General features: G+C 35.6%; 5 protein-coding genes across 9 annotated transcripts; all 5 read left to right on the top strand.

Moving 5' to 3' along the window:
• The first annotated feature begins 5,526 nt into the window (after positions 1-5,526).
• Positions 5,527-12,053, top strand: LOC136803752 (acid-sensing ion channel 3-like). Its single transcript, XM_067060475.1, has 6 exons — positions 5,527-6,480; positions 6,832-7,006; positions 8,494-8,544; positions 9,529-9,715; positions 11,044-11,135; positions 11,782-12,053. Exons 1-6 carry the CDS (start codon positions 5,593-5,595, stop codon positions 11,982-11,984), a joined length of 1,596 nt encoding a protein of 531 aa, XP_066916576.1. The 5' UTR covers positions 5,527-5,592; the 3' UTR covers positions 11,985-12,053.
• Positions 12,054-36,913: 24,860 nt separating this feature from the next.
• LOC136803750 (vitellogenin-2-like) lies at positions 36,914-54,618 on the top strand. Its single transcript, XM_067060473.1, has 18 exons — positions 36,914-37,015; positions 39,422-39,651; positions 39,894-40,166; positions 40,934-41,074; positions 41,834-42,062; positions 43,014-43,266; positions 43,700-43,871; positions 44,278-44,403; positions 44,832-45,262; positions 45,725-46,214; positions 46,606-46,796; positions 47,293-48,058; positions 49,324-49,440; positions 50,909-51,154; positions 51,474-51,671; positions 52,707-53,336; positions 53,594-53,930; positions 54,220-54,618. The coding sequence occupies exons 1-18, from the start codon at positions 36,979-36,981 to the stop codon at positions 54,444-54,446; spliced, it is 5,094 nt and encodes a 1,697-aa protein (XP_066916574.1). The 5' UTR covers positions 36,914-36,978; the 3' UTR covers positions 54,447-54,618.
• A 14,772-nt stretch (positions 54,619-69,390) lies between these two features.
• LOC136803749 (casein kinase I) lies at positions 69,391-74,632 on the top strand. The gene is made up of 8 exons (XM_067060472.1): positions 69,391-69,569; positions 69,964-70,070; positions 70,334-70,460; positions 70,675-70,773; positions 72,901-73,040; positions 73,502-73,580; positions 73,865-73,939; positions 74,346-74,632. The coding sequence occupies exons 1-8, from the start codon at positions 69,450-69,452 to the stop codon at positions 74,607-74,609; spliced, it is 1,011 nt and encodes a 336-aa protein (XP_066916573.1). The 5' UTR covers positions 69,391-69,449; the 3' UTR covers positions 74,610-74,632.
• Positions 74,633-85,043: 10,411 nt separating this feature from the next.
• LOC136803751 (protein SFI1 homolog) lies at positions 85,044-110,994 on the top strand. Of its 2 annotated transcripts, XM_067060474.1 has the most exons (30): positions 85,044-85,179; positions 86,051-86,122; positions 86,624-86,734; positions 89,697-89,791; positions 90,027-90,144; positions 92,144-92,246; positions 92,946-93,102; positions 93,604-93,765; positions 95,090-95,160; positions 95,524-95,616; positions 96,236-96,333; positions 96,686-96,802; positions 97,048-97,128; positions 97,423-97,504; positions 98,383-98,475; positions 98,700-98,785; positions 99,265-99,340; positions 99,564-99,659; positions 100,109-100,288; positions 100,787-100,883; positions 102,461-102,621; positions 103,076-103,150; positions 103,477-103,551; positions 104,000-104,119; positions 105,761-105,817; positions 106,309-106,465; positions 106,763-106,808; positions 108,341-108,611; positions 109,112-109,146; positions 110,930-110,994. In XM_067060474.1, coding segments are annotated over exons 1-30 (3,090 nt in total). In that variant the 5' UTR covers positions 85,044-85,075; the 3' UTR covers positions 110,931-110,994. The 2 variants fall into 2 exon arrangements, 1 of the variants encoding a protein (XP_066916575.1); XR_010846198.1 differs by lacking the exons at positions 106,763-106,808; positions 108,341-108,611; positions 109,112-109,146; positions 110,930-110,994 and having other exon boundaries at positions 103,482-103,551; positions 106,309-106,326.
• Positions 110,995-114,917: 3,923 nt separating this feature from the next.
• LOC136803748 (shootin-1-like) lies at positions 114,918-141,709 on the top strand. Of its 4 annotated transcripts, none has more exons than XM_067060467.1 (18): positions 114,918-115,167; positions 121,563-121,615; positions 121,797-121,857; positions 122,257-122,351; positions 123,951-124,065; positions 124,887-124,963; positions 125,720-125,801; positions 126,225-126,319; positions 126,773-126,919; positions 136,165-136,219; positions 136,980-137,078; positions 137,620-137,746; positions 138,150-138,205; positions 138,643-138,716; positions 139,420-139,491; positions 139,964-140,171; positions 140,473-140,526; positions 140,762-141,709. In XM_067060467.1, exons 1-18 carry the CDS (start codon positions 115,128-115,130, stop codon positions 140,905-140,907), a joined length of 1,656 nt encoding a protein of 551 aa, XP_066916568.1. In that variant the 5' UTR covers positions 114,918-115,127; the 3' UTR covers positions 140,908-141,709. The 4 variants fall into 4 exon arrangements, with proteins under 4 accessions (XP_066916568.1, XP_066916570.1, XP_066916572.1 ...); XM_067060469.1 differs by having other exon boundaries at positions 140,765-141,001; XM_067060471.1 differs by lacking the exon at positions 140,473-140,526 and having other exon boundaries at positions 140,765-141,001.
• Positions 141,710-144,179: the final 2,470 nt, after the last annotated feature.

Below are 144,179 nucleotides of genomic sequence, written 5' to 3'. Positions count from 1 at the left end.
CAAAAACATTTTCCATAAAAAGGGGTGGAAGAACTGGCCATCACGGCCGTCACGATTTATCGAATTTTTTGCACAGGCCTTATCTTGCCTTAGTTGGGTTAGATCATTACAAACTTTTAACTTTTTTGCAATTGTAATATGCCTGCGATTGTACATTACACACATTTTATATTTATTTCTCAATGGATATTTACGTTGTTTTTATCTCGGAGCTCTTTCTTTTTTCTACCTTTTTGACTTCTTTGTGGTTAGGTATTTGGCTATGCAAGGGTTAAGGTTTTCAACAATGTGGTTTTTGCTGCCACCGTTCATGGTGAATTTACATAATTTACATAGTTTTGAAATACCATGACTGGTAATTAAGAAGAAGAGAGATTTCAGTTTGGTGCGGTGATGTTGTGCACCTTAACTAACTAACGTTCCTGAGCTGGATACGGATTCCCACCCTTTCCAAAGGTTCTTTCCATTCAGTTCATAGTTAGCCGAGCCTGTAGGCCATGGACCCCTTTTAAACATTCAAAAGATTGATAAAATTCTTATTGTCCGTCTCCACAGGAAAACTAGCAAACTAGTTTGTTAGTTAATCATGTCAGAGAGTGGGAACATAAAGGCGACGGGCTTGCTAGAATAGGAGCTGCGTAGGAGAACGAGCACTAACTCATACGCTCACTTTTCCCGCGTGATACCGTTCCAGCCGACTGGCGTGCCAGGCAGTCTAAACCTACCGTGAAAAGCACAAGTCAAAATCATATATTGACGCTGTGCCGACGAATCGAGATGCTATTCATCGTGCAATCAACGAAGACAAAAGTAACCATGACGACCATCCAAGATCTTGGATGAAGTTCAAAGTTGATATTTTTATTCCCGTCGTTGAAAACACAACAAAAAATATCATCAATGCTTTTTAAAAAGAGTCAGTTATAGAGAATCATAACATAAAGTCTGTCCATTATTTCGATTCAATTAAAGTAACATTTCCATAATTAATAGTTTAGTAATTACTGTTATACATTTGGGGATCATGTAAAAGATTTCTTTCGAAAGAAACTCACTTCGATTACACTTGGAGGTTTCTGGGGAATTCGTAAATAGTAAACTGCATACTGATACAGTCTGCTAGACATTAATAAGGTAATATTTGCTCTTCATCTTTGATTTTTTCTACAGTGATTAGATTGACACATGCGCAATAAAATTTCTATTATTGGTCTTCAGAGGTTAGTATATTCTTTGAAAACTCAGGGTAGTCTAAACCATCCTACGGTACCCTGAAGCTGGAGGCCAAGTTTCCATCAGAGAAAATATTGATATTTATTCGAGCTGTGATACTCACACTCACGATACCTACGGTAAGAGTGAGAAAAGAACCATCACGTTTTGCGTTTTTTTAGGCTTGTTGACTTTGCATTGCACGCCTTAGAGTGCAACGACCACTCTCATTTTTGCTATGAGCATTCTTCAGTTTCAGGTCTTGTAACACCTCCCCATCTGTTATTAGTGATATGCTATCCCTTCAGGGAGTGTTTAGCCTACCATCAAACGTGACCAGTCATTCTCATTGCTTGAACCTTCTGACCACTATTATTACAGACTGTAAAGCACTTATTAAACCCTCATCTTTACCAATCATCACGCCGCGTTTAGCCAACAAGCCAAAGGTAGACAGGCGTCACCAGTAGTGTTTCAGTGACCCAGTGGCTTTACAAAGCCTAGACGGGTGACTTTGCTGACGCTATGAAATGAAAATAGTAAAATTTCACCTGATTTCGAGGTCTCGGAAATCTCACTGGGGTGAGAATCTTTACCTCGATTTCACCGGGGCACGGACATGGACAAGAAAAAAAATATTGTTAGTGCTGTAGGCGAAAGTCTAAAATATCTTCTATACTGAAATGATTTTATATTTTGTGTCTGTCACGCTAAAATGGTAGGCCAGTTGCGATTTCGTATGGTTGATTGATGGGGTTGATTCGAGTATGAAAGAGCAGGGATTCTGTGCAGTTTTGAGATAAAAAATCTTATTGTCTTTCGAAAAAGCAGTTGATGATACATGATACGTCGTGGTTTTGATTTCATGTTCAAGATTTTGTTTACTATCTATTATTGAGCGATTTCGAATTTAAGAAGGCGTGACCCTTTCTAGGGAGTAGTTACTAAAAACGAGTATTGAAAGTCAATGTCCAGGTAAAAAACAGAAGCCTTCTGCGTAAAAATTATTGTCCCGTAATTTAGGATATGTCGATGGTTGTTTTGAAATCAAAGTATTTATCATTTGGTCTTTTAAGGCGGGTCGTGTCCAACTCAAATTCGTAAAAGTAAAAAAAAAGCAAGATTATTTTCCACTTGTATACACTGATGATACATTTGACGTTCTGAATTTGACGTTTTACTGTTCGATGTGTTCCCGTTTACTACGATTAAAATGAAATTTAAATGCCTTCAGCAATCTTCCTAAAGAAACTCTTATAAATGACGCCGGTTTATCATTTACAAAGTCCATTTCTATGGTGAAGATTTCAAGTCCTATTCTCTCATTCCATTTGAAGCATAAAACGGTATTTACGAGAAATCTTCTCACTGCTCGATGTACTCCCGTCACACCAATTTTTATCATCCTAAGGACTTTTGATGCGCAAGCTAAACCGGTGTTTGCGACAACGGGGACCGTTTAACCAAATATCTACAGTTAGTTGAATTAGAAAGTTAAATTACGGTAAAATGCTGGAAGTCGGGAAAAAAATTAAGGAGGAAGTGAGAAAGTTTGAAAAATCAGCAATCGAGGAAGTCGAAAAATATTTTGATTAAGTTTCACTTTCTCGTTATTTCAAATGTCGTCAGATGAAGTCCATTCACATTCAGAGAAACCTTTTTCTATAATGAGGATAGAAAATTGAAAATCGATTTTGAATTCTAGTGGTAGTATAATAGAATTTTCCTCATTTTTGCCACCGCAGGAAGCCTAAAGCTTCCGAGGATGGCATTCATAGCTTCACGCATAAGGAAGTTGGGCAAACATCTCATAAATTTGCGCGCGTTTTTCAGTATTTTAGTTCCGGTTAAATGGTGTACCGGTAACATTCTTAGCTTGACTGTATTTCTATTGTTTTATCATCATTAAAAACACTTTTCCGGATTTGTTTTGATCTGATTACCCATTTTCAAAGAAGCTCTAAATGTCTTTTTTTATTACCTCAGGGAGTCGGATTAAGGGAAATTCCTTTTTTGTTGGGAAATTCCCTATTTAAACCACAAGTAGTTATTAACCGCTCTGAGCAACGGAAATTAGAAATTTTTATCCTTTCAAAAACTTGTCGTTTGAATATTACAGTAAAATGGCAGTTTAGTACAGTAGCGTTTAGCATGATATAAATAAACCATTATATACCATCCTTTTGGTAATAAAAGAGATGACAAAAATACAGATAAATAACTTTATATTATCTATTAGAAGATATCTCTGAGATATAGACACAAATTGCTAATATTTGTGAATAAATTTTGCTTCAGATGAGATGCCATTCTAACAGAAGTAACGGCTATCAGTAACATTTCTTTCCAAATTCAACAACTTATTCGATCGTTCTTCTGCGGTGGCACTTTAATGAAAATTATGGCTAGTTTAGTTTTTTATTAGTTGAGAAAATCAACTGGTAAGATTTTTGAGAAAACAAGAGAAAACTATTTATTCAGTTTCTTTTGTTTGAAAATTTATATATTTTTCTTCTTCGGTCGCGATCCTAAATTTTCGTTGTCAAGTCCCACGGTCCCACTAAAGATCGGGTAAAGTAGGGAAACTCCAACTTTTTGCTCCATGAAAGGTCGAAATTCGGTCAAATATGGTTAAGTTGGTCCCAACAAGATTTTTCCCACCAGAGACGAAGTTTTGCTCAAATTTCCCATCAGGCGGGCGGGGGTTCCACCGGGTCTGTGACACAGGATATTCCGCTATGATCCAAGTTGAATACGATGATCTTCTTTGACTTTCGTATATATCGTTCATTGGTTTAACGACACAATGCATCTATAATGATGTTTCTGATGATTTTTTCCTCTTTTTTACCTTCTTCTGGTTCTTGTGATTTTCCTTGTTTCTATGTTTTCATTATTTCTATGTTTTCCTTGTTTCTGTGTTTTCAGCTAAATAATTTATTTCTCTTTTTTCGGTCATAAATTATTCTACTTGCTGTGGTATATTCTTCTTGTATCATTTACTAAATTGCTTTTGATATGATTCACTTAGCGGCGGTCTTTTAGTTAAGCTATGGTTTTTGGTTAGCTCACCGTCCTTTTCCGAATATTTTCTTCGTTATCAGGGGTATTGTTCGCTTTATCATTTTACAAAAAGGTTTACAGTGAGTGGTACACATTTATTATAAGAACGTCCAAAATTTTCCAAGCCTTTGGATGTCCTTAACTTTTTACTGTTCTTGTTTTTACCATAATGTGAGTATTTCAAGAAATGATGTATTTCATAGTCCACAAAGTCTTACATGTTCTTAAGTGATTTTTAATATTTTTGAAATCGAAGCTATTGTGTTCGTGTAAAGTTTATTCTTATGAAAAACGTACAATTGTATGCTTCTGGTGTATCTAAACCGTGGTATATTTCGGACAGTTTTTATTCTGTTTTAACATTTTTAATCATTTTGTTGCATTATGAGAGGAAATGTTTGATTTTTGTTACCTGGCTCGAAATGTTGTTTTTATATCGTGAGCGTCGCAATACTTACACTGTGACGACTGACAAACAGCATTTCTATTCGGCGTGAATTTATCGAGAATAATAGTAAGAGCAGAATTTAGAAAATACTCAAAATTGGCGCCGTTTCAGGTTTTTAGACGATCTGGTGAAAGCTGAGGGGCGGGAGATTGACCGAATGACATAATCGAACCAGCCCCTTTGAACTAGGTGTTATCGGTGCGTCGTTTTCTCAGTTTGTGGTGGTTGAAGTTTACTAGAACATTTTTATAACGAACAGAGAACAAAGAACATAATGTAAGGTTTCGATGGCCAAAATGTTAGTTGGCCTCTAAAACACCCAATTTCTGCTTAGGAAAATGTAAAAAAATACTAAAAAATAGTGAAATTAAGAACACGTTAAGAACATTTTCAAGCTTTAAAAATTTTGGATCTTTTTTAACATTTATTTATTTATTTATTTATGTCGGGAAAATATCAAAAGGATTTTTTTTCTTAGGGTTGATATAAATGATTGATCAACTTTCACATTTTGAATATCCAATTCGATGCATTCAAAGTATCCGATAGTTAATTTGATGAATATTGTTTTGATCTCAAATGTATGACTATTCGAACAAATGAAACAGTTTGAAAATTTTTTGAATCCAAATGAGAAATCTGTATAATTGAAGAGTGTGTTATGTCAAAAATAGAAGAATCTAAAAAATTGTTTGTGTAACATTGTCATAACAGTTATTTTTTTCTATAAAATAATTTGATGGGGTATGAATGAAATAAATTTAAAAACTTTTTAGAAAAAATGCTTATGGAAATATCCAGTTTGAAATTACTTTGCCCTATAAAAAGATAATATTTTTTGTCAATGTGTAGAAACTACAAATCTGAAAATGACAAAAGATGATATTTGCAGTTGTGGTAACACCAAGCAGCCAACACAATCACCAGATCCTTTGTTAAAAACACAGAGTGAATTGGTTGAAGAATTTTATTCTGGTGTAACATTGCACGGATTTCGTTTCTTGTTTGAAGGAAGATGGATTCGAAGATTAATTTGGTTCATTATATGTTTTGCCGTCTTTGGGTTTTCGATATACTTGACTTACGGTCTATTCAGTGAATTTTTAGATCGTAAAACTTCAGTTGCGATCTCACGATCATACACTGAACAAGCTTTGGATTTCCCGTCAGTTTCAATATGTCCATTAAACGTTCAATCAAAAGCCAAAATGAAGAACTTATCTATTGATTACACAATAGATGAATTTATTATCATGAAAGATAAACTACTCTTTGGACATGATTTAAATCCAGAGCTAAATATTACCGTTGATCAGTTTGTCAACGATTTAGAAGCTGCTGGAGTGAACAATCTGCTTGATTTTATGAAAATGTATCAATTAGACTTTGATGAGATTGCTTCTACAGATGTATTAGCTGAATATCTTGTCGGCGGGTCGGTTTGTTCTATTTATGGTCAAGATTGTGAAGATTCAATGTTTACGGAGCGAATCTGGAGACATAAAAGGTGTTTACAATTCAATTCTTTTATGCCAGGCGGTGAACCTTTTACAGCTCGTAAAGAATCAGATTATTTCACAGGTTTTCAGTTAGAGCTAGATCTTGGTGGAACGGAATATTATCAATCTCCATCAGCGCATAATGGAGTGTTGTTGATTATTGAGAACTATGGCAATGTTGATGACTACGTTCCAATCAATGAAATCGTTACTGTCATGCCAGGGACACAGATGTATGTGAAATTAACTGAAAATGAGGTATGAATTAAATGCATTGAATTTTGTTCTTATCTTTAATATCAGCCCTGCTTTGTCGAATCCTGGAATGATTTGCGACTGTAGCATGAAGGTAGAGTATCCAGCTACGGTGCACAAGGTTGTTGGTTCGATCCCCAGCCGGGTCATACCAGCGATTCCCAAAATGATACTTGATGCCTCTCTGATTGATGCTCAGCAACTAGAGACTTATCGAGGGTAAGTGGAAAAATCCAGGGAAAAGAGTGGCGTCCTCACCTACCTTCGGCTAAATAGCTAGAGAAAAGGGAGCCTTCGGGTCGCCCTCGAATGCGTTTGCAAACTTACTTACTTACAATTTGAATAAACATTTAGATCACGATGTTGCCAAGTCCCTACGCAACTGATTGTCGAGAAGTTGATTTCAAATTTGTTGATCCAAAAACCAGATACACGCAAGGTATTTGTGTGATTGATTGCATCATTGCGCATGTGTATGAGAAATGCGGTTGTTTAGGCGAAGATTATCACAGAATCCTAAATATACCAGGTATGAATTATTATTATAGAATCACGCTCAGTCTCCGAACTTGATGATTTTAGATTCTAGACTGCACAAATATCTGAGATAAGTTTTGTTACGGGATGGATGCCTCAAAAGCCACGTGCGCTTATATATATTTTTTTATAAGCATATAAAAATCCGAAAACAGGCCCCAGAGATGCTTAGGTCGAAAAAAATGCTTCAGGGATGCTTATATCCTAATACCTAATACTGCTTATATGCTGCTATACTACTATAATACTGCTTATATCCATACTACAAAGTAGCTTATATGTACTTTCTTCATAGGCTCGAGGTAATGCTTAACATATGCGTAATTTTCCCCCATATCTGAGCCTAGATATGCTTACAAGTGCAATGCTTATAAAAAAACATGTATACCAGGAGTTCTTGGCGATATCTGGAGATGGGATTTATTGACTCCGTCAAGATTCATCAAGGAAGGCCATTTTTGTACAAAAGGCCGTAAAATTTGATTTTTATCAATTTTGTTCAGGGCGGGGGAGTTGAATAAAAATGATTTCCCAAGAACTAACTTTAACCAACCCTATTTTTATCAGGGGGGGTGTTTTCCACCAGGCTGCCACTCTTTCGCTAATAGCTCACTGAAAAAAAATTTTAACACTCTGAAAGTTTTCGACTTTTAATATAAAACTATTAGCAGCATGTATACCAAATTTTACTGTTATACACCGACCAGATCAGGCTTTATGACTTTTTTGTGCAGGCATATCATAAAATCCAGCTAAAACCCTGTAAAATCCCAAAATCTTAAATTTAGCATAACTTTTGATCTAGGCATCCAACCGACTTCAAATTTTGACAGGTTTTAGGTATCAATGATAAATTTTAAAAAATGTTTTAAAAATTTTCAAAAACTGCTGATGTCATCAAAAATGACGTCATTGTTTTTTGAAAAAATTTACTCATTTTCTGCATTGATTTTAAACCTTGATTTTATTAGTATGTTAAAAACCGGCAAATATGTTAAAGATATTCTTTTTGGCTTTTATAAATTTAAAACAGAATTGAAAAATCTCCAATCCTTCAACTATAATTGCTATTTTATTGAATGGTACTTTTTCATCGGTCAGCGATAATTGTTAAACTTTGTGATGACGTCATCACCTTTATGATGGCGTCATCAACCCAAATTTTTTTCTATCAACTCCTTTAATGGTAGAGAACATTTGTGCCAAATTTCAAGTCCATACCTTTTCTAGATCAAAAGTTATACAAGGCTGGTGGAAAACACCCCCCCTTGAGAATACAAAATCCGAAAAAGCCTGATAATAATAGGGTTAACCAAGCGAGCTGTAGAAAAGCTCTCTGGAAAAACAGTGAATAAAAACTACACATGGATGCGTTGTCCATATCTACACATTCTCTATATAGGCTAATTCCGCCAAGAAATGTAAAATGATGATGTTGTTAGTTTTAACTTTCATGTCATAACCTTTTCATTTTCTTAGGAGCCAAATTCTGCAAACTGGAAGAAGTTGCATGTTACAATGGAGAAAGAAGTATATCTTGTATTAATCTGGCTCTCATTACCAGACATTTTCCAGAAAGGTTTCCAGTCTAAAGTTTGATAACAAAGACTTTAATTATTTAATTAAATAATTGAAATAGGACTTTATCAATTTTCATATCCCTTGGTAAATTTACTCCTCGTCACAATACAAAGTATTTCTCTTCCTTAAATGGGAATACTACCATTTTATCCTCTTATCCAGGAGGGTACTACCCCCTTGCCGACCGACAGGGGTGCTCCGCTGAGGTTTCGAAAAATGGACCCTACGTGAGACTCGTTTTTTTCGAAAATTTTGCCGAAACTTGCGAAAAAATTGACCCTGATTGGAACTGAAATTCCAAAATTTTCGAGAGACTGATTTTTCTATTTTGGTATTTTTGCGACCCTACATGGGACTCGTGTGGAGGTTAAACCCATTTTGCTCTAGTACCCCCCCCCCGGGCCTCTGATACAGTACGCCCCTAGAAACAATACAGCGGAGTTTCTTTAACTAAGTTAGTTACGGAGATTTCGACTTAAGAGTAAACTTGTTTCTACGAGCTTGTTAAAACTGAAGGGGCCAGAAAACTTGTTCAAGTGAAAAAGATATTAGAGCAATAGAGATTTGAGTTATACTCTACTGCGAGCTCTTGGGGGGGGGGTACTTAGGCAAATGGAGGGTACAGTATGTGCAGCCCAAAATGGTACCTTTTTTGGATTTCCATAGTCCCGCTAAGGGTCGGAAAAATCAGAAAATCAAATTTCAGTCCCACTAAGGGTCGAAGAAAAAGGAAAATTTCAACTTGTTACCTCCGGAAAGATCAAAATTTGGTCAAAATTGGTCAAATTTACCCCGATAAGGGTCGTATAATTCACAAAATTTTGGGTCCTAGGGTCGAAAGTCGGGCGCCACCCCCCCCCCCCCGTCAGCTAGCAAGCCTAGTACCCCCTGTAGCTTCCCGAGTTAACAGTGAGAAAATTATTTTCTTTATAGAGGATGCACTTGATGGTGTTATTTTCAAAGAATGTTACAAATCATGCCCTAACGAGTGCACTAGAAAGTCATACACTGTTCAAAAATCATCCGTCAAAATTGGGACAACAGATGTCTATGAATATGTTCGACCGTTGGTAAAAGAATTCAAAAATCGAACGCTCAGGGAAATCGAAGATTATTTTCAGTAAATCCACTTTTCCATACAAAAACTTTAATTTGAAAATCTTTTAATCTCCCAGCTGGCACATAACGTATTTGTTTCAACGTTCATCTAAATCTTCAAAACGTCCATATAACGTTAGATGAACGTTGAAACAACGTTGTGTGCCAGCTGTGGCTTAATCTTTGTGACCCTACAACAGCAGTATAAATGGGTTTTTGCCCCTAGATTTACATTTGATTTCTGCCTAACTATCAAAGTTCTTATCCATTTGTTACTTAAAAAGATTTACACACCTAGTAATCATTTAGCGATGCGGCTGGCTTTAGAGAAACTGATAATTAATCTACAATGAAAAGAAGCATGCCAAGAAAATCTTCCACCAAAACTGTTTTTCATATATGAGAGACATATTTCTGGGCCTCTCGTAATCATTTATTTTCGATGCTATATTGCAGAAAGAAATTTCCTTATAATTTCATTACCAGTCTCTTCAAACATTGGACGCTTCCGGGGGGGGGGTACTTAGGCAAATGGAGGGTACGGTTTGTGCCGCCTTTAAGAATAACTTTTTTGGATTCCCAAAGTCCCAAAGTCCCGCTAAGGGTCGGAAAAATCAGAAAATCAAATTTCAGTCCCACTAAGGGTCGGAGAAATAGGAACATTTCAACTTTTTACCCCCAGAAAGATCAAAATTTGGTCAAATTGGTCCCAAAAGGGTAGTAAAATTCACCAATTTTTCCTTTGTTTTCTCCTTTTTAATCCCGGTAAGGCTCCAAGGGTCGAAAGTCGGGCGGCACCCCCTGTCAGCTCGCAACCCAATAACCCCCCCCCCCCCGGGGGACGCTTAAAGGTTTTGTTTTGAAATAAGAGTCATATCGTTTTCTTACTCATCAATTTAATTTACAAGCTTTTTCACATGGGATTGACACGAATGTGGAGCAAGATTGGTCAGACAGAGGAAGAGAAAAACATTTTTTTGCTTATATCAGCATATTAAAACAATATGCATACACTGTCCTGATAGAAAACAGTACCGAGTTTATTTATGTGTATTTTTTAGCGACGGAGACGGTAAGGTTCTAATTTGAGTAGATCCTGACCAGCCCAGCTGAGGACGACGGTAAATCAGCACTTTTACCGTCCTCGATTTTGCGGGGCGGAATTGCGGGTTTTTCCAAATCGCTTCAGTCACTCTACCGTCCTCAAAAGTGCAAATACATAAACTCGGTAGTGTCTGATATGAGACGGAAAAATAAAACCTTTAGCATGTTGCTGAGGGTTGATAGGTGTGTATAAACGTCCAGAACTTATCAATAATAAATAAATCTACAATAATTTGTGACTTTTAGAAATAACATTATGGGTATTCACATTTCGTTTTTTGACAACGTTGTCGTATCAGAAGAAATGTCACCAGCTGTTGAATGGACAAATCTTATTTGTAAGTACTGTACATCAATTGATTTGCCCAAAATTTTCTATACCCAAGGGGGGAGGCTGCACTCAAGGTAAACGGCCTACCGTTCGTGCGGCCCTTAAAAATCCTTTTTCCAAACCTCCCAACAAAGTGCACTGTAACGGTCAAAAAAAGCAAAGATGGAAAAATTGCACTCTAAAGGTGTAAAATTTGGAAAAATCTGACCATATTTTGCCTTAAAATCAAAAATTTACTCAAATTTGTCTAAATTTTCTCTGCATTATAAGGGTCTGACTTCAAAGGCCTAATTTTTGGCCGCACGTATTTTATTGGTTTGAGCTGATTCTCAGTCCTTATCAAAGAGAAACTCTTATAAAACACTTTCTATAATTCGAACAAAAAAGACTTTCTCGGTCGAGTTCGAATTAAAAAGAGCTTAAGGTTTAACTCATTTGTCAATGAATTTAAAGCCAGTAGAATGACTTCAGATAGAATTTAGTTAAGAGTGTTAAAATAGTCCGTATAGACTTCTAGTTTTCTACTCGATCTATATGGATTATGCTTTGATCAGCCCTTGAAATAACATGTAGTCAGGCAGCTATACCATTACGGTACCTACATTGTCTTGCCTATCTTCAATCATTTAAAATTAATTTTTCTCTGATTTTAGCGACCATGGGTGGAGCAATTGGGCTTGGTCTTGGATTCAGTTTTATTACCGGATTTGAATTTCTATTCTTCATTTTTGACCTCATCAAATTGGCATGGCAACGGCGTCAACAAGAACAAAAGATTGAACAAAAACCTGACCAAGGAAATGAAGAAAAAGAAAAAGTAAAACATGATGCTTTAATTATGAAGGCTTTGGTCTGATGTTTTGATATGTTTCGACACTTTCATCCTAACCAGCACAGAATACATCCCTGTGTCACAGACCCACTGGGACCTTAGCCCCAATTTGAAGATTTGGCAAAAATTTCGTCCCCAGTTTGAAAATACCCTAAAATTTCAGCCCCTCTGGGAAATTGACTTTAATTGTCTTTGAATGTTTAAAAATTGCTCTCCAAAACCAATCCTACTGATTTTTTAACCTTTGGACGATAAAATTTCTATCCACATTGGGATTTCAATAGGAATTTTTATCCCCACTGAGAAAAAAAGTCCCACTGGGGTTGTGAGACAGGGATGTCAGAATATCTTAACTGCCCCTATATTAAGATAGGGAAAGTCGGAATTTTTTCCCTTTTTTGGGTCTTTTTAAATTTAAGGGCACGAAAACCCTGGAAAGTCAAAGAACAGATTTATTATCGTTTTGGATCGGTTTTCGGTGGTGCAACCACAATTTTTTTCCCGTACATGGACGGGAGTATCATCGACGGTCGGGAATATCTTGGTTTTGTTGTTTGGAATTGCTTAGGTTAGGGTTGCTAGTAACGGCTTGTCACTGTGCCGGGTGCACACTCGGCGCCTTGGGCCCCGCAAGGTTGCTAGTAACGGCTCGAATTTCAGTCAGGTTAAAAGAGGGGCAATTTTACCCATGTTATAATAACATTACCCCTTCTTTTTTGTCATTCTATAAGTATTTCCTAATTTTGTGTTCCGCTGTGCGAGTGTGGCTCAACGGATAGCGCGCTGGGTTTCTGATCAGAAACTCTTTTTTTTTTTTTTTTGACAATAAGAAATTTTATTTCGAATAAACTATAAAATCAACAAAATTTACAGAGATATCCAAATCTTCCACATAACTATGAATGAATTCAATTAGTAAATTTATAAAATATATTTTATGACAAATACCCAATCGACTCACTGATTGTGATATCCTCAAAGTCTTTTGTTGTGATTTTGTTTTTCAAAGTTCTACTTCCTCTCAAGCAGAGAACGGTGGATCTTATAAGGGCAAGTCCTAGCTTTGTCCGCAACCAGTTGAGGGTGACAGACAGTAGTTCATCACGTTTGTCTGATAATAGGATTGCAAGAGCTTTTTTGAAATGACTGGCTTCCCTTCCATAACCTCCGTTAATGGTGGATATTAGAGGAGTAAACGATCCCTGGTCAACCTCGATGATCCTTCTGTTGTAATGGTGTTTCTTCTCTCTCGTTGGCTTCAAAAGCGCTTCTGAGGCTCTTCCTAGAGTACCGTTGAGCATAGGCGTTGAAAACCCGTATGTCAAAAAATGCTCGTTGGTCTCTAGACCAGAACCCCATTGCACTTATATCAGCCCTTGCTCCTGGTTCTTGGATCGTTCCTGATGGTAGTTCCTCTCCTGTGATGGCTTCGAGAGGGGGTTCGATCATGACATCTTTCTTTACGGTGCTGACTATATTGGCAATAGTATCACGTAACTTGTTGTGTCTCTGGTAGACGAATCCTCCTTTGGCACACGATAGGGCATGATCTACTGAGTATGGTTTTCCACAAGCGTAGTGTGTTGGAAGGTGCTTAAGTGGCCAGCGGTAACGAACAGAAATGGCGTCAAAAAATTCCCTTTTACTCAGATCTGAGTTTTCAGATTTTAAGGGGAGGGTGGTCAACCAATTCGATGCACCGTTAGCTTGAGCAAGTTCATTTGCTTTCAGTTCATCAGTGTTCATTCGTGATCGTAAATCCTCTACTTTCTGTTTATTCCGGACCTCTCTCTCTTTTGAAAGTTTTTACTTCATATTTTGTTCATTACTTTGGTTCAAATCTCTTCTTTGATCAATAATATTGTTTTTCAGGGTTTCACTTAAACGTTCAGAGTTTTGGTGTTCTAGTTTTACAATTTCTGATAGTATTGGAATACCTAGGCCTCCCATTTTTACTGGTAAGGCGAGCAGTTCTCTCTCCAACTCACTACAACGATGTCCTTCTGTGATGGCAGGAATAAACAAATCATCAATAACATTATCGACCGGACCTAGTAGGTCGGAAATGTCACTCATTACTCGGAGATGGTAGTTGAACTTGTGCACAAATCATCCAACGAACGCAGCATAGGCACATTGGGGTTGCGATTTAGCGATTTTACTTAGCTCCGAGATTTGATTCACCCAGCTGGAAACTTTGGTCTTAAAATATTCTGTTTTGGATTCCTCTGTCCCGTTTATTCCTCCTAAATATTTTCGACCAGCACTAGTAATTTTGATGTTAGTGCCTTGAAAAAGTTTTTTAGCCTCCTCAACTTGGTCCTCCTTTACAATAAGCCAGGATTTTGATGCTTTAGGAAAATATCCGAGACTGGGTCCAATTCTGTTGATTCTCGTTCCACCATTTTAACAGATTAATCAGTTTTCCTCCTCCGGCAAGGTCATCAGCAAAGGCAGCTTCTTTTACTTCTGCTGAAATAAGGTCCTCTTTTAGTAAATCAAGGAGAGGCATTAAACCAATGGCATAAGTTGGCATTGACATGGGGTCTCCCTGTGTAGTTCCTTCAGAGGATGAAAGTTCAGAGCCTCCCATTACAAAAAGTCTAGACTTACGTTGATAGCAATTTGAGACATAGGTGGATGATGCTGGGCATAATCGTTTGATGTTGTGTAGAAAAGCATTTCGGTTTAGGGTATTAAAGGCATTTGAAGCGTCTACAAGCAGTATGGCATCTGTACTTTGTTCGTTAAAGATCATGGCATGTACAGCTGCCTCACTCCCAGCCTGCTGGCCTGCACAAACTTGCAGCGAACCAGCAGCATTCATTATGTCTCCTTTAATCACATGAATTAGAGTCTTTCCAAAAATACGCCTTAGCACCTCTCCTATACCTATTGGTCTAACACCAGGGTTCTTGTCAAGGGGCACAAGTCTACAAGCAAGAAATGCTTCTTTGTCCCTTTCCTCCGAGTTTGGGTCTAAAGGCGTTTGACAAAGGATTTTCAACATGTTAGCCAGCGAAGTTCGAAGATCAGAACCCACGGTACCGTAATTCCTCGAGGCAAGGATTCTTCGCCAGCCATCAGCATCAAGGGCGGAGGGACCAGCAGATCCTCTTGTTTTGAGTGCAGCGGACAAGATTGCGGTGCCGCCAATCGATTCATATACGATGGGGTCAATATGAGCAGGTTTGCCAGTTAACAAAATGTCATTCTGTGCATCAGATCCTTCAGGGTGTAGCTCTTTGAGGGATCTGAGAGTGTCTTCATTTAAACCAAGAATACCACCATTAGGGGCTTGTTCAAGAACACGAAGAGCTGCTTTAATGTTGCCCCTAAGCATGTGCTTTGTAAACTCAGCTGTAGAGGATTTAGTCGACTGTCTTTGAAATTCATTTAGACGATTTTGAATTTCTCTTGCTTCATTTAACAGTTTTTCAAATTCTCCTTCTTGCCACCATTGTAGCCTTCTCATCAGAGTTAAAGAGTGTTATTTACTGGTTGATCTAGCATGTGGTTTCTGGAGTAGAAGGTTTGGCATACACATAAGCATTTTTATGGACACCTTTGAAAAGTTTGCCGAGTTTGTGTTCCAAAAATCAATCAATTTCATCATTTCCAGAATGAAAGTCTTTCCAGCTTTACCGGAAGGTAGAAGGAATAGATTTTTCCGAAAGAAAACAATGTCATTATAGCAAGTGTTCATAAAATCAAGGAGTTGGTCACAGGAGTGGGGACCCCATATGGGTTTAGGCGGTGGTGGGTGATTTGATGTAGCGTGGGTTGCTGCTGGTTGAGTCGGGTTTGCATTGGATATACAGGGAGGAGCGGTATTGAGAGCTGATTGGTGTGCAATTGATCTGTTGAGGAGTGCTTATCGGTTGGGTTGAGGTTGGGTGGGGAGTGGTGGCAGTTGAATTGGGTGATGATGGCGGTTTATCAGTAGTCGGTGAGGGTTTGTCTTTAAGATGGTGGTTTCTGTGATTGGTTCTACCTGACTTGGTGGTAAAAGTCCTGTCGCACATGTCGCAAGGGTAGCTTTCGGTTACTGGGGCTCTTTGTGATTGGCTGGGTTGTGTTAATGGTAAAATTTTCTCAGGATTATTGTCTAAAGATTTATTTGGATTGATACTGTTTTTGTTGGATCTGTGTTGAGTATGGAGGGTATTGAAGAAACTCTCTCCTTGATTCAAGCGTTTTTGGCAGAGGAGAGGGTCCTTGGTGGTTGGTATCAGAAGAGTGGTTGGTCTGTTGGCTGTCTCAAGCAGTGGTGGGGGTGGAGGAGAGTATCCGTAAGCTGCATTTGATGGGGTCTGCTGAACCATCTGTGTGGTGAGTTTTTTGTTGTTTGTGGCAAGCATTTTTTTTGATGAGCGGCTGAAGAAGTAGGAGGAAGCATGATTGATTCCAAAATCAACTTTTATTTCGTCTGACGATATGTTGTTTTTGTAATTCTTCTACAATCCGTGTTTATACTACACAGCTAACATCCGCCATAATTGATATCGGCTTAGTGGTGGGTTCGAACCCCGGTCGGGTCGATATTTCAAGGTTTAAGATACTCCCGCCCGTCGATGATACTCCTGACCATCAAGAAGAGATACTCCCGACCGTCGATGATACTCCCGACCGTCAAGATGAGAAATTTGCGGTGCAATCTGCACGTACTCGATATTCTCCAAAATGAAATAGGCTGTTGCTCTAATCGATTCAACCTTATTAATTTAATTTACCTTCGTTTAATTATTTTAATTGTAATTCATTGTTAATAATTTATGATAATTTGATAAAATTTTGTAATTTTTTTTGTTGAGATTTTTAGGATTCTATATTTAAGATAGCAACTCTTGTAAAGTCACACTGATTGGCTGACTTCACAAAATAGTGTAAAATTAAATCTAGTTACGATTTGGTTTATCTACATATTCATGTAAATATAATTCTTTACTATTTTATGTATGATTCAATTTGCTACCGGGGGGGGGGGGGCTTAACCCTTGCGTAATGGACGTCTAGCCCGAATCACTGTCATGTACTCTCTCAATCCATCTTTAAATCTCAGAAGAATCGTCTTCTTTTAAGATTCCCATTTCCGCACTAAGATTCATTTGCCACTTTTCTATCAAAAAGAGACCAGGAATCCGGGTAGTTATAAAGTGAGCTTCGGAAAGTTAGGTAGTTTTGTGGGAAAATACTAAGATTTTCCATACTTTTCCAAACAAATCCTTTCCAATCTCATGCCGGTTATCCCGGGAAAAACAGCGGAAAGAATCTTAGTGCGGAAATGGGAATCTAATACAAGACGACAATATTCATGATATAATCTGCTCAAACTTAACAGTTTTCCATCTCTAATCCTTTGAATAGTAATTTAGTTGTGAGGTTTCTGATAAAGTTCTTATAGTTTGTCGTCACAGGTTAAATTTCAAAGGAAAATTTGAATGATGTGCTCACAGTAGATATAGTGATTTTATACATTTCATTTTTTGACAATATACTTATTTTTATAAGAACAATATTATAAGAATTATGAGGCTCAAAATCGCCAAAAAATAAGAACAATTTAAAAACAATTCTGATCCTGAAATTACTCAAATTCAAGTAAAAATTAGGTATAAATGCCTTAAAACCTCAATTACACCTTATAAATAGAAACAGGATAAAAACAATTTGAGGCTTAAAGTAGCAAAAAAATAACAACAACCGAGCCTCAGAAAATTTTTACTGGTTCTTATAAAAAAAGTTTATGGTTGTGAATGGAGAATAACATCACCTGCCTCTTACACAAATCCCATTGGCTAATTTTGCTAACTACTTTGCCACTGCAACCAGCTTAAGGAATTAGAGAAAAAACTTCGTGACCTTCACGTGAATTACCTCTGTTTCGGTGATTATAACTACAATCAAAGTCATAATATTTAAGAAAAAAGGGAAATTCCCACGAAATCTTACAACCACAAACGATTTGGAAGCACTCTAAATTACGAGTTTTAACTTTGAGTTTTAACGCTAGACTTAAGACTGAGAATCTGAGGAGCTAAAAGTCCAAAGAATGGTCCAATAGGTCTCAGAATATAACCTGGAAGTCTATAAACCACTCCAGAATTGAAATATTCGAATAAATTTATCAATTTGCCCAAAAGCGGATTCTTCACCCGAACTTTAAATTGCTGAAAATGAAGAATTAACCAAAAATCCCAATATATTTTGACCGAGATTGTACTGTTAGCGTAGACGACGCTTTTTATTGTCCATTTTAAAGGTATAGTAAAGGCGGGAAATATATGCGCATATTTTGCAGCTATAACGGCGGTTAACGAAACTGTACACACTGCCACCACGCACTCCACCACTTCTCACTCCACCCCTAACTTCCGTTTTCACTCGCCTTCTAATTTATTTTCATTTTAATGACCTTGTTTAGACGATAGGATCGTTTATAATTAATGGGGAAAATGTGAATCTTATTTCAAATCGGGGGGTAAAATTTTTTTAATGAGTAGAAATTAAGATTCTATAGTTTTGTTTACAGCTCTGCTAAATCAAGATTAAATTAAATTTTTTCTAGGGAGTATTGAAAATGAAATTTCGTCTGTATAATAAAGGCTGAATTGAAACCAACTTTCGTTGAAAACTGTAAAGAGAAAGTAGAAAGTAGGTTTACAATAAATTAAGTTGAATTAATCAATAAAAAGTACTTTCAAACGTTTTCCGAAGCAGAAAAACGAATTATATAATAGGGACTAGTTATTTACCAGTCAAAATCTTCAGAAAAATCTGAAAAAAATGTCTAGAAATCTATGTCTAGAAAATGGAAAGCTGACGCCTGATCATAAAAATAGATTTTGAAGAGGATGTTTGAATTTAATCGTCACGAACGAAACTTTAGCTGTCACTCTATAGAAAAATGTTGACAAATTCACTCACATAGTAGTTGCTATCACTGCTGGCTGGCATTTAAAAAGGGTGAGCAAGTGGTATAGGCGTGTCTTCCTTAATGTAAGTACTGGGTGGACAGAAGAAGTCTGTCTCAATATATAAGCTGCGGCGGAGACAAGAAAGGCTGTTAATACACCTTTTTGACCGTAGCCGCTGGAATTTTTTGTCCATTTTACCACCCTAAAACCGTCCCAGTCTTTTTTCGCACCTATAGGCAATAGAAGAAAGTGTAAAGAAAAAGGATTGGATTGATTTTAGGGTGGTAAATTAAATAATAGAGTGGTACGCGCCTGACAGCACGACTACGGTCAAAAAGGTGTATTTAATTGCAATTCTTTCAAAAGTTTTGGCTTTTTTTGTCTCCCCTGCAGAATATATTGAAACAGACTTTTAAGAATGACGACAGATAGTTCCACCAAATGCAATTGTAAATGTCTCAAAAATAATCAGCATTTCTCGACACGTTCATTGACTCACCAACAACTTTTTGATGAGTTTTCTACAAGAGTAACTCTACATGGATTTCGATTTTTGTTTAATGGAAATGGCCTTCGTAGGATCGTTTGGTTTATTATTTGTACAGGAGTTTTTACATTTTCAATGTTCTTGTCGTATGGGCTTTTACAAGACTTTTTCAACCGTAAAATGAACACCGGCGTTACTCGAACATATACGGAGTCCGTTCTTGATTTCCCTACTGTTACTGTATGTCCTTTGAACACATTATCAAGCAATAAGCTACATAACCTGCCGTTGGACTATACTGTTGAGCATTTTCTTCAAGTCAAGAACGACTTAATTTTTAATAATGTCCCAAAGGACTCAAGACAAATATTAGCACAGGAGTTGCACGATGTTGGAATAGACTCCCTTTTCAGTCTTTATGACTTGTACCAACTCTCTTTCCACGAAATTACAAAAACTGATGTCTTAAAATCAATATTCGGTGATCAACCATGCTCCTTCTATAGAACGGAATGTAATTCCTCATGGTTTACGAAAAGACTCAATTGGGGGCACGATCTATGTTTCCAATTTAACGCGTACAGGCCTGGTAAAGAGTCTTTAAAAGCACCTCTCAGAGTTGAAGGCTATTTTAACCATGGCCTTGTATTATACGTTGATCTAGGAGCAGCAGATCAAACTCAAAATCTACACATAGTACCTGGGTTATTAGTGATAATCGAAAATTACGGGAACATGGATGATATGTTGATTTTGAATGAGAAAATATCCGTTGAACCTGGAAAATCAACGCATATAAAAGTAACTGAAAAGGAGTTCAAAATGCTGCCCAGCCCCTATAGCACTCATTGTGGGACCAGACCTTTAGAGTTTATTGATCCACAGATTAGATACACGCAGGGAATATGTGTGATTGATTGCATTATTGCTTATATTTTCGATGAATGTGGTTGCGTTGGGGAAGAATACAGCGCATTGGTAAGACCAGGTAAGGAATTTTTTTATTTCATATCCGATACTGTAGAAAAGCCCCAGCAATTTGCGTGATTGTAAAATTCCTTAGTGTGCTTTGCAAATCAAGATTTTGGCCTGATGCAAGATTAAAAGATTTAAGTATGATTAGCGCAATTTGGGCTATTTTTTCAATATCAAACATATCAAACATATCAAATTGAGTTCATTTTGGGCACTTTACTTTCCCGGGGTTTATGAATTAAGAATTTTTTTTATTCTTTATATTCTGATAATTGTATCATGCTCCTTAATCTTGTAGAAGACTCTTGAAGCATCTCTTAACCTTTGATACATATTCTTTTATGGGGTAAGCAGAATACAAAGCTCAATCAGTAAGAAAGCAATGTAAAAATTTTGTTCCTTTAGGTGTTTCAATGTGTAAACTTGAAGAAGAATTTTGCCATTTCAATACACAAGGTATCTGGTTTCATATTTTCCCATTTTCGATCTTTAAAAGAGTAAGTTCGAGAATGAAAGATCCTACTGTAAACCGGTAAAATTTTGCTTTTTCGTTCTCAAATATCTACTCAATTTTCAAAACACCCGCTTCTCACAGACTCGGTAGGATTTTTTCAACCATTTGGGATAAAAACGACGGACTGAAATTGGAAGGGGGTCGATTTTCCCATGTTTTTTATGGCTGGGAATTTCAATTCTTTTGTTTTCAAGTCGGAAAATTCATTGGGGATGGGAAAAATAGCATTACGTTTTGCAGTAAGGATCGGTTTATTTGATTATTTTCATTAGAGGCAAAAAATGAAGGATAACTTTCAACCAGGACGATAACATTTTGGCTAATTTTTCCAGTGGGAAGGGGTCCCAGTGGGTCTGTGAGAAGGGGGTGTTTCAAAAGTCAGACATCCAATATGCGTCGTTGCACAAACTTACAACTCATCTGAACCTACCTGTAAAAACAGCTCTTTAGATCTATGATGTACAGTCCTGTTACGACTGCAAAATATTCGCAAAAAATCCCAGGGTATAAAGAAATATAAATGTTGTCCTAAATAAAAAAAACTTGTAGAGCCTAGAGTAAAGAACGATAAACTCGGTATACATTCACTAGACAACTGGATAAGGCTATCACTGTGTCTCACTAACATTCTTCTGATTGGTAGTGTGAAGGTTTCGATCATACAGAATTGCACTGCAATGGACTGTGATCGAATCCCAAGCACTACCAGGTAGGTGATAGACTCTCTACCTTCACTCATAAAAAAAGCCTGTTATGACAATATAGACTTTGCTGAGTTATGTCCAGTACGCTGACATATTGGAAATGGACATCAAATGACATCCAAAAGAAACACTTATTGGAAATGGAGACTTAAGCAAGATCTACAGTATATCAAATTACAAGTATAAGGGAGATAATAAATGAAGAAGAACTGAAGTTCGTATAATGAATTCCACAAATGGAGTCCATTGGATTTGAAGAGTTGTCATTTGAGAACGATAAAAAGAGGTAGGATGCTTGGAAATGGGGATTTGGTGGAATTCCACAAATGGAGTCCATTGGATTTGAAGAGTTGTCATTTGAGAACGATAAAAAGAGGGTAGGATGCTTGGAAATGGGGATTTGGTGGAATTCCACAAATGGAGTCCATTGGATTTAAAGAGTTGTCATTTGAGAACGATAAAAAGAGGGTAGGATGCTTGGAAATGGGGATTTGGTGGAATTCCACAAATGGAGTCCATTGGATTTGAAGAGTTGTCATTTGAGAACGATAAAAAAGAGGGTAGGATGCTTGGAAATGGGGATTTGGTGGAATTCCACAAATGGAGTCCATTGGATTTGAAGAGTTGTCATTTGAGAACGATAAAAAGAGGGTAGGATGCTTGGAAATGGGGATTTGGTGGAATTCCACAAATGGAGTCCATTGGATTTGAAGAGTTGTCATTTGAGAACGATAAAAAGAGGGTAGGATGCTTGGAAATGGGGATTTGGTGGAATTCCACAAATGGAGTCCATTGGATTTGAAGAGTTGTCATTTGAGAACGATAAAAGAGGGTAGGATGCTTGGAAATGGGGATTTGGTGGAATTCCACAAATGGAGTCCATTGGATTTGAAGAGTTGTCATTTGAGAACGATAAAAAGAGGGTAGGATGCTTGGAAATGGGGATTTGGTGGAATTCCACAAATGGAGTCCATTGGATTTGAAGAGTTGTCATTTGAGAACGATAAAAAAGAGGGTAGGATGCTTGGAAATGGGGATTTGGTGGAATTCCACAAATGGAGTCCATTGGATTTGAAGAGTTGTCATTTGAGAACGATAAAAAGAGGGTAGGATGCTTGGAAATGGGGATTTGGTGGAATTCCACAAATGGAGTCCATTGGATTTGAAGAGTTGTCATTTGAGAACGATAAAAAAGAGGGTAGGATGCTTGGAAATGGGGATTTGGTGGAATTCCACAAATGGAGTCCATTGGATTTGAAGAGTTGTCATTTGAGAACGATAAAAAGAGGGTAGGATGCTTGGAAATGGGGATTTGGTGGAATTCCACAAATGGAGTCCATTGGATTTGAAGAGTTGTCATTTGAGAACGATAAAAAGAGGGTAGGATGCTTGGAAATGGGGATTTGGTGGAATTCCACAAATGGAGTCCATTGGATTTGAAGAGTTGTCATTTGAGAACGATAAAAAAGAGGGTAGGATGCTTGGAAATGGGGATTTGGTGGAATTCCACAAATGGAGTCCATTGGATTTGAAGAGTTGTCATTTGAGAACGATAAAAAAGAGGGTAGGATGCTTGGAAATGGGGATTTGGTGGAATTCCACAAATGGAGTCCATTGGATTTGAAGAGTTGTCATTTGAGAACGATAAAAAAGAGGGTAGGATGCTTGGAAATGGGGATTTGGTGGAATTCCACAAATGGAGTCCATTGGATTTGAAGAGTTGTCATTTGAGAACGATAAAAAGAGGGTAGGATGCTTGGAAATGGGGATTTGGTGGAATTCCACAAATGGAGTCCATTGGATTTGAAGAGTTGTCATTTGAGAACGATAAAAAAGAGGGTAGGATGCTTGGAAATGGGGATTTGGTGGAATTCCACAAATGGAGTCCATTGGATTTGAAGAGTTGTCATTTGAGAACGATAAAAAGAGGGTAGGATGCTTGGAAATGGGGATTTGGTGGAATTCCACAAATGGAGTCCATTGGATTTGAAGAGTTGTCATTTGAGAACGATAAAAAAGAGGGTAGGATGCTTGGAAATGGGGATTTGGTGGAATTCCACAAATGGAGTCCATTGGATTTGAAGAGTTGTCATTTGAGAACGATAAAAAGAGGGTAGGATGCTTGGAAATGGGGATTTGGTGGAATTCCACAAATGGAGTCCATTGGATTTGAAGAGTTGTCATTTGAGAACGATAAAAAGAGGGTAGGATGCTTGGAAATGGGGATTTGGTGGAATTCCACAAATGGAGTCCATTGGATTTGAAGAGTTGTCATTTGAGAACGATAAAAAAGAGGGTAGGATGCTTGGAAATGGGGATTTGGTGGAATTCCACAAATGGAGTCCATTGGATTTGAAGAGTTGTCATTTGAGAACGATAAAAAGAGGGTAGGATGCTTGGAAATGGGGATTTGGTGGAATTCCACAAATGGAGTCCATTGGATTTGAAGAGTTGTCATTTGAGAACGATAAAAAAGAGGGTAGGATGCTTGGAAATGGGGATTTGGTGGAATTCCACAAATGGAGTCCATTGGATTTGAAGAGTTGTCATTTGAGAACGATAAAAAAGAGGGTAGGATGCTTGGAAATGGGGATTTGGTGGAATTCCACAAATGGAGTCCATTGGATTTGAAGAGTTGTCATTTGAGAACGATAAAAAAGAGGGTAGGATGCTTGGAAATGGGGATTTGGTGGAATTCCACAAATGGAGTCCATTGGATTTGAAGAGTTGTCATTTGAGAACGATAAAAAGAGGGTAGGATGCTTGGAAATGGGGATTTGGTGGAATTCCACAAATGGAGTCCATTGGATTTGAAGAGTTGTCATTTGAGAACGATAAAAAAGAGGGTAGGATGCTTGGAAATGGGGATTTGGTGGAATTCCACAAATGGAGTCCATTGGATTTGAAGAGTTGTCATTTGAGAACGATAAAAAGAGGGTAGGATGCTTGGAAATGGGGATTTGGTGGAATTCCACAAATGGAGTCCATTGGATTTGAAGAGTTGTCATTTGAGAACGATAAAAAAGAGGGTGGAGGATGGCTTGGAAATGGGGATTTGGTGGAATTCCACAAATGGAGTCCATTGGATTTGAAGAGTTGTCATTTGAGAACGATAAAAAGAGGGTAGGATGCTTGGAAATGGGGATTTGGTGGAATTCCACAAATGGAGTCCATTGGATTTGAAGAGTTGTCATTTGAGAACGATAAAAAAGAGGGTAGGATGCTTGGAAATGGGGATTTGGTGGAATTCCACAAATGGAGTCCATTGGATTTGAAGAGTTGTCATTTGAGAACGATAAAAAGAGGGTAGGATGCTTGGAAATGGGGATTTGGTGGAATTCCACAAATGGAGTCCATTGGATTTGAAGAGTTGTCATTTGAGAACGATAAAAAAGAGGGTAGGATGCTTGGAAATGGGGATTTGGTGGAATTCCACAAATGGAGTCCATTGGATTTGAAGAGTTGTCATTTGAGAACGATAAAAAGAGGGTAGGATGCTTGGAAATGGGGATTTGGTGGAATTCCACAAATGGAGTCCATTGGATTTGAAGAGTTGTCATTTGAGAACGATAAAAAAGAGGGTAGGATGCTTGGAAATGGGGATTTGGTGGAATTCCACAAATGGAGTCCATTGGATTTGAAGAGTTGTCATTTGAGAACGATAAAAAGAGGGTAGGATGCTTGGAAATGGGGATTTGGTGGAATTCCACAAATGGAGTCCATTGGATTTGAAGAGTTGTCATTTGAGAACGATAAAAAGAGGGTAGGATGCTTGGAAATGGGGATTTGGTGGAATTCCACAAATGGAGTCCATTGGATTTGAAGAGTTGTCATTTGAGAACGATAAAAAGAGGGTAGGATGCTTGGAAATGGGGATTTGGTGGAATTCCACAAATGGAGTCCATTGGATTTGAAGAGTTGTCATTTGAGAACGATAAAAAGAGGGTAGGATGCTTGGAAATGGGGATTTGGTGGAATTCCACAAATGGAGTCCATTGGATTTGAAGAGTTGTCATTTGAGAACGATAAAAAGAGGGTAGGATGCTTGGAAATGGGGATTTGGTGGAATTCCACAAATGGAGTCCATTGGATTTGAAGAGTTGTCATTTGAGAACGATAAAAAGAGGGTAGGATGCTTGGAAATGGGGATTTGGTGGAATTCCACAAATGGAGTCCATTGGATTTGAAGAGTTGTCATTTGAGAACGATAAAAAAGAGGGTAGGATGCTTGGAAATGGGGATTTGGTGGAATTCCACAAATGGAGTCCATTGGATTTGAAGAGTTGTCATTTGAGAACGATAAAAAAGAGGGTAGGATGCTTGGAAATGGGGATTTGGTGGAATTCCACAAATGGAGTCCATTGGATTTGAAGAGTTGTCATTTGAGAACGATAAAAAGAGGGTAGGATGCTTGGAAATGGGGATTTGGTGGAATTCCACAAATGGAGTCCATTGGATTTGAAGAGTTGTCATTTGAGAACGATAAAAAGAGGGTAGGATGCTTGGAAATGGGGATTTGGTGGAATTCCACAAATGGAGTCCATTGGATTTGAAGAGTTGTCATTTGAGAACGATAAAAAGAGGGTAGGATGCTTGGAAATGGGGATTTGGTGGAATTCCACAAATGGAGTCCATTGGATTTGAAGAGTTGTCATTTGAGAACGATAAAAAGAGGGTAGGATGCTTGGAAATGGGGATTTGGTGGAATTCCACAAATGGAGTCCATTGGATTTGAAGAGTTGTCATTTGAGAATATAAAAAGAGGGTAGGATGCTTGGAAATGGGGATTTGGTGGAATTCCACAAATGGAGTCCATTGGATTTGAAGAGTTGTCATTTGAGAACGATAAAAAAGAGGGTAGGATGCTTGGAAATGGGGATTTGGTGGAATTCCACAAATGGAGTCCATTGGATTTTAAGAGTTGTCATTTGAGAACGATAAAAAGAGGGTAGGATGCTTGGAAATGGGGATTTGGTGGAATTCCACAAATGGAGTCAATTGGATTTGAAGAGTTGTCATTGAGAACGATAAAAAAGAGGGTAGGATGCTTGGAAATGGGGATTTGGTGGAATTCCACAAATGGAGTCCATTGGATTTGAAGAGTTGTCATTTGAGAACGATAAAAAAGAGGGTAGGATGCTTGGAAATGGGGATTTGGTGGAATTCCACAAATGGAGTCCATTGGATTTGAAGAGTTGTCATTTGAGAACGATAAAAAGAGGGTAGGATGCTTGGAAATGGGGATTTGGTGGAATTCCACAAATGGAGTCCATTGGATTTGAAGAGTTGTCATTTGAGAACGATAAAAAAGAGGGTAGGACTCTTGGAAATGGGGATTTGGTGGAATTCCACAAATGGAGTCCATTGGATTTGAAGAGTTGTCATTTGAGAACGATACAAAAGAGGGTAGGATGCTTGGAAATGGGGATTTGGTGGAATTCCACAAATGGAGTCCATTGGATTTGAAGAGTTGTCATTTGAGAACGATAAAAAAGAGAGTAGGATGCTTGGAAAGAGGGATTTGGTGGAATTCCACAAATGGAGTCCAAGTAGGACACACAGATTACCCAAAAAGACAAACTAGCTAAACTTAAACTACCAATATATTGTTTCCGTTAAATTTCAGGTAAACACAGAGGCTTGTGAACAATTGTTTTCTTGGTTCTCAAAGTACGCACCCATGACGAAACATATGAACAGGCAAAGATACATCTTTTTGACATTATACATGTTGCATCTACATAACAAAAAGAAATTAAAAATGAATTACTAAAGTTCAATTAAAGAGAAGTTAAGGTTCATGAAAAGAAAGATTTTATAGACTACACGTTTTTTTTATAAGCATAGGTATATTTGCTCAGCCTCATTATGCTTAGCAATATTCTATTTTTGAGCCTCAAATATGTTTATACTATGCTTATGTAATGACGTACGTCTTTTACCCTGTTGGTTTATATTTTCCGACCCCAAATATATTACCATTATTTTAGTAAAAATGCTCTAACATTGCGCAATCAAATTTTGTCTGATTTTATTTCTACTGATTTCTGGTAGATTTTGAATTCAATCTTTTGAGATTTCGTAAACTGAGCCTCAGCATATGCTTTAGTAGGGGGAAATTTGTAAAATCGCTCGATTTTTTTAGTCAAAGCACTTGTTATACATTTTTGGAAAGCTAAGGGGTAGAGGAATCAAAATAACTTGGGTGCCAATTTTTTTTCGGACACTTTGGTGTGATTTTCGGACAAATACGACGGTCTCAGGCAAAAATCATAGGGTGAAAAATTAATGAAAATTTTAGCTGGAGAAAACGGAGACCTGTTGTATATTTTTGGAAAGCTCTCAAAAAATTAAGATTAGTGATATATTGCGAGTATAAGTGATTTCAGTACCTAACTCGAGATATTGAGCTTCCGAAAGCGCAAAAACTGGACAAAACAGCTGTTTCTGGCTGAAAAACACTGAAAAACACTGTTTTTAAGGATTAATATCTCGAGTTAGGTAAAGAAATCACCTATACTCGCAATATATCACTAATCTTGATTTTTTGAGAGCTTTCCAAAAATATACAACAGGTCTCCGTTTTCTCAAGCTAAAATTTTCATTAATTTTTCACCCTATGATTTTTGCCTGAGACCGTCGTATTTGTCCGAAAATCACACCAAAGTGTCCGAAAAAAAATTGGCACCCAAATTATTTTGACTCCCCTACCCCTTAGCTTTCCAAAAATGTATAACAAGTGCTTTGACTAAAAAAGTCGAGCGACCTCAAAAAAACGAACAAATTTCCCCCTACTACTTAGCCAATGCTTAAGTTTTTGCAAGATTTGAGCCTGGATATGCTTATAAGCGTTATGCCTATTAAAAAAACGTGTATATCCAGGCTGTAAGCTTTTTTCATATTTTTTATGTTTCTGGTTTACAGCCTGGTTCACCTAGAGCGATTTGCATTCCAATATCGGAACGAAGCGCATGCGTACTTTGACGATTCAAATATTACGCAACTTTAAAAATTTGCAGACCAGGGGTTTACAAGGATCTAGGTAAACCAAGCTGAAGCTGTAAATAACAGAAACAGCAAAATAAGAAAATAATTTGCAGTTTGGATATATCATTGAGTTCTAGCCCGAAGGGCTAGAGGCGACTCTTTTGGATGGGAAATGAAGCCACTTATTTCCCATCCTAAACGCCCGCGCGTAGTTTTTACACAAACGCCGGATGAAACTAAAATCCATCGCTAGGTTTCGAAAAATGTAGTCCTCCAAAACAAAAGTTCCACTAGATACAATCCATGGTCATGATTACGGCGCGTTCTATGCGCGTTTTGGATTGGAAATAAGTGGCTTCAATTTATCTTGCCTGAGAAGGGTTAAAGATTCGCCTCTAGCCCTTCGGGCTTGAAACTCAATGAGACATATCATAGAAACTGATTGTATATATTCTTGTGTTCTTGTAAGATTTTGCTTTCACATCAAATATTATTTAGTGATAGATTTTGGAAAAGATCTCATTCAGGGAGCTTTTTGAAAAAATATAAAAAATGCGAAAATACCGCCATAAATATTGTTTATAGACAATCACAGAAGCATCAACTAACGCATATTTCGACCAACAAAAGCTTAGTTTCCACTCAAATACTTATATACCCTTCTTCTTATTTACCCATTCTGTTCCCTGCATTTTCGAAATTTTATGCTAATTTTTATAAATGTTGTTTTTGGAATCATAGGTTAAAACTATTCTACATACATTAGTGTATTTCGGACAACATTAGCTCTAATTTCGCAAAGGAGAAAGCAGCTCATAAAAATGAACAAAAACAACTGCGTATTGCATTTTCAGAATATATTTTTTCAATCTTAGGATAAACAATAAATCTGTTTTTTATTTGGAGTAAATATAAAAATTAGAAACTAAAAATATTACCCCATCTATCAACGGTGCATCTGATGTACAAATCGACACTCAAAATCAACGAATCTTCAATCTTAGAACATATTTACCGACGTGAAAGAAATTTCAAGAAATACAGCTCAAAGTCTATTACTGATTGGTTCAGAAAAATATAAAAAAAAGCAAAAACGTCTTTTTTATTCTCAACCAGCCAGACATCTAAGGCCATATATTTTAATTTTTAAACGAGATCATTAGATTGTTGATTAACTTTAGAAGTTCCAACTTAAGTAAAACCTTTTTAAAATACGGGCCGTTACTAGCAACCCTGCGGGGCCCAGGGCGCCGAGTATACACCCGGCACAGTGCCAACCTGTCTAAAAGTCTTTCTTAAGAAGTGGCAATTCATTTTAAATGCCACAAAATATTCAAATTCTATTTCTCGTTATAATTTTTTAACGAAATGATTAGTTTGTTTAACTTCACCATGTCATTAAATTAACTTTAGAAATTCCAACTTAAGTAAAACCTTTTTGAAATACGAGCCGTTACTAGCAACCCTGCGGGGCCCAGGGCGCCGAGTATACGCCCGGCACAGTGCCAACCTGTCTAAAAGTCTTTCTTAAGAAGTGGCAATTCATTTTAAATGCTACAAAATACTCAAATTCTATTTCACGTTATAATTTTTAAACGAAATAGTTTGTTTAATTTCACCATGTCATTAAATTAACTTTAGAAATTCCCACTTAAGTAAAACCTTTTTGAAATTCGAGCCGTTACTAGCAACCCTGCGGGGCCCAGCGCGCCGAGTATACACCCGGCACAGTGCCAACCTGTCTAAAAGTATTTCTTAAGAAGTGGCAATTCATTTTAAATGCTACAAAATACTCAAATTCTATTTCACGTTATAATTTTTAAACGAAATAGTTTGTTTAATTTCACCATGTCATTAAATTAACTTTAGAAATTCCCACTTAAGTAAAACCTTTTTGAAATTCGAGCCGTTACTAGCAACCCTGCGAGGCCCAGCGCGCCGAGTATACACCCGGCACAGTGCCAACCTGTCTAAAAGTCTTTCTTAAGAAGTGGCAATTCATTTTAAATGCTACAAAATACTCAAATTCTATTTCACGTTATAATTTTTAAACGAAATAGTTTGTTTAATTTCACCATGCCATTAAATTAACTTTAGAAATTCCCACTTAAGTAAAACCTTTTTGAAATTCGAGCCGTTACTAGCAACCCTGCGGGCCCAGCGCGCCGAGTATACACCCGGCACAGTGCCAACCTGTCTAAAAGTCTTTCTTAAGAAGTGGCAATTCATTTTAAATGCTACAAAATACTCAAATTCTATTTCACGTTATAATTTTTAAACGAAATAGTTTGTTTAATTTCACCATGTCATTAAATTAACTTTAGAAATTCCCACTTAAGTAAAACCTTTTTGAAATTCGAGCCGTTACTAGCAACCCTGCGGGGCCTAGCGCGCCGAGTATACACCCGGCACAGTGACAAGCCGTCTAAAAGTCTTGAAGAAGAAGTGAGAATGCGTAAAATCAAATCCTAAAAAGTTTACTTGATGTCTCACCTCCAACCTTTTTTTTAAAAAAAGTGACTAACTAAAAAACAGCACAATTTGTACTACGGCACTATTGAAGTGCTTATAAGAAAAATGATAATGCTCGTCATCCCTTGTTTACTTTATAAAAGCCAATATCCGAAAGGTATATCGCCTTCAATTAGAAGTTATTAATTAGATTCCTATAAACTAAGTGCTTATAAGAAAAATAACAATGCTGATCATGTCATACATCCTTTGTTTACTTTATAAAAACCAATAACCGAAAGGTATAAGTGCTTATAACAAAATATGTGCTCGTATTGCGCACAATGCCTTGTTTATTATGGAACAGCTAATTACAGGAACATATAGCAGTTTTGTTAAAAACTTTTTATTTGATTATTATAAAGTAACATTAACAAACATCCTTTATACTTTTCAAATTACAACTCTTGAAATCCAATGGACTCCATTTGTGGAATTCCACCAAATCCCCATTTCCAAGCATCCTACCCTCTTTTTATCGTTCTCAAATGACAACTCTTAAAATCCAATGGACTCCATTTGTGGAATCCCACCAAATCCCCATTTCCAAGCATCCTACCCTCTTTTTTATCGTTCTCAAATGACAACTCTGAAAATCCAATGGACTCCATTTGTGGAATTCCACCAAATCCCTATTTCCAAGCATCCTACCCTCTTTTTTATCGTTCTCAAATGACAACTCTTCAAATCCAATGGACTCCATTTGTGGAATTCCACCAAATCCCCATTTCCAAGCATCCTACCCTCTTTTTTATCGTTCTCAAATGACAACTCTTCAAATCCAATGGACTCCATTTGTGGAATTCCACCAAATCCCCATTTCCAAGCATCCTACCCTCTTTTTATCGTTCTCAAATGACAACTCTTAAAATCCAATGGACTCCATTTGTGGAATCCCACCAAATCCAATTAATTGAATCCATTTGTGGAATTCCACCAAATCCCCATTTCCAAGCATCCTACCCTCTTTCTTACTGATTCAAATGACAACTCTTGAAATCCAATGGACTCCATTGGTGGAATTCCCCTAAATCCAATTAATCGAATCCATTTGTGGAATTCCACCGAATCCCCATTTTCAAGCATCCTACCCTCTTTTTTATCGTTCTCAAATGACAACTCTTCAAATCCAATGGACTCCATTTGTGGAATTCCACCAAATCCCCATTTCCAAGCATCCTACCCTCTTTCTTACTGTTTCAAATGACAACTCTTGAAATCCAATGGACTCCATTGGTGGAATTCCCCTAAATCCAATTAATCGAATCCATTTGTGGAATTCCCCCAAGTCCCCATTTTCAAGCATCCTACCCTCTTTTTTATGGCTTTCCAAGCATCATACCCTTTTTTATTGTTCTCAAATGACAACTCTTAAAATCCAATGGACTCCATTTGTGGAATTCCCCCAAATCCAATTAATCGAATCCATTTGTGGAATTCCACCGAATCCCCATTTCCAAGCATCCTACCCTCTTTCTTATGGCTTTCAAATGACAGCTCTTGAAGTCCAATGGACTCCATTGGTGGAATTCCCCCAAATCCAATTAATTGAATCTGTTCGTGGAACTTGTTTTCTTTTTCATTTCATCAAAGATATTATCTCCCTAGTATATTGTGCAAAGAGATATGTTAAAGCAGGGTTCCATGGCAAGCGACACTTCGATTTGGAATTTGATGGATTTTGAGTGGAATTCCAATATGCCTTAATACTGGACATGAATGACTTTGCTTGTAGAGTCAGCGACAAAAAACTTTTTTTCAGCCAAGATTATCGAAAGTGAACTTTACAAGAAGTGTTTTGATTCGTGCCCGAATGAGTGCATTCGAAAATCGTTTGATATCAAAAAATCTACAATGAAAATTGGAACATGCTCACAATACCAACATTTGATTGAGAATGTCGAAAAGTTCAGGAATAAAACAGCTCAAGACGTGGAGTATTATGTAAAGTAAGCAATTGGGCTGCTCCATTAAATTTCCATACAGGGGGGTGGACGAATCTTTTTAAGGAAAATAAAGATTTTTAGAAATATATGGATGGATACCCCCTTGAAAATGGAAAAATTTGCAAAAGAACCCTTGGGAAAATTCTTTATATACCTTAAAAATTAGGGTGGACAAACCAAAATCAGTCTTTAACCCCCTAGAAATTTTAGAATAAGCTTTTACCTCCTGGAAAAATGAAAAAGTACTCCGTTATACCCCCTGGAAATTCTTCTATCCGATTACCCCTTGGAAATGTTCGTCCACCCCCCCCCCAGTATGGATATAAAATGGAATGGCCCATTTATAGCAGGCATATTTTAAATTTACTGTTATACTACACCCCTTTCTAACAAACTTACTGGGACAACCCTTTCCACTAGAAAAATTTGACCAAAATATCGTCGCTAGTGGAAAACTATCTTCCAATTTTTGTTCCCACTGAAAATAATCAAATAAACTAATTCTCACTCAAAAATATTATGATATTTTTCCCATCTCCACTAAATCTTCTGACTTGAAAACAAAAGGATTCAAATTCCTGGCTATAAAAAATATGTGAATATCAATCCCCATCGAGTTTTAGTCCGTGATTTTTACCCCCACTGGCTGAAAAAATCCTACCGGGTCCGTGAGAAGGGGGGTAAATTACTTCTGAGAGTAGATACATACATCCAAATAAGGTCTATTTTCCAACCTTGCATTGGCAGTCTTAAACGCGTTGACTGTCATCTAGAATAATGCCATAAGGAAGCGAGCTTTCCAGTGGTGCTAAAGGTTTTGTTTGGGAATTCTTAATCCGTAGCGGAGTGGCCATGAGTATCAGAGGCCGACTTTTTAAAGAGAATATCAGCCACTGACGACGAATTTTAGAAACCTTTTTATCGCGCATGTGTTAATCTAATCACTATAGAAAGAATCAGAGTTGAAGAGCAAAATATTACCATATCAATGTCAAGCAGACTGTTTCAGTATACATGTTTACTATTAATGAATTCCCCAGAAGCCCACAAAGTGTAAATGAAATTAGTTTCTTTCAAAAGAAATCCTATACATGATTCCCAAATTTACAACCATACCAGTAATTCCTAAGCTATTAATCATGTTAATATTACGCATGTGATTTTCACGGTAGTAGCGGAGATTTTTTAGTTTAAGGCTAAAGTTTGACATGTCGGGCGCCAACGCCACACCAGTAGGTTACAATTTCGTTCTTTTTTCTTTTCGTACTCCAGCAATTACGTCATGACAATGAGTGTTTCATTTTTCGACAATATGGTGATCAGTGAAGAAATGCAACCATCCGTAACTTGGGAATCACTTATTGGTAAATTTCAATATATTGAAAAATGTACTTGGTCCTATTTTTAGTTTGCCTTTGCTTTAAATTTACTCTGGACAAAATACATTATATTCTGACTGCTCATAAAATTATATTGGAAAGGAGTTTTTTTGAGTTTGTGTAGTTGGAATATCAACATTGGAAGAATTTTCAAAACATTTATTTTCAACTACATTTATTTCAGCGACATTAGGTGGAGCAATTGGGCTTGGTCTTGGATTTAGTTTTATCACCGGATTTGAATTTCTATTCTTCTTTTTTGACGTCATCAAATTGGCATGGCAACGACGTCAACAAAAACTAAAGGAAGCTCGAAAAACAAGGAAGAAGATGGACATTGGAAAACAAAATGAATCGATAGCCATACAAGATTTGGGATAATGATCGGAAGTGGTTCTCGATCCCAGGGCTAACATCATCTAAGTTTTTGATGAGTTTTAGCCCTGGTATATCGTCTCTTGAAAAAACTGCTAATTGTAATCTCAACGAAATTATGTCACACAAGCAATAAAATTTTAGATATGTCCAAAGGTAGTCTCCTAATCAACCAATAAAAAGATTCGGCATGGGGACTAGGTTGAATGGATCCTAAGCCTGTAACCATTTTCCAACGTTCAGAAAATGAATGGCTGACGACATTAGAACGGTGTCCATAACGAACGTCCATGGTGCTCACACAAGTGCTAAGAAGTATAATTTAATACTTAGGCAAGTGGGACTATCGAATGACCAATTATCAGTGTTCCATTTACGGATCGATCCAAGGAAACAAATATCATAAGTTTTATCCTTTACTATATCCCCAAACTGAAAATGATTGTGGAAAGGTCAAATCGATTTTATGCTTTCTAATAGTATCAATTTCATCACGTTTTTATTATGTAATAAAATTTTACTGTCAACTCGAAATAAATGTTATGATGGTTTCAGGCTGCGTACTATCACCAATTATAAAGAGAATACAGCCAAGTTTTCAGGAGGGGCACTCATATGGTCTGTGCATGTGCCGCCCTTAAGGGCAGGTTTTTCGAGATCCTCGAAATGCATTTCTTCCTTTAGCTGGAATAAGGGTATGTTTTGGGACTACTGAATTGCAGAGTCTGACAGTAAAAATCTGATGTAGTTTTGACTCACACCCATTTTGATTTGTTGTGCATATTGTCGACATCTCTCAGCAAAAAAAGATATGAAATCAGACTAGACTATGAGGGTCAGAAATGTAAGGGTTCAAGGGCTGCATGTTAAGGGTCTGATTTTGATAGCAATTTTTTTGGTGGTTCATGCCGTCGTTTAGAAATCGAGTGCCCCCGGGTTTCCATTAATAACTCAAACCTCTATAGCTCGAATGCCCCCCCCCCTTTAACTCGAACATTTTAAGAGAAAATCAGCATATTTGATGCTCTTTAAATGAAAGAGTGAAACCCATAACAAATACAAAAATTATTTTTTGGAGCCTTATTGCGTTCGACGAGACGATAACAAGTAATTACTTTAAAGGAGATTGGGTTCGTGTTTTACTAAGGCTCTAAGGGCGCGTCAAATATCTGAAGTAATAATAAGTTAAAATAAGTATGTGATAAGTTTTAACATTTGACTCCGGTAAACACCAAGTCTCCTTATGACGTACACGCTTTTCATGATGGATATTCTTAACTTTTTGGGGAAGATCATCCTACAATATTCTTACAGTATATAAGGTTAAGATCCAACCCAGCTTAAATCTAGCATGTAATATATACCTCGAGCAAAGATTTTGCATTTTTGTAAAAGCTCTTAGCATTGCTGGGAGATAAGTGGAAATTTTACGGGGGATAATTGAGATATTCTTAGCATATTCTCATTTCATCATGAATATTCTTATAAAAGTGTATTCTTATAGAAAAAGCGTATAAGTGATAGGTGTTTTGATACATTCGATATTCTACTTTGATAACACATCAATCTGGAACTTTTAGGAAGTCCTTCAAATATTTTCACGGGTCAACAACCAGCCGACTCGGCTATCTAAGAGCTGAAAGGATCATTGAAAGGAGCAGGCATTCGAACCGCGAATCCTTGGTTTCAGGCGCTAATGCCTTGATCACTCGGTCATTGCACTCATATCGGTGTTTATAAAATGGCGCCCTTTGATGATTCTTCTTAGCTTCATCGTCCTCTACAAGCATCTCACTTTCTGATAGTTTGCCTCACGTGGACTTGCTGTCTACTTAAGCCAGACAACAATAAGGGTAAAACAATCTTTTGACGTCCAAAAAGTCATTGATAGTTAATATAAGACATACTTAAATTTTGACCTTTCTAATCCCGTTTTAATATGTTTGTTTGTACGGCACCATTTTGAAATCTACAAAAACAATTTAGCCGAAGTTTCAGGTTGCAAGTCTATTCTCTAATTCTGAAAAAGATCCCAGGAGAAGAGCCAAATAATCCAAATATGGTACCTTCACAGAGTAACACACTCCCCTCATTTGATGCTAAACTCCTATGTATAGCATAGCATATAAATACCCTTGATGTTGGAGTTCTAGGTTAGTTATAATTTTGCATTTAATTTGAAAGAAGCATTTTTTATAGAAGAATCAGCGAGCTGCATCAACAATGCGGTTTGTGGTACTTCTAACGTTGGTCGCTACTGGTAAGTTTTTTGTTTGTTTTTTTCATTTCCAATTCCAACTACAGATTCACAGTAATTTTCTTTGAGCGTGGAGGCTAGAGGCTTCATGAACAAAATAACGAAATACTGACCTCGGTGACCGACAGAAGTTTGGAAGACCCCTGCCTCACAGCCCCGCTGGAACTTTTTTCCTCAGTGGAGATAAAAACTCCCATTGAAATCCCAATGGGGATAGAAATTCTATAAGTTTAAAAAATCCAGTGGGGATGGTTTTGGTGTGCAATTCTTAAACATTTCCAATGGGGATGAAATAAAAGTCAATTTCCCAGTGGAGCTGAAATTTCAGGGTATTTTCTCACCGGGAACGAAATTTTAGCCAAATTTTCCAGTGTGGCTAGGGTCCCAGTGGATATGTGACACAGGGGTGTTAAGAAAACCCGAAACTTTAACGTGTAACCGTGATGTAAAAGAAAATAAGAAAAATTGATTTTTCAAAATTGTGACTAATCAAAAAACAGCACCATGTTGAAAAGGTAAATGTTTTGGGGTTGAACCGGTGTAGAGAATGAGTGTTGTGAGGTTGTTCAATGATTTGATATAAGTTCTGTTAAAAGACCATTTCAAAATGTGGCGTGAGCTACCCTCACAACCTTCTCTGATTAAATGAAAATTTCCACAGCTTTTATAGCATATCATGTCAAAATATCTAACAATGTCATTAGGGAATACAATTATACAAAGAAATAGGAGGGATTTCTAGGGTCGTGTTCACACTACAGACCTTCCTTAATAAAAATGTAGTTAGGAGAATCTTTTGTTGACTACAATACAGAACGTGCATTTAACAAAGAGTCGAACGCGTAGTATTGTAATTTTTAATCGATCTTCCTTAATTAAGAGTCGTAAGCTCTATTGTCTTAAGGGTAGGGTAGAGGCTTCCCTTAAAACAAAAGATTTTATTAAGGAAGCATAAACAAAGAATGCGTGCAGTGAACAAAAGGTTTTACGATTTCAAAAACGAATGAACTGAGGAAAAAATTAGAAATAGTGCAAACGGTGTTGTTGATGTGTAAGATGAATGCAGTTATTGAGTAAAACCATTAGAACAAATATGTTTGCGGATTTCAAGTGACGTATGGATACCAATATCAACCAATCACAGGTGAAATCAAAACTCTCAATAAAAAATCAACCAATGAGAAGCCTTAAGCAAAATCAATTACCGTGTTATAATAGATCTCGTGAACCTACAAAGAACTGTAATAAACCAGTGTATTCATCCATCATAAATCTCTTTGTTTAACTTTGATAGATTTAATTAAGTAAACTTTTCAGTGTGAACGCGCCCTAGATAAGCTAGAAATCCCTAATGACTAGATAAATTACAAACAAATTCTTGTAAGTCATTTGGGAATTAATACGTGTATCAAATAAACTATTTATTTTAAATGTATACCAAATTCCGCATGTCATTTGGGAAAATGACGTCAGTTCAACAGCGATTAAACACAAAGAAAAGCTCCTTTGGTGGAGCGTGCGTCGAAGTCAGTAATAACACAAGCTGTTTTACAATAACCGGTTTCTCCTGGTGTAAAAGAGACATTAGATAATCTTAGGTCGTGTTCAGACCAAGGTTTAAAGCAATTAGGTCTACATGTTTCTTTTATATTCCTTTTGTATTTAACGGCACGCTCCTCATTAGTTAAACCAAAGTTTAAAAAGGAATCACCCTCTGGTTAAAAAAAAAAGTTTTTACGATTTCGTTACAGTTTTCTGAATAGATGAAATCAGAATTCACAAGTGAAAAGCATGCTCCTTTTGTAAATGAAGAAAAAAGAACGTGAAATTTATGACTTAGAGACGCTCGGAGCATCTCTAGCAGTAATGACTTCAACGAACACGAATTACTGTTTTGCAGAGAGATTCCTTGAAATCTTTTTTGTTTCAAAGTATCTCAAGAGAGAAGATGACATGATTATAAGTTAGGAAAGGAGATTCCTCGAGATCGCCAATCGATGATGACAAAAGAAAAGTGAATTCCCATATCAACAAAGTACTACTTAAACCTTAAACTTAAACTTTCAGGTCTGAACACGACCTTAGGGATCAATTTTCAATAGTAAGTAGGTCTCTGACCGCAGTCGAGAGCGACCCGAAGGCTCCCTTTTCTCTAACTGTCTAGCCGAAGGTAAGGGAGAGCGCCACTCGTTTCCCTGTATTTCTCCACTTACCCTTGATCCTTCTCTTAATTGCTGAGCATCAAGCAGAGAGGTATCAAGTACCATTTTGGAAATCTGTGACCCACTGAACCTTGCGCACTGTAGCTGGATACTCTACCTTCTTCATGCTACGGCCGCTAGTAATTTACTATACTTAGCTTAAAATTAACCTTTTTGGGAATTTTTTTATTCATCTTTCTTTTTATAGCACTTGCGCAGCAGAACAAAAATGAATACGATCGAATATTTGATCAATCAACGATTAAAACTAAAACGAGTTTCAAAGGTGGCGATACATCCTACACGTTTGCGTACCAAGCCCAAATGAAGACTTTGAATCCTGTTATTAAATCACAATCAACTGGGATCAAATTCAAATGTCTTGTATTGGTCAATTTCTTGAATGAAGGGTCAGGAAACTTCAGAGTTCGAATGGAGGTAAGATACGTTACTGTTTACTCTAGTGACAATTTTTTGAGTGATTTTGAAATAATCTTGCACGGCTAGTTCCATCGCCCATTCTTTTACTAAACTTTTCGTCGCATATTCGCTTTCAATATATATTCTATATAGGGTTTAGAATTTTGAGGATAGAAATAACTTAGTCATTATATCGCTATAGATTACGAATCCTTAAACCTGAATCTATTCTGATTCCATTCTATTGACGTCTCTTTCAGCTCCAAAACCCACAATTCTTTGCGACAGCCGAGAATCCATCACACAACTATCAAATCCCTACACAAACAAACATCCCAATCAAACAAGACATTCTTCAAGAGTTACAACGTCATATCTTCTTCAGATACAGAAACGGTGTTGTGAAACACATTTTCCATAAGAATAATGAAGAAACATTGGTTGTTAATCTGAAGCGTGGGATTATCAATTTGTTTAGTGTTGACACGTTGCAACAGAATTTTGATGAAACGCCATTCAGTAAAAAGTTAGAGGTAAGAGGTAAAGCGTATTAAGCACCCACACTCCCTCGCCCTGGAGTCCCTATCACGCCAAAATAAAATTCTTACTCTTGACACGCGCTGTCGCACCAAAAATATTCTCTCCTCAACTACACATCATGTTTTATGAAATCAACGGTAATTTAGTTCAGAGATAGGTCTACCGTCGCGACCCGAAGGCTTCTCTTTCGATAGCTATCTTCCCGAAGGTAGGACATGGCACAATTCTTTCTCATTATATTGCTCCACATATCCTCGATCCTTCTCTTAACTGCCAAGCACCAAACAGAGAGGTAACAAGCACTCTTTTTGTACAACTTCGAAGTCTTTGATATGACTAGGCTGGGGATAGAACTACTACCTTGCGAACTGTAGCTGAACTTTTGCACTACGGACGCTCAGGGATTAGAATGATACAACCCTTCCCGGTCCCTGTGTCCCAGTGAGAATCTTTCAACATGTTTTCAGCCATTGGGATAAACTAAAGCAGCTTTTATTTCTAATGGGTTTTAATGTTCCTTGAAATTCACTTATTTGCGTAAAGAGCGTCGATTTTTTCTCTGGTAATATCGTACCAAGGATAATTGAAAAATCATACTTTTTACCTACTACCAGCTTCAGATTGTAAAAATTAATAAGTAAGATGATCACTTCCAGACAGGATGTTAGGAAAATATGGTGATAAACTCTCTTCTACCTTCACGCAAGGTTATGTATGTATACGCAACAAATTTCTATCATGAATTCTTATTTATGTTTAGAAAACGATTCACGGAATTTGCAACTGTTCTTACACCGTTTTGAATGAAAAGGAGGATGTGTATAACATCACCAAGACTATCCACACAGACCAATGTCGCAACAATCGAAATGTTTTTTTGTCATCTATTCAATCAGAAAACGTAAGTTAATAATTTTAATCCAAACCAACATACGAAGCGGCAATTGGTTTTAACATGTATATATAACTTTATGCTGTCATTCTAGAGAAAGGGCTATGTTACATCACGCTGTATTCTGAATTGATATCGCCAGAAGGAGTGCCGCTACTTACGCATTAATTGATAGCACCCATAAAGGTGGTTCAATGAGGAGCGATGGCCAAGTGGTCAAAGGCGTCAGCGTCTCAAACCAGGGATTCGAGGTTCGAATCCCCACTCCTTCCAATGTTCCGTTCAGTTCATAGATAGCCGATCCGGCTGGCCGTGGACCCCGTGAAAATAAGTCTCAAAGTCCTAGATTACTGGGCTGTCCACGTAAAATATCGTCTCTATCTATCTATTCATAGGCTAAAATTTCGTCTCTAGTGGAAAGAACACCTTATCATTTCCATCCCCCATTGAAATTTGATAGAAAACAATGGTATTCTAAAACTATCCCCACTAGATCTTTTGACCTGGAAACAATAGAGTTTCTATCCCCATTGTGATTTTGATAGAAGTTTTCATCCCCAGTGGGAAAGAAAGTTCAACCGGGGCTGTAAGACAGGAGTGTATTGTAGTAACAAATCGTTGGAAATCGGGGTTGACCGTTCCAAAAGATAGTCCTAATTTTTCCATAACTCGTTGCACAAATGAAACTACTACCAGTATCACTGCTATCAGTATTTTGAGAAAAGACTTTGCTTTTAACCTTTTAAATAAACTCTTGCCATTTTTCAGAGAAATTCAGACTCTTCATCGAATACCATCCGTCAACAAACAACAATGAACATCGAACTTTACCAAGTACAATCCAACTTCAAGATCTTCTCTGTCAACGCAACAGGATTGACAATGTTGTATTTGTTGGGTGAAAAGCAACAACCAGTGATGGGTACCACTCATCAAATATTAAGATTGGTCCAAGAGAAAAAGACATCAAAAACTTATGACTATCCAATTTGGAGAGGTATGAGTACAATTGTTATGTATTTATAGAGGTATAGAAAAAAGGCGGGCTGGTGAAAAAGTTATTCGAATTATTCGAATTACCTAATGGATATTAGATGTACAGTTGAGTCCCCATAACTTGAACTTGGTGGGTCGAACAAATCCGGGGAGGCAATTCTCTAAAGTTTGGATTTTGGCGCCCCCTGTTAAAAGTAAATATCTTTATATCTTATATCAAGATTACGTGAGTGATTGTCTTTTGGCACCCCCATCCCTCCTCCTAGAAAAAGAATCGGCCGCCCCCTGGCACAACGCTACTGTCGAACACCCACGGGGAGGGGAGTTTATTTGAGTTTCGGAAGCAAGTTTTTAATGGTCTTTGCAATGACCTGAAGGGTTAAGGAATCTTTTTGAGGAGTCATCAAAAGTAAAATTCAACTTGTAAAGGTTAGAGATATATGAAAACTTCACTTTAATAATTTTCTTTTGACTTGAAGTAAAAGCGAAAATGAAATTCTATGGGTGGTCGTTTTTAGCGACTTAGAAGTTATCAGAGCTTTAATGTGTATCATGATATACTACGAGATTCTCATAGCCATTGAATGTAACTTCACTCTGGTTGATCGATGGTATATAGGATTACTACTACTTTGATACAGGGGTGTGGGTAGATGATCTGCGAGGACCTTGAGCGGCTTAAAAAATTTCCTTTGAGTTATATTAGTGTATACTTGGTATTGCTTACATGATTAACGCGATGTACACGATAGTAGATTCATGTAAAAGTTTACGAAAAACCTCGAGTAAAGTTTTGATTGGCTAGGACAGATTACCTCATAATCTAGACATTTTCAAAAAACATTGATGTATGCAATTTCAACCAATCAGAGCTTCACTCGACGTTAATCGTGACTTTTTTACATGAATGTGGTAAAAGGAAATTCGTGTAGTGTTTGCTATTTCCTTTCAGCTCGTGACTTGATGTTTTATTCACCACCACAACGAACCACTCTACATCGTTTGAACTACAAAGACACACAAAAGCTTGGTCAATTTGTCCATGACACTCTGGTCAAACTCTCTACAGATCACGGAGATGTTACTAAACCTTTCACAAAGGAATATGGTTTCAAAATGATGACCCTTGTTAACACTTTACGGCCTATGCGTTTTAACCAGCTCAATATTGTTTGGGATAAATGTTTAGGGAACCCAAAAATCAGGTAAAATACGAAGAAAATATGTCTGAGTCTGAGCATGATGAGTGACGTCATCAAAATAAATCTGGAATTAAAGCAACTTTTTTTCTGAGTGTCTTAGTGATAAAGTCTGGTAGGTAGATAGTAGATATTAGACTCATCATTAGATCTCAACTATCAACTCTGTTTTTGAGTGAAAATGTATATATCCTGGAAAAAATGGGGAGTGATGGTCCTCCAGGGGTCTAAAGGTGTCATTCCTAGAACCCAGGGTTTTACGCTTCGAATCTCTTTTTCTCCATGCTTAGAACCCTATTTAAAACAATCGAACAATAGTCTATAGACATAGATGTTGTGCCACGCCTGCAGGTACGGCTAACCACGTAAATATTGACTCCAATCTGTCTATCTATCTTTGCTCTTCATCTGACAAAAAAAACGCTACCTTATTTTTCAGGGATCTCTTCATGCGATTTTATTCAATGCTACGAACATACGACTCAATGAATCTATTAAACCGAAAACTACGTGACGATGCTGGGTATGTGAAACCAGGGATGATGATCAATTACTTCCAAATGATGACGTCACCTGATTATACTGATCGACAAATGGTTGTCAAAATGAAGGTAAGTGGCGTGATCCTGCCACCACCACTATAAGGGCACTACTACACTGAAAATTTCTTTCCAGAAGTGATGGGCATAACCCTGAAAAGAACTGAAAAATTGATTCTTTCCTAGATTCTTCCTTCAAGTTCATTTGAGTTGAAAAAAGAATTTAGCTCATGGATCTGAGCAAACGTGACTTTTACGAATTGTTACAATCTACAAATCGAATTATCATTGTAAAAATTCAAGCTCTTCATCTCAGATTCTGTTCGATGTGTTTTCTCAAAAACTGGCTGTCAGCGGGAAAAATGCTTTCAAGATCACAGCTTTTATTTCAAGCCCAAGATGGTGATACTGACGGTATTGAAGTAAACAAACCCACCTTACTCACTCTTACTAAATTTACCGATTCTTTATTTTCTAGGAGATTTGTTCTTCATACTACGTTCGAACGAAGAGCCAAGTCCAACGCGCATGCTTATTAACAGCTGCTACCCTGAGACGTCGCTTCTGTTCAGAGAAAATGTGCTTGTGGTTGCAAATGCCTACGGTATGTAAAATTTTTGTAAATTTAAATCACCCTTCCTCACATCATTTTTGAATCTAAGTCTCGAGTAGGGGTAAAGGCTATTTAGGCAAAAATGAGTGCTGGGTATGTGCGAAAATCGAGAAAAAAATTTTCAAAGCTTCTCTCTGAGGATAATTTTTTTGCAAAATTCGGGTCAATTTTAAGGCCATAGTTTATTTTGCTCAAAAGTGAGGAATCTGCAGCCTCCCCGGCCTCCCCGCTTCTACCAGGCCTGGTTACCAAATGATGTGCTGTTTTTGAGATGACGCAAAAAAAATTGTTGTTTACTATCCTTTTTAACTGATTTAGAACTTCATAGTATAAGAAGGCCACTTAATGATAAGATTGTGCCCGTTTTCGATTGTTTGTTGTAATGTGTTTGATAACCATTGTTACCACTAAATCTTTAGGAGATTCGAAGGAACATGGCAATCCAAAAATTCATCACACTTTCTGAATTCGAACAAATTGACTATATACAAATCGCCAAATCCGGTAGTCACTCTCAAATGATCCAACCATTAATGTCAATCATTAAAAACAATGATGTTTCCATTCGCGTCCGTCGATATGCTATTCTCGCATTAGCGCCTTTAGCACGTAGTCAAACTCGAACACGTGTCACAAACCATTTGTTAAAGCTCCTCTTGCACGACACAAAACAACATGAAGATCTACGCCGAGCTGTCTTCCAAGTTCTTTTAGAGAACCCAACTCCATCCATCATCAGCACATGCGCTAACTATATGATCAAAGAGCGTTCAGTCAATATTCGACGTTTTATTTTTGACCGCTTACAATCGATCGCTCGATCAAAACCAGATGAAGGCTTTCAGGAAAGGTGATTTTTAAGAGTCTCTTTAACTCAAACCTTTTAACTCGAATGTCTCCATAACTCGACCAAGTTTTTTCTCATCCCTTAGTTAACAATGTAACTCAAAATTTCCCTAACTCTTAGCAAATTTATTTTCCCCGTGCAGTTCAAGTTAGCGAGATTCCACTGTATTTCAAAATAGAAAACACATTGTAAAGCTTTATCGCGTTTTGAAAAATCCAACGTATACAAACATAGAGATTATTTTTAAAGAACCAGGTCTCCCTTTGATAGAAAGTTGAACCCCCGAAATGCACACCAATTCAGAGCTGTCTTTCAACGAATACTATACGAACATCCAATTAGCGAACACCTCTAGCTAACAGACATTAATCCGTTTTCCCGATGGTTTCTGCTAATTCGAAGTTCCATTCTATATTGTCATGGTTCTTTTTTAATTGTGAATTCTTACTTTCTTCTATATTCCAGCAAACCAGCTGCACAGTCAGCAATCAATTTCATCAAAACACAAAATCTGGTTCCTAGCAACCTGCGTTGGATTCCACAACACTATTCCGGTATCTTAAAATCACCGGCAACCGGTTTCAGCAATATGAAAATCTCTTGGGATTCGCAAATCCATTATACTAATGAATCATTCCTACCTAAATACATTCTTGGTCAATTTGATGCAAAAATCTTTGGACGAAGATTCAACTTAATGGACTTTCAATTAGAAACACAAGGGGTGCAAGAGTTCTTGGCTCGGCTATCTGGCTATTCACCTAAAGATGCATCCAACCAAACAGATTTGAGACTGCATTGTGATGTCCGTCTATTTGGAACACAATGGTGGAGAGATTCTCGAACCTTCCAACATAAGGAGAATAGTGCAGGCAACACTCCTTCGGAGAAGTTCTATACTTGGAAGAAACTGGCAGAATTTGTAAGAAATGGACTCAAAATGAACGCACAAAAGGTATGTGATAAGAATGATAAGAACTAGTACTAAAAACCACTCGAACCGTCTTTTAAATTTGTATAGATTTCTGAGGAAAACAACTTACTTTAAGGAAAAGGTCGTTATTTTGGATCTAAAGTATTTTCCTCAGCATTTTCTCAGCAGTTCGTCAGCATAGGCCATTTCACAGTCGCAAAGCGTAATGGGTAATCCTACCATTGGTTTAAAACTTTGAAGAACTTTAAAGATTTTTGCGGGTCTAGCTAACGGGAAACCGTTATCGGGGCGCAATCAGTCCTGATTACCCATGATCCATTTCGATTGTGAATTGGCCTATTATCTTGAGGAAAATTCGACGAATCCCCCACTCTTAATGATCATTTTCGTTATTTTCATTTTCCCTTCATAGGTCTTTATTCCGGTCGAAACGATTATCCGTATACCAACACCTACCGGATTCCCGTTTGTTTATAACATGACGTCATTATTAATGCATAAGATGGAGAACTTCGTTCAAACAAAAACACCAAGTCTGTTGGACATTCCGTCATTCTTTTTCAAAACTCAAGAATTCAAAGGAGATTTGATTCATAAACAAAGGTATACTTTTAATAGATTTCTAATTTGTTGAATTTGTTGCTGTCTCAGTGTCCTTATGATGAAGTCAGAAAATATGACACTTTAGATTGTCGATCCGAATAAAAAAATATTTGCAATCTGATTAGACGATGCTTTCGACCGTTAAATAGATATTAAACGCGGAAAATTTAATGTGTGAAGTTTAGATCCGATATTGGTGGTATAAAGCAAACAAATAGTGGTGGTAGAGTTTGGTACAACACAGCGCAAACACAGCTCGTATAATACGGAAATATTTTACTCGCAACTGTCTGATAACTACCAGGGAATACATGAGCAAAAAGGGGTACGGGATGTGCCGCTGGTCAGGGTATCTTGCAAAAAACTTCAAAGATAGAAAAAATCAGTCCTTCGCAGGGTACCTTTTTGGGGAAGTTGGAAAAAATATGAAACATTTTTGGAATTTCCAGTCCCTTTCAGGGTCACCTAATTCTTTCTGATTTTTCCTCCTTTCCAGATCTCTACTGTTTGCACGTGGTAGTGTATACTTCGAGTCACCCATAGCAACAGCTGGTTTCCATCATAACAAAACATTAAACATATCGTTTGATGCTCAACTCAGTATGAAAGCCAACATTGCACGAATGGAATACACTACAGATTTGGAATTACCAAAACAACCTGAAATGGTGACTATTGATAATGGAATCGAAATGTTTGTACAACACCATATTGATGCCGAAAATAAGAAAACGGAGTTTACTTATAAGGGCATGCCTGTCCCATTCCATTCTGATTCTCATAAATTTGTCCAAGACAAGGATGATGCAAAATCCCCGAAAACTGACTTTTCAAAACTTGCTCCAACCATGTTTTTGAAATTGAAAGGAAAGAAAGATCAACAAAAACAGAAAGTTTCCAAGTATTTGGTAACAAGAAGTAATGGTGATATCACCATTTCAGAAAATTCCCCTCAAGTATGGAGGATGATTCCCACTAATGGAAACACCCGAGTTGTCACTTTAATGGCTCCTGGGAAAGGATTCATCAATATTGATAAACGTACTAAACGCATCAGAATGTCCAAAGAAAAGAAGACCTATTTCATTGTTGATTTTGTATCTGAAGGAATTCAACTGAAAACAGTTCTACCAACGGATCAAGTATCTCAACCAAAAGACAACTTGAAGGACATGATGAAGAATATTACCAATATGGTAAACCATTACCGAAAAGCTGGATTGAATTTGGATGAAATTGAAAATGCTCAGAAAATGATAGATGTAAGTTTATTCACTTTTTTTACCAGCTTGAGGAAATGATATTTTCAACGCCCATGAACGTTAAGATCGCAATTTTATAGGCGGTTATAGAAGGTACTCAAAATTAATGACTGAGAGTTTATTAAGGGCTCTGACCATAGTCAGAAAATTGATTTTAGTATCTGAGCATAAAAGTTATGTTTTAGATTTTTTAATACTTTTAACAAAGAATTGCCTTTATAAATTGCTTTTTAATCAAATCCCTTAAGAGTAATTAAGAACTTAATTGCAAAAATGACGTTATGAACTTAAAAAAGACGTTAATAATATTTTGCATCACCTTCTTTTATAAAAAGCGCTAAGTTTTAATGGGTAATTAACCTTTTTGTTTCGAACTTTTTTCAGACTGTCCGCAAAGAATTGAACTATTGTAAATTTTGCGGAAAATTTTTCTAGAAAGGTGTGTCAAAAGTTATGACTGTTTTTTTAAGCAAAATCCAGATGAAAAATCGATGAAAAACCACTATTTTGAAGATTTCGAGACAAAGAAGCATTTACAAAAATTTTCCGCAAAAATTTTTATTATTCGGTAAAAGATACACCATCTACTGCGAAAAAAATTTCAAAATGATTTTTCTTCGGGGAAACTAAGCTCTTCAAAGTTGAAATACTCTTCCTCGAAAAAGTCTTCATTTTCTTACTTCTTCATCAAATTTTTCCAATGCAATTTTTGAATTTTCAGATTCAGGAGTAGTTTGTCTAACAAAAAATGTATAACATGCCATAGTTTTGTTGGTTATATCAGTCAGAAAACACATTTTAAATACGACAATTATGAAAAATTCACTATGGTCAGAGCCCTTAAGAAATACATACATCAATTCAAGTCATTGAAAAGCTCTAAAGCTCTTCTACACAATCTGCCGATTTATACATATTTCACCCTTTAACCAATTAAGTGACATAGCATCATATGAGATCGCTTTATTTTTAACGGCCCGCTTTACCGGTAGGTCTGAACCTAAGAGCGCCGTAACCCATGTCACCCTGTTTTTTAACCCTGCCTTAAAAAGAACTAAGTAGGATTGGCACTTTTTCTTAGTTAGGCCGGCACACACTTTTGAAATTAAAAATGTTTGAAAAATTCAAGTTACGGAATGATGGTACTTAATTGGTTAGGTATGATATTTACCATGGATGCTTTATAGCTATAATCTTTCACTGTTAATCAATTTAAATTTATTTGAATTTATTTTCAACAACTTTTTCTTTTATCGAACATGAAGGAGATGACTTGCGAGTCGAATTGCGTTGATGTTTATCATTTCTATTATGATGAAACCCAAAGAAGGTGGAGACCAACAAAGGAGAGTGAACAGCTCACAACAACTTTCATTGCCGAGGTAAGAATTTTTAGACCAGCATACCAAGTAATCTCGTAAACACACAGCTCCACTTAACCACTTTTTGATAGTTTTACTAATGGACGAGGTACAATCACTCTTGGAAATTCTATTCGTGAGTGCTTTCAGAATAATAAAAACGAAGAACAAAGGGAATGGGTTCGAATTCGCATACCCAGGTTTTGATTGATCAACAATGTTGTTGATTTAACGGTATTTCGATACACTTATTTTATTTTGAAAAACCAGTCAATTTCCGATTATTGTGGAAATGTGGCTCTATTTTAATAGGGAATGTCAGAAATTATATGAAAATAAAAAATAGAATCATCCACAATAATGAGACAATATGTGACTGAATGCGTCAGACTCCTACGGTAAGAGTGAGTGTTGGTACACGTATGCATAGATATGATATTTTCTGTTAAGCATCTTGTCAAAGAAAACTTGTACGTGAATACGAAGTAAATAAATGTTTTTAAAGTGGTAGAGCAGAACATGATAATATCGAGCTGTATCACCACCTGCAAAATTGGGGACGGTAAAAGTGCCCTGATGACCGTCGTCCTCGGTTAATTGATATTTAGACAAATTTGACGCTATAACCGTCTCAGTTGAACAAAAACACCGATACATAAACTCGCTAATATATTCTTGTAAGGAACAACAAAATACAGCCTTTCAAAATGTGACGTACAGGATAGATGTCAATTATATCTGACAGTTTTCTTGATAGCGGAGTCCGGAATCTTTATCAATACGTCAAAAGTATTATAGCGTCATTATAACTTTTATGATACAATTTTTATTAGCTTTTCAATAATTGATGACAAGGAAGTGTGCTCTGAAATTCACACTGTGTGGAAAGAAAAATTTCCACGTTTTTAACAGTGCTAAAAGTAAAAACTAAAAATGAAAGATTTTTTTTGTGGGGATTGTCTGATATTATCAGTCTGATAAAACCTTTCACTATCCGTTCCTAAGTGTTTCAGGCAAACTCGATGGAAAGGTAGTCAGAAATCGTTCCCTGCAACTCATGACTTTATACTCCTATTGGAAAATCACCCAACTTCCTCATCCCAGCTGAGAAAAATGTATAATTTTGAGTATCCCAACTGTAGCTTTGGGCCGTTGGTATCCTCACTACCATCAATCATAAATAACTGATTTCCATCTAAAGGCTTTCAGGCCCTTAATCCGATCCCAGCTTGAGTCAGTCAAGGATACGGGACCCTAACTTCACTGAGACAGGGGTGTAAAGAACAGTAACGTAGACAAGAGGGGTAAAAAATTTGTGTACGAAGAGCAGATTTTTATGACAAGGTAATTATCCTTTTGTATTATGAATAGATAATTACAGTGTCCCTAAAATCTGCTCTCCTACACAAATATTGCGCTCCTCCTGTCTACGCCACTGGAAATATTCAAGAAGACCTCGATTATCTCCCTCTGTATCATTAATCTTTAGATTCAAAAGACGTCTAAGCACCATTACCAAAACGAGCTATACAAGAGTTCCAAATGCTATTGGACTTTCCCTATCCCATACTGCTTAAGTGGTATCATCAGCAAAGATGGTGACCAAGCTGTTATGACAACCAAACAATTTTTCAAACCGATGATTCAGAAATTTAAACTTCATCACGATGTCGAGAAAATCCAAATGAAACTTGAACCGAGTGGTAACGATGACAACCGTAAATATACATTTACTGTAAGTTTGAATTGGTTCTTTGTTAGTAATGTTACAATCATCACTGCTGATAATTAGGGAATTCCTAGAAAGGTTCATAATCAACCTTTTATATTACGCCTGAAAAGGAGGGATGAAAGATTTTAAATGAAAAGGCTTTGCTTGTGAGTGTAATTTCTGAAAAGTTCTTATGAGAAGAAAATTTTTCTGTACTTTTGTATTTTACCAATAAAACTCCCGGTATTTCGGTAACTTAAAAGTCACCTTGCGTTGTACTCTTCTTATACACATCTGTCTTATATTACTAGTGTCTAATTTTTTTTACACTTTACTTTTTCAGGTTACTTCAGAAAATTCTGATAAGAAATTCGAAATGGTATGGCAGCATGATAAAAAATTACGTCAATTTGAATTCGACGTTTATCCTGACGTCACTGAATCACGTGATAGATTCATGTGTATGAAGATGAAATATCCTGAAAACACGCTAGACATGTCTGTCAGCTTTGATAAGAAATGTCAAGAACAACATTTTAAGGTAAAAGTTCATTTGCACATTTTCTTCAAATTTTACTAAATCATTTAGAATTTAAAAATGAAAATGTCCTTTGGAGTTTATTATTCCAACTGAGAAGACTCTTCAAAATGTGTACGGTTTTTGCCACCGCAGGGAGCCTAAAGCGACCGATGATGGCATTCATAGCTTCACGCATAAGGAAGTTGGGCAAACATCTCATAATTTTGCGTTTGCGCGCGCGCGTTTTTCAGTATTTTAGTTCCGCTTAACGGTAGCATTCTTATCTTACGGTCTCTATTGTTTTATCATCATCAAAAAGACTTTTCCGGAGTTATTTTGATCTGATTACTCATTTTGAAATGTCAGTTTGTCTTTTTCTTATCCCTGGAGAGTTAAATGAATCTAAGGAAATTCCCTTTTCTGGGAAGTTCCCTTTTTATACCACAAGTAGTTATTAAGCGCTCTTCATAGGTTAAAAATATTACTCTACTCAAAGTATTCGAACAGTTATGTTGCCAAACGTGTACATTAGTAAAATAACATATGAAGAGCAGTATCTTCGGATATGTACGCTTTTTATAGGAAAAACCAGTAAGTCATATGATTCTGGCTAGGCTGCTCTTAATTTTATATGAGTTTTTCAGCCTTAAATGTCAATATTAATTAAAATGGAAACATGTTCTTCTCAGTAATTTCTGAAATCTGAGGTTCAGATTCTTCTTAATTTGTTCTTAGGTTTTGGCCAAATTTCAGCCTCGTATTCTTATGAAATTGTTCTTATAAAAAACGTGTAAGACAAGGCACGGATGTCACTCTAAGTAGACTGTAAATTACTCCCTTGACACATTTGTTAGCATTTGAAAGAACTTTGTCTCAGATGAGAAGTCACTCTTAAAAAAAATTACTGTAGGGCTAAGATCATTCCTTTTGAACGCAAATTCAACTCTATGTGTTCGTTTTGCTGCGGTGGCACCTTAATGAAAGTTATGGTTTTTATTAACATATTAAAACCTAACAATGCCATTCATAATCTTCATTACCTTTTTCCGTTTTTAGTTGACAAATTTAGATAAATCAGGAAAGGCTCGTCTCTCTACATATTCCATGGATTTTGATTGGATGGTTAAATTTGATGACTCGATTCCAGTCTCTACAAAATTTATTCCAAGATCGAAATGGTTTTACCGACAGCTTAAGAAATTTACCCAAGACGATGAAATTGACGAGGATGACTATGACGAAACAACACGTGGTGAAAACAAACGCATGCGCAGTGTAAAAGGTGATGGATACGTCAGTCTAATCTCAGCCAATCAGATTCGAGTACGTGTCAATAATTCGAAACACGGTTTTGAGAAGATCTTCCGCGTACCAACCTATCTCGACCGAATGCCGTTCGGCAGTAAATCATACACCTTTATAGGTCAGATGTCAGATAAAATCGACCGCTCAGTATGCATTCACAAAGGAAACCAATTCCGTACTTTCGATCAAGTTGTTTACCAGTACGACACAAAGAAAACTAAATGTGAATACACCCTTATGAAGACTTACACCAAAGATGTCAGCAATATTGAAGTCTATGTTAATAATCTCGATAAAGAAATGAAACAAATGAGAATTATTTATGGTGATTCTGAAATTCAAATCAAACCAAAAAATACAAACCAAATTCCCGAAGTGTTGGTAGGTACCTTTTTAAAATCTTGTTTACTCTCGGGCATTGCTAATTGTTAAATGAAAACCAAAACTTAATTTAAATTCTCATCTCTCGATTTCATAGTTTTGGAAGTGGCGGCATTATTTACAATCAGTATCTTTGGGGCGCACTGATCTTCAAGTCCAACTACTTAGATGGCGACTAAAGGATTCAACATTTTCTGATGGTTAAAAACGCTGAACGTTTCATTAAAGTCAACACCATAATGGTTTTTATTCTTTAGGTTAATGGAAGACGACAGAGAATTACTGCATCTTCGCTCTCCAGAGATGGCAACAAAGTTACATTAGCTAATGGTGGCGTCATTGATTTCGTCTGGATACCTGAAACCAAAGCCTTATTTTTCTTCACCAAAGAAATGGGCATTGAAATATACGCCGGCGGACGCGCGGTTCATATTCGGATGTCGAGGTTCATGTCGGGAAAGATTCACGGTATGTGTGGCGATATGAACTCAGAACAAGACCTTGAGATGAGAGCACCTGAGATGGTAGAGGTTGAAGATGTCACGCTTTTCGGTCTTTCTTGGATCGTCAATGGAAAAAAATGCACTTCTTCAGGTAACTTAAAAGTTTTTGTATGCAATTTCTAAAAAATAGAACAGAAAACAAGAAATTTAAATTGACGAGTTTAAAAAACGTGAAAATCAACAACATTTTTAGGAATTTATTTAGCAAACGCTTTTAGGTACAACCATCAAAATGTTGAAAATGTTGTGAATGTGGTGCAAAAAAAAAAAAAATTGAGCACAGATGGTACAAACTACGAAGCGAGCTAAAAAAAATCATTTAGGAAAAGCACTGTCAAAAAAAAGTGTCCCCTTATCTCAAAATATTAAATTTATTTCAGGGTGTCAATTTCAACGTAAAGATTTCCAACGGTTAAGACGAACAAACAACAGAGAGACATGGTCATGCACAACTTTGGTTGCATTACCACAATGTTTCAGTGGTTGCTACCCAAAGAAAACAACCACTCTTCAAAACGTACCCGTCAAATGTACTGGTCGTGACCGCAATACGGTTCAACGAATGATGGATGTTTCCGCAACAACCGAATGTCAATGTTCCTGCTAGTTTTTTATTGTTCCCTCATCAGATTTCATAATGTTTTTTATCTGATTTTGTATGATTACATAATTTTTAGTTTTTTAATAAACAAGAATAATTTTTGGTTTTTTGTATAACTAGATAAGTTTTGGAAATTATTACAGTGTTGTGAAAATATTTTTCCACCGGAAAACAGTCAGCTTATCATCAAATATTTTCATCCTTCAGTGAGGGGTCCCGCAGACCCCGCAGACACGCAATTTTCCTTCAGACTTAATCTCAACTCTATCATCAGATGTTAAACAAATCAAAGAGAGCAATTTCTTTACTACTTCTAGATTTTAGTCACCATGATATTTGATACCAACCTGTGACGACAAAGTTTTTATTGCAAGATATTAAATCAAAACTATATTAAGACTGAGGAGATAGATCAGCTATGCTTTATTTGTGATATTAACATGATTTTCCCAGTGGTTTGCGGGTTGTTTTCATAAATTGATACCCTCGTTTTTTGCCTTTTTTGATATTTTTCAAAATTGACGTTTTAGTTTTCTGGACATAACTTTTGAACCAATGAAGTAGAATTATTAAGTAACACACCAAAATTTAAGTTAGCCTTTCCTCTGAACAATTCCGAAAATATTTCTGAAGAATCTTTTTTCTACTGCCTGCAATATCAAATCAAAGAGGGTAACTTGTTTCTGCGGTACACCTGGTATTGTGTATTAAAAACACAAATCCTACTAAATTTTGGCTCACTCCCTTACGGTTGAAAAGATTATTTGATACCCAAATACGATTAAAAATAAATTGTAAAACTATCTGAAAAAACTATTTGAATCCCATTCAAATTTTAACTGCACAAACCATGACTGGTCCATCAGGTTCGCAACAATATCCAACACCTTGCATCGAAGAAAACTTTCCATATCAGCAGGAACATCATAAAAAATAAGAACGGTATTCGAATGTTTAGAATATGTATTCAATGGCCGAAGTACCATTCAATACACTCCCTTCTCACAGACCCACGAACTCCTCCCGTGAAAATATCGTCCCCAGTGGAAAATCGTACTCAACATGTTCACTCAGATTACTCTCGTCTTCTAATGCTGCAGAAAGATTACCAGTTTAACTACACTGATGTATCGACACCAAAAACATTACAAATGATAACCTTAGCGATCAACGAAGTTTAAGATTTAACTGCTGTTATATACGATTCAAATATTTTATTGCAGTTCAAGCGGCCCGGGGGGGGGGGCACTCGAATAAAAAAATATGATATGTACGTGCAGCGCAAACTTAGATCTTATAAATTGGACACTGACAGTGTAGATAGAGTTACATTTTAGCGGAAATTTTACTTTAGCAAATTCGCGCAAAAAAGGACCGTTTCGCGGTGTGTTTCTAAATTTCTTTGTACCATTTTAAGGTCAGATTTAACACATATTTTACAGCTTGAGAATGCACTTTTTCTCATCTTTGCTCATTTCGACCCTTACACTACTTTTTGGGAAGCTCGGAAAAAGGACCTTCAAATTACATTTTGAATCTGCAAAGTTGAATAACACAACAGAAATATTAACTTAACAAAATATGAGTTTTTGAAACCATTTGAACTACAATCATGGACAAAATATTTGAGACAAAGGGGATTACCCCAATGCGAAATTTTAAACACTATAAATGATTTTATTTAAAGCACCTTAAACTACAGTTGGCAAGTTTTAACTCTGAGTTTTTAACATGAAACCAAAGACTCAGGACTTTAGGTACCTTTAGGATCTCAGGATTAAAAAGCTCAAATTTGCTCGAGTAAAGCTTGGAATATAGCCTCTAAAATCGAAATATTCAATCAATGAAAGAAAGTGGAAGTGCTAAAATAGCAATTCTCGCCCGAACTTTAAATTCTGAAAAACGTTAAAATATACTAAAATCTCAATATATTTCGACCATGATTGTGGTGTGAGATTCTTGGATGACTTTTCAATCCACGTTTCATTTCAACAACATATTCTGCTGAATATTTTTAAAATTTGCGGCTCTTTTCTTAAGCGGCTACGTCCGCACTTCTTTGGACCCGGCAAAAACATTACGGATCTGTTTTCATCTTGTTCCCAGGATCCTTTTCGATCTTGGTTTCACTCACCCAGTTAGAATATAAAACTTTACCCTCGCAACAAGAGGAAATTTGAAAATGTAGCTAACCACAACCATGAAAATTTATCAAGGCAAAGAAATTTCTAACTACAGAGACTGACAGACAACAAAAGCTGAGAAGTTGAAACCTAACTAATGAAGAAATTCATTCATTCTGGGTTATGGTAAAGTTCTGATCTAATTCTAATGTTAAGCATATGTTTCTTTTCATGTCATACCTTTCTTTCCCTACTTATTTTTTATATAAAGTAGTATATAATGCGTGAGAAACCAGGTTTTTATAGCAGCAGACGATGGAGAGAAATGCTGTTTATAAAAATGCCATTGTCTTTGTCATTCCACTAGCTGTCAATTCTGCCACATTTTTAGTAGACTATTGAAACTCAACACTGTCTCACTCCCACTAATGAATGACCCTGCTCTAATTAGGGTGGTCAGAGGAAATTTCAAACTTACTTGCAGAATACCAAACCAAGTTTAATGGAAAGAAGCCATAACCATCAGAAGAAAAATGAGGGGTCATTTACCTTCCAATTCTTTTAAATTCCAAAGATATTACATTTTGAAGTTCAATTTTTCAAGCATTTTCGTGCACGCATCGAAGCATTTTCGTGCACGCATCGCCAGCCATTTTGTACCTTCATTACGCTACGGCACCAAAAGCGAAAGTGTTTTATGAAAAATTCCGCGCGAGAGGTTTGGTGGAAGTTTTATTTTCCGTAGATGTAGCTGAAACGGAGGTAATTACAATCTTTCCCTTAGCGCTTGCCACCGGAAACAGCTTGATTCGTACTTTTTTCACATTTGGAAAGAAAAAACATTGTTCTTTCTAAAAAATTCACGTTTGATAAAAATTTTTGATTTTTTCAATGAAAAAAACGCACTTTAAGTACATAATTTGACTTCCTGAAAAATATACGTTGCTCCAACTAACGAACGTGGTACGTCTCAAAAGCTAAACTATTGCGGGGAACGATGCAAAAAATTCCAGGTCGTTAGCTGTTTCGGGTGGCTAGCGCTTTGGATTTTAGAACCCCCGGATAAAAAATTTTGCCGTGCCGCGAACAAGAAGTTTGAAAAAACTCACCCGCGAGTACTCATTTTCAAATTTTGAAGGAACATGAAGACATGATGTGCTGATTTTTTCTGCAAAAGAAAGCTGAACAAATTCTCTACACTTTGGAAAAAATACTCATGTTAAAAGAGGTTTCCTTCCTTGAGATATGTAAGCTTGAATATTTTTTTCTCAAAAATCTATGTTTTGTTTCTGCCGCACGCGTAAGGCCCGGCCTCCCTACTCTAATGCTCAGGACTTATGTTTTTCTGTTTTTTTTTTCGTCTGGGAGGTGCCTAACTGCCTAAGCTAACACGAGTCGAGTAGAGTGTCATCCGCACACAAAATATATATGTCATTTTTTTGGAAAAATTGGAGGATAGTTTTTTAACTTTTTGCAACTTTTGTCAGATGAAATACATCACACATTTTAGAATTTCAGCCTCATGTGCATTTGGTTTGGGAACGCGAAACACGAACGCAAACTACCCGTGTCTAAACCTTTCAATATATCTCCAGAACTAACAGATTTTTTTAAATTCTGTAAAAAGGTCCAAGTTCCTGAATAGTTTTACTATGATGTTCTGTGAAAAAATCATAACCATCAGTCAAATACTCGTTCATCTATTTAAAGATTGAAGACAAAAATTTGCAAAGAAAAATAAACCTTGAGCACAAAATGCTTTTTTAAACACTTTTTTCCTCCAAAAAACAAATAACTTTTATAGACTTACCTTCCCCAAACATTGAAGAAGCCTCTACTAATTAAAGTAAATGAGATGAGATGAGATAAAACCTTAAAATCAACCAGAATTTACAACCTTTTAGTCCAAAGCAAAAGACCTGCTTTTCTCACCGCCATCTTGTTTTAGAATGAGAATTATTTTCAGTTCCAGTTCCCACTGTCTTTTTTTCATCCAATCAGATCGCGCGATTTCACTTTCGTTTTCTCTAGTCCAATAAGACTGCGAGATTTGAGTCATGTGACATCTCTATTGAAAAACCCGCGCGGAATAAAATAGAAATACAAGGGGTCACACTACTGGCTACAGGAACTGAAAGCAAGCAATTTAGGCCAATATTTTAGGTTTTTCTGAAGGACAAAATGTATTGGAAGCTTTACTGAAGGAGGGATAAGGCTGGGACTATCTATTTAAAAGATATGGACAAAAAAAGGCACTTTTTTGGGTGATAATCAAGATTTTACTTAGAAACTTTAATTCTCTTACCCCCGTCTTGGACCCCTCTGATATGAGCAAGGGAACCACGCGGCCCAAGGTAGCAACTCCAGAAGTCAGGCAACTTCAGTTGACATCAAACCAAATGTTTCATTTTTCCGTGAACTTTGAACCCTTCGAACTTTTTTTTCTGTATGCTAAAGCGTTCCGATTTTTACTAAAAGAAAGCCCATGATCTTAGCTTTCAAGCAGTATATAACACTGTGGACTCGGGCTAGGCAGCAAATTGGTAAAGTTCCGAACGTTTTTGCAACATTTTTAGAATTGTTTTCCGACGGGAGAACAAAAAAGTTGCAACCAGTTGCAACTATCGATAACATCAAGATTTGAAGAAAAAAACTTAAAAAGATTCTTAAAATTAAGTGATGCTGTCATAGCTTATCTAAACCTTAGACAGAGAGCGGAGGTAATATATTGAAGAATTGAAAAAATTGGACACCCATTCAGCCCTGTGAATCCAGGTCGGCATTCGGCAATGCCGACGTGAAAGCCGACGTAACTTGAGCTGAAGTCGGCTTTTATTTGCCGACGTAATTTACACTCTAGGTCGGCGTGCCGACAAAAGAAATGTTTTGGGTCGGCAAAGCCAACCTAAAGAGGAAAAATATTATTTGTTAGGTTAATCTAATTGTGTTATCATTTGATAACACATGATAGTCGAGCCTCATTCCATTCTCTTTATAACACAATTATAGAGCAGCTGAATTTGTTAGTTCGTCTTTGCCGACCTAAACAAGCTACTTAGGACGGCTTTGCCGACCTAAAATGACCTCTAGGTCGGCAAAATTTTGCCGGCCTACGGCATTAAAAAATTAGTCCTAACATCCCCCCTACTAGTTTCTATAAATATGAAAACTAGATTGTAAGGTTTATTCTAAAAAAGAAAAGTTGGTTTTCTAAACAGGGACGTTTGATGAACAAATGTTTCTGGAAATGGAGGAAAATGTAGTTTATCAGAAAAAGGGTGAGGAATTCAAAAATCACAATCGCTAATTTTAGTTCTTTGATTTTCATGTAGTTTTTTTCACTTCTTTGCTTCTTTAACATGGGAATATGTCCCAAAAAAAAGTTTATATTTCTGCCGAAATGGATTTTCTTTTCATTTGGGGTTCCTTTCAGAAAAACTTTTCTTTACTTATAACTTTTTGTTCCTCCATTTCCAGAGACTTCTTGAAAATGGGTCCTATCACCTTTTTAGACTCATTTCATCATCATCATCATCATCCTTCGACCTAGGTCCAAATGGACCTAGGTCGGAAACATTTCAACCTTTTCCAAGCTAAGCAATGTCTTCTTTTTTCAAAAAAAGATATATCTTACGTTATTTTTATAAATATGCTAAATATTTTACAAATATTTTTATATAATAATATTTTAACATCATCAAAGAAATAAATCATAAATTCTCCCTCCAAATTTCAGGTCTCTAGCTACACTAGAAATTAAGATATGCAAAATTAAAGAAGCCTGACTGGGAAACATCTTTTTTTCTTTCTTTCTTTTTTGACACATGTTTCGAATTTTTCTAAGCTATTTTCCTAACCTTTTTTTTACATTTAAGTCAAATTTTTGACACTAAAATTTGAATATCTTTACAACCACTTATCCTCTGGAGGCCTATGACCTGGATAGGTTTTGAAAAGAAATTAAAATTTGAAAAATCTTTTGTAGTTGCTACCTAAGGGGAGCCTTCCAAACTCAAACTTGCCACGAAAACATCAAATATTAGTGGCAAAGAAATTTTCACCAGAAAAATAAATTTTAGAGAAATTCATTCCATGCCAAATGTTACTTCGCCATGTTTGTTTTTGATCTCTTTGGCTGTTTTGAAAACCATAACAAATGGCCCAATGTTTATGCCTCGGGTTCTCTTTGTTTGACGACCCGCGCAGCCCACAAATTTTTGCAGATGGCTGTTTTTTCTGATGCGAGCCGTTGCAAAAATAAAGATGGCTGACAAAACAGCGATAGAATATTTACAGCAAACGATGGGAGAAGGGTTGAATATTTTGAGATCAAGTTTGATTGCCACATCTGACGTTGTTTAAAGGGGGGTACTATAACTTGGTCTAATGCAGCTAATGTCGACATCCCTCCTCTAATTCTGACACCCTTTTTGGACCTACCCCCGTGGGGTGAAGGTCCTATAAATTAACCTGTGTTCGTCCGTCCGTACGTCTGTTCATCTGTTACCAACTTTTCTCAGGATTGAATCATAGGAATCTTTTGATTTTTGGTAAAAAGGTGCAAAATGGTGGTGGCCAAAATGTGATGGAGCTCAATTTGGCAAGTTTGGACCAAAAAACAACTAAAAAACGGTTTTTTGGACTTTGTGAAAAATTGGATCATTGATTTTTTCTGATTTTTTGCATGAATGTAGGGTACCATCATAGGTAAAAGATGGCTCAAGCAGATTTTTGCTTTGTTGGCTCAAAAAACGCATGTTTATCTATAAGAATCACTATTAATAAGCATATACTAGCCGGTACCCGGCGTCGCACGCCGGTTAAGCTGTAGCTGAACGCACTAAAAGTCCTTTGGATGTTGAAGCTGGCTTAAAAAAGCGATCAAATAAAAAAAAGAAATCTGTACAACGTTTAACTCTAACCTTCCCCGGGTGTCTTATCTTTTAACCATATTTGGATCGTTTACTGCCCCCCTCCCGAGACATAAAGCCCCAATCCCCCCCCCAGGAAAATTACGTACACACTTTTTAGCAGTAACGACCAATGAAGTATAAGCCCGAAGGGCTAGAAGTCAATCTCCTTGGTAGGATTTGAAGCCAACAAATCCTACCAAAGTAGCGCGGCCTTGAGCGGCTCGCCTGGTTTTTACACAAATGACAGATTAATACTATAAAATTTACCTCTAAATTTCGAAAAAAATATTCGAAAAAACGTGTTTCGCGTGTATTAAATTTCGCGATTGCAGACTTCTGGAAAATTTTCGCGTGTATTAAATTTCGCGATTCGGAATATAAAGCAAGAAAAAGACTGATTTCGCTTGAAACACAACGTTTTGATGTAAAAATACTAACAAAATACTGAGAAAGAATTTTTCGCGTGTATTTAATTTCGCGATTTTGTAATTTTGAAAAATTTAAACAGTATTAAATTTCGCGAAAATTGACCAACAAACTCGCGAAATTAAGTACCTGCGAAAATTTGTAACACGCGAAAATATATACCAATAAGGTAGATTCAATCTGTCGTCAAAAATGCGGCGCATTTTTTAAGCTTCACTTTTTCTTGCCTGAGAAAGGTTAGAGATTGAACTTTAGCCCTTCGGGCTTTAAACTCAATGGTAACGACGGCTTGAATATTTTTATAAGAAAAAAGAAGTGAACTGATTTTTTCTTATGCTTTATATCGCCCTTTGAATGTTGTTGTTGTCCACAAACCTTTTTATGTTTTGATTTACTTTGAATATTCTTTTCTATGAAATGAAATTGTTTTGTTTGAAAAGAATTCGAATGTCATTAATAAATACGATCGTTAAATACATTCGAAAACATTTAAAACAAAAGAAGAGAGAAAAAGGCAAGTCTGGGCAGAAGTTAAAATTACTAAATGTAGATGGGCCTTAAATTTCAAAACAAAGGCTTAATAAAGTCTAAACCAAGAAGCTCTATCCGATCTTTTGCAAATGGCGCGAATCCAATAAAACAAATTTGTGGAGCAAGAGACTAAAAGTCATAATTTTAAAACACAAACAAAGCGAAAACGAAAGTAGAAAACACAGACAAACACACATACAGACTACCACTATTAATATATAGATACAGTGGGGCTTTCGCATGTCTTTACACGTACGCGAACCTTGCGTGTTAGAGACTCGCGAGCGGCTTCTTTCACTATTGAAAACCTATTTATTGGCGACTCGTAGCCTCGAATTAATAGGGACACTCAAGCTATTTAAAACAGGTCAAAAGCCTATTATAATTTGCGAGCTATCATGTAGTGCAAAAAGAAAACAATAGTCTGCGTGTTGAGTGTCGCAAGCCTTCTTATGTGCGAGTGCTCCTATTGTTGGACGCTTAACAGTTGCTTAAATCGTTTTTAAAAATGTATTGTGCTTAGGATGGAACTAAAAGGCTTGAAATCAAATGAAAAAAAGTAAACTTTTTTCTTTTCTACTTTTTAATTCATTTTTACTTTTCTTTCAGTCTAAAATTTCGAAATGTAGTAAGGAAACAACGGAAACAAAATGTTGTTGCTATTAAAAGAATTGAATATAGAAAATTAAATAAAAGTATTGAATTAAGACTCCCTAATCTGAATGTGACGTTCTAATATACAAATACTGGATATTTTAACTTGTCTCCCCTGTCCAGAAATTTATTCTTGAAGATTCGTTTTGGAAAAAAAAGTTTTAACCCTTATTTTTTCACACTGACAACGTTAACAAAAACACTGATGAAACGTCAATGAAAATAGCTATTCACTTTTTAGTGTCCTGAAGCTTTACCCCCTCGTTTAACCACTATTGGCAATACTTTGTTTTTATGGTTAACGTCCATGGGTTAATGTATCGGCATTTCGCTTGGCCAACCATGTCCCAAAAGCTTTTAATACCATCAACTAGTTGATCTTATGTCATCGGTAATGTTATTTCTGAGATGATATTTCATTTCAGCCCATAGCATAGGTTTTTTTAGATTTAATTTTTTTCTGAGTTCTTCTAATTTCATTTACTCATAAGCTTATTATTACCCTTTATATACTATTACAGTGTTAGTCGGATATCAGGGTTCGAATTATAAATTTTAGGAGCTTCCCTATTTTTTTGAGCGAAGCGAGATAAATGAGCAAAGTAAGACTTGAAGTCAGAGATTATAGACAAAGCGAAGTATAGTGAAGTTTTGAAGTAACGAGTAGATAAAGCAATATATAAATGAATGAAGAAATAGCCGAGTAGATAAAGCATTAGATAAACGAGTGAATAAAGTAGCGAAGTGGCAAGTAGAAAAAGCAATAGGTAACTAAAGTCTGTCCAGATATAATTGGCAGTGGAAACAAGAATGCCTGTAACTTTTGATAGTTAAATATAATTATGGAAATTTTTTTTGCTTGTTTTAGAGAATTAAAAGCGCTATATTTGAATGTATTTTTGGTTGAAAAATTCGCGATTTTTAGCGGTTAAATTTGCGATTGTAAAAATTGAGCTTTTTTTCTTCGTATGCTATAACGTTCATTTTTACACCAGTGGTAGTTCAACCTTAGGTAAAGAAGTTTGTTAAATTTCAAGGCGAACAGAAAAGTTCTTCGGAAGATATGAGACCCGAAATACCCCTTGGTAACACTTTTCTGTGAAATATCAAATCTCCAACTTATTACTAAAAACGGGGGTAGTGATATGATAAAACAGTTTTTCGATCATAACACATTTTACGATCTCTTTAATGACCTCATAGCCAAACTGTGTTTAGTGTTTTGTGAATTAGCAAAGTTCTTTTAATGACTTAAAAATAACAAAGGCAATATAAGTTCATGCTTATCTTTTCAATAGAAACAATTATACTGTGATTTCACTTCGTTTCGAAATAATCAATGATACCAATAATACCAATGCACCAACACTTAAAACACTTTCCAACTTTTAATTGCACTGTTCAAAAAAGATAACATAACCTCCGTTTTTAGTAATAAGTTGGAGATTTGATATTTCACAGAAAAGTGCTACCAAGGGGTATTTCGGGTCCCATATCTTCCGAAGGACTTTTCTGTTCGCCTTGAAATTTAACAAACTTCTTAACCTAAGGTTGAACTACCACTGGTGTAAAAATGAACGTTATAGCATAAGTAGAAAAAAAGCTCAATTTTTACAATCGCAAATTTAACCGCTAAAAATCGCGAATTTTTCAACCAAAAATACATTCAAATATAGCGCTTTTGATTCTCTAAAACAAACAAAAAAAATTTCCATAATTATATTTGACTATCAAAAGTTACAAGCATTTTTGTTTCCACTGCCAATTATATCTGGACAGACTTTAGTGAATAAAGTGGAGAAATAGCGAGTTGATAAACCAATAGATAAACGAATGAATAAAGTAGCGAAGTGGCAAGTTGATAAAGTAATAGATAAACGAGTGAATTAATTAGCTAGGTAGCAAGTTTATAAAGCAATAGATAAACGAATGAAGAAAGTAGCGAACTCGCAAGTCGATAAAGCAATAGATAAACGAGTGAATAAAGTAGCCGAGTAGATAAAGCAATAGATAAACGAATGAATAAAGTAGTGAAGTGGCAAGTTGATAAAGCAATAGATAAACGAGTGAATTAATTAGCTAGGTAGCAAGTTTATAAAGCAATAGATAAACGAATGAAGAAAGTAGCGAACTCGCAAGTTGATAAAGCAATAGATAAACGAGTGAATAAATTAGCTAGGTAGCAAGTTTATAAAGCAATAGATAAACGAATGGAGAAAGTAGCGAACTCGCAAGTCGATAAAGCAATAGATAAACAAGTGAATAAAGTAGCCGAGTAGATAAAGCAATAGGTAAACGAGTGAATAAAGTAGCGAAGTGGCGAGTTGATAAACCAATAGATAAACGAATGGAGAAAGTAGCGAACTCGCAAGTCGATAAAGCAATAGATAAACGAGTGAATAAAGTAGCCGAGTAGATAAAGCAATAGGTAAACGAGTGAATAAAGTAGCGAAGTGGCGAGTTGATAAACCAATAGATAAACGAATGGAGAAAGTAGCGAACTCGCAAGTCGATAAAGCAAAAGATAAACGAGTGAATAAAGTAGCTGAGTAGATAAAGCAATAGATAAACGAGTGAATAAAGTAGCGAAGTAGCAAGTTGATAAAGCGATAGATAAACGAGTGAATAAATTAGCGAAGTAGCGAGTTTATAAAGCAATAGATAAACAAATGAAAGAAGTAGCAAAATAGGTGTTTTCTTATAGTTTTTTAATTTTGCATTTTTAGTTAGGAAATCTTTTTGAATCGCTAAAAAATTCACTTCGCATTTTGTGAAGTGCGAAGCTATAAATTGGAACCCTGGATATTGTTTATATTATCTCGTCTTTTGGATGCTCTTATTATTCAATAAATACATTGAAAGACTTTTCACAAATGTTTCAGCTGTATCTTCTTTACTTAAAATAGGAGGCCTTTAAATATGAAACGTCAGTAAATACTCACTCGCTTCCCTATTAATTCAAAATAAATAGCTTTGCTTTCCTATTAATTAGCAGTTGAATAGCACGTACCTATTATACTAAACTAAATAGGCCTTTTATAAAAGGTACGAGTTGAGTGTTGGGAGGGAAATCAAAAGCACTCGCATTGAACGAGTGTGAATAAATTGGATTTCTAACACCTATACATTATGTACTCGCAACGCGCGAGCCTCGCGCACACGTAAAGACATGCTAATAGCTTTTTTATTTCTTTTTCAAAAATCTTTTTCAATAGTGTTGATAGTTTCTCCCAATAGATATGCTTTCATTTTTCTTTATTTTTTTGTATTTTGACCAGTTAGTCTTATGTGTTTCATTGTTTCAATGTTCATTGATTAGTTTGATAACCAGGTAGGTCTATAAAAGTATCACTTGTTATCAGCTGAAATTGATTGAAAGGTTGAAACTGTTTTTCTTTGCTTAGTGGTCAGAGAAGAATAATCCTTTTTCAATCAGTGATTCAAGCTTTCATATTATTCCTGTCTTGAAAGAAGGGTGTCGGAATTAGCCAAGGGATGTCGATATTTGCTGAGGGATGTCGATATTAGACCAACTTACAGTAGTGGTTTGAAATTAAAACGTCCATTTGACGTTTTCCGTGGCATGTCTGAGTTTGGAAGGCTCCCCTAATCAGACACGCAGGTGTTTGCAACAAGCAAAAAATGGAAACACGGGAGGCACCATTTCCACTTTCAACAGAATGAACAAAATTCAAGATGTTTGGCAGCGAGTGAAAAAAAAGAAAAGCAAGAAAAAACGCTGTCTTTGTTTAGGATAGCTTTCCCCTATCAAGAGGAGATTTCACATGGCATTTTTATGAGAGTGATCCTAAGTTATCATAGAACACAAATAAATAAAGATATTATTGTGTATTTACATTCCAATATGGAAAACTATGCACATTGTAGAGGGTACCTTTCAAGTCATTTCCAGACATTTCGCTATCATCCACGAGAATTATTTGAAATTCTTTTGTATGAGACGCTTGGAATTATCATCAACAAAGCCATTCTAAATGACTTATACCGAAACCCCGTTCCTTTGTTCTAAAAATCCAAGAAAACTAATCTTTGCATTTGTTTATAAAGTCCATTTACAGTGGTTTAGAGAAAAAATATTTACTCTATCCTTAATTAGCAGACTACAGATTACAGATCGCACAACTTCTTATAAAGTGCAACTTTAAACGCTGATGAGATTAAAGAAACCTTTTGTTTATGCTGCATTAAAGTTTTATTTGTAGTTTACCATGCAAAAAAACGCATGTCAACATGAACTTTAAAGCCGGTTGCGGGAAAGGGAAATGGTTTTAAAGAACCAAATTTATACAAAAATGTTTTAACATTATTCAAATATTATCAAAACAAGTGATATTTAACTTTTAGAGCTTTATCAAAACTCGATTTGACATACTGTAGCTGATTATCTTAATCGCTAATTCTTAAAATTTTACAATGTTGTGGGAAATACTACGACAATATGAGAATAAAGTTATTTTTTTCATTAATTGGGCTAAAAATGTGGCTTCAATTCAAAATTTGTATTTTTTTTATGTGACTTTGTAAGCCACAAAATTGTACTTACAACAAAATTTTTGTAGTTTTTTACACCTACTGATGTTATACTTTAATGATTGAGTGCCAAAAAGTTAAAAAATGGAGACACAAAAAATGTCACCTATATTTCACCTATTCACCTATATTTCCCTTGTAACCGTTAAGCCACATTTTTATACACTTAACAAACTGTAAGCCACAAATCAGTGCAGCTAATGAAAAATTTAGGCCTTTACTGGCAATGCTGAAAAGAAAGTATATTTCTGACTGTTTCCATTATTGAGAACTCAGCCTTCAAAATTTCTTGGTAGGGTGAGCCACACGTTTAAGGAATAATGATTTGAAGAGTTTTGTGCTCAGGCCATTTTTCATGCCCTTTAAAAAAAGCGACCGGTTATCGAACGCTTCCCCTCCTAAATTTACTAAAATATTGGTAAAAACAGCCTTTTTAGTGGAACAACACAGGAGAAAGTGCCCTTTTGGCCACCAACGGACGCTGCTCTGCCTTTCTAATATATGGTCTGGTGCTATCAAAATAGTTATTCCAATATTTTTCTGACTCGTTTGACTGGAGATTTATGTTTAGGTGAGTCAGTCATGTGATGTGCACAGAACATGTCATTGATTGTCATCTGACACGGGACTTTTTTATTCAGTGTTTATTGGGCACTAGAGGTACCAAATCGATTTGGGACCTTTCAACACTTTTTTATGAAAAATAGAAAACTTGTGGATATTTGAGTTCCCTAGACATTGTATATAGAATTATTTAGAAAAAAGAAAGAATTCTAAACCTTTGAATCAACAGGGAGGTTGGTACTAAAATCTCAGATTTGTACTTAAAGGGTCTTTGAAAAATTTTAACATACCACCTAACCATTTTTAAGAAGTGCTATACTAGTACCTATGTACTCAAGGTATTTTTCAAACACTTTATTATCACTGTTATTCAGTGGCAAAAACTAAATTTCAAATTGGGTTAATAAACTCAATTTTGTGAAAAATTTGAAAGTTGAATGATACAAAGTAGAGAAATCATGGTACAAAAACTAATAATAAAATAACTTTTAAAAAGTAGCAGCTTTGTTTTATTATCAAGAAGATTTTTTTGTCACCCAGCCATGGCAGGTGATATTTAAGTCAGTAATGGGGATAGCAATTTCCAAAAGGGTTCGTGTCAATGTTTTTTTAGTTTTTTGTGAAGGGCAAACAGTGGTAGAAGCTCTACTGGTTGGGTTCAAAATTGAAACTTTTTAACAAGAAGATGACAAATAGATAATAAGTTTTGAAGTAGAAATAAAGTTTTTGCTCTAAAAACTTTTCATGTGACATAACATTAACAAATTTTTGTATGCTACAAATTTCAGACTGAAATAATCTGCTTGGTTTTTGTATTTGGTTTGGTTTGTATATCCGAAAGTTAGACATAATTTTCAAGTTTCATTATTTTTGATTTTTACAAAATTGACTTATCATAAAACTTTGGCTTTACCTTATGTCAAGCAACTTCAAATTGATATGGAGTAATTACTCATATTTTTATTGATATATGTGCTGTGATCTTGTCATGTGGTTTTTCTTTTTAATTGCTTGAGCTCTTAATTATGCCACTTTCCATTATAGCATGAGAATTAGTTTTCCGTTTGTTATGAAGAGACAGACATTTTTGTCTTAATTGCGTCAAAAGGTGTTCTTTATCACTTCTACCAATGTTAATAAGCTAGATGATAAAATTATATTTATGATTTTTTTGAAAACTGATTGTGTTTGGTCGTTCTCTTTGTAGAAAAAAACTTTAAATTTTAAGAATAAAGTTAAAAAACAATATGGCAGCTTCCTCTTGTTCCAAGGAATTTGTTGTTGGTGGCAGATATAAATTGATCCGCAAAATTGGAAGTGGATCTTTTGGTGACATTTATCTTGCACTTAATCTCACCAATGGCGAGGTATAACTTTGTTGTTTTGTTTAAAATAATCATGACTTTTGAAATACCTGAAATGGAAATTATATGATAAAATGGAAATTATGTGATAAAATGAATCTTAACAAAATCAAACATAGCATTTCTTGACAATTAATTAGAATCATTATGTTGAGCACTGTTAGTGACTACATCGATTCCACCATGCACTGTGGATTAGGAGAAGAGTGGGCTAATTGTTGACATAGAAATTAAACTCAGTCAATACAAGTTGGCGGGTAGTATAAACCAAATAGTATTAGACAGTTCTATGAGTACTCGTCTACCGCTACAAAAAGGGTCATACTCATCTTTATCAAAGTTGCATTGTTTTCACTTGTAAACAATCTCTTATTATTTTGTTTAATCCATTTTATAGGAGGTTGCTGTAAAACTTGAATCAACACGAGCCAGACATCCACAATTACTTTATGAATCTAAAGTATATCGTCTATTACAAGGAGGTGTTGGTATACCCCATGTCAGGTGCGACTATGATGTTAAATTTATCATAATTAATGTGGATTTTGTAAAGATATAACAAAATATGGTATAAGGCTCAATTTCATTTAATTAAAGATTCTAACGAATATCTCTAGAAATCTAGAGATTTTGATCCACTAGGATAAAGCATTTTTAATGGCTCGAATGGGATGGGTTATATAATGATGTCATAAGGGGGAAATGCGTGAAATATTAATTTTAGGAAGATCTACTCTTTGATTTATCTGAAATGTTCTATCTATCAGGTGGTTTGGACAAGAAAAAGATTACAATGTCCTAGTGCTTGATTTACTGGGGCCAAGTTTGGAAGATCTTTTCAACTTCTGCTCAAGGAGGTTTACTATGAAGACAGTTCTCATGTTAGCAGATCAGGTAAGAATATTTTTAGTCTTATGTGTTTTTTTTGAAAAGTTACAGATTATAGATTTCAATTAAATTCTTATCGCTTTTAGGAATGTACACTATGGTATATAGTTTAGTTGAAGTCTTCAAGCTCAATTCCATATAAACTGCCAGTTTATTCTCTATTTCCATATTATTCTATATCACGTTCCCAGACATGATTTTGTTTTTTTTCTCTTTATAGATGATTGGTCGGATAGAATACGTACAGAATAAGAATTTCATACACAGAGATATAAAGCCAGACAATTTCCTGATGGGCATTGGAAGGCACTGTAACAAAGTAAGTGGAACAGAATCCCTTGAAGAACTTATCCCTTTATTCGTTGATGGCAAAAGGTTTTTGTTAAACTAGTGTATATGTATAAGAATTGCGAAGCGATCCAGGCAAGTCACTCGATTCGCAAGTTGCAAGCAAAATATTTATAGGGTTACACACTAGAAATTGCAAGTTAAAATAGATTCATAATCAATTCGTAAATGTAAACCCTGCGAAACCCCGACAACTGCTCAGGTTCAGGAAGACCGAGCCTCTTTAGAGATACACTCAAACACTTCAGGTGTACAAACTTACGACGTTTACTTCTACGAATTTGAGGAAAATGATATGGTTTTTTCATGAATCGTTGTGAAAAGTTCAATAATCATTTGTCCGCCCTGAGCCTTGCGAGTATTTTTATTTCTTTCGTCCTGGGAGGGAAAATACCTCTCTAGCCTCGTCAAAAGGTCTTCCTTGCAAAGAGCCCAGAGAATCAAAAAAAGTTAAACAAATTAAACATCGCTCGGTTTATTGAGACAGAGATGTGAAATACAGAGGATTTCAAGACTAAAATTTAATACAAATAAGTTGTCTTATGTAGTTTCAAAATTCAATAACCATATTAATTAGAAATATTGTATCATTACATTGCATCGTAAATTCTAAAAAATTTAACAAAGTTCTAAAATTATAACTAAACTACTAGCGCTGTAAAATCCTGAGATAAAAATAAAGAAAAACCAGATAAAAAAAAACTATTCTTCAACGATTCTACTAAGTAAAACCTCTAAATTTTACTGGCTGTGATTTTTTTCAAAGTTGGGAAACTCTTAGCTTAAGTTTGCTGTGGAGGCAAGTACTTGACAGTCTTTTACCCTCTTACTCAAGTTGTTGACAAACAGGAGCAAACTCTTCACATAAAAAGTAAAAAATCTGTGACTTTTTTCTCGGCTTCAGCACAGAAATTTAAAACAGTTAAAATGCATCCATAAACATAATGTCATGTTTTGTCGTTGTATTTCGACATTTTACAAGTCATTACCATTAATTACCATTACCAACAATAAAATCTTTTAAAATACAATCACATGTCAATGTTCTATTTCTCTGATCACCAATGCGTATTCATAAACAACAAACAACAACCAAAGATCCCACATCATTGAGGGTCAGTCAAGCCAAAATTTCATAAACAACGACAAACAAACATTTCTCCTTCTACTGAATAAGGGAGGAATAAATTCTTCCAGGTTAGCCATACCCAAAAGCGCAAAATATTTTTGTTCCCATCAAATCAAAATAGATAGTCCAGCACTTCAACATACTACCAAGATTCAATCTAAACCAAAAGCCAAAAGGAATGGCTTTCCCACCATATGTATAGAGTTCATTTCTTCAGCTTAGATCCTCTTCTTGCAATGTCCATGAAAGAATAAAAGTTCCATCTTCTTTCTTCTCATTCCGCAAGTTCAGCTGCTTCCTTCGTTTCTTTTCATCAAGCACCATCTCTTTTCAAAACACCAATTTTTCTTTTCAAAACAATGTTGTTTTTAGTCAACATTCGAATTTGGAAAAGTTTGAAAGCCATTCGAAAGTCTTTGCTCGAGTCAATGCAATGACTTCTTGAAAAAAGAGCGCCATTGGAACGCTTCTTGAACGCTTCCAGTCCGCGCTGATTTTCCGACCTTTTCTTTAGATTTCCTAATTTAAACCTTAAGGAGATAAAAACAAGGCTTATCTAGTACCGGTAACCCCGTGTATTATCTCCGTAGCTTTTAAGAATTGGTATATCTAAACGCACGAGGCGACACTTTTTGAAAAAAACGAATTTAACCATCCGTAATTCCAGGTCTCTCCGCCGCGATTCTAGGTTTGATCTAAGGAAGGGCGGACGGCTTTCTCAATCATTTCTGCGTTTGAAAGATTGGATATATATAGTAATTTTTCATTTGCGCTCCCCAGCGTAGGTGAGATTTAAAGGTACATATACACGATAGCAAAACTGCTTCGCTCATGTATATTCGCTTCGCAATAAGCATAGTTTTAAAATATCAATAATTTCCAACCTGAATGTGTGTATGTTTAAAAACTAGAATGGATTTAGAAATATGTACTATATAACCAAAACTACCTTCATTATTATCTTAATAGGTCTACCTGATTGATTTTGGTCTAGCCAAGAAATACAGAGAGAATCACACCAAACAACACATCCCATACAGGGAGGACAAGAATCTGACAGGAACAGCGCGCTATGCCAGTATAAATGCACATCTGGGAATAGAACAAGCGTAAGTTATAACTGTTATTGAAAGTTGGCCCAGAAGGGTACAGTTGCAGTGTACTGACCCATAGCTAGGTGGTTGTGTCTAATTTTGAATCTTTAAAAATGTTAGTACTTAGTATTAGATTTCGGGGTGGGGACGGGTATATCTCTCATTTGAAGCTAGTACCATGTACTTAATTGGTTTTTTTGGTGGGTAAAATGGGTAATGATTTCCCAATTTCGGCAAATCAGAACGGAATTTTTTTTGAAAGAAATTTCTGAAAATAATCAGATTTCATTAAACAGGAAAATATTTTTTCATTTTCTGATTACGAAAAAAAAAATTATTGAAGAAAACCCAGGAAAACCTGTCAGCTTTCCCACATTTGGTAAGGTGAAATTGTAAATAGGGAGGGGGGTCCCTTTTTTCCTCAACAAAAGGTAGTACCATATACTAAACTAGAAGTTGATATGTAATTCCTTTAGGCGGAGAGACGATATGGAGTCCCTTGGATATGTATTAATGTATTTCAACCGATCAAGTCTTCCTTGGCAAGGTCTTAGGGTAAGTTTTCGTTTTTGAAATTTCGGATTTGGATCGATTCTATTCCTGAAGCCAAAGAGTAAAAGCGTTCGATGCATATTATGTGATTTATTTTCTCGAATTGTAGTATTCGATGGCTTGAGGTGTAACAAACACTTTTCTCCCTCTTATGGACTTCAGAAGAAACTGGAAGAAATTGTTGTATTTTGGGTGCAAACTATAATTATGGTGCGAACTTTATTATGTTTCATAAAAAAGCCTCAAACTAAATATTCTATAAATTCTCTATTTTAAAATGTCATTAGGCTGCAACGAAAAAGCAAAAGTACGAGAAAATTAGCGAAAAGAAAATGTCGACACCTATTGAAGCTTTATGCAAGGTAAGATAAATCTTTGTTTATTGGGTAAAATATCCAGTGGACCTGTGCTTGGCTATGTCTGTCAGCTCGAGGTTTAGAAGGGTTTAACTAGTGTCTCCAGGGGACCTTGAAAAGTTTATAAACCTTGAACACTTTGTATTTTCTGAAAACCTTGAGTATGATTTTCATAGCAGTTACGTTAATCGAATGTTCATAAGATTTGGGACTGTTTTTATTTGCAAATATTTTTCGCTCGCAGTCGATCAAGGTTTTGTAAGTTTGAGTTTTTGAAAACCTCGAAAACCTTGGAGCCAAAGAAATGAATTCCGTAGACACAAATAAAGTCGCCAGCTTTAAAAACTTGGCTGTAATTAATCGTTTTCCAGAAGATTGAGTTCAAGAACTTGGTTTCTTTTTTTATGACTAGGGCTTCCCGGCCGAGTTTGCCATGTATTTGAATTATTGTCGTGGTTTACGATTCGAAGAAATGCCCGACTACATGTACCTCCGACAACTTTTCCGTATCCTTTTCCGAACATTAAACCACCAATATGATTACGTCTTTGATTGGAGTATGCTGAAACAGAAAGCTGCTGCCAACACTATGCAATTCAACTCTACCGCTCCCAACGTTTCAATGGCAAAAGGGCCAGAGGAAAGAATGAAGAGGAAAGGTACAAAGGGTCATTGACTAGACGCAGCCAATAACAAACGGTAAGCTTTAACAATTTATTCCACCTTGCTTGGGCTACTTTACATTGTATTATATTATATGTAAGACGTTTAAAAACTTAATCTTAAAAATTTTCAGAAAGTCACCTCGCAAGAGAAAGTCAACTTTACGTTATAGCCTATACTAGACGTAACCCGCGTTTTTTTCTACGTAATTAACGTCTGGTCCACTCTGCGACTTTTTCGAATGTTTGGAGCCCAGGTTCTCGAGCTCCAAACATTCGATTTTTTGACGTCACTTTTAACTTCCGAAGCTCCTGCAGTAGCGAAAAAATCGAATTTGCGTCAAAGCACTTGAAGGGCTTCTATTTTTCAAAAATCGTCAAAGTGGAACTCACTAAGAAACTGAATGAAAAATCCCGGTTTTTGGTAAGGGGCTCGCTAATTCTACGTTTGCCCTCAACATCAGTCGACACTTATAAGTTTCTAAGATAAAAGTACTGATTGGAAGAAAAAAAACGTTCTCAAACATAACTTCGATGTGTTCGATGCACTTGGCTGTCTTTTGCAAGGTGACTTTACCATTATAAGTTAAAACTTGTTGTGGTTTTCCAGAATTACCCCGAAATTGGAAAGCCTCGCAAAGAAATGTTGATGGAACATTACCTGCTGTTAGCGTCTGGATTGGTTGAAACATTTGATAACCTTTGTTTTTATAAAATTTTCAATCAATAGACCTTTTCATAAACTACGTCACGAAAATCACTTGCCTCGTTTTGAAATTATTGCCATGGTGATTGACTACCAGCGGATTTTATTAAAACTACTTTCTATTCATAAAAAATCATTTAATGTCTCAAGGGATATGATCCCCATGGAAATTGTTTGAATGCGAGGCATGTGATGTTTTGTCTATTGGTTGAAACATTTGATAACCTTTGTTTTTATGCAAACTTTCAATCGATTAGTATTTTATTCTTTCGAAATAATTTTTTTTCCCGCAAACAACTGCAAACAAGAGCATTAATTTAGTATTTTTTTCTTGTTTAGAACAAAGCCAGATGATAAAGATGTCTGAATTTAAAACCACGTTGGATCAAAGAAACAATTAAAACGAAGTATTTTTTTCATAAAAATACGGTTATTTGAATGGATGGAAATTCCTGAAGAATTATTTTTATTGGCTCATTTGTTTTTGGTTGTTATGTGGTGGAGTTTTGATAGAGAAGACGGAGAAATTTTAGTTAGAAGTTCGGCCAGAGTGGCTTCATGATTTGTGATCGTGACAGAAGTATAAAAAAATTTGGAAAAATACGTAATTGTGTGTTTTGCCATGACATCTATTGGAGAAATTATAAACCCATGTTTTCATTTTCTTACTTGATAAAAAAATTAATTTTAATTTGCTGCTAACGTTGTTGGAGAAACAGATGTTCGAAAAAATCGCATTATATCCAAGTTTTCATCTCTTTTTTGGTTTGATCATAGACCGAGATTGATGTTGGATGATAATACAGAAAAGTATGGATTAAATATGGGTTGATGACTCAAAATGTATTTAAATATGTGTTAAAATATTCAAAAATATGAAATTTTCAAAATATGTATCTTTTCTCATTAAAAACAGTCAGGTGTAAGACGCTGCCGACTGAAAAAAAAAAGGAGTTAAGTAATTGCCAAAAAGCTTTTCTTCGGGTAAAAATTAAGTATCCCTTTTTCCAGATTTACTCTACTTTCTTAATTCGTTGAATTGAATGGATACCAAAAGTGTATTAATGTTGATATCACGGTTACCATTCTCCATCCTTCCTTCCTTCCTCCCTCGACTTTCTGAGTAAACAATATGGTTCAGAGTGCTTATACTTTTAAGATTTTTTATAACATCAAATTTTTTAATCTTTTAAGTGTTCACTCACCATTTTTAACAAATAAAATATAGTAATTTTATTTTAAAGTTTAGTTCTACTTCAGAAAATTTAAAGGAAACCATAAATGACGAGAGTCACAACATATCCTTTTTTTGTTATTACCAATTTATATTATCGTAATTTATGAGAGTTTTTTTTTTGGAATGAAATATCTCTTTACTGACCTTATTTGTAAAAAAACTGTTCCCTATGTTAGATTGTATAAGTTGACCAATATACTTTTTTTATAAAAAAGGAATAAGAATTGTTGTTGTTTTTATACGTGTCGAAACCATTGAAAAATGTGCAATAAAGTTCGAATTAGCCGATGATTTATATGTCAACTAACCGGTCATCGGTTCTTTAGCCGAATATAAAAAAAAAATTATATTTGGCACAAAGAACTGAATTTGAATTGTAAAAACACTTTAAAAGTTTCAAGCTGTTTTAACAATGATACGTCAAAATAATGACATTTAAAATCATGTAAAGTTTTTTTGGGCCACCCGGTATATCAAAGTGGAATTTGCCGTTAATATTTCCTTTTTAGCTTAGGGACCACTCCCATATCGATTTTTCCCACGACTAACGTCCAAATGACGAGTCCAATACCTGCCTCTGACCACCCTCTCGCGTCAATTTGACGTTAGTCGTGGGAAGCATCGATATATGGTCCCTTAATTTCCTTAACCAAACGAATATTTTTCAACAAAAGAACTTTTTAAAAGATCTTCGTTAACTGACAAATAAGATAAAAGCTCAAATTGGCATTTTGTTTGTACAAAAACTAATGTGAGAAATTCGCCTGCCGCGCTACCAGGAAAAAAGCATTATTGCTATTTTCTTTTAGTCTTTAAAGACAAAATAGCCCTTTGCCTTTCCATATGGTGTTAAGTAAGAAGGTTCACAGACATTGAGTTTAAGCAGGATTAAAGACTTTTACCTACGTGAAAATGTCATCGCAAAATTCAAAAACGCGCGAGTCTCAAGGCTTCACCTTTTTGCTTGAGAAACTAAGGTGGAAGATTTCTCTCTAGCCTTTGGCTTCAATCTAAAGTCAATGGTAACAAACAAAGCACCTTGTATCGTGTCGTTTTGAAATGAAATGATGGGAATTTCAGTTTATATCAGGGTCTGTTTTTCACCCGTTCTTAGAAAAAAGTCGTTCCATTCCATTGAAAGATTCCATATACATGATCAACATAAGGAACCATTGGGCGTGTAAAGTAACCTGGGGACAGCAGCATGAGTTAGCACAAGGCTGATAAAGGATGCTTTTAAAGAAGGTTACTCTTAGGTTCCAAATAAACGCCCCCCCCGCTTGTTAATTTTTCGAAAATTTTCCAACCCCCCCGGACCTTATTACGACCCCCCCGTTTATTAATCTCTAAGAATATTTTCAGCTGTCAAAGAGAAGGCCCCTTATTTTGCTCTAAATAGCCTGATTTTAGCCTATTTTTACCTTATTTTTGGGTTTCAGAAGTACAATTTCTAACCCCCCCGGCAATTAGGTCCCCCCGTTTATTAAAGTCTAGAAAATTTTCCAACCGCCCCCCGTTTATTCGACCCCCCCCGTTTATTTGGAACCTAAGAGTAGCACCTTTTCCGCTCCGCCTAGAAATAATTTCCCGCGCTTTAACGGAAAACGCCAATTCAGCATAAAAGAATAACAATATGGTAACACTGCTGCGGGAAATATTTTTTCGAAATAAAAAATAAAGGAAAGTAAAAGACCAAAATGACGAGAATACAGAATGCAGGCCCAAATGCAGGTCAAATAATTTTGAAGGTTTGTAATCTATTGTGCGTATTTTTTTTGGGGGTTTTTGGTCATTTTCAGATTTTCCAAGGGGGTTATTAAAAAAGGTTTCCAGGGGTTTCTCTCCTCCTATAAAACTGGGCGGCACTGTCACTTTCCAGGCCCTTTTTCACAAATTTCACTATCCAGGGGTGTCGACTCCTAATTTCCAGGGGATAGTTTGTTATCCAAAATTTCCAGAAGGTTAGTGAAAAAAGTTTGTCAATACCCCTGTACAATTTTTTTTTGGAATAGCCCAATAAATGGCCAGAGCGCCAGCCCAAACCATGAATCATGATGGGTGATTTGCGCGAAATTGTTCCAAAATGAAAAATGGCATGGTTTTCCAGATATGGCTGGCTGTGAGATAAATAATCTTTTTTTGCCCCAAAATTAGTGTATTGGGGTTGTTTGTTGGAACAAGCAAAAAAAATTCCTGGTGATTATCTTGAATGGGAATTTTTTTGGATTTTGCTCAAAATTTGTCTCGTACGCGACGCGGTCTAGTAATGTAGTTTTTAAACGTCCAATGCGCCTTTCCTGCCAAGTTTACATACCTTGTTATGCATTTTTCTGTAAGCATACTATTTAGAATTAATTCAGAAACAAAATTTTATCTCATATTTTCAGTTAGTGAAGGCCTATGCACCTTTATTGCAGTACTGTAGTCCATTTTTTTTTCCGGTACTTGACAATTCCAATTACACCTTCAAATATCAATGAGGATAGAAATTCTGCCCAAAATTTGTTTTTTTCCTTTCAGGTTACTACCTACAGATGTGTCATGTTTTTCAGACACTTTTTTTTTAAAGAAATTATTTTTTTAATCAAATTTGCGCTGAGACGCTCATCATGCTGAAATAAAATCACACTTTTCCCGTACGTCACGGAATGAAATACTCAGAATCAATAATATGTACAAGAAATGTTTTGTATTCCCTGAAGTCACTCTGACTTATGTATGTATCAACAGTTTTACCATTCATATCTTTCTTTTTCGGGATTTTTCACACTTTGTATCTTGCGTAAGGGACAAAATTAGGATTTCTATTTGTCCCGTATGCGACAAAATTTGAAAATCATTAAATTTAACAAGAAAATTCTAGTTTGACCAAATCTTTTGCATTGATTGGTAAATCTACACCATATATTATATTGCTTCTTTAAATATCCAAGATTTTTTACGTTAGTTAAATAATAATAAATAATAAATGAAAGTTATTGAGGGTTAAGGAGTGATTTTTCCCCTATTCAAGTGCAATCGTGTATACCACAGATCACAGGAAAAATTTTTCGATTTCCAAGGTTGGAGATTCAATATTTTTGGGTTGGAAATTTTGGTTTTATAATTGAAGGTTGGAAATTTGAGCGAATACCTTAAGCTGATTTGGAAAACGTAAATTACCCATAGGTTTTGTAGAATAAACCCTTGAAAAATCAAGTGAACAAAAACCAATATAGAAATGACAATTTTCCAAGGCTGGTTGGAAAACATGACTTTTTGGGTGGGAAACTTTTATTTTCCAAACAGTTTGGGAATTGAAAAAAAGGTCAAAAATCGATGTAAAAATACATATTTTTGTAAATTTGATACCTCAGGTTGAAAAACTAGACTTTTTGGGTTGGAAATTTGTGTTTCTCCAAACAGTTTGGAAAATGTTAAAAATCCATGTGGATATTACATTTTGGTGAAATTGAGACTCCTCCTTGGAAAACTAGACCTTTTGGGTTGGAAATTTGTGTTTCTCCAAACAGTTTGGAAAACATTAAAAATCCATGTGGAAATTACACTTTTGTGAAATTGAAACTCTTTCGATTGGAAAAGTAGACTTTTTGGGTTGGAAATTTGTGTTTCTCCAAACAGTTTGGAAAACGTTAAAAATCCATGTGGAAATTACACTTTTGTGAAATTGAAACTCTTTCGATTGCAAAACTAGACTTTTTGGGTTGGAAATTTGTGTTTTTCAAAACAGTTTGAAAAACGTTAAAAATTACATTTTTGTACTTTAGGCGTACAAACTTTCGCGAACAGAAACTTTCGTGAGGACGAAAAATCGCGAAATTCACGACATTTACTTTCGCGAATTTAACGTAAAATTGAGAATTTTCACATGAAAAAATGGCTTAGAGACACAAATACTTCTTTGGTTGGCTTGAAACATTTGTCCTTTGACTTATTAGTCTTTTAGCAGGCTAAAAAGTGCCATAAAAGTTACATTTTATTCAAAACAAAGTTTGAAGTTTTACAGATTTTCTATCTTGTCAAGAATTTTTCGCGAGCATAAATTTTTGCGAATGGCCCTTCCTAGAATTTTTAAAGACATTTACTTTCGCGAAAAGGGCAAAAATTTGCGAAGATCGCGAAAGTTTCTGCTCGCGAAAGTTTCTACGCCTAAAGTACCATTTTCTGTGCATGTCTTTTGAGAAAACCACAAGCGATTTTTCGCGCAGAACTGTTTTGATGTATAACCTAGATATTAGGCTATAATGTGAGCAGTCAAGCTGTAAGTTTCCGTCAGGTGAGGCGTTCTTTCGGAGCGGCCTCTGTCAATCGCAGTGAGTTCGCACAGTGTAGCACATAGGGTACTTGTGTCATAGTTTCAAATGGTGCCCTGCTGAACTGTGTGAGTGATCTAAGATCAACCACGTATCTGTGCTAACAATAACAAGAGATTGACCGGGAACCATCGAGCCTAGGCTAGCGAGTGACTGTTCACAAAAACAAAAACCTTGTTTGAGATCTCTTTTTCCACATCTCTGTCATCTGCTGTCATCACTTTTTGGATTTTGGCTTTTTTCAACCTGGATTTTTGAAAATTCCAACCTTTTTTAGCTTGGATTTTGGCTTTATTCAACCTGGATTTTTGAAAATTCCAAGTTTGTTTACTTTGGATTGTGGCTTTTTTCAACCTGGATTTTTGAAAATTCCAAGCCATGGAAAATGCAAAATTTTCATCCTTGGAGAGTGTCCCAAGTTTCCAGGTTGGATTTTCCATTGGATTTTATCTATTTTCCAACTAAGAAATCTTGAAATTTCCAACCGGTTAGTGTAAAGCGCAGGTCACAGGTCACAGGTCACAGGTCACAGGTCAACAAAGTCCAGACTGAAAAAAAAAAAAAGATCATAACATATACATAACATAACATCAATACATAGCGCATTAAATTACAAAAAAGTAATACATGCTATTTAGATATTATAAAATGACGAATTGAATAGAATAACAACTTATTTTGACATAGTGACACTTACTTACAAAAATATTAACAGAATCATAAAATATGATGCAAGAACAGACAAAAAAACGAAAAATATTTATGATACAGAATGTGATGTGGATAGTGTGAATGGATATAAAACGGCACCAATCAGAAGCTTGTGAGGTCCCTAAGAGAGTGGTTTTTAGAAGGATGAAACTAATTAATTATTCAATTGTCATTTTAATAAGTTAATGACAATTTTTGACAAAAATATTTACAGAATTACAAAATATCATGTCTTACAAGAGAAAAACACCAAAAATATTCAGCATGCCGAATGTGATGATAACAATATGGCTGGATATAAAATTACACCAATCAGAAGCTCGCGAGTTCTCTGAGAAGGTAGTTTTAGAGCGATTTGTTTTATTATATGTAACCATCATATAACATTACAAACATTATAATATGTAATAGACCTGTTATACGTATAATATGGTTTCAAATATTTTCTGGTCTGCGTTATACACGGCGCAAACTGCGAAAGATCGATAAAAGCACATGGTTAAATTTTGATGTTTGAAATGGTTTTATATGGATGAAATTGCTTGAGAATTATGTTTTTGATAATTCTTTGCGTTTTCCAAACATTTTCCTCTGCAATGACATTGATTAGAGTTAACCTGTCATCACTGACCTGTGACCTGTGACATGCGACCTGTGACCTGTGACCTGCGTTTTACACTAACCCATTTCCAACCTTGGAAATCGAAATTTATTTCTGTGGATACCCCCATAAACTCTGATAGACCTATTTTAGAATGAAAAAATTAAGTTTTTCTGAAAGTCAAAAGGTTAATGAAGATTTCCCAAAAGTTATTTGGTTCTGAATTACAATTTTTTTTCAAATTGAGAGACTGTTACCATTGCTACAATTTTGTCGCGTACGGGACAAATTTTTAGCTGTAAAACCCGTGGCCAAAAAATCGAAAACAGGAAAATAGCTTGTAAAGTGTGATGAAACTATTTTTTTCTTAAAACCTGACCCCTAGAGGATACAAAAACACCAAAAGAAGTTAAATTTTTGAAAAAAAATTGTGAATTGTTTATTTGATCACGTTCGATTGTGATCGAAGTAGTCAATAATGATCGATACTGATCGAAGGTGGTCAGTGACCACCTATCAATTTTATCGGTGATCGAATATTCACTCGACTCCAGATTATGGCATTTTCTTCTACCATTTTCAATTTGTTCAATCATTTTGATTACTTTTCGATTACCTTCAATCATATTGAACCTTCGATTGTATTGAGTAATTTCCAGCCTTTGGTTTTATCAAATATGTTTCCAGTAGCAGCACGTCAAAATAATCTGAAACCAAGTTTACTTCGGCCAATTAAAACATGCGATTCACGCGCGTAAACCATTTTCGTTTTCTCCGACCAATCAGAATGCGCGATATGAGTTACTTGAGGAAACCCAGGGCGAAGGCACACAAAATGGCGGGGAGAATGGCTGGGAAATAAGGGAGTCAATCAGTCCCCGCCTTTTTTTTGTGCTTTGCTTTTAAGTATTTTTTTTTGGTTTTTCTTATAGATATTATGATAGTAATTGGTTATCACAGTAATCAATTGTTTATCGAAATTGTCAAATAGTGCATCACAAAGTGGGATATACAGAATACTAACATCCATACAAAAGTTGTCTTTTTGGTTTCCCAAACATTCAAAAATCAAAAATTCATTTTGCATTCGCGAAAAATAGAAATAAAAAGATAATAAATTAATTAATTAATATTACATATAACGTCCCCATCTTTTAGTCTCGTCTAATTTCCGATCTCGGAACGTGCAAAACGTCCGTCTGCCCAATATCCACCCAATCCTGTTAAATTCACTTTAATTGTCCTTTGGCTTTCAAAAAATAGTATTTAAAAACTATGAATTTATTATGATTACAAAAAAGAAAAAGTTTGATACTTCATTAGTGAAATATTCAATTAAATTCATAGTTTCAAATTTCAGCGGGCGTTTTTCTAACGCTTCGTTTATCGCACAATTTTTGTGTCACACAAACTTTCTCGGCTGCTCGTAATAATTATGCATTGCCAAATTTGGTTCTCCATTGCCAAGTCTGGATTGATGGTGACGTCACTTATGCATATATTAAATTGTGAGATATTCTCTTCGCCGCGCGAGCGCACTTTTCGTAGACTAGTCAGAATACCTTTTTTTACTCGGGGGATTGATGGTAGCTTTTCATCTTCGTTATTTTCAAAATGAAGCACAACCGAAAAAAAACGAAACTTCAGAAAGTTGCATATCTTCAGTGAGTAAAAAACGACTCTGACAATTAACAAAATTGATGATGATGATTTTTTTTCGGTCAGGCAAATGTCTCGTATTGGGGATTCTAGTTTTGACCCCTAAGCCTACGCGAGATTGAAGCGTTTGGGTAAACGATACAAAACTCAAAAAAAGCTGGTGTTTTGAAGCACTTCTGTGCGATCGAAATATTGCTCTTTGTGACGCACTGTCAAAGTTATCGAAAGTAATCAATAACAATCAAAGTACTCGAACGGTTATCAAGTCTTCGAAGGGTTGTTAAGAAAGTGATCGAATACTCACAATTTTTTTTTAAATTTTGGTACTCGACATTTGATTGTTAATCGATAAGTGGTTGTCTGATTACTTCAATCATTATTGATTACTTCGATAATCGAATTTATCGATTAGTACCGTCTGGATTATAGCAGGTGAAAGGCTGTGCCTGTAGGTTTAAACAGCTTATCTCTAAAATAAACTTGTTCTTTTTAGTTGTAATTTGAAAATATTATTTTGTTTGTTGCCAGTTGAGGGTTCACCAATCCAATTGGTAAAACTTTAGGTGATTGTAAAAAATTAGAAAAAATCGAACTAACTCTTCAGTGGAGAATTGTTGATATTCTTATTATAAATTGGCATACTAGCTTTCTCCCAAATTAGCATGCGCGATAACTCTGCAAATCTTCCCACGCAACGCCCTATTGCCTATAAAAAGTATACCGTGAGATCGGGTAACTTGCATCAGAAGAGGCTAACATGCATAACCCTCAAAAAAAAATACCTGTCATTAAAATAGTTAAATCAAAACAAACCTGATTTACAAAATGTATGGATTGTAAATGTATTATCTCCTAATCATAAAAGTGATGTCATGCATAGTTATGTTTATTATCATTATTAAAATTTGAGATTACATGTCAAGCAGCCATCGATAAACATCTGAATTCCCGTCATCTTAAAATTTATGATCTTGCATAATTTTCTTTAATCAAACCACGCTATTTTATTTACCTGCGATTCCGTTGGCAAGTAACTCACCAAAAATACTTACGCGGGAAATAAGAGATTCAGTGGTACAGTAGAACTGCGAGCGGAAACATTTGTTTTGAAATTGTACTGCTTTGGTTGGTCAGGCATTTGATGGCTAGATGCAAGTTTCTCTTCACTGATGCAAGTTACCCAATCTCACTGTATTATTATACCATTACCCTTTGATCAGGATAAAATAAAATTATTTGATGCTGACAAAAACATGAAAAGGATCACAACAAATAATATATCAAAGAAAAATATTCGAAAAAAGACAAAGCAAGCCAACTCCAACACTGACAAGCACAACACAGAAACAAAGGAAAAGTAAGTATTTGAATATTTTGCTGAAATATTGCTGTAATATTAAGTATATACTTTTTGTTTTAATATTTTTGCTCATAAATAAATTTCATGAATTAGGTCTCGAATGAGTTAAGGTCTTTGTTGATTGTTTGGATTTTTAAGAACAATTAAAACTCAAATGTGAAGCTTGCCAATTTTTTTTGTTGCCAATATAATAATGTTTGTTAAAAGGGGAAATGAGGTCTGGAAATCATCACTAAACTGATAATGAAATATGAAAGAGCTCATTAAGACTATTCCAAAAATATATGGTTTATAGGGGTTTGCTCTCTTCTATACCGAATATTAACAGCTGTTTGAAAATTCTTCTGTAGTTTCTATGGTTACAAAAAATGTGACGTAGTGAACGCGAGTAGGTGTCTTATTACATATAGTAAAAAAGAGAGAAATAAACAGCGTAGTGTTTCAGTTTTTTATCTCACATTGAGAAGAAAAAGAAGTTTGTAAAAAATGTCTACAACTAGTAGTTTATCTTTGTCAACAGATGGTAGCTCAGACCAGTCCTTTGACGATTGTATTGACTCAAGTGAAACTCAGAAAAATCAGAAAAACTCGGAAAATGCAAGTATGATATAATATTATGATACATTCCCTTCGCTTTCACTATGTCACGAAATAGAGGGGGTGTAGGGGGTGTTGTAGAGCCGAAAATGAGCAAACTTCAAAGCTTCATAATTAGATAAACAAAACAGATTTTTGAATCACTCATTTTTTGTTTGATTGGATTTTTTATGCTCTATAATTTTAGGCAAAAAAATACATGGGCAAAATGCAAACCTCAATTCCCCTTTAAAAGAATTGATATGTAAAAATTATTATTTGAAACATTCAGGGTGCTTCTGAAGAAAGCCTTCACACAATGGAAAATTGTTGCTTTTGGAAGTCGAGTGCCATCAGATTCTAGGTATATATTTTTTCTTATTTTGTAAGAAATTATAGAATTCATTTTTACAGATCATTTTTCATGCCTTTTAAGCCTCCGGTTATCGGTTATACCATCTTGAGTTACAAAAGATGATAAAAACAGCCTTTCTTACAAATAAACAGCAGAAAAGTGCCTTTTTTGGTCTCTATTGGGCGCTGCCCTGCCTTTCCAGAATTTGGCGTGTTTTAACTAATTTTCTTGTTCAAGTTTCATCTCAGATTGTGAAGAGTGAATTACTGACATTGTTTTGCTGTTGTTATTTTATTTAGTTCCATTAATTTTAATCTCCTTTAGATTCTCCCAATGTTTCTAAAGATCGAAATTTAGAATAATCATGGATGGAAAGAACCTCAAAATGTGAGCTTGTGGTGGGAGCTTAGAATAATAACTATGTACCGGATGTAGATCGATTAGGATATTAATAACCAGTAATAACTTATGCTATTGTAGTATATATTTTTTCAAATTATCTCATCTCAGGAAACATTACGAACAAAGATTGAAAGAAAAGTATCTGAAGAAATGGCTTGGATGTCTTTCAGAGAAGAAACAATTTTGGAAGTTAGAGATTAGAGCTGAATATCATGACAGGTAGCTTCTCTTTTATATTAATTTGCATTTAGTATGTGCTTTCAGAGAGAAAATGTATGTTGCATTGTTGGAACTTTTATGGATATTTCAAGAAATTATGAAAAATCAAAATTAGCATGGTGGACTGATAAACATTTTTAATACTCGTATACAACTGAATAGTGCTGATAATACTAACGCCTCTACTGATCCTAACCAAAAGTTGAAATGGTTCTTTGATAATGTTGCTCACGTAGATTTTTTGTATCGCATTAATACTGAAACTGAAATCAATCAGGGGTTAAATTTTCATTTTTTAGCCTTGTTTCGGTTTTGCTTTCATTATGATGGTGTTATAATGCTCACTGTAGGCTTCTTTCACAGATTGGTTACCAAGTTTATTGATTACCAATTAAATATGTATATGATTCTGCATTTTGACAATTTTTGTTGATTTTTCTATTTTAAAGTGTCTCTTTTTTGTGTAAGATATTTTGTACTTTTGATTTTCATTTTCTTTACAGTGTATGTGGGATGGTTTAATATTCTTCACTATTTTTGTTTATATTAATGTTTTAAGTTTCTTTTTATATATAAATACTTTTCTTTTCTACAATGACAGATTTTACATTATCTTCGTTATATTTGTCCAACTACATTTACTCGGGAGATATGGTTGGTAGAGCCAGTGGCGTTGTGGCCCCGGGGCCACCCATATCTCCCGAGTGAATGTAGTTGGGGCCCCTTTTGAAGGGGCGCCGAAGAGCAAAGGGCGCAAAAAGAGATGTGTTTAAATACTCCAATCTTAAAAATCACACTTTATGCGCCTTAAATTGCACCCTAGGACCAATTTTACTGAGATAATTTTAAAATACTTGCAATTTTTTTCGCTCGCTTCGCTTGCAATAAAGTTAATTGGTAACTTCTTTGCAATCTAGCTAATTTACAAGTTTTTTCTGTACAATATAGCATCATTAAATGAAAATCTAACTGCGCCCCAAGACCAATATGCTAACAAGAATATTGAAATCATAAAACATCAATTTTTTCGCTCGCTTTGCTCGCATTACACATTGTTTCTTTAAGTTTTCTTTTCACTCTAAGTGTCAAGTTTGTCTATTTTTATTTAGTGATTTAGGGTATCTTGGCAGTCGATTTTCAAAAATTTTCTAGTCGGCTCCAATCATGGTTGGGCCTGTTTTATCCCTTTTCCATTCATCAAAGATATATCTACTCTTATCCACTAAATATTTCTTTCCTCGTTATGCCTAGGCACATGAATTAGTAAAAGTTTAGAAACTGGTGGGCGGGAGTGCCACTTTGGAAAATTAGGGGCACCATTTAAAAAAAATTGTCTTTGGCCCCTCCAGAAAAATCTTCCCACAACGCCACTGGTAGAGCAGGTGTATGCGCTCTTATTGGGGTTCAACAGCACAACTGCACTCTAGTACTGTCCCTTGGTACTGTCAGATAAAACAAAAAGAGTATTTCTTGTTAAAAAAGTACTCCCAAAGAAAATTATTTCCAGAAAGTGAATCCTGCCCATTACACTCTTCCTCCCTCTTCAGGAAAATAGCTCCCTTTTCCTTAAGTCTCATAGCAGCCTATCTATCAGATAGAAAGCAAAGAACAAAAATTGGCAATCATTACAGTACCTGGCATGATGTTAAAGTAGATGTTCCCCAAGGATCCATTCTAGGGCCACTACTATTTAACATCTACATGAGAGATTTGTGCTACTTTCTTGAAAATAGAAATGTACTGAATTATGCATACGATACAACACCTTTTGTGATAGCGGATTCTCGGGAACAGGTTGGTGAGGAGCTCTCGATTGGAGCTGTTATCATCTTTGAGTGGATAACCCAAAATCAAATGAAAGGAAATGCAGACAAGTCTGAGTTGATAGCTAATAATACCAGCAAAGAAATCTTCATTACTATACAGAATGAACGCATTTTTAATGGCAACTCAGGCAAGATACTAGGATTAACTTTTGACAACTGTCTGAGTTTTGAGCCACATTAACATCATTTATAAGAAAGCAAGCCAGAAAATCAGTGCACTTGCGAGGGTAGCACCGTACATGAATCAAAAGAAAAAGCAAAAGCTTATGAATGCCTTCTTTCGTAGCCAATTTAATTATTGTTCGCTTGTCTGGATGTTTCATGTTCGCAGGCTAGATAAAAAAATAAATCACCTCCACGAAAGATGCTTGAGGATAGTGTATTCTGATCACACATCTACTTTTGAGCAGCTTTTACAGAAAGACGGCGTAATCAAATTCCATCATAAGAATCTTCAGTTGTTAGCAGTAGAACTTTTCAAATGTAAAAATAACATGTCAGATCTAACTAAAGAAATTTTCAAACATGATGAAAATATCAAAGTAAATCGCAAAACGCCTTACTTTAGATCAAGAGAAATAAACTCGGTTTTTCACGGTTCAGAGTCACTTTCATTTTTAGGGCCAAAGGTTTGGGAATTAATTCCGGATGAGTATAGAGATATAGTTGATCTTAGTATTTTTAGGGAAAAGATTAAGCAATGGAGGCCTACATCATGCCCGTGCAGAAACTGCCGGACCTATATTGACGGTGTCGGCTTTTTGTAATCACCTTACACATTGTAAAGTAGCGTTGACTTTTATTAGCCTTTGTTGCTACCTGTTCGTCAACTTGAAATAAACTATTATTATTTTCAGGAAAATAGTACAACCTACAAAAAGATATTTGTTATTCTAAACTAGATTTGTAATCCTTTCGAAAGAAGAACCTTTTTGTAACATTTGCTTTATGATGTTTTGACAATCTAAAGACTATCTATTTAAATATTTCGAAATTTGTCATAAATTTTAATGGGTTATCCACATAAAATTTTCTCCCGGAAATAAGTACTGAAGGGGGGGGGGGTTTCTTTTTTTTCATCATTTTTATCTTTGAAAAGTGAAGTTACTACTTTAAAAATGGAATATTTGTTATAGGTATCGTGTTTGGGCTGGATGTTTACAAAGATGGAAAGAATTCGTTGTTGTTCAAAAGGAAAAGAAGAAACTATTGGAATTAGCTACAAAACATGGTAACCTTTTTTTTCTCTTCGGTTGCTCTACTTACCCTTGATCCTTCGAATTGCTGGGGACCAAGTAGAGAGGTATCAAGTACCTATGTCTTTGGTATGACACGACTGGTGATTCTCACATGCAATGAGCTTTTATAAAAAAGAACAACCAAATTGGTACTTATTGGTATTTATAGCGCTAAAGTTCTGGTACAAATTCAGACAGTTAGATTAAATATGTCATTTTTCTCTTTAGCAAACAAAGTCCTGCTGTCAAAAACTTTGCGTTGTTTTCAACAATTTATTGGAATTTGCCATCACAAGAAAAGAATGCACGATAAAGCTATGTTGTTCTATGAAGTGAATCTGCAGAGGTAAGACTATAATGAACACAATTTTAGCCAAAGGCGAAGAAATGTGGTGAAGAAGCGACTATTTTGAGTGATATGACTTTCAGAAATCTTTTTACAGGTTTTGGTCATCTGAAATAATTACAGTATGCTACAAATAGAGGGGGTGGGGCTAGTGATGGAACAACACCAGGCTCAACTGTTCTGTAAATACCTAGGCTAGTGGTCAAAGGACCATATTTTTACTACTCCATTGCAGGGCTGCAAATAAATATTTTTAGTCAATCGGACATCATGTCCGACAGAAATGAAATCCTGTCGGTCAAACTCAAAATCCTATCGGTCATTCAGTGTATATATATTTTTTTTTAAAGTTATGGAGAAAGCGAGTAGGAAAAATAAAAGTTACCTTTGAACAGTTTGTTACTGTATATAACAGAGAAATTGATTCGATAAAAGTGATCTTAGAAACACCCTTGGAAGTTACGAAGAAAGCAAGTTGATAAAAGTTAACTTAGAAACACCCTGAACGCTACAAAGGAAGCGAGTTGATAAAAGTTAACTTAGAAACACTTATGAAAGTTATGAAGTAAGCAATTTGATGAAAATGGTCTTAAAAAAACTCTTGAAAGTTACGAAGAAAGCGAGTCGATAAAAATTTAACTTTGAAACACTCTTGAAAGTTACGAAGAAAGCGAGTCGATAAAAGTTAACTTTGAAGCACCCTTGAAAGTTACAGAGAAAGCAAATTGATAAAAGTGATCTTAAAGAAACAAAGAAGGTTACGAAGAAAGCAAGTTGACAAAAGTAATTTATAAACACCCTTAAAAGAGTTACAAAGAAAGCGGGTTGATAAAAGTGATCTTAGAAACAACGAAAGTAACGAAGAAAGCAAGTCGATAAAAGTTAACTTAGAAACACCCTGAAAGCTACAAAGGAAGGGAGTATTAAAAGAATAGGCTAAGTAAGAGACAGGGGTGTAAGAGATTTATTTTCAACTCTCAAGTTAATGGTTAATGGTTTATTCCTTTTTTCATTCGGACATGATGACCGACACAAAAGATTTTCAGTCGGTCAAATAGCTTTTTCAGTCGGACATTGACCGATGACCGACGCTTATTTGCAGCCCTGCATTGTAGGTTGAGACTTAAGGTCTGACCCCAAGCCATTGCCTATGCAAGATAGGCGACAATATAAAAACTTTAAACTAAAGTCTGTCTCGAAATAATTTGCAGCTGGAGAAAAAAATGGCTGTAACTTTTGATAGAATTCGAATCAAGTTGCGATTTTGTGCTCGTTAAAAAGATATTCGTGAGTGGAATATTATCAAGTAAAAAAATTGAGAAAAAAAAGGAAAATGAAAATGAAAAATGAAGAAGAAGAAAATCAACTTTTTGTAGAAATGTGGTATAGTTACCATTTTCACAGGAGTAATTTTTCAATCTTCGATCATCATCACTGTCAAAAAAAAGTTCAAAAATATTCATTCAATCAAAAGATATCAAAGAAAGTTTATTGCTGGTTGACTCTATAAAATAGTAAAAACTGGTAAAAAAGACAAAAAAACAGCCTTTTGTCGATCAACCAGCAATAAACTTTGTTTGATATCTTTTGATTGAATGAATATTTTTGAAAAATTTTTTCATATTGATGATGATCTAAGATTGAAGAGTCACTCCTGTGAAAATGGTAATTATACCACATTTCTACAAAAAGTTGATTTTTTTCTTCTTCATTTTTCATTTTCATTTTCCTTTTTTTTCTCAATTTTTTTACTTGATAATATTCCACTCACGAATATCTTTTTAACGAGCACAAAGTCGCAACTTGATTCGAATTCTATCAAAAGTTACAGCCATTTTTTTCTCCAGCTGCAAATTATTTCGAGACAGACTTTACTTTCGCCATTATTCTTTTAGCATCGAAGACAATACATTAGCCGAATATTGCCTTCGGATAGTTATAAAACCTATTAAGTGTCTGTCACTGATTATAAGATTGCTCAATTTTTCGGTTCTGTTAGGCACAATTGGAGACAGTGGATTAAAAGATACGAAAGGTCATGCTTTGACAAACATTTGATGTACATTTCTTTAAAACAATGGTCACTTAAAATGCAACATAAAGTATGTACCAATCAACTAAGCTTAGTCTAAATCGCAGACTTCTACAAAACCCCAGGTAGTATAGGAGCACGAATTCGTTAGTGGATGCAAGCAACCTTAACTAAGCTCTGTTTGTCCTTTTCCATTTTTAGACAATAATCGGAAAAGGGAGGTATTGATTTTCTCAGATCAGAATTGACTGGCTTTTAGATCTTTTGTACCTGATGAGTAGTAATCTGTGAAAATTTCAGGGTCCACTCCTGTTTAGCGGTTCTTCTCTTCTAACAATTTTCGGATCAGTTTTTAAGTATTATTTGAAAATGTGGTTTAGTGCACTTTGACTTTTAAGATTTGAGAAAAAATGGTTGTCAAAAAAATTTTTGATGCAATACTTTATAATACTTATAACTTTTACAACTTTCTTGATTATACACAACACCAAAAATCAAAAACTTTTCTGAAATATCTCGTCGGACTTAAATCACACGTCAGTTATATATTTTCAAATCACTCTGCAAATTTTAGAGCATTTTAAGGGGCTTGGTTTTCTTAAAAATCTGTCACTTCTGAGGACCTGTCTGATTCTTATAACAGACAGTGGCTCTTAAAATGTTCTTAAAAACACGCTTAGCTTTTATATACGATTTGAACCATCCTTATGTCTTGTCAATTCTTTTAAGACCTAAAAGTTTAATTTAAAGAGTTTTATCCATCCCCTAGATATTCGACAAGTGGAAATCCGAATACGTTGAGAGATGTAACTTGAATCAAAGACTATTACTCTGCGATGTATATAACAATACGAAAAGCGTGAAGAAAACTTTCTCCTCTTGGAAAAGTTACATACAATATCGACGTTCAAAGAAGAAAGTACAAGGTATATATCAATAAATTTTGTTCACCCTGACTTTTTTATTTGTTTTCGCTTTTATTGATATCTATTACAAAAAAAAATCAGTTTTCACTACTTTTTGAAAAGCTTTTCTTTGAGCTTGAATCTTACTTACCATTTTCGGCATTTTCTCTTTAACCAGTTTTAACTTCTAGGTGCAAGGCTTATATTAGGCCAAGAGATGTGACAAAATAGTCAAAACAACCAGCAAACCGCGTTGCATATCGTTTGAAAACGAAAGCGAAAGCAAAAGAAAAAGCAACTGGGCTCAAATATTTATGTTCATTGACTTTTATTTTGGCGCAATTGTTTGGCTTTAAGCCAATCAGCGCACTCATCTAATACTCATCCCAGATTTAGATGAAAGCGGTTCGCCAACCGGGGCAGATTCTCGTACGCTGCCATGTTAGGACTCATCAGAATCTGCACTGAGATTGATATAGGCGATGAAAGCATACACATTCACACCTCCTTATTTTCTTCAAGATATTGCAACAACACATTACAAGGAGACAATGAAGCAAAACATATTTACGTATTGGCGAAGAAGACATAAACGAGCATTGAACATCAAAGAGTCCGAACAACAGATCGAAGATATGGCCAAGACGTTCACCAAGAGACGAATTTTCGTTCATTGGAAACACTGTATCTTTTTTTTAAAGTTGCCAAGGAGAAAAAGAAAGTTTTCACAGTATTCATGATATGCACCACTGGAATGTCTTCTGACATTACATCACGGACCCAGATTGGTTGTAAGTGCATGGCTCGCACCCCCCCCCCGCCTGAGCGGGGGGAGCTGCTACACCTAAAATTTGCCATATAAGAGGTGGGAGCTGCTTGTTTTTCCTGACAGGCGGGGGAGCTCTATCTTGGGGGGGGGGCTGCATTAGTTTATGTAACTCTGGGGGCTAAATAACATTTCCTAAATATTTTTCTTTACTGTTGGTTTTTAATTTCTCTAAACCTTTATGTTTTCATGCAAAGTGTGAACCCTTTAAGTGCCAATGTCGTTTATATCAGACATGGGCTATGTAGGAGGGCGAAGATAAATTTGGCCCTGAGAAACTTAATTCTGTCCTCCAGCGAATTAGTTTGAAGTTTTACCACTCGGCACCTTTATATCATTCAGTCAGGTCCGCGCCTAAATCAGGCGGCGCTGAAGTCGCCTAAAAGAAAGAGGAGACTCTAAGCTATCCAACGGACTATGAACGAGCTTCTAACTCCTTCTAGATCTGGAGATATAAGCCTTTAAAGTTTGAACAAGCGATTTTCTTTAAAAAACTTAGCAAAAAAATGACCGTGGCACTTAAAGGGTTAAAATGCAAAAATGAAGACATTCTATTGCATTCTCTAAAAGTGCACATACATGTAAATAGAGCTTTGTGAATGCCATAAAATTTTTCCCCTATACTTGGACCTAAAATTTTATCAGGCTGGGGGGGCCTTGTTCTCAGGGGGGGCCTAAATTTGGCGGGGGGACCTAGAACCCTAGTCGGAGCCATGAAGTGACCTAAAATCAGTCTACACCCTAAGATTTTCAACCAATCAGCTGTTGGGTCCGTGGAAGACATTGCAATGGTGCATATCATGAATACAGTTAACCCTCGCTAATTCGAACTCGGACGGGTTGTCCAATTTGTTCGAATTACAGAAAAATTCAGATTATAAAGTGGATTTTATAAGGGTTTTTCTTTGAATGGACCTGAAAGTGAGTTCGAATTATAGAAAGATTCGAATAATAGATGTTCAGATTAACGTGAGTCCATTGCATGACTGAATTCTTTAGAGAATCTCATCTTGTAGGATATTCAACGTAATGTAATTATTCAACGGGGAGAATTTTGTAGCTCTCGAATTTTCCCAGAGGACGACACTTTTTCAAGATGCGTTAGTATTAAAAATTCGTCCATGGATTTGTGTATTTCTTCAATTGTTTCTCCTTAACGAATTCACTTCTTTTTCAATGAAGATGTGACTTTACAGCAATACCATAAAAGCTGTGCAGAAGAAGCACATTCAAAATATAAAATTTCATTAAAGGTAATTTTTGGATCTGGATTTTTCTTGTTAAGACAGTTATATTTTTACCTTACAGTTAAAGAGTCGGGAGTGCAATTATTGCTCACTTACCTGTTCTGATCGCTAGTTTGTAACTGAAAGTAATAGCAAGCCATTCAGTGTCTGAGGTTAAAAAACACCAATGGAAAAGGAAATATATATCAAACAAAGACTACCTTCCGAGTCTTCATTTCATCGGTAATGGAGATGAGAGTAAAAAGGATCTCTCCGGTATCCGGGGTCTAAATCTTTTCGGCGACCTAGCTTTTCTTCAGAATGGATCTTTGTTTCATAGTTGGTGTGCCAGAATGGATAAAGTGAATATCATTTTCTTTTCATTCACAGAAAAGACTGTTTTTGCACTGGCGCCTATCTGCGTCCTTAGTGATCAAAATCAATGAGGGTATAAACCAAGCTGACAAGTTTCATAGCAACACGGTGAGTCATAAATAGCTGGTTAGTTTTGTTCAAGAGACAAAGTAAAACGACGTTACAAAGCAAAACAGATCGAAACGGTTTCGCTCCACTTTTTTCATCGGAACGGAACTTCTCCGTTTTCTTCCTCCGAAACGTTCCGAAACCAATATGAACACACTCGATCCGTAATGAAAATAATACCGGAGCGAAACGGACCAGTAATTTGTGAAAATGGTCTTATAGTAAAGTGCATTTTACGAAATTCGTTGGATTCTGTCGATCCTGTATCATAATTTTAGGCTGATGAAAGTATAATTTTTGCATACCGTAATTCAGAGGTCTGAGTATTAGATAGACTGACTTCTATCAACACAATAATGGGCTAATATTTTACTTTTGATGTCGAGTGTAGGTAAAATAATACGTTGAATAAATCAGAAAATAGAATATTAAAAATTTTCCCTCCAAAACCTTTTTTAAAGATCTAAAGACAGCCAAAAATCTACAGTTTTGGAGAATTACACGAAAATTTAGGCAGGTACCTCCAAAAAAATAGAAAAAAGTCCAGGTAGCCAAATAAAATAAGGGAAATCTTGTAATTTTTTTCGAATTATAAAAAAAACATAATTTTTAACTTTAGGTTCAGCGAAACTTTTTCAAAGTATGGATGATCGAGCTCGAGAAAAAAGAAGACTTGAAAAATAATTCACTTTTTGACATTGCTGATACCTATTACAGGTATAAAATGATCATAGCCTCATTTAAGATTATTTCGATTTTTATTTGAATTCATGTCATGTCTTGATTCATCTTTCTTGTTTAATAATAAAGTGAAGACGACTTGGTGCTCTCGACGCTCATCCTTGTTTCCAGATTTTGTCATGATTGCTACTGATACATGTTTTTTCTTTCATAAGCATAACATTTATAAGCATACGCAGGCTCAGTTTTTGGTACCTGAACAATGGCTCTATTGTTTGAGAACAATAGAATGCTAAGCATAATGCGAGCCTGATATAGGGACAGGCACTTGCTAATGAAGAGACATGTAATGATGGTTTTTGACTTTATTATTTTTTATATGTTTTAGAAATAAAGTTTTTGCAAAGTGTATCTATGGGTTTGTCTTGCATACAAAGGAGAGGAAGAACATTAAACGAAAGAATACCCTGGCACTAAATCATTTCAACAGTAGAATTATTCCAAGGTAATTCCAGTTTTAAGCTCCTCTTGATGCTAAATTCCTGCTCAGATTATTTTTAATTCGTACTCACAAATGTTGGAGAAGTATCATTCTCGTGATATCATGAATTATTCTTATAAAAAAAACTGATTTTAAACCATCTGATTTTAAAGTTCATCTGTGTTTATATAAATTTGGGATCATAAAACTTTTTCGAGTTTATAGAGGTTCGGGTTAAAGAGACTCTACTTTATCTTCCTCTCTCTTAGGTATTTTTCATCTTGGAAGCATTTTATAACGGTGCAAAAGAATTTTCAAAACTTGCAAGTCACTGCCCAGAAATTTAACAGGTAAATTACTTATGATCAACGAATACATTAATTAGAATAAAAGTTTTAAAGGTTTTCACCCCTGGAAATATAACACTAAGTTTCTTGAGGGGGAGTTGTTGTAGTGTTTGTTCGTTAGTGTACCTGTGCTTATGTTCTTATAAAGAAAAAAAGCTTTTCCCAATAGCTATTTCAGCCTTTCTAGACTAACAAATTGTTAAAATGGTGCTCTCTGAAACTTTATTTCTTATCTATATTGCTTTCATAGAAGGCTCTTTCCCTTTAACCATGCTTCTCGTGTTTCTTTATGTGTAGGGAAATCGTGTATGCAAAATACTTTTACCAATGGTTGAAGGAGTACCATCAGTCTTTGAGAAATGTAGATTGTGTTGAAATCGTAAGTGAAGCCCATTAGTTTGTCCATCAATTTCAATTGTTATCAAGTCTAGCAAAGAAGAGTGTCTCCAAGAAAATGAATCAATCTCCTCTTGATATTATTGTCAACCTTTACTGACCTTTGTAAACATTTTGCTAAGCTATATCCACCGTAGTGGCGTAAGGCGTAGTGGTGTGGTGGTCATCGCTCTTAACTCCCGTCTAGGAGGTCCGAGTTCGATTCCCACTGTACTACGGTTCACTTGGCAAGTGAACATACCTTCGCCCGGGTCAACCCATACCATGTTAGGGGAATCAGATACCACTACTCTGATACAAGAGTGGTTGATATGCCAGACATTGTGGCGTGTGATGTCACTCATCCCGTTCTCCGCCTGCGACGAGCTATGTGCTCTCCCGTGCAGTTCGAGTGTCACCACTATGTATCATGGTATCTGTGTTTTGCGTGTACAGAACCAGAGGTGTCTGGACAGCGCTAAGCGTTCCAACTTGAAAAAGGAGGAATTCCTACTTCACCGTAAGGAGTAGGACCCATATCATAAGCTATATCCACCATCTTTGATTGGAGTTCGTAGAAAATTTGTATCCGCGAACAGTCAATGCAGTGTAAGTTTGTCTGATTCAAACAGTGTTACATCACAAAAACACCTAATAAAAAGCATAAATCCAGCACTCTCGATGCTTTTGCACCCCTATCGATAAATGGTACCATAAAGGGTACTATTAGGGTACCGCTTTAAAAAAAAACTCCGTTTAAAAGATATGGATTGGCCGGCTGAGAAACCGCCTACAGGGTTTACATAAAGCTCAGGATCAAACTTCCTGAAAGAAATAACAATCTTGACTGAGTCCATCTTTTTCGCCCTTCTATTTATGTAGGCTGAAAATTATCATGACCATGCGGTAAAGAAGAGTTTTTTCATTAATTGGAGAAAACAATGGATTGTCAAGAAATCTAGGAATGGCATGAAGGTACGCTAAAAAAAGTATTTTTCTCAACTTTTAAGTTGAGCTAGAATCTAAAGTTCCATTTTTGGAAAAGTGCGACGATTAAAAATTTCATGTGCTCTGGGAGTTTCTCCTTTTCAGGATCTCTGCAGTTTGCACGTATCACCGCATCAGAGTATCTGCTTTTAGAAGATCTTTCTGCCATTGAGTATAACAAGACGAAGAACTAGATTTTGATATTTTTTTAGGCTCGCTGTATCAATTACAAACAACAGAAATACGAAAGAAAATACTTTAAATTTTGGAAAGAAACCTGGAAATGCAAAATTATTCAGTAAGCATTTTTCATACCTTTTTTAATCTCCGCGTTGTTGATATAAATGAAACCAGGTTATTGAAAATCAATAATTCAAATCCTAGCTAAACGTTTAGCTGAATAAAAAATATTCATTTATGATAGTGCTTTTTAGTGGCATTATAAACCGAAATTAGGACCACATCGTGGCGTGGGGTAACGAGGACAGGGGTAACCGCGCTTAGTGCATCAGATGATCAGGCCATTGTGTACAGTTGGGTCTCTACAAGTCCTTTTTATCAGTGTCGCCCCTTTTTCACAAAATACACCCACCTCTGAAAAAGCCGCTGATAAATCAGTCAGACATCGCCGTATCCTTTATAATTTTGGCCAAAATTATATGCTAATTCTAATAGTTAGTCACACTGTTCAGATTACTATATTTGTGACGACTTTTCATTAATTTGTCAAGTTAACCATCTACATTTTGAAACAAATGACATGAATTTATCTTTTAGCGAAAAGATTCACTCGGTTGCGGAACAACATTGCAACAAACGACTCACAAAGAAATGCATGAATGGTTTTATAATGGTAAATTTGCCTGGAAATGATACCTCGCGTTCTACTTGATTAATTCTAATTGCTTTTTTTTATCCATTTTGTGATCTCGCCTATTTTCTCTTGATTGCCTATTTTCTCCTATAAAAAAGAACGATCTTTTAAAACTTGCTCTTTTTTGCACCATGAAATTTAAAGAACTAAAAAAGAAGATAGAGCCTTTGTTTCATCATTATTAGTTTTTTAATGATTTCAGTACCATCAAGTTTGCCAAAATCGCCGGTCAAAAGAAGAAAAAGCTTGTAACCACGCTCAAACCAGATTAAATAGCAAGGTTTTCATTGCCTGGAAGGTTTGTCGATAGCTCTATTCGTCTAAAACGTAGAATTCATAAATGACAAAATTATGATTCGTTCAAAGCATTTTATGGAAATCGACCTCCTTTTTATTGAAATATAATAAAATAAAGCCATTAATTGCTTCGGAATAGTCCCCTAGATCCCCTCATTGAATCGTCACACCATGTTGTCTCGACGTCCATCTAACGTTTTGTGGACTACATGGACGAAAGATAGACGTCCATTTAACATTGTTGCTGTTGATGTTTTCCTCTTCGCTATCTGTTGAATGAAAATCAGTCTCTTCTTATGCATTCAACTCTCTGTAATTTGATATTCTATATCTCGAGTCTTTCTGTAACTCGTCCTACATCCTTGGTCCCTAGAACTGTCAGCCCGTTTAATTCGAATCTTTCTTCAGTGAAGATCGAATTTAAGAGAGCCAGCTGTATTCCTGTTATAGGGGTACGTTTCTTTGAAGAAAAGTCAATATTTTGTAGCTGAACAAATGTATCAGGAGAAATACAGTGTTTTATTGCGTTACTCAATCTTCCAATGGAAAGAATTCGTCTTGCAACAAAAACATGAGAAACACCTGCTCTCCCATGCTCAAGCTTTTCATCTACAATGGCTGAAGAAAAAGGTTAATTATTTGTGTCACTCAGAATCAATGTATAAACCCCTTTCTCACAGACCCGGTAGGGGATGAAAATAACGGACTGAAACTTGACGGGAATTCAAGTCAGAAAATTCAGTGGGGATGGGAAAAACAGCACAATATTTTGCATTGAGGATTGGTTTATTTGATTATTTTTTAAGTGGGGAGAAAAATTGGAGGATAATTTTCCACCGGGGACGATATTTTGGCCAATTTATCCAGTGGGAAGTGGTCCCAGTGGGTCTGTGAGAAGGGAGTGTATGTATGGCCAAGTACTATAGACGTCCTTTCTTCGGCGGGTTTTCAACCTTGTGTTCTACGATGCTTTAAGTGATGCTTGGTGAATATGAAATTTCAGACCATTTCCAAATTCTCACATTTGTTTTAATCCCGTAACTGTAAATTGATTCACCAATGAGGACTGTGAGCCTGAATATCTAATGGTTTGATGCCAACTCTGAACTATCACCTTTTTCCTTTTAGGCTTTTTCATCTTTAAAATTTTATGCAAGACAGAAGATCGAGCAAAGGTTTTGGGACGATGAAGCAACCATACGGACTCAAATAAGAATTGAAAATGGTATGGTGTTTTTCTCCCTTTACTTTTAATTTATCTCTCATGTTTTCCATTGCTTTGTCTGGCCTATCAAATGGTTCGACGGCTCGATATAATTTAGGTTTGTGTTTTCACTTAATATCGCTAAGTAAAGGCCGGTCTCCACTTGCGCGCGCTTCGATCGCACTTTTTTAAGCAAAGCTTCCACGCTATTGGTCAAAAGGAAAATGAAGCAACTCCATTGGGGCGATCTAACGTAACAGTTTACGTAATGGCTACATTTTTGGACCTACCTCCGGGTACCCCGGTGGAGGTCCTTTAAATTAACCCATGTTCGTTCGTTCGTCTGTTACCAGCTTTTCTCGGGATTGGCTCATTACTTTCTTCTGTTTTTTGGCACAATGATGCAAAATGATGATTCATCAAAAGTGACGGAGCCCAATTTTCGAAAAATGCCGGAAAAACGGGTTTTTTGGCATTTTCTCGAGATTTTATCATTAGTTTTTTTTTATTTTTTGTTCAAAGATGCGTATGAACAATGCTCAAAACATGGCCGAGTCTGATTTTTGAGAAAAAATTTTTCGGCCGGAAACATGCCGGAAATCACCGTTTTTCTGGATTTTTATTGGACTTTTTCCTCATAATTGGTTGTTTTTTCATTTAAAAAATATTATTAATAGCAATGCCCACCATCAAGCATGTTTCAGTTTTCAATAAAATTTATTTTTGAAGCCGGAACTGCTTAAAAATCGCCGGAACAACCTATTTTCGCCGGAAAGACAGTATTTCTTGAATTTCTCGAGCTGTACTTTATATTTTCTATGAAATTTTGCACACTGATGTAGCCTAAAAAGTTACGGAGCCCGATTTTCAAAAAACATTTCTCTCCGACCGAAGATGCCGGAAATATGCCGGAAAAACTGTTTTTTTTGGCATTTTCTCGAGATTTGATCATTTGTTTTTTTCTGATTTTTTTGCTCAAAGATGCGTATTAACAATGCCCAAAACATGGCCGAGTCCAATTTTTGAGAAGAACTTTTTTACGGCCAAAAATGCAGGAAATATGCCGGAAATAGCCGTTTTTCTAGATTTCCATTGGACCTTTTCCATTCAATTGGTTGTTTTTCATTCAAAAACATTATTAATAGCAATGCCCACCATCAAGCATGTTTCAATTTTTAATAAAATTGATTTTTGAAGCCGGAACTATTTAAAATATCGCCGGAACAACCTATTTTCGCCCGAAAGACAGTATTTCTTGAATTTCTCGAGCTGTACTTTATATTTTCTTTTATGAAATTTTGCACACTGCTGCAATATGACAATACCTAAAATGTGACGAAGCCCGATTTTCGACGTTATGCATTTTCGCTAAATGCTATTTTTTCTGACTGATTTTTTTCATTTATCTCCTCGCATTGCTATCTAACTTTCACCATCAGGTAGGTCCATTCAGCATCTAGCTTGTTATGACGTAATCTTTTTTCCAAGCAAAAAGGATTGAAGCCAAAAAGTGTGATCGCAGCGCGCGCAAGTGGAGACTGTACTTCAGTAAGCGAAGTATTTATGATTTTAAGTCATACCTTAACTTTTCTTTGAAGCTTCGTTGAAAAGATGTTTTATTTATTGGAGAGAACAAACATCAGTGCAACAAGAAGTCAATCAAAAGACACAACTCGCATATCAACATCACGTCAAACAGCTGAAAAAGAAAGCGCTGTATGGATTGAAAGTCAACGTACTTGCTCACTTAAGAAAGAAGGTATCTTTTGCTTGTATCTTCAATACAAGTTTCCATAGCTCGAACATGCACGGGGAATACAAATTTGTTCGAGTTTAGGAAATTTCGAGTCATGAAGTAAGGTTTTTTTCAATACAGTATTCTCCGTGCGTCCTTGCGAGTTAAGGAAAATTGGAGTTGCGGAGTAAGGTTTTAAAGACAAAAGGGACGAGAAAACTTGTTCAAGTTAAAGATATATTTGAGCTATAGAGGTTCGAGTTAAACAGACTCTGCCGTAGTACTCGACGCAATCGAGAGAAGAACGAATGTCGATTGATAATAGTCTCTTTGCTTAAAAAAAGACATAATTGCCGAAATCTTTGTCATTGCTTTTTATTTCTCACAAGTGTGTCATATGATAACTACTTATTCAGGGGGGGGCACAAAATAAAATGAAATAATTGTTCATGGTTTTCATAAGTTTAAACTTTTTTAGGTATTACAAGGAAACTGTATGGTTTTTTACACATCTAAATTGGAAAACAAATATTTTGCCATTTGGTATGAGAAGGTAAGTATTATGCATAAAAATTTTGATTCGGCCGGAATGAAACCTGGGTCCAAACTCATAAAGTGTCCAAACTTATAAAGCATTGTACTGATACGCACACGGGTAAATTAATGCATCAAACCTCTACAGCTTTTCAAGGTTGTAGCGAATTGTTGCCCGATATGGAACTAAATGTCTGACAAGTCGCTAGCTCGTCGTTTTATGAGGGCATTATAAAGAGCCAAGTTCCCATAAAAACATGCATTTTATCAATCGCAAACTTTCAAGGGCTATCATTGAGGTATTAATTATCAATTTTTGAAATTCGAATTTAAATTTTCGTTCAGCACAGACAAATGCAAGAAGAATACAGGAAAATAAACATTGCTTTGTTTTGGTGGAGCCTCCAATTGCAGAAAAAGGTCAGTGTAGTGTGATGATGTGTGTTTTCCACACGTATCATTTTTTACACATTTCGTTATATCTTGTTTCATTGAGATAATCCGTCGAAAATTTAAATTGGCTTTGACACAGACTTTACATTAGTTTGGAGAAATTTGGAATTCCTACTTTTTTAGTAAAATTGTCCTATTTGACCCAATTTCAAGCAATTCTCTTTTGAATTCTCATCCAAATTAATTAAAATAACACATTTAAAAATTAAAATTTTTTTGTAAATCCGTTCTGTAAAGATCGATGATTAGAATGGTAATATTTAATGAAGTTATTTATCTATAGCCAATTTTAGTCCTAATTAGTACTATGTTTTAGCCAAAACTTTTCCTATTAAACTAACTAATTGGTAAAAAAAATTGACTGGCAGACCTCAAATCCTATCAGTTCGGTATAAAGTTCGATCCTTCATCTTAGGTGTTTGCTGCTTTGAAGGTGAACCGAGAACATTGCTTGAGGAAGAAACTGGAATACAAACAAGCACTTCTCTTTCGTCGCCAAATGCTGATCGAAAAAGGAATCACTAGATGGATTGAGGTAATCAATGCAAAAAAAAATCTGGTTCTTCCGCCGCCAATAAGATCCCGCAAGTCTAATTAGGGCTCTATAGTACCATAGGGGTTATCCCTGGGAGGGGCTCTATCTAACAAATCCTGCATTACTAAAAAAAGACAAAAAGAACGACAAATTTCATAGAGAACGACAAATGTCGCCATCCAAAACCCCGACCGAAAGTGACTGCACCCCCCCTTTTGTTTATTACGGGAATTAACTACATGTGATTTAAGGGCTCTGACCATAGTGAATTTTTCATAACTGCTGTGTTTGAAATGTGTTTTCTGACTGATATAACCAACAAAACTATGACATGTTATACATTTTCTGTTAGACAAACTATTCCTGAATCTGAAAATTCAAAAATTGCATTGGAAAAATTTGATGAAGAAGAAAATGAAGACTTTTGCGAGAGAGAGTATTTCAACTTTGAAGAGCTTAGTTTCGGCGGAGAAAAAACATTTTGAAAATTTTTTTGCAGTAGATGGTGTATCTTTTACCGAATAATAAAAGATTTGGCGGAAAAGTTTTGTAAATGCTTCTTTGTCTCGAAATCTTCAAAATAGTGGTTTTTCATCAATTTTTCATCTGGATTTTGCTTAAAAAAACAGTCACAACTTTTGACACATCTTTTTAGAAAAATTTTCCGCAAAATTTACAACAGTTCAATTCTTTGCGGAAAGTTTGAAAAAAGTTCGAAACAAAAAGGTTAATTACCCATTAAAACTTCGCACTTTTTATAAAAGAAGGTGATGCAACATATTATTAACGTCTTTTTAAAGTTCATAACGTCATTTTTGCAATCAAGTTCTTAATTACTCCATGAACATATAAACGACTGGACATCTATCTTTTATTGTCTCTTTGAAGCGAGCTTCGTTGCCGCCTGTATTTCAAAATTGGTATGAAAAATCCGACAATATTCCGTCATAATTTTATATCTTTGAATTATTTAGGTGAAAAGATTGATAGAGCTTAAACATTAGTACAAAAAAATTATTTTCGATTTTTTTTACAAGTTTGTAATTTATTTTATCAACATTTTCAACTCTGAAATGCAGAATTTCAACTGCGTGTATACTTTTAAATCCCTTTTGTCACTCCAATAATTTTTTTTATGACATGAGAAAAATAACTTGCCAAAGTTGAGAGCCTGTGTAATAAGAATATCGAAATTAGAATGTGACACTCTCTAAAATTACTAGACACTTTTAAGTCAAAATTTAGAAATATTAGTCGGAGTTTTGACAAGCTGACGATGATTTTGCCTCTGTTATCTTTGTTATGATATAGATAAAAGACTTGAGAAGAGTAGAACAACAGAGACTTTTCATAACTCTTATGCTCAGATACTAAAATCAATTTTCTGACTATGGTCAGAGCCCTTAAAAGAACGAAAAATTACGCATGCGTGTTATTAATGCAGGAATTGCAAGACAAACCTACTGCCGGTTAATTTTCTCTAAAGGAGAGTCAGTATTGTGGCCGTTCAGACGGTGTGACAAAAATGAGAACAAAAGTTGACGGAATGGCATACGCCCTTGAAAACACCCTCTTACTAAGGAAGACCAAGAAAATTTAAAGTTTTTAGTTTCAATCAAAATGTTTTAAATTTCACCGTAGTATGCGAACAATGCAATAGAACGGAGGCGAAGAATTGCTTATAATATTCAAGTTCAGGTGAGGTTATTTTTCAGATTTGCTTCGCCGAGATATTCTAAACTTCAGCTGAGCTAGAAACTGACAATGTGAGTGTGTTCCTGTCTTTGTATGTTTCCTGTCTGTGTTTCTGCCTATCTATCACCAACAACTTTTGGGCAGCCTGGAGACTTAAAAAATGGTAGAATTTGGTTGAAATTAGGCACACTTGTTTCTTAGGTGAATATCTGGGGTTTTTTGTTCGTTTTTTGAAAATTTGATTTTTGTGGCCTGGGGCCAGTCTTCCGCCAAAACTTTGGGGCAGCCTGAAGACTTCAATAGTCGGATTTGGCTATAATTTGGCACACCTGTTGCCTTTGATTGATATACCTTGATTGCGTACTTAAAATTTGGCATTGCCACTGTTAAACACTTCCGATTAAAAAAGGCATCCACATGCCCTCTGTTTTTCTAAACTCCCTGGATTCTTCTCAAGACAGCTCTGTGCTCTAGAAAATTTTGTATTTTTTTAGAATTGCATGGCTTTGCAATCTCGTGTGAGGTGCTATGCAATGCATTGGCTTCGTGTCACTCAAAAATCACGTTCAAGAAACAAAGATAATATGCCACCGTTGAGAACTACTAATGAAACAATCGCTGTTCACCAGACCTCTAGAACGGATATAAAAGGTGAACTGAAACATTTTTCAGCACCTAAGTACTTATACCATCTGTATATAAACCTATATGCTACCATCTTTGATTCGCCATCGCAATAGTAGCACTACTCGATATGACTCGTTTTATTATGTAATGCCCGTTTTCGTTAAGAAAAGCGGTAACATCAATTACTTAGGGTACAACTTTCCTAAGACTTCTGGTCAGTCGAAATCAGGAAACTTTCATAAAGTTTTCAAGCATTCAAGTGTATAGCTCACTTAAAATGGAATGAATTTGTGCTTAATGGATCAAAATCCTTTATTCCAGAAAATTCACTTGGCAAAATACGCAAAGAAGAACGGGAGAGTGAAAGGTATGGCTTTTTATGAAAAGTATTTTGAATGAGTAAAGATCCTGGGGATATTAAAAAAAAGTTACACAGACGGGTGGTGTCGAGAAAGTGCTGTGTCCGTCGGCAGGGGTCTTATTTAAATAGATGTGTCTTTTAGATATATAGAGTCGATAATTTACGTGGATAGCCCAGTAATCTAGGACTTTTAGAAAGTCTTTCGATTGTTTTCACGGGGTCCACGGCCAGATGGCTCGGCTATCTATGAACCGAACGGATCATTGGAAGGAGCGGGGATTTGAACTGCGAACCCCTGGTTTAAGATGCTGACGCCTTTGACCACTTGGTTGTGGCTCCTTTTATTTCTTTGATTAATCGTGATAACTTTTTGGACCTACCCCGGTGGGGTAGAGGTCCTATAAATTAACCGATGTCCGTCCGTCTGTTCGTCCGTTCGTCCGTCTGTTACCAGCTTTTCTCAGGATTGGCTCATTAGTTTTTTTTGATTTTTGGCACAATGATGCAAAATGGTAATGCCCAAAATGTGACGGAGCCCGATTTTCGAAAAAAAATTATTTCCGGCCGAAAATGCCGGAAATATGCCGGAAAAACCGTTTTTTTGGCATTTTCTCAAGATTTCATCATTAGTTTTTTTCTGATTTTTTGCACAAAGATGCGTATTAGCAATGCCCAAAACTTGGCCGAGTCCGATTTTTGAGAAAATTTTTTTTCCGGTCGAAAATGCCGGAAATATGCCGGAAATCGCCATTTTTGCAGATTTTCATCGGACTTTTTCCTTATATTTCGTTGTTTTTTCACACAAAAACATTATTAATAGCAATGCCCACCATGAAGCATGGTTCAATCGTCAATAGAACTGAGTTTTGAAGCCGGAACTTTCTAAAAATCGCCGGTGCAGCCCATTTTCGCCGGAAAAACGGTATTTCTTGATTTTCTCGAGCTCTACTTTATATTTTTTTATGAAATTTTGCACACTGATGCAAAATGATAATACCTAAAATATGACGGAGCCCGATTTCGGAAAAAAAAAATTTTTCCGGCCGAAAATGCCGGAAATATGCCGGAAAAACAGGTTTTTTGGCATTTTCTCGAGATTTTTATCATAAGTTTTTTCTGATTTTTTGCTCAAAGATGCGTATTACCAATACCCAAAACATGGCCGAGTCCGATTTTTGAGAAAAAAATTTTTCTGGCCGAAAATGCCGGAAATATGCCGGAAATCGCCGTTTTTGCAGATTTGAATTGGGCTTTTTCCATACATTTCTTTGTTTTTTCACTTAAAAAAATTATTGATAACAATGCCACCATCAAGCATGATTCAATTGTCAATAAAACTTTTGCAATTTTGCAAACGGAACTTTCTATTTCTTTTTCCCTAACCCCCCCCACCATCAACAATCAATGATGACATTCAATGCATTTTCGCTAAGCGCTATATTTTCTTAATGATTGTTTTCTCCTTATTGCTATCTAAGTTTCATCATCAGGTAGGTCCATTCAGCATGTTGCTTGTTTATAACTTACCCAATATTTAGATTCATTAAGTATAACATCGACTTTCCGATCAAACGAACACGCCCATCACCACGCCAACCGAATTATCTTCGCGATTCGTACGACATCAAACAACTTCGAAACCATGCGACATCAAACACTTTGAATCAATACCCTATAGAAGTAGATTCTCAACCTAGATGCGGACCAATCACCACCGAATATTCCCTGCAAAATCATCCTAGATTGCCCGACATCAGTGCTGGTCTTGAACTAACGGGCGAGGAACAAGATTTTTTACCTGAAAATAAGGTACAAAACTTTTGAAAATTTCATTTTGTAAGTAGTTATAAGTAATAATTGAATTATCAGAGGATAAATAAAGGGTTAACAAAAACAATTGCTATCATTGGGAAATCTTAAAATTTCGCGGCTGAGCTCGCGAAATGTTATCCCATTAAAATAATGGCCATTTAAATTTCTAGATCCTGTGAGATCTGTTATGTTGTAGAAAAACTTTGGCGTCCCTCGTTTTGGGGATTATCTTGCTCAGCCGCATTTTTTTAAGCTTTCTAACAAAGGCAGTTGAACCACATCAAAGGACGATTACCTTTCTGTCTGATTGGAAATTGGCCGGTCCTTTAGAGCAGTAACTATATTACAATCAGTATCGTACTATCTTAATATGTAGTATACAGTGCTGACGAGTCCTAATATAGATGAAATGCATTATGCTGCTCTGCCACCCAAATCTCCTGAGTGAAAGTAGTTGTTTAATTCTTGATTTCTTCACATATTTTTTTTACTTATAGAACATTGTACTGTTACCTCCATCCAACTTCTCCTGGTAAGCATTTTTTGGTTAAAAAACTTCATTCCATACTAGAGAAGATTCCATACAATACAGAGCAAAAATTATTGCATTTTGGACAGCATTTTTTAATTCATTTTTCTATTTTTCTATGGTATACATCACTGCAATGTCTTCGACATCACACCATAGAGCCAACAGCTGATTGGTTTTAAGTGACTTAAAATCAGTCAATACGTCACTTGCAGTCAATCAGCTGTTGGGTCCGTGATGTAATGTTAGAAGACATTCCAATGGTGCATATCATGAATATTCACAGTACTGCTGCTACTTTGAGAGTCCTGAAGAAAATACGGTCGGTACGGCCATATATAAAGGGGGGATTCTGATTTTGCCCCATTTTTTCAGGTATAGAGGAAAATGAAAAATTTGAAATTCGATGGGGGGGGGATAAAAAGAGGGAAAACCATAAATCTTGGATATTTTGATTGTGGAACTTCACTCATCTCAAGGTAATCTTTTAGGAGACCTGTTAAAGCAATAAAATCAGCAAACCTTACTCGAACCAAACCAATTTTTTAATAAAACATTTTCAAGCAATTTCAAGGCTATATAAAGGCTATATAAACTTGATTTAAGACATTTTTATGTTAACCATATGGAGGAACCGCAAAATCATCGAAACTGGGGGAAGGCAAAAAAAGAGGGGGGACCGAAAATTTTTGTTCATTCGCTCAAAAAGTTTTTAATTATTGTGGGGGATAAAAAGTGGGGGGGGGATTAAAAAGGGGGGGATAACCTGGAACGACTGATTTTATTCCACTTTGTTTGATCCACAAGTAAATAAAAAATGTATTTCACTGACCCCCTCTCCCTCATTCTCAATGTTGAGAAAATAACGCGGAGTCGTTCATTTCAATCCTTCAAATAGGGGAGAAAAAAAATTAAAATGGTATTTCTATACATATTTGGGAGAAATTTACTACTGGGGCTAGCCAGTGTTGCACCTATTTAGTCAGATATCAAGAAATAAAGAACTAACTTACAATTCCTACACGGTGTTTTCATGCTGTTTCATTTTCTGGCAAAACAGTGTTATTGTAGATTTTGTTTCCATTGAAATAAAGAAGATTGCGCCAGCATGAAACACTGTGTAGCAATTGTAAGTTAGTTCTTTATTACTTGATATTTCGCTCGATATTTTTTTCGAATTTTCTTGAGCACTGTGTGAGTCTATTTGTTCCACTGTACTTAGTCAGATAGATAGAAGTATTAAAAATTTTTCAGATTCATTGCCCCGCAGGGGCTTTTGTTGCTTCACGTAGTGGGCTTGTTCGCCAGAAAAATATTCATGTTCATGTTCACGATGTTGTTTCTTTCGATTCTGAGCGGGCCGCCGCGGTTAAAGAATGCTCGCGCGGACCTATCGTTTTATCTATTTTGTTTTCTAAGCAAGTTAAGGGAGATATCAAGATAGCTGTACACCTCGTTTCTTTTTTGTCAGCCAATCAGAGAGAAGAAAAAAACATTTGACTTCGGTGTTTTTTTCTCTTGTGTAAAAATAATTTCGATATTGTGCTGCTCACAATGGTTTCAAAGGAACGAGACACGCGTTCAGCGAATAGAAATTTGTAGCGGTCCGCTTATTGGATGGCGCTCCAATGAAACGAATGGAATGGAATGCGACCTTCAAACGTTCATTCTCGATTATGAATACGTTCGCGGGGTATTCATAGCGACAGCAATTTGCTAGTTTAAATGATATTTGTTATTTGTTTTCCAAAATGGACATGTTATTTTGTTGTTTTATTTCTTTCAGAGATTTTCGACGCCAATTCTTCAAGATTTGTTGAATTTATCAAGATCGCTCACAGTTATCTCAAAATTATTCAAAGCAGTACTGGTAGCTGTTTTGTTAATTAACTTAAATTGCTTTAAGTTGCTTTAGATGGTGCTTATTATTTTAAAACCCATTATTTTTCGATTGGTGTCACACAATCTTAGAAAAGAAACAGTAAATTTTTACTTAACCTTTACCACGCCTTCTCTTGGGAACTTCACCCCGTGCACGCCTTGTCTTTTTGGGAAAAATGACAGTTTTACGCTTTCCGTCATAACTTTTGATCTACTAAACCGATTCAAAAAAATAAGCCCATTCTGGAAAGCCCAACTATCCTGCTTTCCAAAAATGTTAAAATAAAGGATTTTCCCCTATCAATGGTGACACAGTAGTCTTCTGCCTTAGAGTTGAAAAAAATTCAAAACGCAATTTGTCATATTTTTCAAAATTTTAAGTTCCGGTTAAAAAAAAGTGGGGAGAACATTTGCGATACCATAATTTTCTGGCTCATTGTTTCCACCATTATAACTACAACTGCTAGCCAAAAAATCACAATCATACCTTTACTAGAAAAGGCAGAATTCATTTTTAGAAAACCTTGGGTTTCGAGAAAATTTCCACGTAAATCAGAGGCACGTAAGGCAGAGGCCCCTTGAGGTAATTTTTATGGGAAATATTAAAAACAGCTAAAAATGACTTTCCTATCATCAACCAGCATGAAAGCAATAGAAATAACATAGTATATACACTTTGAAAATCTTTGCAGCCTTATCAGAAGCCTTAACTTGGGTTTCGGTGACGGTCGATGACGGCCGACAAGCCTCCAGTCCTCACCCTTAATGTACCGTCATACTAAAGAATAAGGAGGCAGAAACTTACCTCAAACACTGACTAAACTACAAACAAGCAATACATAACATTTCCAACCAATAAAACAAACCATTTTCCACTAAATAAACATAAAAAGTTAGTTACAGCAGTCAATGAGCTCATAATTTCCAAAAGAATATTTTACATGATTTTCCAGTTTGTTTTGACAGTTAAAATCGAAAGTAGGTGGTTTCAAACTATTGAAAATAGTTTGTTTACATTTTCTCTCCGTCATATAAGACATTTCCCGGGATTTAAAGGCGGTAGGGCGGCTTTTCTTAAAACCGCACGAAAAACGTAAATTTACGGCTTCGGCGTGGTAAAGGTTAAAGATTGTTTTTATTCTACATTAAACTCTAAGTCTAAAATTGCTCCCATCATGTTCTTAACACTTTTAAATATTTTTATGGAATTGTTCTTGTTTTTTTTGTGTGTTTTTGAGCCTCATCGTTATACTTAAATTGTTTTGATAAAAAGAGACTCCCCATGGTAGATTAAGAAATAACTAGTAAGACTATGAGGCAAATTGACCGACGGATGTGTGCGGCGGTTAAGGGTATGATAAAGCCAACTTTTTCGCCGCACACACGGTCAGTTAATAAAGCCACTGCCACAATCCACTGCCCCCCCCCCTGAAACCTTGCACTCGCCTTAGACAACACGAAGTACATGTCTTGATCTTATGCTGTTGTAATTACCACTGACTTTAGTGATAACCAAGCACTAAATAGAATTTCCAAAATTTGTGTGTCTTTTTGTAAATTTACTATATTTATAGTGCATCATATTTGTTGTTTTATATGTAAATAGAAATGATATCATTCAACTCAATTGTTATGTCTTATTTCTTTGCGACTCTTTGAGTAATTATTTTTCCCAATTTTCAGCTAAAACTTTCAAGTTAATGAACTTTTTAAGAGACTTCATCTAATTTATGGTTTTTGTACCCCTTTGACGAGAATCTTTCGAGGCTGCTAAAAAGGACCTTTATTGCTCGCACATACCTGACACCTATTTTTCGTAAGTACCCCCCCCCTCACTGGCCTTAAGCCCTATAAAGAAGTTTTTGTGTCATTCAAACTGGACTAAGACACTTCCAAATCCCCTTCTCACAGACCAAATAGGATTCAGCTAGTTTGGGTAAAAATAACAGACCAAGACTCGATGGGGATTGATATTCTCATGTTTGTAATCACTGTGGATTTGAATACCATTGTTTTTGAGCCAGAAAATTCATTGGGGGTGGAAAAAGTAGCACATTATTTTGCAGTGGAGGATTTGCTTATCTGATTATGTTCAGCAAACACAAAAATTAGAGTATTATTTTCCACTGGGGACGATCTTTTGGCCAACTTTTTCAATGGGAAGGGGTCCCAGTGGGTCTGTGGGCTCGTCACTGTTATTAGAATACATCATTTTAATGTACATTGCCTTCCTGAAACATGATCCTCTTTTATAGACGTTTAAGTGTCTTATTATATCCGTGTTGTTGAGAACTCGATAGGGTGCATCCGACTTCCTTCCATATTACTCTTTCGTGTTTACACATTTTGTTTATAAGAACCAAATAAATTTAGGCTTTGATGATGTTCGTATATTTTACTTCTTTTAGCTTCAAATACACTGTTCTTTCGTTGGACAACATTGGGAAATCTTAAATTTATACCACAGATATCTGTAAAGCCCGAAAGGCTAGATAGGCAACTTTAAGCTTTCTCCAGCAAAAAAAAGTGAAGCAAAAATTTGACTTTTTAAATTTCGTGCCGATGGATAGGATCTAGCATTTTAATTGTTTTCGGAGCGCGAGATCAAAAAAAGTAGGCGGCAAACGCTATTTCACATCTCTCAAACCGGTGAAATTGCATATTTTACGTGACTTTGGTAGGAAATCCTTCCAAACCTAGACTTCACTTTTCGATAAAAGCCGCAAATCTAGCTCTTCGGGCTTTACAGATCTGTGATTTATACCCATCTATACTATTTAAGTGCTTTATACTAGCCATTAAAGGCTCAACTTGGTCTAAAATTGTTTTTTCTTTTTGAAGTTTTTGAGCTCCAGCGTTCTTATAAAATTGTTCTTATAAAATTGTTCTTAATCTTAGACATAAAAAAGTGTATATTAAAGGTAATACGATAATAAATGGCAACGAGTTACTAATTAGCCTGGTTTCCATTTGCTTGTGCGGAGAAATTCTCTAAAAATTGGAGTGTTCTCAGAATTTGCAATTTATCAATTAATTTTTTAATCGACGAGAGATCAATTTAAAACATTTCAACATTAATTTATCAAACTTGTCTGTAATATAATTGTTTTCTTTTTTGAAGTAGTTAAGTTACAATAAAAGCAATGGAAACTTTCATACCATTCATTTCTTTAATTAGACACTCGATGTAATTGGTGAGCTTTTTGAAACTTTATGGTTTTGTTGTTCTGTCGTAAGTTTTATTTGCTTTTTAAAACTTTATTTGTGTTTCTGTTTGTCTTTTTTTTTTCGTGTGTTTGTATTTTATAGTTTAGCTTCAAGTTTCAGCATGAAAGCTTAGAATATGTTTTTACGTAAATGCACGCAAAGAAAATTGCCATCAAAATTACACATAGTAAGAGAATAAGGAAATTCAAAGTTGTTGTTGTCAAATATTCCGGGATTTCAAATATTTTTTGACAATTCCGAAATCCCGCGAAACAATTAGCGCACATCCTTTTCTAACGTGTTAAAGGTTTTGTGAGCCTGAGAACTGAAAGATCTTGAACATGAATCCCCAACCAACTAAATTTTATCCCATCCCACTAAAAGTAAAAAAGAGTCAGGTCGTGGTGCGGACACGGCTTTCTGCCCAAATCAAACGATAAAAGACAAAATATCGCTCTTCATAACATATATTCTTTGTTTTCACCTTTTTCCCGCGAAAATTTTGTCGAACCAGCAAAAGGTTATCTTCGGTTGTTTCCGAGGAAAATAGACTAATTTGTGGAGCAAGGCAAAAACGCGCCATTTTGACGACACAGTGTGATTTGAGATGAGAGGTGGGGGGGGGAGGATGACAAAAGAGTGACAACCAGGTTTGTAATATGTTTTATCAGCAAATCACAGTGATTGTTCATATGCCATCATTCATGTATTTTGATATTAGATTACGTTATTTTGAAAGCAGAGCTTGATAGAGCCTTTATATCATGTAAACAAATAGGTATTATAACTGATAACAGGCTAAAGATTTTTATGGTTGCTCAAAACAAAACATCAAAAGTCAACATAATCTTGAAAACTTGTTTAAGTGGAGTTTCTGAGAGTTGCAAATATTCAAGATGAGTACAACTGATACTTTAAATGTTTTGTCTGTCAGAGGTAAGAACCAATTTCTCTTTGTTTTGTTAGAAAATGTCCAGACATGTCAAATTAGCTTAGTCCAAATATTCCAGATAAGGCTCTGTTCACCATGATGCATAAAAAATAGCTTGGTTCCATCCATCCCCTACCTCACAACTTTGATAGAATCCACTCTGGATTGGTTGGGTAAAAATAAATTGATAAAAGGATTTCTAATTCAAAGATACCCTTTGACTCAGTACCGTCCAACTGCTCTATAAAACTTGGAACGATATATTGGTCGAAACATGGGACCTGTTGATATCTGGCCTGCATTTTCACTCACTGTTAAATCTCTTTGACAACAAATTTGTTTTGGAAACTCTGCCAAGTTTATCAATTATACTTTCTCTGTCATAACATATCACAATAACTTTCACTGATAGCGCGCCCTTTTAAACTTTTTTGTTTTAGCCCGCCGCCTAACAGCCCATCGCCTGATGGGATTAACAACAAATAACAAGTGTGTGACTTGCCGCGCGAGTGACGTCAAACACTCTATCGTTTTGCCACTAATTTGGTCTTCTTCGTTCCAGACATTTGTGTGTCTTTAACTACGAATTTTTTTCATATTTCGATTTAAAAGCCTACTGGTGTTAAAGAAAAAACGTGTATTTTTTAATACACCGTTCATTAACCAAATCAAATGACTTTGGAGGTTCGGTGAAATGGTGGCTGAATTGCCGTCCCATGTTTTGTCAGATAGTCCCAAGTTAGAGCAGTTGACAGTATCTTCATCCGCCATCCCATCTTGTTTAAAAATACGGCCAAAGCACAGGTTCATCAGAATAGTAGTTCCACTAGTCTGAATAGAATGCTTCTATAGAAATAGCCCCCTGGTTCATCAGAGAAGTTTTCTTTGGTTATACATAAAATGAAAGTCAGATAAAAATGAATGAATTTTGGAATAATGGAAATTCTGCTAAAGTGTGGCTCACTTTGACAGTTTACGTGACGTGTATTAAATAGGGTAGTATGAGCTACTTTTCAGCTTGGGAAAAACCGTGTATTTCCATTTCAATAAATTAGACACGCAGGTAAAATCAATAAAAAGAAAACAAGAAATCAATAAAAGAAACCAGTAAAAGATCAAAGGGAAAAGCTGTTATTGGCCGAAAATGATTGTTTGCCAATCTTGGGCATTTGCTAAACTCAAAATTAAGTTGGCGGGTTTCGTGAGCTTTCCTATGGTATATATATGAAGATTCACTGGATTGTTGAATATATAAAATATTTTGTTATCCAATCAACGTGATATCGATTGTTTTATTTTGTCATGCGCTTATTTAAAAAGAAGTCAATCAAATGAAGGTAAAGTGCTATCATCCAATCAATTATTTCATCGCGGAGAATGCAGCTTGAATTTCTTGACACTTCAAGAAGAAGTCATTGCGATGCTATTTCGCGCGCTTTCGAATCTACGCCAATCAAAACGTTCGAATTCTAAAAAAAACATTCGAATGTCGAAATGTCGAAATGTCAACAAAATGTTGCGATCTACATTTGAGTTTTGAAGTTCGAAGAGATCACATCATTCAAAGAAGCCTTTGATTTTATATTTCTCTTCGTTTTATTTTGGAAAATTGAACTAAATTCTGTTTAGAGATTGATTTTATGTGATGTTATGGTTCAGGTAGGTGTACATAGAAAAAATGAATATTTTTCTATGGGATGTAACTTCAGTTTTCACTGCATTCTTTTTTGTCCTTCTGAATTTCGATTTTGTAGGAAACTTTTATAACTTTTAACTTTGATCAAAAAAGTGGCAAGACGAAAGATTGGATACCATGGATTTCAAAGGAAAGTGAGTGTTTGTTTGAGAGTTAGAGAAATGCCAGAATTAGTCTAGGTAGGAGGTTAAAAAGTTGTTTTTTTGTGCAAGATATCATTTAGATTTTCTCCCGATTTTCTGCACTTTTCGGACCTTTCGCACAAGAGTTTTTCTTTTTGGTAAATCTCTTTTCCTGCTAATACAAAAACAGCATACATGAGTTATTTTTAAAATAAGTCAGTATTATTTTATTTTTTTTTATTTTTATCATTTACTTTTCATTAAAAATGTTTAAATTTTTTCTGCTTATTGCTAAAGTCATTCCTAATGTGCAATTTCAAACTTGACGTTAATTCTTTAGAATAAGAAGGAGGTACTCAAAACTTCAAGACAAAAAAGCATAGATGGAATGAATTACAACCTATAGACATCAATACATCATTTTTTGGCATTTTTCATCCTCTTTAACATGATTTATTTGTATAATTCATTTCTGGTTCCAGTATTTTCTACTGGCCTTTTCTATTGGCAACATCAATTTTTTTGAGCTAAAATTGTTTTTTGTCTTTTCGACAGGAGGAATCTTTGAGCCTAGCTGGCATAGTGAAAATCCTTTACAACCTATCAATATTTATACATCGTTAGAAAGAGCTAGAACTGATCTTTCTTTCTATATATTTGTATAATTAAAAGGCAGATTTCTCTTACCTCTTTAAACCCTGAAAGTTTGTCAATTTTCGTTAAACATGGGAAAAAACTTGTCTTTTTACAGAATACTGAATCTTTTTATCAAGAATCAACTCACAGACAAATTTAGTATTGCCAGAGAGAAGAAAGATCAGACAGTTCAAATATACAAAATTTAGCATGTAAAACTTTCAAAAATCTCTAAATAATTCGAGCAACATGTGATGAAAACAGCTAAAAAATTCAAAATTCTCTTTTATTGACGTCAAAAAAGTGACGTCAAACCCCCGGATTTGATAAACGTCAAAACGTTTGACTTGCATTCTCCGCGATGTGAAAAAATGAGGCTCACATTAAATTCCCACTTTAGTTTGAGAAATAAAGTTTAGAACAAATTCAACCCTTGGAATCAATGATTGAAACAAATTAAGTTATATGACTGCTCGTCATCCAAGGCACCAAAAAGCCATTAGTGGCAAAAATTAGGGCTGGTCTTTTGCAGCAATCTCATTGGCTTAAAAAAGACTTTCTGATGGAGCAACACGATTTACAGAAGCCACTGAGAAAAAGAGAGTACTTTCGTTTTTATTGCAGTTTTTTGCATGAACATTGCATGGGGAATACTTCTGTCAATGTGTATTGTGTCAACTATGTAAGCATTGTATTGTTGGAATAGAGGCCCGGAATTCCCAAGTTTTTTTTTCGGAGTTATAAAAACCAAGTTACGAAAAAACCGGGTTATCCCGAGTTATGACGTCATTTTTGGAATTTAGTGACGTCATTTTACATTTGGGTGAATTGCAGAAAAATAGTACAAAGTCCCATCTGCAACAAAAGCTCCATTTATGCTTACAAGTCAAGATCTGGGAACTAGAGGACCCCCATTTTTGTTTTGTTGTGACATATTAAATGGTTTCTTGCGTTAAAGACATTTATTGCCTTTAAATAATCTATTTTGAATTTTTTAACTGGTAAAAACTAATACGGTCCAAAAATTTGTCCTGTCCACAACGGCACAAAAGTCTTAATTTCTCTTTTTTTGAGACAATTTTAATGTTCTAACTGTATCAAGCCAATAAACTATAGGGAACCACATGCTTTTTGCAGCAGTATCATTTCTCTTTTTCTTGTACTAGCTATGAGTGAAAAACTTTTTGTCCTGTCCGCAACAAAGTGTCCTGTCCGCAACATTTTTCTCAAGATCGGGGCTGTAACAAAAAAATTCTATAACAATCCAAGGAAGGCTATTTAGTAGAGTTCACAAAAATGTGAAGTTCTTAGAAATTGCATTGCCAAAGTTGAGTTATGGGTCCTCAAAAAGTGCCTGATGCGGACAGGACATTGTACTATTTTTCTGCAATTCACCCATTTCATAACTCGGTTTATTTTGCTTCCTTTGACTTTCCAAGTTATTTTTCTTCTTAAAAAAACACCAGCTTTAATCTATTGATCGAAACCACAACCACAAAAAAATTTACTATTTGCTTGAATAGAACAAGAATTTTGTGAATGAGTTCTATGCCGGGGGGGGGGGTACTAAGGCAAGTAGGGGTATGTGCCGCCCTTAAGGGTTCATTTTTTTTACCTTAGAAGGGTCGTAAAAATCACAAAAATCTAATTTCAGTGAGTGCAGTCCCCCTAAGGCTTGTAAAAACAGCCAAAAGTTCCAATAAGGGTCACAAACCCCAAAAATCAGTTTTTTCCTAGATTTTTGCGGCACATACCCGTCAGCTTGCAACCTTAGTACCCCAGGCTTCTATGAACTCGAATGGGTCTTACACGATCCTTCCATTGTTTTAATGGTCTCTTTCTACTTTGAAAAAAAAAATTTTTTTTGCTTGTGGTTTCAATCAATAGATTAAAGCTGGTGTTTTTTTATGAAGAAAAATAACTCGGAAAGCTAAAGGAAGCAAAAATTCCTGAGTTAAAAATTCAAAAATAACTCGGAAAGTTAAAGGAAGCAAAAATTCCCGAGTTAAAAAATGGAAAATAACTCGGAAAGTTAAAGGAAGCAAGATAAACCGAGTTATGAAATGTAAAATAGCGTCACTAAATTCCAAAAATGACGTCATAACTTGGGATAACTCGGTTTTTTCGTAACTCGGTTTTTTTAACTTGGAAAAAATAACTCGGGAATTCCGGGCCTCGTTGGAATAGGGATGAGAAAAGAGTAAGTCTAGCTTATCCTAATTATCAACTGTCAGGGGGTGTTAAAAGAATATTTATAACAAACACGCAGTTTTTCCTAAGCTGCCTTTCTGACACGCTAGACTGTCAGGTGTTTTTGTCTTTAAAATTAGGTGTTTTTGTCCAGTGTTTCATTGCACGAATTCCTGACAGTGGACATAGTTGTGTCTAGTTTGAAAGGGGGAAGTTTCAACACTGAATATATATACTGATTCATGTCAAGTGTTTAGACATTGTAGGACACAACGCTTAGTAACTAACTAACTAAAACCTCTATCATCATTAGAGACTAGGCTAGTCTTACCCCTTTTTCCATTCTTTTTACAACAATTGGCCTTTTGCTAATCAGGACATGTTGAATAATTAAAAACTCCATCATTACACAATAAAGCATGTTCATTCTTTGAGGTGCCTAATTTATTGGTTTCACAAAATCAAAGAAACTTTTCTCAAAAGTAAAAAATATGTGAGAAATCAGATTGTTCAAAAATTGTGTGAGGCAATATGGAAATGCGCGAGTGTTTGTACCTCTGTGTTTCATAATCTTAGCGTCATTATGATAACCTGATAAAGTTCTTAGCGTTTAATTTTTATCCTCATTAAGCCACTAAGTTTAAGTTTATGATTTTGGAGTTGTTACGTAATGTTTTGGCTGCTACTTTTTTCATTCAAATTGGTATTGCTCTTACAAAAGGTGTATAGGGTGGGGATACTGGTGAATTTTGTACGATGTGATTTTCATATTACCATAGTGCGGAAAGGGGTCTGATCCCCCCCTTCTTAAATGATCCCCCCCTTCTTGGCATCCCCCCAACCTTTAAAAATGCCTATCCCCCAAGGGTTTCGGGCTAAATTTTTTATGGTAAGAAGGGAAGGGAAACAGTAAAGAAAAATTAAGTCTGGCAAATATAATACCACTTTTTAGTGAAATAAAGAACTTCCTCTCATGCAGACCAAATTTTATAACAGTGCTGGAAAACAATCTACAATATATGTAAGCCCCCCCTTCTTAAACGATTCCCCCCTCCTTGCTATCCCCCCCCCTTTTTAGTGAAAATTTCTGATCCCCCCCTTCTTCACTTTTTTGGAAGGTGTCACCCCCCCCCCCCCCTTAAGAAAGGGAGGGGGGGTTCGAACTATGATTACACAGATCAAAACTATTTCTGGTCCTTAATTTATTTATGATCAAGCAAGATGCAGCATGACGTTTTGCATTCTTTTCTTACAAATAGGTAGCATAATGAATTACAGACCAGAAGTGTCAACTGTTTGAAGGCTTTGAAAGCTACCCGGCTTTCTTAAAGTCAGTCAAAGAACGGTCCAAGAAATGTCCAAATATTATATCTCATTAACTAACAATAAAATTAGGAACTCTTTTTCTTACCTTTAAATAATCAATCCTTTAGTCAGTGATCAAAAGTTTGGATTGTATAATTTTTTGTACAGTCTTTTAATATAAAGTTTTTGTGAATTTTTTTTTAATAGCAATGATAATTTTCTATTAAAGATGCAAATTAGATAAAAATGGTAATCACACCATGATTCTACTTTTCATCTCATTTTCTCACAATTATGTTTCCAACGAGCCCAGGATCACAATATTTTTCTAACTCTATCAAAAGTGTTTTTTGCATTGATAATTTTATTGACAGCTAATTTAAAAAAAACTCAGTTCAATAGTTTATTGAGGACAAATATTGAATCTTAACTTTCTCAATTTCTATTTTAGCTGCCCAGGAATTTGAAGAAGTTCAGGAGAGGTACAAAGAATATTTCAACAAGGTAAATGATTAAGACCAAAGTCATCAATGATAGACTTTAAAGGTGGATTAAGAATAATGATAATTCATCTGATTTTTCTGAATTGAATCTGAGTTTTCTATTACAGTACAACTCTTTTGAGTTAATTAGATTTTGCAATGATATCTTCCATATCTTCCACTACACACTTTTTGAATTTCAGTGCCAGCAAGAAGAAACAAAAAGAAGAAGGTTAGAAGCCCAATTCAAACAGTTGAAACAAGGTAAATAAATTGATCAAATCTGGCCTGGTACATCGTGTTGTAAGTTTTATTTATAGCAATTTTGGATTTTACATTTTATAAAGATTTTCCTCTCATTCTTTTATCAAACGCTCTTTGAAGGCTTGTAAGGATGGTGCTTCAACAATATTTTCTTCTAGATCATTCCAAGTTTTTACACTTCTGTAAAAAATTAGCAAATTTCCTTTGAAGCTCGTAATCATGCTGACGTCGTGGTCGTGTCCGAAGAGAAAATTTTCTGATCTTATGGACTCATAAAGTTATATCTGTTTCAACGAAATTTATGTAAAAAAGTTCAAAACATTGTAAAAGGTATTCCAGTTATTTCACTAATAAGAATTCCTTAATTACTTTTAAGAAAAATATTGTTCATCTCTTTAGTATCATTGCTGGCTGTTGCTGAATATGAATCACTACACAAACAGTATCTCTCTGAAAATCAATACAGACAGCACATTGAAGAAAAGCTGAGGAAGGTATAAAAGTTTTCTTTTTCCATTCAAAAAATGATCAACGACGAAAAGTGTAATGTTTTACCACGGGATTTTTCTGAAATTAACCTCTTAGTCTTCATCATTTTTTGTAAGTTGTTATTATAACTTTGATCACTGCTTTATGTAGAATTATCTACCTTGAGGGAACTAATTTTCGCGAGAACTAATTTTCGGGGAACCTGTTTTCGCAGTGCTAGGGTACTAAATTGGCGAATTTTGCGGAACTAATTTTCGCGGTTGACACCCACTTTTTGCCGAAATTCTTTCATATTCCTAGGGTTTTTTTAGCATTTTTAGTAAAAATTGCATTTCGCGGAAATAATTTTCGCGAAAATTGGATCTAGTGAAAATTAGTTCCCTTAAGGTACATAAAGCAGTGATCAAAGTTCTTCCGTCTCAGACGGATTTTCATCTCACAGAAATTGTTGTCAAAGTTTTCCATCTCAGTTAGAATGGGGCCCCCCAGCGGTTTGCGTGAATGCGTGAATGGGTATTTTCGGTAGCGTGAATGCGTGAAAATTGAAAAGAAATTGCGTGAATGCGTGAATTGAAAAAGCTAGCGTGAACGTGAACATCCACTTTTTGATTGCCTGAATGCGTGAATCTGGGCTATTTTGTGCGTGAATACGTAGTTATATTTTTGCTGTATGATGGGCATTTTAAAAACATTCTGAGTTGTTTTGATTAACAAATTTTAGGGCCTTTCTAGCCAATCTAGGGGGTAAAAAATCTGAAAATTTTCTGCCCTTGGCCCCAACTATGGTGGGCCCTGCAGGTGTCACTGTATACCAAAATATCTCTATCAAAAACTTTCCGTCTCACAGAAAAGAACTGCTTTGACCACTGATAAAGGAGACTCAGACCTACTCCTCAGGTCTTGTGAGTGAGTGCAATCTCAGCATGGTTCAACAGTTTCGTAGCTTGTCCAAGAAAAGGAAGGGGAATTGAAGATATCAGAAATTTCATAATCTTTTCAAAATTCTATGAGTAATTTTCCACTTTTTCGCCATAAAACTGCTAATTTGTGCGATAAAGAAGGAAAAAGATATAAAGAATTAATGATCTGAGAAATGAGAAATGATTATCAAACATATCAGCTGCTCGGTCGGGACACTGTCACATGCCAACTTGCCACCATGCTGACTCACAACCATGATCTTGGTTCTAAATACACTACTAGTAGCTGAAAATGGGGAGCTAATTCCTTGTAGTTGCTCGAAGGTCAAAATTTATCTCATTATATAGGTACCTCTATCTACAGTTTTTTATCTGGCACTATTGAGGCTCGGAATGCCTAAAAACTAAGAAACATCTAAGAAACATGCTGAGGCTGAGAATGAGAAAATAGTATTTTTTTTAATTCGGTTTTTTAAGAGCCTTCCCATCAAAACAATGCATGAAGAATAGGCTGATTATGTCAAAAAGTTTAGAAACATGTAAGAAACATTTAAGGCTCAAAAGGCTGATTTCTTAAGAACCATTGAGGCTGCTTGGTAAAACTAGTTTCTGAAAAAAAAAAAACGTGTATACAACACTTGTTCGTGAACACATGGAATGTCGTACTTGTTTTGATCTTTATAGGTGTCAGAAGAGAATCAAGAAATCCGTAAACAAAACAAATTAGGATCGAATACAACAATAGTTGCGCAGAACAATAACAACAATGGAATACAAGAAACTAAAGGAGAGTTAGAAGGTATTTTATGTGAATATGGAAAAATTAAACTTTTGGGAATCGCGTTTTATGATTTAGTCTCGGATTTTAAATTCTTAAATCTTTGCGGCTCAGTGATTGATATCGGACAAATAAATTTTTAGTACCTTAGATTAAAATTGTGATTCAAATTATTTTAAGAGGAAAAAGGAATGTCCCCTTAAAGGTTTGCATTCTTTAGGGTCTAGTCACCCCCCCCCCCACGGTTCCCAACAAAACCAACAAAAATAAGTATAAAATTCTTTTCAACGACTTTACCAAAAGCATAAGCAAAGGAGCGCTTTTGTGAAAAATATAAGAGATATGGTTACATTGAAGTGATGAAGTAACGCCCATTTAGTTTTTGCTATTCGAATGGTTTGATCTCAACCGCAGAGATTTTAGAATGTCTTGCGGGAATTCGCTTTGGTTTGTTTAAGAGGAAGCCTTAAATTAAAATGCCGTGAGCCGAGAAAATAATTTTCTTTGCAAAATCATTTCCACACCCCGTAAAAGCCTACATAGCCGTTAAAAGTTGATGGTTTTATAAGTAAGTTTGCGACTGCAGTCGAGGGCGACCCGAAGGCTCCCTTTTCTTTAGCTGTCTATCCAAAGGTAGGGGAGCGCGTCACTCCTTTCCCTTGATTTCTCCACTTACCTTTGATCTTGATTCGTCTCTTTAGTTGCGTACCATTTTGGGAATCTTTGGTATTTGGGATCGAACCCACAACCTTGTGAACCGTAGCTGGATGCTCTCTCTACCTTCATGCTACGGTCACGGTCATGGTTTTATAAAGATTCTTGATTCATCTTATTTTTTGTAGTTCTACGTGCGATGAAAGATGCAGTCAATAATGAGTTGAGGACTGCTAAGAATGAGATAACAAGATTGAAAGAAGAGGTTTGGAAACTTACTGCAGCTAATTCCAATACATTATGATGTGGTTCATTTAAAATAGTTTTTCATGTTTTGTTTTAAGTAACGTAATTTCCGCCATTATGGAAGCAAACGTTCGAATCTTTAAGGCCGATCGCCACTTGCGTGCGCTGCGATCGCACCTTTTGGCTCCGATCCTTGGAAAAAAGATAACGTATTAAAAATACAGCGTGCGCTTGAAAAAAATGTTGAATACATTTTCAACTTTTTTTTCAACCGTTACGTCAGATCGCGCCAATGGAATTGTTATATTTTTCTTTTGACCAATAGCATGAAAGCTTTGTTGGAGAAAGTGCGATCGTAGCGCGCGTAAGTGGAGACCGATCTTTAGAGACGACACTTTACGTAAATCGAATGTTTGCCTCAATAATGGTAGAAGTTACGTAACTTAACAAATTATACTTGAAAAATAACAATAATTTTAGCTGCGTGTCTTAGACTGTATTCTAGCAATTGAGAGAATTGAGTTGAAAATGCAGCTCGATTATGACTTATTTTACCCTTTTTAATATAAACCTTTTTAGACCTACCTGTAGGTCCTGTAAATTAACCGCTGATCGTCCGTTCCATCGTTACCAGCTTTTCTCGGGATCGGATCATGGGAATTTTCGGAACCTTGGTATTGAATTTCTCATTTCTTTTTTTTTCTGTTGTTGTCTAAAATTCTGATCGTAAAACTCCATTTTATTGATAAATATTGTCTTCCATTCATTTTTACAGCTAGTGAACGAGCAGAAGTCACATGGAGTTACGAGGAACCAATCAGATCTACATCAAAAACAATTGAAACAATTAAACAGAGGTATCCTAATTCAACTATAGGAGATTTTTATTGAGTATTAGATAATGGAAAACTTTTGGGACTTGATGCAGTAGCTAAGGAGCCCTAAATTTGTGAAGGAGAGCATATTTTTATGACACGTTAATTATCTTTTTATATTAATTATGAATAGATGATTACTGTGTCATAAAAATCTGCTCTCCTACACAAGTTTTACATCCCTCTTGTCTATGCTACTGGAATGAATACAATTTTTTAATTTATGCAATTATGAAAGTGAAATTTAGAATCGAACCAGTTTTCAGTTCTTGAATAATTCTTTTATCATTGAAACCATCATTGACAGTAAAATATGGAACAACCAAAAAACGGGGGGGGTATTAGTTATCACTCCAACGGCTTTGAAAATGGAAAGATGGAAAATTATTATTCTTTTCTTTTCAGTATCTGTGCTTGCTCTGAACGAATTTACGGATTTGAAAAAAAAGTTGGAAATCGAAGAAGCAAATCGAAAAACAGCCGAGGATGTTGCCACTGAGGTACTTATTATAATTGTTATAATTTTCTTGGCTTCTTTTGAGTCTGAAATACCTAGCCGAGGTCGAATCTGTCTGTCCGTCTTTCGAAAAAAATATTTACACATTTGACTGATGATAAGAGATTCTTTCCCTTGAGAGGTTTTAGAAGGTGTATAATTTAAGGGTCAAAGTAGTAAAATTGGGTATAAAGCCTAAAATGCATCAACTTTACCCTATAAATAAGAACAGGACAAGAACAATTTGTGGCTTAAAGTGCCAAAAAATAATAACCGTGCCTCATCAAAAAGTTACTGGTTCTTATAAAAAAAGTGTAGACCGGTTGCAGGTGAAGAACGAAGTTGAATTATAGCTTGAGATTTTCGGTTAAGTGAAACGAAGGCATCGAGCCTACCCTGCTAATGATCCAACCACTTTATTACTTGAATTCCTTATTATTTTTCTGATCATTCTCAGATTGTTCAACAACAAAAAATGAACGAACGCAAATTAAGCATCATACGTGAAACAACAGAAAAGGACGATCAGATCAAGAAATTCAATGATGAAATTGACAAACTCAACCACACACTGACCAAAGAACGGAGAGAATATGAGGACAAGGTATGTCTGTTCTCAGCTGGCACACAACGTTGTTTCAACGTTTATCTAACGTTCACAACATCCATATAACGTTAGATGAACGTTTAAACAACGTTGTGTGTCAGCTGGGTTATTATCACCTCATTTTCAGTTCTTTCAAAGATTTACATAATGAAGCCGATGGTCCAGTAGGCTGCAAGCATCCTCTCTGATATGTTTTGATGTTGTTTTTTATGAAAATTTGAAACCGTTTCGTGTAAATGAGAAGTTCAAATGTCGCTCGATTCTTTGTGCATTCAAAGCCGTTTTTTTGTAATGAACCACCAATTTCATTCAAAGTTGACAGATCCGTCCATACGGCGTTGAAAAACTGTCCAGCCTGTACCTCTACCCACAGATATCTGTAAAGCCCGAAGGGCTAGATTTGCGGCTTTTATCAAAAAGTGAAGCTCATCTTTGGAAGGATTTCCTACCAGAGTCACGTGACTAAAATATGCAATTTCACTGGTTTGAGAGATGTGAAATAGCGTTTGTCGCCTACGTTTAGATATCTGTACCTCTACCTCCTTGATCCTGTATCAAACAACGTTTATTGCAGTACCGTAGCTACCGTAGCTACCCAATAAATACCGAGTTTATGTATCGGATGATATCGAGGGCGACGGTAAGTGAAATCGATACAAAACAAAGTCGAGAGTTGATGTACTGCTCTATATCGCCTTTGCTCACCTAAACAGACGACGGTATTTTGGTGTTTTTACCGTCGTCGGGCAAAGTGAAGGGTGATTTTGAAGACATGTCAACTTTGCTTTGTACCGTCCCCCTCGATTTATCTCGAACACATAAACTCGCTAATGTTTCAAGGATAGGTTTTTCCTTATTTTGTCATTTAAAGACTCTTTTATGTACTGTTTTTAGTCAATTGTTGGTTTTTTAGTGCATTTTTAACCATTCTAAACAGGTACAACCCCCCATTGGGATTTCACTAAACTTTAGCCCCCCCCCCTTATATCAAAATGCTTTTTCTACGGCACTGTATTGTATTTTGGATTTCAACATTGTTTCGTGGGTTTTTTTTGTTCGTTTGGTTCATTTAATATTTTTGATACAATGCTGATTTTTAACATAAATAACGAACTGCTGAGTGCTTTTTAATGTGTCTCTGCTTAATGCCCACAATTCAAAGGGTCAAAGTTAAATGTAGTAATCTAGGGAGAAAGAGTGCCGCCCCCTTCTACCGAAAGAAATGTCATGACCCAAAAATGATCTTTGAAATGAAATGAGAGTTTTCTTTATTTAGATTTATTATTTTCAAAAAAAAAGCTGATCATGTATATAGACAAAGTCAAGAAATCTCACCAAAAAATCTGTTAATTTACAAAATTTAATACAATCCGTTTTATAAAGTTCGATAATGCAACGAATTGTTAAAATATTTACAAATTCTCATCCATCGTCTCGTCAGGTTAGAGTAATGGCTTTAAATGTTGATGGAGGTCATTTTTGGAAGGCCAGACCCCCTGGATTTTTGCAAAAATATTCATGGCCCCTTGGATTTCTAAGCTAATTTTTGAGCTAGCACCTTGAATTTTTGCCGAAAATTCAGGGACCCCCTGGATTTTTCAAACATTTTCATTGACCTCCATGGATTTTCTTTGTTTTTAAGGGGTAACCCCCTGGATTTTTCAATTTTTCAGACCCCCCCCCTGGACGTCACACCTCCTCAACGTGGGGGGGGGTTCTAGAATAGCCCAATATCATCTGGAAACAAGTTTTGATAACACCCCGCCGAGCTTGTCTTTACCAGAGCCAATATTTACGGAAGTTTCAAAGGGTTACTAATTTATACTAGTTGGTTTTTCATTGAAAACAAGTCATTTTCGTCTCCACCTTCGTAGAAAAACGGATACTTAAAACATTTTTCGAGAGAATAGCAACCGCTATGGTTAAGCTCTCTTAAAAGTTATGTATAGTGGATACACACAAATTATCTTTAGTTAGCTGGACCATATTGTCAAATTTCAACGTAAAACCAAGGCAACGAATATGTGCTCATTGAAGTCAGAAAGAAGCTCATCGAAATAACTGTTTTACATAAAGAATGTTCTTTCTCTTTGAAGATGGAATTAGATCAAAGTCTCAATATCTAGATTCTCAATACCTAGATTCTTAAGCCATGGTAAAGTTGATCATTTCAGTGACGGGTAGCCAATTCAGCTCGATAACATCTTTGATGGAGGCATGACGCTTCAGCACAAAACCAGTCGCGGCGTTTTGAACTTTCTGCAAACGTTTTAGTTGATATTTGGCAGCATCTGAAAGTAGCACGGATCCATACATTAATCCACTGAGGACCAACGACTCTACTAGCATTTTTCATTGGTGCCAGGTTGTGATGTTTTCAAACTGTTTCAAATTACGAAGTTTAGCGAAACTGCACTTTAGCATCTGATTAACATGCTCAGATCAATGAATTAATGTCGATGGTTTTTCATACTTACTTCTTGTCTTTTTCTTGTGAAATAGGCTCTTGTATTCTTCTGTGGTTTAAAAACAATAGTATAACATTTTTTGGCATACAATAACATTATAATGATGACAAAATTGATAATGAGGACCGTGATGCGTGCGAATCTCTTATCCACTTGGTCAAGGAAAGCGATAATCGGAAAGGAGCTCAGGAAACTAACAGTAATCATGAGAACAGCATAGACCAGGGACATTGAATTATTCATAGGCCCTGGTAAATGACGTCCCTTGTAAGCTTGTATCAAACACATCATTTGTAAGATTGTGATGAAGGCAATCAAGACATTTTCATGGTATTCGGTATTGCAATAGTGGATGCGTAACATATGTTCTTTGTCAAGAAAGAAACTGACGTCTATAGGAGCTTGATTGAAAATGACGATTGATATTGCATTAGCGATGATCAGACATAGTGCTACGATGAAAACTTGTACTGCAGACGTTAACCGCACTTCTTTGCGTGTTAAATGGATGCTAGCACGGAAAGCCATTAAAAGTTTTTGCGATTTTGTGTAGATGAAGGCAACGTTGATGACGTAGAGGATACTCAAGATGAGGTTCATGGCAATGCATTTGGGCGTTGTTGTTTCCATATGGAACAGATTGATATAAAGCAGGGCGCTTACACACAGTATAATATTGACAAAATGTGATATGGATAGGATCTTATCGGACGATCGAACAATTGGTGTATCATGTTTTATAATGAAAACAATCAGCATTACAAATGTCATGAGTATACAGAGAGATCCGGAACTTAATATAAGATGATATTGAAGATCGGTAAACTTCATGTCAACGTTCGTATAAGGGTCTATACACATTGTGCGCTTACCGTTGTCGATTAGAAAAGGATCTATGGCGCATTTCCGACATTTGCCGTCCCCATAGAAAGATTTGACGTGGTTAGGGAGACATTGTTGACATTTAAATCCGTACTTTTTGTCATATGAATCGTCGTCATCGATAACGCCGTATGTTTGTTCATACCCTGGTGGGCAATTGACTCTCTGACATGGTTTTGCTTTCAAATGAATAAACATTTCTGAATTTTGTAGAAGTTTCTTTGATACATTCGCGTAGATGATATCCCTATTAATTAATGAGATATGACAAAGTTGTAGTTTTGTGTTAGTAAAATGGCTCATCCAACCCTTTCCACGAGGAAAATCCCCTCCGTACAATTACCCCCGTGAAAAAATATCCATGAAAGATAAATGAGCGTATTTTCCAAAAACTCAAATTTTTGGGGGACACTCGATTCAAAAACGACCTTACGTGCGGCCCGAAATTAGGCCTTTGAAATCGGGCCTTTGAAATCGGAACCTTACAGTGCAGAGAAAATTTAGCAAAATTTGAGTCAGTTTTGGCTGAAAAGTTATGACCATTTTTAGGCAAAATATGGTCAAGTTTACCAAATTTTACACCCCTAGAGTGCACTTTTTTTGAAGATTTTGCAAAATTTGAGTCAGTTTTGGCGAAAATTCGACCCTTACAGTGCATTTTCGTAAAAGGTTTTGACCATTTTTAGGCAAAATATGGTCAGGTTTTCCAAATTTTACACCCTTAGAGTGCACTTTTTTTGAAACTTTGAAGTTTACAGAGTGACGACTATTAAAAGGGTCAAAAGAATTTTACCTGTCTTCTTCAAACTCGATATTCTTTGGTTTGTCGTGAAAATATGGTACAACGTAAAAAAGGCCAATTTGATGTCTTGATTCTTTATTAGACAATTGAAGTGATTTGATTTCATCATTGAAGGGTCTATAATTCAACATGTTCTCTTTCCATACGTTAGTTGCATCAGATATTAATCCAGAAGTCCCTCTAGCACGCTGGTATAAAGTCAACCACGGTAATCTTCTTTTCGCTTCTGTAACTTCATACCATTTAGGATTCAAATGCGGTACTATAATCGGATTGTATCTATAGTTGTTTAATAGAAAGCCTTCAATAGCATCAAATAAATATTCCATTAAAAATCTTGAACCGTAAAATATAACAGTAGTAGATTTTCTAGCCACCTTGGTTAAAAACTTCCGAATTTGATCCTCTGTTTGCCAGAAATGAATATTTTTTGAATCGTCAATGCGTTTAGTTTTAATACAAAACATTTTAGTGTTTTTAAGTAGTACTGTAGTACGGTTGTAATAGCTCTCCCAATATTCATTTTCAGACCCATCCGAACTAACAAATATCAAAAGAACATCATGCCAATGATACCGGTCCAAAATAAATTGTAATTGTCTGACTCGATCATCAATTGAATTCAGTTGAAATCGATCATCACAACTTCGCGGAGAACAAATCTTAAAAACATCTGTAAAACTGAAAAATTCTTTAATGAGTTGTGCCATTTCTTGAGGAACAACTGCTTGAATGTAACCAATATTTTGATGCCGCCATATTAGTTTCCCATTTGATTTTTGATCTGGTTCAAAGAAATAAGTTTCGTTTAATAAAAGATTAACCATAATTTCAAGTAATTTTTTCGTGTCATTACATATGTCTTGATATCGTACATGGTTTGTCCTATATAGTTGTGTAGCCGTATAGTCCCAGTTTTGCGTATTCCAAAGCTGCATAGCCTCCTTGTTAACTTCAGTATGGTTACTGGCATTAATGCATTTCGAGAAAATCGCCAATGTATTGTAATTTGAAAGCCATTGGGTTTGTGTGATCATCAATCAAATCGAAACTGGAGATGTCGTCTTTGGATGTTGAGACAAAGATGTCGATTGAGGTGCAGGATATAAGAAGTGTTAGAAACAGCTTCATCTCTATTTTATGTCTTTAAACACTACGAAAAAACACTCCGCTGTTTAGATTTATGATTCCATGAAGGACTTGATTTTTGAATTTCGTGATTTTGGGACCCTTTCAGAGACTTGATTGATGTTTTATAGGTTTTGTACCCCTTTGAGAGACTTTCGAGGTGTAAAAAGGGACTTGAGTGACTCGTAAATACCCGCGACACCTATTTTGCCTAAACACCCCCTCCCGGGGGGTGTTGCTCCAACACGTGCCAGAAATTTCATCATTCCTTTCGACCATAAAATACCCCATAGGACCCATTAAAACCAGCAGTTCACGACTTATGTATCATTCTTATATCTCTTTTTTAGTCCTTTATAATCTGAGAATTTCTCCTAAAGGATATCTTCACTGCTAAGTTTAATATCAACATATTTTGAAACCAAGGCTAATCCTCTGAAGTGTTGTAGAAAAATACTTATCAAAATCATGAAAAATGGAGGCTAATTCGCACCTTAGGGATAATTCTGAATTCGTGATGGATAATAAAGCTGCTATAATTATAAAGCTAGAAAACATACTGGCATATAAACAGACTTAAAAAAGATATTTTGAAGGGATAAATTTTTTCTGTTTTCGAAAATCAGTCAAGTAAAATAACAGATTAAAAGAAAAACTATAATACTACGGGCTTAAAACATTCATGTTAAAAATTAAAATTGTTCAAGAGACCCGTTTTCTAGCTCAAGATTATATTCTACTATCAAGGATTTTCACTTTCTTCTGTTATACTTATTCGAGAAGGAAATCTCAGATAGATATTCCTGTTCTCTAATGCCCATTCTATCCTACACCTCTGTGTCACAGACCTGCTGGGACCCCACACTCACAAGAAAATAATGGCCAGAATTTCGTCTCCGGTTGGAAAATACCCTACAATTTCAGCTCAACTTGAAAATTGTGGACTTGATGATTTTATCCCCAATCTAAAAAATTGCACTCCGAAACTATCCCCACTGAATTTTTTAAGTTTGGAACAAAAAAAGAACTTTTATATTCATTGGGATTTCGATAGAATTTTTCACTATGGGAAAAGTTACACCGGGGCTGTGAAACAGGGGTGTTATTCTGCGTAGTCATTACTAACGATCTTAAAATCCTGTTGTATTTAAATACAGTACAGTAGAGTTTCTTAACGCAAATCAATACTCAAACCCCACTGGTTTTTGTGTTATAAACAGTATAATTTGGAATTCTTACCCAATCACTACCTTTACGCAAAAATGGTAGAATTTATATTCTAAATACTAGCTAATAGCCAAGGCTATGATGCGCCCGTTGCAATGTTTTTCTGTGAAACTGACGTCGGTTAGTGATAACCAAGGAAACAAAAAGCAGGAGGCCCAAATAATTACAGTTTCTGTAAACCATTTCAATGACATGTTAAATGAGTCAGAAAGTTGCAATAAAATTTGCTTTTTTAAGTTTTATTTATAAGAACTGCAAGGAAAATGTGTTAAAACAAAACAATATATAGTTTTCTTAAAAATCACACAAGAAGTTTTCTTTGCCACTCCTTTGTGGTCCTTGTGCAGGAAAAAATAAATTTAGCAGCTTCCAAGTGTAGAACACCTAAAATCAATATACAACAACAGAACAACAAAAATCAATATTTTTTTTAAACATAATTCACTCAAAGTCATCTATAGAAGAAATTTATTTCAGTAAAACATAAATAAAATTAAAAAAAAAGATAAAATCGATTATCGATTGCAATCAATGAGTAATCTATAAAATATTGATTGCATTGATACATAGTTTATTGAAACAATTGTGAGTATATATTAATTATCTATCGATTGCGTTAATGTATCAATTAGTTATTAAGTCAGTAAAAATCAATAGGTAATCGATGTAATGTACTTAAATTGATACTGATCGACTGCAATCGATATTTAATCATAATTGATTATTTATCAATCATAATCAATAATCGCACCATCTGGAACGTCATCTGGATTTTTGTCCATAATTTGTTGAAAAATACTTTGGTCTTACTTAAATCAAATTCCAGTAACACTTTATCATAATAAATGATCCAAAAGTTCATCAAATCATCCATCGTCTTCAATATCAAATCGCAGTTTGGTGAAAAACTCCGAGGCGACAATCAAAAATATGTTCCGTTCGCGTCAGCCGACTGACCAACTTGGCAGACAAAAATTCCTAGTCAGACGAGTCAGAAAATTGTCGGAATTTTTCATCAAGCGAACGAATAAATATTAAAAACTATATATACTTTGAAACCATTTTCCAAAAAAACCGACTAAATTTACTACCGACCGACCGACTCAATTTTAAGAAGATTTTTTACGCGAACGGAACATATTTTCGATTGCCGCCCAACCCAAGCATCAATCAATCCAATCACAATAATTAATAATCGCGACGTCTGGATTTTTGTCCATAATTTGTTGAAAAATACTTTGGTCTTACTCAATCAAATCCCAGTAACACTTTATGATAATAAATGATCTAAAAGTTCATCAAATCATCTATCGCATCATCGTATTAAATATCAAATCGCAGCAGTGGTGAAAAAACTCCAATGCATCAATTGCAAATCGATAATCGCACCGTCTGGATTTTTGTCCATAATTTGTTGAAAGATACTTTCTTCTTACTTAATGAAATTCCAGTATACGATCTAAAAGTTCATCGAATATTGTTCATCACATTATCGTCTTCAATCGAATTGCAGTGCTGAAAGCCTCCATAATTTGGTGAAAATTACTTCTCTCTTCTTCTTCATTACATTTACATAGGAAATGTATACGTTAGGATACTTCATCCAATAATCCATCCATAACTTTCTCAAAGCCCAACAGGAAAATATGTTTTTTATTGCAATCAACCATTATAACAACAAACCAAAACAAAGCAAAAAATAAGTCTCACTTTTGGTAAAAAATAGTTCATAAAAATCAACGAAAACTAGAGCAAATAAAGTCTTTACACGATGCAAAAAGGCATGTCTCTGATGCAAGAATTAATTTGCCAAGTTAGAGCTAATTCAAAAAGATGAAACTTGCAATGCCAGCATGCAAATGATCAAAAACACTATCGCTTCGGTAGCCATCTTGAATAACCTTTTAATGAATCCGATAGGAAGAAAGATAGGAAATCGGGGAAATACTACGAAAAGTAGTTTAATCGAGCAAGGCTCTTGTCTCTGTTAACATTAACATGCGTAAAAAAAACACAAAATAAAAAATGAATGATCGAGAACAAACATGAATAATCGAGCCGGAAAACTGAATCGTGAGATTTTCCCTAGGTACTCCTCATTAAGGCGCCCTTGACGGGCGCAATAAGCATCAGCTCTTTTGTTCTATGCTTACTTGCTTATAGAATCTATTCGTGTTGATTATAACAATTTGCTCCTTGAAGAGCTTGACTTTAGTTTTAAACTACACTGTATTAATTGTTACACGCTCTGCTAAGGACTTGGCACCAGAAGCTACACCTGGGAGGGATTGGATCATTTGACCACGGATAACTACATAATGCTGGACAAAAGGTTATAGACAAATGAAATTTCAGTGAAAAATGATGAGAAATAGAGCAAAATGACTCTTCAATGTGTCTGAAATGGGAGGGAAGTTAAGAAAAACACTTTTGAAGTCGTTGCATTGCTTTTGAATTGCTTTTGAGGGAACCACAAGCAAAAAATCAGCGTTTTGATACTGGTCGAAGCCAGTTAATCTAGCCCTTGTGGTTTGCCCTTATGGTTAGACTGCAGTGGGTGACTTTGATAGATGGGTTTGGAAAGCACCCAGAACCTCTTGGGAACTTGTTTTTGATCGATATTGAAGTATTTTGCAAATATTGCAGAAGTCTACAAACCTTTTGTCCATGATTGTAGAACAGTGTGTGTTGTTAACTACATTTGTAAAACCTTCACTTTATTTTGTAATTTTCAGATCAAGGAGCTCGAAGAAGAATTGGAGGCAATAAAAGATGCGGAAAACTCAAAAGGTAGGCGTGAACTTTTGGTCTCCATTTATTATCAATTAGAGGATTAAGCTTTAATTACAAGAAGTGTGAAAACATTTAACTTCTTGTTGGATTTTAATTGAAAGCTTTTTGCATACCAATCGACGCAGAATTTCACGTAGATTCCGAAAATTCAAAGTGTCTTTATCAAAAGTTATGGCTTCTGCCGGTATTTCTACCAATCTACTACGAGTATACTCGTAGTTGGCAGCGAACATGTTATCGAGGTGTTGTGTAAAAATTTTAATAGCGCTTATGAAAAAATTTTAATACACAATCATGGTCGAAATATATTTGAGAATTCCGGTTACACGTTTTTTTTTTTATAAGAACAAACTATATAAGAACATAAGGCTTCGAGGCCCAAAAATTTAAGAACATTCTAAGAAATTACATCAAAATGCTCAAAAAATGCTGAAAATAAGAACATTTTAAGAACATTTTTAGGCTCCAAATCCAAAAAACTAAGAACATCCGAAGGCTTCGAAAAATTTTGACGTTCTTATAAAAAAAAAACGTGTATTTTAACGTTTTTCAAGATTTAAAGTTCCGGCGAGAAAGTCGATTTTCGGCTATCTCTTTAACTTAATCGAATATTCCAATTTGGGAGGGGTTGGCAGACTTCCAGCTTATTGGACTATTTTTGAGCTTTTGGAGTCCTAAGTCTAGCGTTAAAACTCTACCCTTTGAACCTCGAACCCCTATTTTTGATCTGCAACCTCTAAGTATTCATTTTTTTCAGAAACGGAAGAAAAGATAAGTCTACTTATGGAGCAGTTGGACATTGCACAAAAGCAAGCCATCGAAGCTGAAGCGAGGGCTGAAAAAAGTGAAAATGACAGTAAGTTTCTAAGTTAAAATTGATCGACCCGATTTGTGAAGATAAATTCTAAATGGCAATAATCTGATATGGGAATATAAACCCTGTTCCAACTTATTTAATATTAAGTCTGGAGGACTAGTGCGATACTTCTTTCTCTCCAAAGCTTGACAAAATGGGCTTTTCCAGAAAAAAAATCTTACCCCCGCTGTTGAGGATATTGATTTTTCGAAGTATCGAACTCCCTGGATATCCTCTCTTATAAAGATGCTTACCCCTGGATATCGTATTTTTTACTTGAAAAGACACTTTACCCCCTGGATATCCGCTCCCTTGTAGATATTTAACCCCCTGGATATCCACTTTAGAACAAAAATCGATATCCGATATCCTCAACAGGGGGGCACGGACTATTTCTGGAAAAGCCCAATGAGCATAATTGCTGTTACTCTAATTTGAATGCAACAGTTTCATCTCGTTCAGTTTAAAACTTTGGTAGTTAATTATACTTTTTAAAGTGTTTTTAACTATACGAAATATTTCTCATTTTTCCTCTTTTCAGCAAGAAACTTGTACGTTCGTTTGGCGCAAGCAGAACGCTTGATCGATTCGTCACAAAAGATGGGTGCACCACCACCTCCGCCACCTCCTCCACCACCACCACCACCATTGGCGGCTCCGGTTATTAGGTTAGATGATTTCTTATCGAGTTAGCATCTATGTTAAAACTTTCATGTTTTTATGCTCTGGAAAGTGTTATTTATGTGCCACAAGTCAACATTTATGATTTATGCATTGGGCCAGCGCCCAAATTTTTTACTTCCTTTTAATTCTAATTCTACTTTTGGACAATTCCGTCGTTAGCCTGTTGGCTCTCTCTCTAATTCGATCTTCAAGGGAATTTGAATTAGAATTAGAGAATAATTCGAATTTCAGAAAGTAATTCAAATCATTTTCCAGTTGAGTGGACCAATATTTTTGTTCGAATTACAGGAAGATTTGAATGATAGACATTCGAACTAGAGAGAGTTGACTGTAAATTGCATTTCTATCGTGAAATTAAAAAACCCTTTATTTACTTCTTTTCTACAGGAAATTCATTTCGCGGATAGGAAAACGTAAAAATAAGCACGAAGAACAAGAAGAAGGTAAAGATTTTGAGAAACGATTCTCAAATTTCCGTGGTTTCAATTACAAGTTTGATTGGTTTGACAATATGCAAAAAAGGGGACTTTAGACTCATTTTTGTGTAATTTTTTTTTTTCATTTTCGGAAAGCATAAATTACTTTTTTCTCGCTTTTGTTGAACCAATGATCGAGGACTGATGAGTGGTCAAAGGCGTTCGCGGTTTGAACCCCCGCTTCTTTCAATGTTCTGATCAGGTCATAGGTAGTCGAGCTGGCTGGCCGTGGATGCCCTTTAAAACAATCGAAAGATTATCTAAAAGGCCTAGATTCACGTTAACCACGTAAAAAATCGCATTCATCTATAATGAGTACAGTGTACTACAAAATGATATTGGGCATATTTCATAGGTTTTTTTAATTTGATGGATATCGATTTGCATTATTTTTTATCTTTTAGATCCACGTATTGAAGCCATGACACAGATGATTGATCGCATTAAGAAGGGTGTCAAACTAAGATCTGTAAATTCTGTAAGTGATATATTTTTAACAAAAATACTTTGTAATTTCCAGTAGCGTAGCCAAGAGGGGCTACGGGGCTACACAAATTTTGTGTAGGAGAGCAGATTTTTTATGTCATTATAATATGATCTTTTAATACCATGAATAGATAATTACAGTATCATAAAAATCTGCTCTCCTACACAAATTTTGCGCCCCTCTTGGCTACGCTTACCTTCTATCATTTTGGTCGTGATGTTTAAAGAACATTGGAAAGCCGCCCGTCCAATTCCGTTCAAATGCATGTCAAATGGGAAACAGTCGATTTGAGAGTACTAAATTCCTCCTTAGCTGTATAAAGAGAATGTCTTTTGCTTTTCGATTGATAATTTTGGATATAATTCTGCTCATACAAAGTATAGTTACTTCAGTCAGGCTAAGTAAAATCCCACATTTGCCAACCCACAGCACGGCCAGCTAATATATGATATTGTCATAAAAATCTTGTACAATTAGCTCTCACTATTTCGAACTCGAACGGGAAGTCTATTTTGCTCGATTTACAAAAAGATTCGAATAAGAAGGCAGAGGGCAATTAAGAATTAGTGCGAGTTATAGAAAGATTCGAATGGTAGAATGGTAGCGAGGGTCCGTTGTGTTTGTGTTCTTAACTAACAATGTAGTATATCATTTTAATTGTAACGTTTGTTTCATCTCTTTCCACCAAAATTAGCCAGCCAAAGTATCTGAAGAAGATGGTGAAGAGGGAGAAGAGGGAGCTATGGGAGAACTTGCTGGTTTGTTGGTAAGTATTCATTCAGACCATGTTCATCAGACGTACCGGTTTCGTAACGCTCTGGTATAGTCTTTTTACGGATCGAGAGTGTTTATATTGGTTTTGGAACGTCTTGGTGAAAAGAAAACGGAGCAGTTCCGTTCTGATGAAAATAACGGAGCGTAACTGTTTCGATCCGTTTTGCTTTGTAACGTCTTCTTTTTTTAATTTCAAATTTTGGTCTCGCCACAGTGTTTCGGAACCGTTCGTTTGGAACCGTAATGTCTGAACATGGTCTTACATTTATCGAGCGTTCCACTGTTCCTCATTGATGGATCTCAAGACATTGGATGGAGAAATTGATCTCCAAGATTTTCAAGGGTCCTTTCCGAAGTTTTCCTGTTGAATTGGAACTCATTCTTCCCAATTTTTTAACTCGTTATTCAACCCCCCCCCTTACGCTAACATCTTTCAGATAATATTCCAACAAACCTTTATCTAGTCAAACATGCGTCGTGGTCGCCGTGGTACCGAAGATTCAATAGACAATACTATTGATGAAAAACCTGAGCCAGAGTTTGCCCGTTTTAAATTGAAGAAGGCTGGCAGTGGGGCGAATTCGAGATCTGTTGATGATATTTCAAATGAAGCTACAAGTGAACTGAGAAAGAAACTCGAAAAACAAAAATCTGTCGCTGACGGTTTGATCGGTACGGTCTTTTCCTATCATTTTCACTACAGTTGACGCTCTCTAATTCGACATTCTACTATTCGGTACGGCCCATTATCCGATTATATCGAAAGTCATCGTCATTAAGAAACTCGCATAAACGACGTTCTACTGTTTGATACGCTCCCTTATTCGATACAAATCTTATTCCCCTTGAAAATCGAATATAAGAGCGTCAACTGTACATATTTAAAAGGGTTGTCCTCAATTCGGTTCAACTTGAATTTTGGCCACTTATTGCCGATATAAAATATAAAATACTCGAATCGTTTTTTTTACAGAGGAGAATGGAGAAAATTCAAAAAGCAATAAAGAAGAAGAAATAAATAATGCCGGTTAGTTTACAATGCAATTCTTCTCTCCTTTCACCAAAAGTTCTTTTCTTGTGAATAAGGAATGGGAAAAGAACAAACTCGAACGATAAACCCCTAAATTTGTTTCTCATCTAACTTCCATTTGCGAGGAGGGGATCCAGATTTGGGGAAAAGGTTGGTGTAAACCTTTCTGCGTGAGATAATTTGATGATATTCAAATCTAATTAGAGACTACTTTGTACTTCTTCTGTTCCAGTAGTTACTGACAATGCTGGTAAATCAAAAGATTCAAAAGTTGATCAAGCATCTGCACTGGAAACCACACCACCAGAACAATCAGAACCACAAAACACTACCAATGACAGCGATGTCACAATCTATGAGGTCCTTGATGATCAATGAGGTTCTTTGTTAATCAATAAGGAGTGTAACCAGGTATCTGCTTATCCGTTGGTAAAAATGAATTCTTTTATAATTGTGATAAGCATTTATATTGATACTCTCTAATTCCCTTTCCAAGGGGAATTGGATTTTCGTCGAATAAGGGAGCATATCGAATAGTAGAACGTCGAATAAAGAGCGTCAACTGTAATGAGATATTTTGATAACGCGCTGGACGCGTTATGATTCCAATTTTGCCCTTGACTTGAAATTGATATAAGTCGTTAAACATCATATAATTTTTCTTGATCAGCGACACATGAGTGTTCATTGATTATGTAATTGTTTTATCGTACATTCTGATAAAATGACACTTCATTTTTATTTTACGGACACATGAAGAAATTTCTCTAGTATGTAGTAGGGAATAAAATGAAGTCCAATTGAAGAAGTATGTTGATTTTATTCATTGTCCTATTGTAGTCTTGTGTGTTTTTATGGATAATGTTCCTTTTATGGAATCAACATAAAACCCCTCATACACCATAATGTAAACAATTATTCATCATCCCAGAAATTAATTTTGTTTATTTATTACATAATATCTTTTGTATTTTTTTTATTCAAGCTCTTTAAAATTTAAGTGTTCTATCAAAATTATTTTATCTTCTTCAAAATGATAATTTTTCATTTTTATGTTACCCTCTTAATTATTATTTTTTAAAGTAAGTTTAGAATATTTTCGTAATTTTTGTATTAATTATTTTTGACATTTGTTTTTCTACCACAAATATGACATCATCTTATGATCATTGTTCGTAAATATCATTCGTCATAGTTTTATTCCAGTCTTAGAAGAATCTTTAACACTATGGTAACCATATTTAATTCATAATCCATAATGTTTGTTTTGGTCACGTATATAAATTATAACATTTATGAGGCCCCCAGCGGACCTTTAATTCACGCAATAACGCAATTTTTTTTTCACTGGGGAGACATATCCATTTCATTTTATTATCGTCCATTCTCATTTTAATATCTTTCTAATCCTATCCAAGTTTTGGGCTGTTTCGTCAAAGGTTACTCATATTCTTGATATGCGTAAGTCAAGATGACGTCATATTTTTTAACGGAAGCACCCAAAAAAGCCGGTTTTTGACCTCTGTGTTTCTATTTTCAGTAACAGAGAGAGGTCAAATCCCGGATTTTTTAGGGTGTTTCCGCTAGAAAAATGACTTACGCATATCAAGAATAGCGTTTAAATGATTTTTGGCCCAGCTAGCTTTAGCGTACACGTTTTTTTTTATAAGAACAAACTATATAAGAACATAAGGCTTCCAGCCCAAAAATTTAAGAACATTCTAAGAACATACTAAGGATTTGGAGACTTAAAAACATGCAATTTCTTAAGAAATTACATCAAAATGCTCAAAAAATGCTGAAAATAAGAACATTTTAAGAACATTTTTAGGCTTCAAATCCAAAAAACTAAGAACATCCGAAGGCTTCGAAAATTTTTGACGTTCTTATAAAAAAAAAACGTGTACTGGGCCTTTCATTAGCATTCTACCCGGTGTCAGTGTGTAACAATTTACTAGGCGATACGCGTTTTCATATATGGCGTTTTCAAGCACAGGCTAATTCAGATTGTGAAGGATTTGATTGGCTGTTAGAACATGATTGACAGAATAAAAAACAATTGAAATCGTCTTTATTGGTTAAAACATAAAAGGAGAAAATACAGGTATTAAAACTATAAGAACATAACAGATGTAGTGTGTTTTAAGAAAAACAATGTAACAAACCGTAACAAACCTTCTTCTCTTTAGGAAGATGTTCTTTTAAAAAAAAGTTGTTTTTACATTTCTCTATCATGTGAACAGTTCAGTTGTTCACGTGTTAGGAAAAAAACATCTCTGTATATAAGATTTAAATATTATGAATTATTTCTTATTGTTGTGAATAAGAGATAGCCGAATGGTCTGCGTCTATGGCTTGTATTAGCGACTCCAGGTTCAAATCCCCTCTGCTACTCAAGTCTTGTTCAGTTCATACTTTTATTCGCTGGGCCTTCATGCCCTCTGGGCTTCTTGTTTTCTTATATAGCATAATTTTCATTATTTTCTTTTAGATTTATATTCTTTTTTTTATAAGAACAATTTTATCACAACAATGAGGCTCAAAACGTCAAAGTAAGAACAAGAGAAGAGCAACGTTTACCTTGGAATTGCTGTATTTTAAGTAATTTAAGAAGGGTTAATATGTGTTAAAGAATAAAGTAAAAAGTATCCCAATTTTGTCCTAAATATAGAATAAGAACAATTTGACAAAAACAAGAACTTTTTGAGGCAGAAAATACCCAAAAAGTAAAAACAGCGAAACTTCAACAAAAAAATTCTGGTTCTTATAAAAAAAGAGGCTATTCCAAGTCAAATTTTATCATTGTGATACTACTTCATGATGCGGGGACTTTCTCAAGTATATTTTTCTGCTATGGTGTAGTTCTTCTCCTTAAAAATCACTTCATAAAAATGTCAGGACAGGTCAGGACAATTTTTACTAAAGTCTGTCTCAAAATAATTTGCAGCTGAGACAAAAATGGCTGTAACTTTTGATAGAATTCAAATAAAGTTGCCATTTTGTGCTCGTTTGTGCTCAAAGATATTTGTGAGTGGAATATTATCAAGTAAAAAATTTGTTTAAAAAAAATGAAAATGAAAATGAAAAATGAAGAAGAAAAAAAATCAACTTCTTGTAGAAATATGGTATAGGTACAATTTTCACAGGAGTGATTCTTTAACGAGCACAAAATGGCAACTTGATTTGAATTCTATCAAAAGTTACAGCTATTTTTGTCTCAGCTGCAAATTATTTTGAGACAGACTTTAGAACCCATTAACCAAAAAGGGTAACAGTTGTCATGTTCAGAAAATTTGAAAAGACGAATTACACGTCTTTTTTTTTTTTAAGAAACACACTTTTAAGAAACATGAGGCTCAGAATGCCTAAAAACTAAGAAACATCTAAGAAACATGCTGAGGCTGAGAATGAGAAAATAACATTTTTTAATTCGTTTTTTTGTAAGAACCTTCCAATCAAGGCTAATTATGTCAAAAACTTTAGAAACATGTAAGAAACATTTAAGGCTCAAAAGGCCGATTTCTTAAGAAACATTGAGGCTGCTTGGTAAAACTAGTTTCTGAAAAAAAAAACGTGTAACTCGTTATGTCAACGCTTAGTACCAAAAACTAGAAATTGTTCTCAGCTCCTTGGTTACCCCCACGAGACAC

Source organism: Clytia hemisphaerica, unplaced genomic scaffold (genome assembly GCF_902728285.1).
Source record: "Clytia hemisphaerica strain Z4C2 unplaced genomic scaffold, Clytia hemisphaerica genome assembly, whole genome shotgun sequence".
In the NCBI taxonomy this organism is placed as follows: domain Eukaryota; kingdom Metazoa; phylum Cnidaria; class Hydrozoa; order Leptothecata; family Clytiidae; genus Clytia; species Clytia hemisphaerica.
The sequence above is the reverse complement of the archived record's forward strand: the minus strand, read 5'-3'. Positions and strand labels throughout refer to the sequence as shown.

Bases quoted from the DNA above. Each gene is read 5' to 3' on its own strand.
- LOC136803752 (XM_067060475.1), top strand. From the start codon at position 5,593: ATGACAAAAGATGATATTTGCAGTTGTGGTAACACCAAGCAGCCAACA. The intron at 6,481-6,831 runs GTATGAATTAAA...ATAAACATTTAG, and splicing joins TGAAATTAACTGAAAATGAG to ATCACGATGTTGCCAAGTCC. The intron at 11,136-11,781 runs GTAAGTACTGTA...CTCTGATTTTAG, and splicing joins TGAATGGACAAATCTTATTT to CGACCATGGGTGGAGCAATT.
- LOC136803750 (XM_067060473.1), top strand. From the start codon at position 36,979: ATGCGGTTTGTGGTACTTCTAACGTTGGTCGCTACTG. The intron at 43,267-43,699 runs GTAAAATACGAA...CTTATTTTTCAG, and splicing joins TTAGGGAACCCAAAAATCAG to GGATCTCTTCATGCGATTTT. The intron at 48,059-49,323 runs GTAAGTTTATTC...TCGAACATGAAG, and splicing joins ATGCTCAGAAAATGATAGAT to GAGATGACTTGCGAGTCGAA.
- LOC136803749 (XM_067060472.1), top strand. From the start codon at position 69,450: ATGGCAGCTTCCTCTTGTTCCAAGGAATTTGTTGTTGGTGGCAGATAT. The intron at 70,071-70,333 runs GTGCGACTATGA...TCTATCTATCAG, and splicing joins GTTGGTATACCCCATGTCAG to GTGGTTTGGACAAGAAAAAG. The intron at 73,041-73,501 runs GTAAGTTATAAC...TAATTCCTTTAG, and splicing joins CATCTGGGAATAGAACAAGC to GCGGAGAGACGATATGGAGT.
- LOC136803751 (XM_067060474.1), top strand. From the start codon at position 85,076: ATGAAAAGGATCACAACAAATAATATATCAAAGAAAAATATTCGAAAA. The intron at 85,180-86,050 runs GTAAGTATTTGA...TGAAACATTCAG, and splicing joins AACACAGAAACAAAGGAAAA to GGTGCTTCTGAAGAAAGCCT. The intron at 86,735-89,696 runs GTAGCTTCTCTT...TATTTGTTATAG, and splicing joins AGAGCTGAATATCATGACAG to GTATCGTGTTTGGGCTGGAT.
- LOC136803748 (XM_067060467.1), top strand. From the start codon at position 115,128: ATGAGTACAACTGATACTTTAAATGTTTTGTCTGTCAGAG. The intron at 122,352-123,950 runs GTATAAAAGTTT...TGATCTTTATAG, and splicing joins TTGAAGAAAAGCTGAGGAAG to GTGTCAGAAGAGAATCAAGA. The intron at 139,492-139,963 runs GTAAGTATTCAT...ACCTTTATCTAG, and splicing joins GAGAACTTGCTGGTTTGTTG to TCAAACATGCGTCGTGGTCG.